The sequence below is a fragment of the Archocentrus centrarchus genome, chromosome 21 (assembly GCF_007364275.1).
Source record: "Archocentrus centrarchus isolate MPI-CPG fArcCen1 chromosome 21, fArcCen1, whole genome shotgun sequence".
Classification (NCBI taxonomy): Eukaryota; Metazoa; Chordata; class Actinopteri; order Cichliformes; family Cichlidae; genus Archocentrus; species Archocentrus centrarchus.
The window spans coordinates 31,019,572-31,163,750 of NC_044366.1; the positions used below are offsets into that span (position 1 = coordinate 31,019,572).

At 41.4% G+C, this 144,179-nt stretch overlaps 1 protein-coding gene across 1 annotated transcript; it reads right to left on the bottom strand.

Annotated features, from left to right (window-relative positions):
• Positions 1 to 5,835: 5,835 nt before the first annotated feature.
• Positions 5,836 to 98,476, bottom strand: htr2aa (5-hydroxytryptamine (serotonin) receptor 2A, genome duplicate a). The gene is made up of 3 exons (XM_030757999.1): positions 98,059 to 98,476; positions 35,555 to 35,755; positions 5,836 to 6,698 (listed from the first exon to the last, which is right to left on the bottom strand). The coding sequence occupies exons 1-3, from the start codon at positions 98,474 to 98,476 to the stop codon at positions 5,836 to 5,838; spliced, it is 1,482 nt and encodes a 493-aa protein (XP_030613859.1).
• Positions 98,477 to 144,179: the final 45,703 nt, after the last annotated feature.

Genomic DNA, 144,179 nt, shown 5'->3' on the forward strand with positions numbered 1-144,179 from the left:
AGGGGTTTCTGGATTCAGGGACTTAGAAGAAGACCAGAATCAGGCCCGGGGACGCCTGCTGCTGAAAGGAATATTATTCATTAACTTTAAAGGACATTTCTGTGGTAAATTATATGTAATACTTTCCCATTACTTTCTGGTTATTGTCATTGAGCCAAGGCGTATCAAGTATCCAAACACAAGTTTATTCATCCACTGTTGTCTTGAACAAAAAAATGACTCTCTTACATTATCTCCAATTATTCTCTTTACTTTGAATTAAAAACAAGGGAAAACAAACCAGAGCAGTCCCGTACAGTTGACATACCAAAGAAATGTGACTGTTACTGTCAAACATCAAATTCCAAAACTGACACTATTTAAAAAAAATAATAAAATAAGAACGCCTCCAAATCAGAGTTACACTGTGGATCCGGGTTTGTCTGCATAACGGTGTCGGTGGTCTTTACATCACTGCAACAGAATCACACAGACAGCAGCTACTTCATGTGAGTCCAAGTTAAAAAAATAAAAACTCCAAACCATGACTGTTAGCTACCAGTAACACAACAGGCAAACAATATGATCAGACCGCAGAGTCCTTCACACACCACGGCCGCACTTACAAAGATACAAAGACAGTTCATTCTGAAAACTTTGGCATTTAAAGAAAACTCAGTTTGTATATCCTGGCTTTTTCTTTCATGCTTTTGTCCATAATTCCTTTAAAATTTTAGATACATTTCAGATAAACTGAACGATTATGTTTCACTCAGCACTCCTGTGTAACTTTGACCTGGTGCAGTGCAACAGAAACGATGGGCTAAATAAATGTGTTAAAAAAACATTTTATTAAACATTTTGAGAAATAGGGTTAATTACTTTACTAATGTCTGTACACAGGGACATAATCAGATCCAGTGGTTTTTTCTCTTAACCATATTTAAGGTGTAGCGCACATGTGCACCAATGACCAGTAGAAAAGGTTACATTTCTGAAGGATTTAGGTCGCAACAGTTGCAACACAACCAAAACTGGACAATTTGAAAACTATCAAAGGACGTAATTTTTTATCCCACTTTTGCAGGAAAACCGCGTACATAGAAATATAAAAGATGTGTGTAGTGTGTATAAAACAATGAAATAATACAAAACATAGAACTATTAATTCCTTTGAAATTAAAATAGAAAATGGGGAAAAGGTTCTTACTGAATGGCTCGGGCCCTGCTGTCCCCCCGATTCACTCCTTGAGCCAAAACCATCAACCTAACCCCCTAAACACACACACTGGAGGTACCACAGGGCGCGCCATGATCTCATAAAAGTCCTGTTGTCTTTTCAAAGTAAGAGCCATGTAGCACGTCACATTTACTGTCTTGTTTTGGGGGGAAGAAGAAAGAAACAAACTACAGAGGTGACCTCACAGCTGTCTGTACATTAAATGAGGTGTCAGAGCTAGCTTCCAGCTAGCATAAATACTAGAATTGAGGAACCAGCTGGCCAGATTTTAAAAGCAATATACAGATATATATATATTCAGAAATTCCCAGGTCTGGAACCAAGCCGCTTTCTATTGCTTGTTGTTTTTAAATGACAAATTAGATTTACAGATAGTGACTATACCTGCAAACAAGTTTTACTAAACATATCGGATGAGAAAGAAAACCGTTAATATTAAGAGCCAGGATAAAAATAAACTGAATTTTGCCAGGAATACATTGTTTGTTGTTTCTGTATGATTGTAGGGTTTATTAGCCACTTCGCTGTTTTCTCTCAGCAGGCCCTCTCTCCCTGAATCAGCGCTTATTGTTGATGCAAGTTGAAAAGCAGACATGTTTCACTGCTGCTGTTCACGAGCAGCCTCACTGGTCTGATTCTGAATCTCTTACACTGAAAAATATCCTTCAGCTTTCCCGCCTACAAACAGCAGACTTGACAGTCTGTAAGACATTTAGTGCAACAACCATCACGACCTTTAACCTTTTCTCTTACTCTGAGCTCCCTTCAGCTTTTATGTGAAGAACTCTGCTTCAGTGTGATACTGCCGGTTCTCCAACATGAACACGAAACAGCTTTTAAAATTATTCCAGATGGATACTCACTGTTTTGGAAGTGAACTTCCTGTCTTACATTCCACTCACAAATGCCGAGCTAACGTTTGGAGGAACTATTAATATTAAACTTTTAGTAAATTTTTATTTTCTTTACAACTCCAACCCGTTTCATCTCTGCTTCTGGTTGCCTTTGCGTGTCGGAGCTTATGTTAACCCCTTTCTGCAGCATTTCCTTGACTGCAATTTGTCTAGAAGGAAAACAACTTATTGCTTTTAACACTGATAATTCGTCATGCAGGTCCCACAATGACGAGCAGCTTTTAAGCTAGAAAGTTCTTTTGATAGTGGTTTTGTAGCTCATAAAAAAATATCATCCAACATCATATTTTATTTTATTACAGCCTAGTGAACTGCATGTGCGTCTATGTAAAGATATTGAAACATTTTTAGCACCTTCATCCTGTGTCTTCAATTTTACTCATTAAGACTAATGATCCTGTTTTCATATGAGAAGGTAATATAGATCCAAAACAGCTGCTCCACAAAGGGGTTAAAATATTGCTTTTCATATGAACCACAGGTGTAATAGCAGAGCTTGACTTAATGCTTCAGAGTTGAGCAATCTGCCAATTTTCCTCCAGTGGCCAAATGTGGTACTGCAACCAAAATAATCTAGTCTAAGGCTCTTCCCTGACGACCTCTGTTATAAAAGAGATGCCCATAAAACACCCAACATGTTAAACTGCAAAGGATTCATTACTTCTATGATGAATCTTTAACTGAGATTTTATTTGTTAAGCAGCAGTTTTTAATGTGCTCAACACGCTCTCAGTTTAAAACATAAGGTGCACTGTTTTTGCTTTTGTTATACTTGAGTCGTTGCCACTATGATGCCATCTGTTCCAGCTAGTCTAATTTAAATTACTGAGTAGGTGTGTGTTGTAACTCCACAGCACAAGTAAAACCATTTATTTACTTTCCTTTTGGTTTGTGGCTTTTGTTTAGATGTTGGACGCAGTATTAAAAGACTCACTTAGAGGTTTTTGGTCACTTGTCATGTATTATATAACTATTTAATACAACACTCATGGTTGTGTTTGCAGTGGGAGTAGAAATATTCTCAACTTGCATCATTGCAGCTAGGTGGCTAACCATTAGATGAAATGATCTGTCTCTCTCAGTGCCTGCTGCTGAGCTCACTGGGAGCTGCATACAGGGGCTCTGCTGTATGAGTGCTGTTTTGAAGCTACAGTCTTTCTAACCAACTCTTTGAGCTCAGACATAAACAGCGTGGATTTGGTAAAAAAAACACAATACCATTCTTTATCACATAGTGATGCTTGGTCAGAATCCTCTTCTCATCAAATTCTAATCTAAGGTGTACACCTCTAAACACGGGGGATAGTGAAAACCTGCAATGGTCCATTTTTTGCTGGCGCTTGGTTAGGTTTGGGTATTAATTATTGGGTATTAATACAATCAGGACATTAAATGGTGTCATTAGCTTTATGCGCTAAAACTTATAGCTTGTAATCTAAAGCACTTTCAGCATGTCCAAAATTTAAAACACGGCTCAGTCGCTACAGTAAAAATAGGATGGCAGCCTCCCTGCAGCTAGGCAAATTGGTGGCAGCTCAGTGATTGCATTGAATTTTGTTCCATTTGGCTACTGATTGCAATTAGTCATGACGACCAACTGGTAGCTCAAAGGTGACCACAGATAATCACTTTTGATTGAGAAGGCAATTACTCAGGTTGCCAGTGGGAGGCAACCTGAGTCCAAACTATCGCTTTCCAAATCGGGCTGTCTGCAGTCACTCTCAGGGAGATTGGTGAGGTGCTTCATAAATACTGTCTAATTTATAAATGCTGACAGATTACAACACATTACAAACAATCTGAGTCACTCTGTATTATTAGAAACAGATTGCATGTCATTCCCAAGTTGACCACATTCAATCCCAAACTGATGGCTGACTCTGTGTTATTAGTGTTTTGCCACCAACCTGATGCACCAAAGTGGCTTTGAACACGGGAACTGACTGTGAATAGTTGCTGACTTGGTCCCTGTTTTCCAGCAACCATTTCAAAGGCAATGAGATCGCAAGTTCACTGCACACGGTCACAATAATTTTGGTTGTGTCTTCAACCGCTGTTTTCCCTAGTGTGACTTTAGCACAACACTGTTGCACATCCTTGGTTACTAAGTTACGTTCTGTTTCAGACATTGGGATGAACCCTACCTGACTGCACATTATTTAAAAAGAACAAAAAAAAACATTGAAGGGATAGCCAGGGTGTCATAATCTGAATCCATGGGGTCCTGACCAAGCATCAATATGTGATAATTTGAGGGTGACACCAGTTAACAAGACAATGAACCAACACTGTATTCTTAATGAAGAAAATGTTTTTAACTATTTTGGACCAAGTCCGTGTCAGGCACTGAGACGGACAAATTCAAGCCTGAAACACTGCTCCAAACATTTCTTGGCAATGAACCCATGGAACAAGCTCACCTTCATGCACTGTTTGAACTGCTGCCCTTTATTCACTTTCCTCTCTTCAGTCTTACACAGAAGCTCCATATTAGCAAGTGTTAAAACAGTGTTTAAAAATCTGGGCAGCGTGGAAGCATTATGTTTGGATGTTTGGATGATTTGGTTAGAACATGATCTAAACTGTGACTTTTACAGTCGATGTTCCTGCACTCAGATACACTTTTTCTTGCCAGTCAACCCACTTATACTCTGTTGTAGTCACACTGCACCACATCAGGTTTAATAATCATCCTCCCATTTGCAAATAAAATCTATTAAACCTCAACAGTCATATACATTTATTCACAAATGTGCACAAAATACAAATATAGATTCATTTATGGTTTCTCGTTACTTCATGAACATCTGCCTCAGACACTCTTGCTTTTGTTGTTTTCAGCATAAAATACAGAAACAGCAGATGTTTTTTTTTTTCTTCCCTTTTTGGCAGCTTTATCTGACCTCTGCAAATGTCTGGAGTCCTGGTGTATCAGGCTCATCCTGGAGCTCCCTCCTCCCAACACTACCATCTGATAAGGTGGCAGGAAATCCAGTCTAATCCCCACTGATCCACCCAAAGGTATGATGGAAGGTAGACACCATAGGACTGATGCCAAGGAGCTGGTGAAATGAAGGGGTAGCTGAGGTTACAGCAGCTGAGCATCCGTGGAAAATTTAATTATGTTAAGAATGTCACCCTTGTTGTCCAAAGTGCTGTAACAAAATAGGACTGTTATGTCACTTTTTAAAGTGGGACGTGCCCAACTGCATTTCACATGATTCACGTGGATGCTGCTATTGTTTCATCTCTGATTTGGTTCTCAGACTGGAAGATATCTCTCAAAAACTGTTAAAAAAAAAAAATCAATTGATATGTTTTTCAAGAGTAATTTTGTTTTGTGGCAGTGTACTGGAGATTTTGAAAGAGCAGTGAGACTGAAAATAGAGGTGGTAATCCACTCGTTTAATCTATCATAGACCTTATTCACCTGATCCAGACTCTGTTGATAAGTCAGAAACTTCTTGAATCTGAGGACGTGAACTGCAAAACTAAGTTTGCTGTGGAAATGCGGAGCATTTAAAGGCTTCTTCTGCTTTTTTTCAGTGATCTCTGTATTTCTGAACTCCTGACTTTGAGGCACATTGTCTTTGGCACTTAAAATCTCAGACCCTTTCCTACTAAGTACACTGCAACCACAGAGGGGGAAACTGAAATTGCTTGCACTGACTCGCCCTTTAACTGGGGTTTTGTTTCAGTGTTTCACACACAGCTCTCGTCTTTGTCTCCGTGGCCTTTGTCCTGCCTGGACTTCTCCGTTTCCTGTCCAGGTAAAGAGAACTCCTTCACTCCGCCACTACAGTGTGCCACTCCATTTCGTAACTTCTCCACGTCTCCCAAGGGTAGCTGGGTGGAGCTGTAAGCCAGTGGTGGGATGGTGTTCACCAGTATAAGCTGAAGAGGCTTCTTCTCTGGCTGGTACTGGCAGCGAACATAGCGCAGGAATGCAGCGCGGTATGTTTTATTGAACAACGTGTAGACCAGTGGATTGACCGCAGAGGACAAGTAGCCTACCCAGACGAAAACATTCAGCAGACCTCCCATTACTCCTGCATCGCACACGTTAGGGTCACACACCACCACCAGCACGTTGGTGATGAAAAACGGGCACCACATAACCACAAAGAGAAAAAACACCACCCCTAGGACCTTAGAAGCCTTCTGCTCGTTGCTGATCGACTGCATGGTGCGGCGCCCAAAGATAGAGCCAGAGATGCTCCCGCGGGCACCACCCAACCCACCGGTGCTTCCTCTGCCTCCGGTGTCACGGCTAATCGATCGCCTGAGGAGTTTCTCGGAGGACAGAGAGGTTTGTGGAAAGAAACTCAGAGTGAAGGTTGTGCTCCATTTGGGCCGAGGGACCAGCTGGTCCAGGCAGAGGGTGGCTTCATTCTGCAGGGCGTTGATGGTCAGGAAATAGGTGACGACCATGATCGTGAGGGGAACAAAGAAGGCCACAAAGGAGCCGACCAGCACAAAATTGTTATCTGTCAGCAGACAGCTGCCATCTTTGAAGACCTTGGAGTGGTCTCTGAGTCCCAGCACAGGAATCGGCATCGAGATCCCTACAGGGAGGAAGAAAGATGAAGAGAAAATTACAAACCGATAACAGCCTCTGTGATTCATGTAGATATTAGCGTTCGTGTCTGGATGAGTGGTGATTAGGGCCGGCCGGTGAGGGGAAAGCTGATTTTGTGCAGTGGTAGAAGAAGGATTTTCACACTTAAAAGAGACATTTCATCAATGCAGAAATACCCAATTATGAGTCCAAGTCTTATTTTCATAAATCAAAACTGTTACAGGAACACACAGAATGATTTGCAGTCTTTATCAGCATAAACATACCAAACTTTAATATAGCGGTTCTCAAACTTTTTTGGCATGAAGAAGCTGAAAGAAGTTCATGCCCCACAGCCCACAATTTCTATCACTCATTAACGACAAAAAACAAAACAAAAAAGAAGGATTCAAGTTACTTAAAGCTCAGCTCAATAGCAACTCTTCCCTTAAAAATTGATATCCAATGATATTGGTATCATATTTTTTTAACTGGTTATCTGGTCAACACTGCACCTGCCGTGGCTCCTTGCGGCCTGCCCCACAGTTTGAATACCACTGCTCTAGCAGAAGTATAATGTATGCATAGACATTATAACAAATACACATGAAGGACTGCAACAAACACTAAGTGGCTACAAATGTATAAACCTCTTTTCCTTCATCTCTGTCAGCCTTCTAACTCAGTATACATGAACAAATGTTTGCAGCCAAAAATCACTGATTGCTCAGTAATGCAGCACAGTTATTTTCATAGGAGGTAAACTGGTCTGATTTGAACAAGTTAATGATCTTGGAGAGATTGCCACAGTTCTGTGGATTTAGGCTGTCTCAGTGTCTTCCGTTCCCTCATACAATCTCAGACCCACCCTGATGCTAAGGACTCTGGGGTCAGACCATCCTTTACGCTCTTAAGATGGACTATATGGACAAAAGTACTGGCCTATTGCGCCTACAAGAGCTGCTTGTCAATGGAAATCCATGCCATGAAGCTCCCAGCACACAGTTTCTGTGCTGATGTTAATGCCAGAGGAAGTTTAAACCTATGCAGTTACTGAGACAACAGATCGCTGGCGACTTTTACGCACCACGCGACCCCACTCTGTGACTTCATGTGGTTCCCACACGCTCCAACTTTACAATGCACTTTACAATACCACCACTTATGGAATAACTAGGAGAGAACGGAAGTTCTTGCGTCCTATTACAGCACCACACTTGAATTCAATGAACTCTTTCACAAATGTTTGCAAAGGCAGACTGCACAGCTAAGGGCTTGAATTTTTACACCTGTGGCAATGAGACTGAAAAGACCTGTTTATGACTCTGACGTATAGACTGTGTCTGAAAAGTGATGCTAGAGTGGCATTGTGTTAAACTGCATTCTTCATGATGCTCAGCAGTGGGCTGATTGTATGAGATGTTGAGAAAATGACCCTTCTTGATTTTTGCCATGAAGACACTTTTCTGATGGGTTTGTGGTCTCAATTGGTAGTTTCAAGTCTTATTGAGTATAACTTGATGTTTCTTTTTGTTTAAAGTAAATTATTTATCGACTCTGCATTGCCAAAAATGAACACAAAATGCAGTGCACCTCAAATGATCACAATCTGCTTGCATTATTTTTTACCTGCCTAAGTAGTACTTTGTATTGGAATGACAAGATTCTATTGTCATATCATATCATAGTTTTCTTAATTAAAAATACATGTTAGCAACATAAAATATACCAAATTTAATTTATTCTTTTTGTTTATTTTTCCAGGAGCTTCCAGCAGGTAGCTCAGCAGTCTCTCATAGTTCACCAGACGGGCACAGCAATCAGACCCTATCTGTTCACTCTTAAATATGTCAAATTTTCCATTAAGTTTGAAGCTAAAACTCAATTTTTTCCATTTTTCTGTCTGTCACAGTGTGGGAGGAAAGTGCAGGTTTGCCTCCAGCTTACCTCTGTGGGTTGAATCTGAGGTCTGACAGCGCTTCCTTCTCTCTCTGTGGCTGGCCTGCAGTCACTACAGCCGTTCACCTTGCATACTTGCCCAATTTATTACCTACTATAACAGGAAAGGGACCTGCTTTAAAATGTTGTTCATGATGGTGATGAACTTCCTTTTTTTTTTTTGGAAATTGTCTGCAGGGGCTTTGGCAGTTGCACGTTATGATAAATTTAATAAAAAAAAGTCTAAAAAAGATTTGGGATACTAGCGGGTACTGGGTAGAAGGAGATAAACTGAGCAATCTTCCTCACGCCATGTTCTCATTACCGGCTCATAACGAATAGACGGCAAGTGACAGAAAGAGACAGAGATAGAGTGGGAAGAGGAAGGAGGCAAGATGGTGGGAGATCGACAGGCGCAGCGAGGGCAGACTGAAATTGTTGCTGCACGTTAGGAGCAGGAGGGTCAAAGATGGATAATTCTCATTAAGTTTGGTTGGTTTGACAGCAAACCAGCTTCAGTGCTTCACTGTGAAGCTTTGCAGGCCTCATGAAGAGACATTTAATCTCCACCCCGATCTGCCTCAGTCGCTTTATTCTCAAGAGAAAGACAGAACAGAAGTGATCAATCAGTTAATCAGTTTATTGACAACAGTTGTTTATGTATAATTTTGAATTGTGACAGAGAAACTACAGAAACACCATGACAACAATTTTTCTGGAACACAGTGGGAACAGCTGCCTGCTTCAGGGAGTGTGGGTGGGCGGACTGTCAGCCTTCTTCTTAAAAAGGATCAACGGTGTTGCAATTAAAGCTGCAAATGCTGCAGTTTTTTTTTTCTGCATGCTTCAGAAGGTGCTCTGCCCCCACCAATCAGAACAATAAGCTTCAGACTGGTTCAAACTCAAAGGTAGAGTCGGCAAAGTCATTCAGATCCATCATCTGGGAACGCCACATGTACGTCCCATTTATTAGAGTAGGAGTAGTAACTCTGAGTTACTGCTGGAGTGATTTAGGATTACTTCTTCAGACAGCATAAATGATTGCAGAAAGTTTTGTGACAATCCAAAGAGATGTACATATTTCATCAGTGTTTATGGTTTGTTTAATTTGCATAAAGTCTGAATTGAAAAAAAAGACAAACTGGTTTTATAACTGCTTCAGGGACTGAACTTTTTTGAGTGGGAGAAATGTCAAGAGCTTTAGAGCTCTTTAGCGCGCATTCTGATAAGTTACTTTAAAGGCCATGGTAATATGTCAGTGTGATTTTGAATATGAGACAATAGGACTTCAGTTTGTGGTCTTTCGCTCCTTGCAGTTGTCCCTTTGTGCCATTTGGCAGTCTGTTTGTGTTCGCTTTGCCTTTCTTTGCAGCAGCTGTGTCTCTTTGTCATTAATTTGTGTTTGTGTTGATTTGAATCTCTTTTCCTTTGGTTGTGTCTCTTTTAAGCATTTTTTTGTCTTTCACGTGCATCTTTTTTTTTTACTTGTTTTACACCTTTGACGTCATTTTCTCGTTCTTTCTTCTTGAATCTGATTGTCATTCTTTCTTCAGTCATTTCAGAGTCTTATTGCGGTTGGATTGCATCTTTTCCCCCGTCTTAGCCATTTAGCATCTTTATATGATTTTTTTATGTAGTTTAGGTTGAGTTTTTTTTTGTTGGTGCTTGGACTTTGTCTCTGTCTTTTTTGTCCTTTTTGACACGTCTCATTGTTTGATCAGCAAGAAATCTTAACTGAGGATTTAACCCAGAGCCACCCTGACCCTTTGCACCCTTGACCGTCGCATGGCAGGCCTGGCCTTCTGTGACAAATAGAAACTCAGACAGGCAGGGAGAAAACCCACAGTGATAAGTGCTTTCACACCCTGAGGCTCACAGACAAGCACGATATGGCATCCATCGTGCAGTTATTACACTCCATGGTGATAACACTCAGGCTAAATGTCGATGTGTTATCAGGCTCCTCATTACAAAATTAAATTTTGTAGGTCAGTAGAGGCTGGATATATGGCTTTGTATGTTTTTAAAAAGCAGGTGATTAGTCTTTTTGATTTAGCACAGACATATTTTTCATCATTACTGTCGCGCAGTTGTGCAGCTGGCAGACTGAAGGTGCCAGAATAGAAGAAACAGGAAAAACTGAGCTGATACAAAGAGAAAGGAAATATCATTAGCGGCCTTAAATTGCTGTCTGCCTCATATCCAGCTGATCAAATGCTATTTGCCGAGGTGACATTGATACAAGTACCTGGATTAATTGTGTTCTTCAGATAAGCCCCTCAAGCATCCATCAAACAGAATAGCAGAAATCAAAAGCTAGTTGTTTTTTCCTCTCAGTTTTTTGGCCTTCTGTGGCTTTCTTCTCATCCCTGATGGGAAACTCTCAACACTAAACACATGAAATGAGACGGACAGGAAAAAAAAAATTAACAAAGGTGGAAAAGAAGATGAAGGAGAAGATGAAGAATTCCTCGGTTTGGAAATGCAAACTAAGAAATTCAGGAGAAGCACAGCAGCCTGAAATCTGATTGGGCAGCTGGTTTGCATTTAGCACTCTGAAAGCCCCCCCCCAAAAAAAGACTATAAGTGCTTTTTATTGTACTGTACTCATTTAGTAAAAAAAAGTGATTTCTTTCAGTTCTGTGTACCTGCTTTAACTGTGAGGTGTGGAGGTGGATTAGAGTAAGAAACAAGGGAATATTTCTCCTGCCAAGAAAGAATTTCCTTAGACGTGCATTAAGATTTTACACAGACCAACAAAGCTAATAGAAAGGTTTTAAAAAAAATGGTAATGGGGATTTTTGATTATCTTGGAAACTAAGAAGTAAAAGACACAAAGAAGCTCACTTTTAAGCATATTTGAAGCTTACAGGAAACTACAATAGGAAACTTGGGAAACCTGGCTTAGGGCAACTTCTTACATGCTGTACTGTATATATATCTGTTTGGTATGAGGTCACATGCAAATACATAGAACAAGCAAATTTAACAGTTTAACAATACAAACATTTAGAAAGCAGACTGAACATGCTGCTGAACAAGCACAATAAGCAGCAAACATAAAAAAAATCCAGCTAAATCCAGCAATGCTGCAAATATACAGACTATATTGGAAATGTTTCCATCAGTAACGACCTCAGTCAAAAATCAGTCTGTGGTTTGGGAAAATTAGGTCCATCTTTTTCACTGTTGATTGTGACTCATGAAGTAAATGTTCAAACAAGCCCGTATGTGTCATCTTTATTATAGACTGTGCATTTATTTTTTTTTGTGTGGCTATTTTCTCTTTTACTGTTGGGTTTTCTGTTTTTGGAGCGTTACAAACCTTACAGTGGGGCTTCTAAAAATATTATGATTTGGCACAGTCTAGATGTCTAGCTCTGGATGTTTCAGGTCTGTCTTGGTTGACATGCCTCTGCAACATCATGTGAAGATCTGGGGCAGTGCCTCTGGATTGGTAGCCAAGTGGCAGAAGGCTTTCATCTTGGTGCCTCAGAATCTCATCTCTTCTTTTTACAGATGATGCAGTCCTGTTGGCTTCATCAGGTAGTGGCCTCCAGCTTGCAGTGGAGCAGTTTGCACCTGAGTGTGAAGCAGTGGGTATCAGAATGAGCACCTCCAACTCTGAGACCATTGTCCTCAGGGGAGTGGGAGACTGACAGATGGATTGCAGTGATGTGGATGCTGCACCGGTCCATCGTGGTGAAGAGAGAGCTGAGTGTAAAAGCCTCACCTATGGTCACAAGCTTTGGTTAGTGACTGAAAGAACCAGATTGTGGATACAAGCAGTGGAAATGAGCTTTCTCTGAAGGGTGGCTGACTTCTTCCTTAGACATAGGGTGAAGAGCGCAGTCATTGATGAGATGCTCAGAGTAAAGCTGCTCTACACTGAGAGGAGCCAGTTTAGGTGGTTTGGGCATCTGACTAGGATGCCTCCTGGGCACCTCTTGAGGTGCTCCTGAGGTGCTCCGGGCATGTCCTAGGTAGACCCAGGACACACAGGAGAGATTATATCTCTTGGTTGACCTGGGAACCTGGGAACGCCTCAGTGTTCCCCTGGAAAGCTAGAGGAGGTGCCTGGGGAGAAGAAGGTCTGGGTTTTTCTGCTTAGGCTGCTGCCTTCACAAATGGAAGAAAAAGGACAGCTGGATGGATGGATGGATATAAATACATTTTACTGTCTGTTAAATCCACAATTATTTAGAGTTCAGAAAAAGGTCAAATATAAGATGGATTAGATCAGTAATCCATTCTGTTTTTCATTTCAAGAGTAAAGTAGAAAAGTTAGCCAAACACAGAGTTGTCCTACAGGAAGACTGTTTCCTTAATGTGAGGCCTTGTCTCCTGCTATTTTAAATGAGGGATTTTGGTGTGTTTTTCTTCCCATGAACCCTCTGAGGTCCCAGTCATCATAGATGACAACCTTAACCCCATCGAACCCTCGTCAATCAGAATATAACATTTCTGTTTTTAGTAACCTTATACCTCCGAACGTGTCAAATTCGACACAGCATACTTCAAAAGTGCCACTGTTTGCGGACTTTGGCAACAAATACCGTAATATCCCTAAATGGCTGTGAAGTGCAGTTTCTGAGCCTTCAGGAACCGTTTTCCGGTCGCGGAGTTACGTACAGTAAGAAGCCAGCTGATCAGAGTTCCTTTGATCAGCCGACTCCACGCTGATAGGTCACATCTTAACCAGCTGTTCGCCGCTACTAAGGGCAAGTAACTGGTGCTTCAGCGACAATCGCCTGGTGTTATAGGGTTAAATTTTCCTCCCTGATCTTTGGCAATCAGGGAAAGTAGAAAATACTCATTCTGACGCACATCATAAAGTAGTCCCTTTTTTTCCTTTAGAAAAATTCCATTTTGCCTTTCCCAAAAATGTGGGAGAACACTTACTGAAAAAGTGTTTTGTTGTAGATTACACTTATGTAAGTAGCTTACTTGGAAACACCTGCAGCCATCTAATTAGGGAATCATGGTAGAAGTGCAATGCATACAATCCTGCAGATGCAGGTCGGGAGCGTTTGTAAATGTTCACCTCAAACATTAGAATTGCAGGAAGTGGGATCTCATTGACTGCTGCTTGATTGTCTGTGTCACACAGGCTGGTTTAAGCATTTCCAAAGGTTCGGATCTCCTGGATTTTCCACATTTTTTTGTGTGTGTGTTTACCAACCAGACCGGAAAGCTGCAATTCTGCAGATGGAAACGAGTTTGTTTAGCTTTGTTTGTTCAGAGGCTGAGCTGGTTGGAGCTGAAAGAAAGGCTACCGTAACACACATCCAGCCTTAAGGCAAATGGACTACAAAAGAACGTATTGGGTTTCTCTTGTGTCAGACTGGAACAGAAATTGGAGGCTGCTAAGCTAAAATAGAACAAAACTGTACAGTTGAAGACTGGAAAAATGTAGTCAGATTAATATTCATTCTGCTGTGTTTGCAAATGGGAGGCTCAGAGTTTGGAGCCAATTTCATGAACCCATGAACCTAACATGTCTTGTTTCAACAGCCCAGGCACCAAAATGGTTCTTGCACCCTTTCAGTGCTTATTGGCTACCCTTTAAGCATGGTTTGAATGCCACAGTTTGTCTGCTATTGTTACCCACTGATAGGGAGTGATGGTAATAAATCTATTGCTAGGTGTGCATATGTGGTGTTTCAGGTCTTTGTTTTTGTTTTATCTCTCCAACATCTGAGGTGTAGTGTCGAGGGAGTGTTTAAGGTGCTCTTGTGCATTTTTGTGTGCCGGTGAGTTTAAGAAGTGATATTTTTCCCTCCTCGTCTTTTTTTTTTTTTTTTACTGTTTTTGTCACTGGTTTTGCTTTTGGATATGGTCAGTGCCACTGCTGGTAGTATGAAGCAATACCTGAACACAGGAAGTCCAATTCCTCCAGGATAGCACATCAATATGTGTCATTGTTTGCTGTGTCTCTCAGCACAGTCTCAAGAGAATAGAGGAGATTCCAGGAGACAGGCAGTTTCTCTAGGAGAGCTGGACAGGGCTGGAGAAGGTCCTTAACCCATTAGCAGGACTGGCACTTGCCAGAATTGGCAGGTTCACCCTGGAGGGATGCACAGACCTCTACAGTCTAGGCAACAATGCCCTGACTGCCATTAGGTATCGGGATGAAATCTTTGAGACCCTACACTGGTGCAGTGGGTCCTGGGTTCCTCCTGGTGCACAGCATGATTTTTTGTATACATACAAACACATGGGGGCCATGGATATGGGCATTACTCAGTCCATATCCATGAGTAGATATCCAGCATGATTTTTCTCTCCACTGAGATCTGATGTGTTGTTCCTTTAATTTTTTGGAGCAGTGTATATTATATAAACGTGAACAAAAAACTCGTCAAGGCTTTTAATAATAATGCCTGTGTTTTCTTTCCTCTGATCACTTTTCCTCTTCTACAGTATCTTAGTCATGACAGAGGTTTGGCCAGCCTTTTTACTGCTGCTTTGTTTGAATCTGTGACTCTAAATTTCTCTTGCCACAGAGGTTTGCAGGCGTGTCATCCTTTTTGAACTGTTTGTGTATGTTTTTGGCTGCTGAGGCCTGAACTGCTGCTATGAGATGATTCAAATGGTGAAAATCCAATGTTCTGCTCTGCCAAAGCCATTGAGGATATAATGATGAACATGAAAGCAGTGATTCATCTGGAATCACTGTTGATAGTCCAACCCATGAGTACCCAGTAGTCATTATCACATTATTACAAGAGTGCTCATGGGCCAGACCTCACTGATCTTTAAACTTGGCCTTAATTTTGGTCTCAAACACACACAGCGTCATGCACATCGTGCCATCACGCTGACAAAATCTGTCCATAAAAACACTGTCAAAATACTGCTAGTTTCTGCTACTGTAGGTATCTCACACACATTCAAATCAAATGGACATTACATTTATTTGCTCTGTTATTGTGTAGAGTCCTTGAGGCCTTTAGTCTGTTTGTGAGATCTCTTCAATTTGAGAAATTTCAAGAAAGCTGTGATGGTGACGTTAACCCAGAACCAAATCCATATGATAATTTTTCTGTTCTGATGAAGAGGAGATCAGTTTCTTGATCATAAAGGAGAAAGGAAAGATGAGCGGAGGAAAAAGCATTTAAAACCCACACAAAGATACAGTTTCTCGAGACAGAAAAAAAAAAAAATCCAACCACAAGGGTGTTTTTTTTTTTTTTTACACCCCCTTTCTCTTTCTGCCAACCTTCAGTATCTACCAGACTGTGTTAGTGAGATGAGGGTTTGTTCACATCACAACAGCAGCTCTGGACGGATTAGAGTCTTAATTCCTGCTGTAAATATGTTCACGCTCAGTACTGAGCGATATTAGGATGACAAGTGGCTACAAAACTGGCAAACATGTCTTGATGACAGGAAGCCAACTCTGGTCTTTGCTGTCGGCTTTTATTATTCCATTGTTAGCAGAGAGCTGGCAGCATCCAAGTGCTGTTTTTCTTCAGTTAAATCCATTTTAATTCCGACCTTTGACTGGGCCTGCTTTCTGTCCTCGTACACAGGACTATACCAAATCTATTTCCAGACATGAATACTGATTTTGGATATTTCTGCAGTGTTCTGGATTAGAACACTTTTAATCAAATTAATGCCAACGTATTTTGTTTTTAATTACTGTTTGGACACTATCGGTGCATTCCAGCTGCAATATGACCGTTTTGAAAAATGTAACAAAATTAGTAGTGAGATATACTTTTTCATTAAAGTCCAAAGTTAATGGCTCAGTCACACTACAGTAAAAATAGAATGGCAACATCCTTGCAACTGGGGGAACCCCCCCCCCAAGAAGATTGTTGCATGGTGACAGCAATGAATTTTTTAGTTGCGGTGACCACTTGGTTGTTTTTGAAAAGGCTGCTGCACACTCACCCTCTGGGTGACCACTTTCAACCACAAGGCAGCTGCCACAGAAACACTGGCTGCACACTCGTGATGCGCCCACGATGTTTCAGATGATCTGAACTTTGTTACATGTCTTCATTACATGTGTTACCCTGCTGGAAGCAGCCATCAGAAGATGGATACACTGTGATTGTAAAGAGATGGGCATCATCAATACTCAGGTAGGCTGTGATGCTTAATCTATACTCAGTTGGTAGTAAGCGAATCAAAGTGTACCAAGAAAATAGCCCCAACACCATTACATCACCACCAGCCTGATCTTTTGTTACAAAGCAGGATGGGTCCAATGTTTTCATGTTGTTTACACCAAATTCTGACTCTCATCCAAAGACTGCAGCAGAAATTGAGACTTGTTTGCATCTTTCCAATCTTCAGCTGTCCTATTTTGGTGAACTCACGCCAATTGTAGCCTCAGTTTCTGTTCATGTTTTTAGCTGAACCTGCTGTGGTTTTCTTCTGTTCTAGTCCATCTGTTTCAAGGTGTTGATGTGTTGTGCATTCAGAGATGCTCTTCTGCGTACCTTGATTGTGATAAGTGGTTATTTGAGTTACTGTTGCCTTTCTATCGGCTCAAAGCAGTCTGGCTGTTCTGGTCTGACCTCTGGCATCAATAAAGCATTTTTGTCCAGAGAACTGCCACTTACTGGATGTTTCCTCTATTTTTGGATCATTCTGTGTGAACTCTAGAGATGGTTGTGTGGTGAAAATCTCAGTAGATCAGCAGTTTCTGAAAAACTCAGACTAGCTATGTTCAAAGTCACTTAAACCACCTTTCTTCCCCCTTCTGTTGGTCAGATAGAACTTCAGCGGGTCATCCTGACCATGTCTATGTGCCTAAATGCATTGCGTTGCTGCCGTGTGATTGGCTGATTTGTGTTAATGAGAACTTGAACAGCTGTACCTAATAATGTGGCTAGTAGGTGTGTGAAGGGTATGTGACAGACCGCTCAGTTTCCCAGTGACAGCATTACAGTCCCTGGTGAGAGACCAGCTAATACACCAGTGTGTTTGCCCTGCTGTAGTATTTATTCTGTAGTATTTAGGCTCATTTAAACCGAGGTCTGACCACTGATCCCAGACCACCATTCCACATATCACAGACCTGAAGGCATATTTCTTTCATTTAGGCTTTCATAAAATTAGTTTGAGCTAATTATTAACTCTTTATCAGTGATGTAAATGTTGTGCAGAGTTCATTTATCTTAACAGGTGTTTCCTTTGAATGCAATCTCTTCTGCTTGTCCCACAGTCCAGTCTGAAGCTTTCTGTCTCGTGATCATTTATTCAAATAATATCAGGTGAGAGCCTCAGCAGGAAGTAAAGCAACAAAAACAAAACAGGACTTCACTGCTGAGTGACGCAGATGTCCTCCCTCAGACCTCACTGAGCGGAAAAGTGAAAACAAGCCTCGCAGGAAATGGTCTGTAATGAATGTGGTTTGTGTCAAAATATGTTTCCACTCCAGTGAATCAATATTTGTGGCGTTCATGCTTAACAGGCAATGCTAGAAATTCACGAGTCTTTCAAGATGTTTGTCCCACACAAACAGATGGATCCTCACTTTCACAACGTCTCGCACATCAGCAGATGGAGTTTATTACTGCTGGTCACACAGAGCCACATCTGCCCCATTTTCTACATCCCTGTCTCATTTCATTTTTATTCTCCATTAATTTTTTTTGTCACCTCTCACTCTCTTTCAGACTTATTATCGTGATGTTACTTGTGTCTGTGTCACCTAAACTGTTTTTGCATAAAAGAGGCGCTGAGTTGGTTCTTGTTATTTAGTAGCTCATCTGCATAATGTAGCCTGAGAGTGTTTATACATCATATCAAGACTCTTTCTATCCAGTTTTCAGGGACTTTTTGAATTTTGCAGGTAGAAAACTCTGACAGGAGACGCCGACGTATCGAAAGTATTTCGGTTTCAAAAAAATGAAATAAATAAAAGTTTCAGGTTTGTTTAAATAAGATGTTTTGACATAGTACAGTGAATATATTATGATGCTCATGAACCATGTAAATGGCACATAAAGTGAAACTTCCTCTTCTCCTTGGAAAGCTGAGCAGCTGACCCACACAGCTCATACTGCTACAGAAGGAAGTCCCAAAAGGGATGAAGAGGACTAAGGTCTAAGGTCATAAAATGGACTGAATATTTTTACCTTATGTAAGCAATTACTCAAGCAATATATATGCAGTCCTGTGCAAAAGGTGAGTGCCACCCCTCATTTCTTTAGATTTTGCTTGGAAAATCAGCACAACACTTTTTTTTTTTTTGGCCACAGCACCTTTTAGTGACAGTGTAGAGACAGGAAATGGGGGAAGACATATGAGCAAACTGGCAACAGGCTGGGACTTGAACCAGCGCTGCCCGCACCGCAAGGCAGCATATCCATATGGTCCCCTGCTCCACCACTGAGCCACCCGGGCACCCTGTGTAACACTTTATTGAAACATGTGCAAGCATACAAGGAAGTTTGTTCAATTCTAACAAACTTGGAAGTCGATATTTGCTATGATCAGATTTATTCTTCAGCACAGCCTGAACTCACGCTTGAAGGATAATTTCTAATAATGTTGCACTAACATTAATGCTTAACTAAGACACAATTTCACTGCATCATTCCAAAAACATTTTCAGGATGCTTTTGATGCCTGTGTGTGAGGTGCTGGTTAGTGTAGGACAATGCAGCTGTGAAGAAATGCCCCGACATTTCAGTCTGATTATGTAAGTTCAGAGATGTTCTCAGTATCTCACACACTCACACATCATGAGCACGCATTCATGCGTGCCAGTGTGAGCAGCTACACCTCCTCTCCTCCTCTGTGCAGCAGTGTGTAGATCCTGATGTTATGTAGGTCCACAGATCAGACTGTAACCACAACTTACGGCAGGCGCATAAGCAGGTGTGAGTCAACAACAACCACAACATGCCGACATGGAAACCACAGCGCTCCCTTCTCCTTCCTCTTTCCCAGACAAATTCGATCACTGGGAGGCTGGGACGTGTTCAGGGTACTCCAATGTGCCCGAAGGCAGCACTGGCTGCCTGCCACGCTGACATCACATTATTCAGCTCATCCTGATCTTGACCCTGTAGAGCTTCAGCTTAGTTGCAGTGTTGGTAGATTTTTAGCTCTGAGGTCTTTGCATACATAGTATACAAAACAGAAAGGTTTTAGGCACTGAAAAAATTTAGAAGAATTTCTAAAATAATGCAGAGGATAGTTTTTATTTACCAAACAATACTTAAATGCAGTGGTCCCTTTTCTAACCTTGGATTGCTGTTTGCGCACGTAAATCTGAATTTTCTCCAATTTCTGAAAAGTCTATGGGGACTAAATGACATTAGATACCACAGGAAAAGTTTAGACATTAAATAAATAAATAGGCCTGCTCTTATATAGCACTTCTCTACTGTCCTTGAGCACTCAAAGCACTTTATTTAACATGCTTCATTCATACAAGCATCTCAGTATTTTACCCAAGGACACTTGGGCATGCAGACTGGGACAACCACGGATTGAACCAACAACCTTCTGGTTAGTAGATGGACTTGCGCTACCCACTGAGCTACAACCACGTTACAAGCTGATGTGATCAACATGACAGCCACAGATAGGGGGCACTCATTTTGGAAACACATGGGTCTTTTTGGAAAATGACTGATATTGTCTGTCTGACTGGAGGACATACTGGTTGTATCATACCAGTCTTTCTGAACAATCACTTATAGATGCAGAAAAAAAATCATCTTCATGTTCAGCAGCAGCAGTAGCAGCCTCAGGTCCCTTGAATTTTATATTTTTAGTTAACAAATTAAATAGTTTATGGAATATCAGGGAGTTGAGTCCTTAATTCGGTGTCACTGCATTTTAAAATAGCTAAAAAAAAAAAATGAAGTTGAAGAAAAACTCAAGTAATGGTTTGAAAGCAAGATGAGAGTAAAGAAGGAAGAAAATAAAATGTCAGGGAGACTTGGGTTAGAGCGCTAAAAGGAACCAAGAACATCAAATGAGAGCCATTAAAGAACATACTGCTGTTTTTATCCATTATATGCAGGGTTGCTCTTCACCAGCACTTCACCACCGAGCAATTTCCTAGAATACCTTCAGCTTTTAGAGCGATGCTGAACATTCCAGGCAGCCAGGAGCTTATTCTTTTCTTCTTTACAGTTTACAGTGGGGAAGAATAATGAAAACAAAAAAGAGGAAAAAAATATATATCTGGAAAGTTTTTTTTTATCAACTTTTAAAGTTTCTTAGTTTGAAGTGCAGTTGCAAATACCATCAAACACTGTGACGAAACTGGCTCTCATGGGGATGGCCCCAAGAAAGAGCAAGAGTTCCCCCTGCTGCAGGGGTTTAATGCTTCAGCAGCAGATTGAATATCTGGAGGCCTTAACCTGTTACAATCCACCAGGTTACAAGTGATCTGATTACAGTGAGGTTCACATTAGCCCCTTACATTTAATTTTCATCTTTATGACATACCCAAAGCAATTTTATAATAGAAGACCAAAGGCGTGCAAGAGACTTATTTTGAAAAGTAACATGTTCCAGTTCCTGTAACATTCTTGTGTTGCATGTGCTGAAAATGGGACTTAAGCCAAGATGGCGCCGGTGAGGTCAGCAGCCGTCGTACCTGCTCCTACGCTTTGTTTGTATATATTAGGTTTAGCTCACCTCACCTCATCCTCCCTCACCCTCAACACTGGATCCCCCCAAGGGTGTGTGCTCAGCCCTCTGCTGTACTCACTGTACACCCGTGACTGCGAGGCCACGTCAGAGTCCAGCGTCATCATCAAGTTTGCTGACGACACTGCTGTTGTGGGACTAATCTCTCACAATGAGGAGACAGCCTACAGGAAAGAGGTCTCCCGCCTGGAGAACTGGTGCCAGGAGAACCACCTCCTGCTCAACGTCAGCAAAATGAAGGAACTGATCGTGGACTTCAGCAGGAAGCAGCAGAGGGACTACCATCCACTTGTCATCAGTGGTGCTGAGGTGGAAAGAGTGGACACCTTCAAATACCTGGGAGTGACCATCTCACAGGACCTGTCCTGGACTCATCACATAAACATCACTGTGAAGAAGGCCAGACAGCGTCTCTACCTCCTCAGGCGGCTGAGAGACTTCAAGCTCCCACTCAAGGTGCTCAGGAACTTTTACACCTGCACCATCGAGAGCATCATGCGTGGGAGCATCACCACCTGGATGGGAAACTGCACCAAGCAGGACTTCATGGCCCTAAAAAGGGTGGTTCGTTCAGCTGAACGGACCATCAGAACCACCCTCCCCAACCTGCAGGACATTTACACCAAGCAGTGCAGGCTGAGGGCCATGAAGATCCTAAAACAGCCCAGCCACCCCGGACACTCTCTCTTCTCCCTGCTCCCATCAGGCCGGCGTTACCGCTGCCTGAGGGCTAAGACTGAAAGGTTGAAGAAGAGTTTTTACCCACAAGCCATCCGTCTGCTCAACTCTGAGCCCTAACTGGACCATTATTGCACAATGTAAATATTATAATTTATAAAAGTGTGTATAGTGTATAGTATATAGAGTATAGTGTATAGTGTGAATTACTTTTTTTTATTTTTATTCTTCTTATTTATATGTGTGTGTATATATGGTTGCAGGTACAAAATACATTTCACTGTGCATTGTACTGTGTATAACTGTGCATGTGACAAATAAACACTATCTTAATCTTAATCTCTTAAGCCTCATCCTTCCTCTTAGAGTGTTGCTGGTAACCTGGTGGGTGTCTCCAAATTAGGGTTACAGCCTAGGTGTCATAGAGCACCCTGGACAGTATGCCAGACCATCACAGGGCAAACACAGAGACACAAAGCCAAACACTCTTCCATACCCCGGTTCGATTTAGTTAACCTTACAAGCTGGTCTTTGGACTGGAGGAGTTGAACTGTAATTATAATTCAATTCAATTTTATTTATATAGCTCCAAATCCCAACAGTCACCTCAAGGTGCCTTACATTGTAAGGTAAAGACCCTACAGTAATTACAGAGAAAAGATACTCAGCAAGAACTGCTGAAGACACAACAAGCATGTCACAACTACGTGCATGTGCAGTTGGTACATTGTAAGAGTCTGTGCAGTCACAAAAAACAGGAAAGAATGCAAACGTCGACACCTTCCAGTCGCCGTCTGATGACGAAACGTATGTCACTCGGACCTAAGCAGACCCTAGCATGCTGGGTGGATGCGTAAGGTACAGTCAGGGCTTTAGCCAGTGCACCTGTAGGAAACCCACATGGGAACAGGAGAAAGCTCCACACAGAAAGGCCCCAGGTAGGCCCCAGTGCTAACCACTGCACCACCATGCTACCTACTTGCTGGAGGTCAGAAGTCAAACTGCTGCAAAAGAAACAACTACTGAGGAAGTAAGAAGCAAGCCATTCCAGCCAGGAAATACAATGAATGGAAATTAACCCGTGTGCTGGAGAAATGTGTGGTGATAGGTAAGTGAGGAAGTTTTGGAAAGACAAGTTTGTTCGCCAACTTAAACTAATCACAGTCAGAATTATTCCTGCATGTGTGAAATAACCAAGAGTAATGCAGAAAAGCTCTCAGCTGAATGCTAAACAGTCTGAGGTTGCATCACCAAAACAAACTTTAATGTCTCTGAGTCATGTAGCCCCTGAAGGCTGGAGGACACAAAACGCGTTTCCTGTCAGAGACGAAGCACAAGAGACGCTACGAGGCAACAGTGTGGAAGCGAAACTGAGCAGGACAGGAAAATGATCAAAATCAGACAAATGCCCTTGGGCACAGGCGCCAAAAAGCCTTCCCACTCTCCCCTCAGAGAAGCACGACATGGAGATGTGCTGTGAATCTCTTTGTGGTTTTGACTGTATCTCTGTGGTCATTTTGCATGTGTTTGTCTTCATTCTTCTTCCCTTTTTGTTGATCATGCTGAGTCTCTTAGTTGGCATTTTATATCATTTTGTGGATATTTTCCATCTGTTTGAATCTTTTAGCGTTCAGTTGAACCTATTTGTGCTTATTAGTGGCTCTTTCTTTGCACCCTTTTCTGAGTCATTTAACAGTCATTTTGTATCTGTCACTGTTGATTTTATATCTCTTTAGTTACATTTCCTTCTGGTTGTGCCCAGTGGTTCTTTTTTGTTTATTGTTCATTTGCATCTTTTCTTCTGTTGGTTGCTTTCTTATCCCTTTGTGTCACTTTACAGTAATTTAGCATCAGTTTGTTTTACATCTCATATTCTTCTTTGTGAAATATCTTTGTTTTTGTGGGCTTTTTGTTTTTGGTTGGTTTTGCAGTTTTTGCATTTATTTGGCAAATGTTGTTACTGAGTTACGTCACTTAATAGTTGATTAGATGTCCAAGAAAATGTGGCAGTGACGCAGTGGGTAGGTGTTCGCCTTGCAGCCGGAAGGTTCGAGGTTCAAGCCCCTGTCCCTGCGCTGGGTTGTGTCCTTGGGCAAATAACTTAAACCACATTGCCTAATGGTAGCGCCGGTCTCTGGCTGCATGACCGCAGCTGCTTGTCTCTGGATGAGTGATCTGGAACGATCATTTCGTTGTGTGCCTTGCGCACAGTGAAAGAGTTGAATCTAATTTTTAACAATAAGAAACGCAAACCTTCATTTCACAGAAAGACACTCTGTGGCCCATGAGCCATTTGATTACCTGTGCCAGGTAAGCCTGTTGAATCCTTTCATGTGTGAGGGTTACAAATCAAGCGCTTGAGCATGAGATATGCATGACAGTGAGTGTGTCTGTGTCTTATTGCAATGGTGCCTCCTGTTTAAGGATGTAACTGTTGAATGTACAATGTTAGGATTACGAAAGAAAGAATGATACAGACAAAATAATTACATGGCAGATGTGGCTCAGGAGGTAGGGTGGGTTGTCCACTGATCAACTAATCAATATCTACTAAACTTTTGCTTTTAAACCTGACTTAAATCTAGATGGCTATGCACAGATTAAAATTTTATTTTTACATCTCCAATCAAAATTGCTCAGTGAGTTTATATTCAAAGGCATATTTTTTCTAAACCACACCAAAAGACAGCTTCACCCCTAACCCTAACCCACAATAAACAAAGACATCTGGCAAAGTTGTCTTTTCAACTTTTTCATTGATGGGCAGGGTACAGTCCTATGGCTAGAATAGAGCTATATGTTATCTATAACAGATGTTCATTGTGGGATAAATGTACCAAATCAGTGGGACTAAACACAACCAAATTCTCAGTGACTTTGGACCAACCAGATTTAGCCCAGACAACAGTGTCCATAGACATCTGGTGCTTGGTGGCACATTTATGTCTTAATTAGTACAGAGACAGATTAACTAATTAAAAATACACAAAAGTTGTTTTTCAGTTCTTCAAAAAAGTACCTTTATTGCATTTTCAGGTATTTTTTTTTTTTATAGAGGCTCTAATTAAAATGCTTATGATCATACTTAAATATGTTAGCAAGACATCATTCACAACATGCAGCTCAGGCTTGTTGGAGGGTCATTTTTTTGTATATATTTGTTCAGAAACCAAAATATTGTACAAATTGAAGCTCTGACATCAGACATCACACCCAGTGTTGGGTGTGATGTGTTACTGTAATCCCATTACATTGATCTAAAATGCAGTAATGTAATACATTACTGTACTAAATTCAGTAATCACATTACAGTTACAATTATCTTATTTTCTTGTATTACAAAAGTTCTTTGTCTGCACGATGGGCTAAATGTGCAAACTGCGTCAGGGACAGAAACAACTGCATTATGCTGCTAACACAACATTGGCTCTTTGCAAACATCTGCACAGACAGAATGCTAAGCTAGCAAAGGGGCCAGCGTGTACACACACTAACAGAATGTGTATGTTGTTTACACTGGGATTTCTGACTGTGTGTAAGGTTTATATTCTTAACTGGTAGTTATGTGACGGTGCATTCATGGACATGTTACAGAGTGACGCAACAGTAATGTAACGTGTAGTATCACAAATTACTTTTACCAGGGAGCAATTAAGTAGCATAATGTATTAATTTTTTTAAAAAACTAACTCATTACTTTTTTGTTTAATGAGCCTTGAGATGAGCTTCAATTCACTCATTGTTTGTTTTTGACCTCAGTTGTTTTTCAGTGTGCAGTAGACTCTTATATATTTATACTACACTTCATTTTGACCACTAAATGTATAACAGCACAGTTATAGCAGTCAAACTTACCTCCAGCTTTGAGTACGTTCTATGACAGAGGAACACACACACACAGACATTACTACAACGACAGCAAGACTGCATGTACGTGTGTATATGTATATGCATGTATGTATGTGAATGTGTATGTATGTGTATCTATCTATCTTCTATTATTTTTTTCTGTTCTGTCCCCCCTTCTTTCCCTCTCTCTATCTCTCTTCTTCTCTTCCTTCCTGAGCCCCCCCCCCCCCCCCCCCCCCCCCGTAAACAAACTGAGCTGAAACTGGATCTCACAGAAATTACTCCCCTGCATCAGTTCATTCAGAATATACTGTAATACTGTAAATGGGGAGTGAATCCTAGCTGTTGTGCCGTGGACCTGGGCTAGGATGGAAGGCTGAATTCTCACTCAGCCACTCTGGCATGAGTCAGTCATTAGCAGCCACGGTGCAGACACATGGAGTTAATGAAGTGGAGGCAACAGGAAGCAAACGTAGACCTCTGGGCCATTCGGGAGCTCGGAGGCATTGGGTGAGGCTGACAACTCACTCAAAATAAATTAGTGCCTTTGTTTTTGGTCAATAAAGTTTGGAGACAACATAATGACTGGACAAAGGGTTATTTAGTATAATGAACAAAGCTGTAGGAGGGAAGTTGTCTCTTGTTTCAGTATTTGCATTAAAGTCTTTTTTTCCTCTCTGGTTGTATTTTTACTTTTTGATTTTTTTTCTCCACCCCACCTCCCCCCATGTGACTTTATCCACTGTGAAGTGCTGCTACTGAATTCATTCATTCCCAATTATTGCTTGAAATGTTTAATTTGACTTATTATAATGGTCCTGTCATATCAACAGACTGTGGATTTATTATTAATTTTAACAATATTTAGTTGTTGTAATCCGTCTTTTCCCTTCTTCCAGGGCAGCACAGTAGCACGGTAGTTAGCACTGTTGCCTCACAGCAAGAAGGTCCTTGGTTTGAATCCATCCAGCTGAGACCTTTCTGTGTGGAGTCTGTATGTTCTTCCCGTGTCTGTGTGGGTTCTCTCTGGGTACTCTGGCTTTCTCTCACAATCCAAAGACATGCAGTTAGTGGGGTTAGGTTAACTGCCCATATGTGTGAGAGTGAATGGTTGTCTGTCTTTCTGTGTTAGCTCTGCAACAGGGTGTCAACCTGTCCAGGATGTATCCTGCCTCTCGCCCTATGGTAGCAGACATGGACTCCAGCGAATTGGATAAGTGGAAGTAAATGGATGGATAGAACTTTCTGTTGTGGGGCCATTGAAACTTGTAGTTTTGGCATTATAAAAACAACTGTGGCCAGTTTCTTACAACTATTAGAACTATTGTGGCTTGAAAACACCTCATAACTCAGACTGGAAAGAAGGTTCTTTGAAAGTTCAGCACAAAGGGGTTAAAAATCCCATTTGCTGGCCTTGAAGGAGTATTTGGACACCTCAGCGTCACATGAAAATGTACAAACATCAAAGCAAATTTATTTTAAGAAAAGACTGCAAAAGTAAAACTGTCAAAAAAAAAAAATGATAAGAAAGACGTTTGTCAGATTTTAAATGACATCTAACAGTCGTGTTGCTAATGATCACAGTTACAGTTTTTTTTTTAATCCTTTAGCTTACACGAACACTTTTTAACACCTGGGCCTGGAAGCATCAGGAGCCTCCAGTTCATCCACACTACAGCATCAAGAAGCTGACATCTTTCATCACAGAGTCCCAGAGGATGCTCTTAGAGAGAGCTCTGTAAGATTCGCGGACTGGCTCGCTCGCACTGCTCTTTTGAGGTCTAGCCACAGATTTTTGATGGTGTTGAGGTTCGGAGAGGGCTGTGACACAACCGTCAGCTCGTGCCTGTTGAGCTAGTGGTGAAGTGAGTGTTTATCCTTCAGTTTTTTTCCACATTTCCAAATTCTTGCTCAACTAAATCTATTAAGAACGACCTTTGTGTGTTTTACCATCCAGTGTTGCAGTTTTGAAATCATCTGTAAGACCTTTATTTAGCACATCAAATGTCTTTTAGACACCTTCACAGCTAGAATGTTCAAGGATGTCGTACCCCTAATTAACACCTCCACGTTAGATCTGACCTTCATTGAATGGCACTGCACCAGGCTTTCTAAGTTGCTGATTGAAGTTGATTAAAACACCTGCTCCTGAACCAGGCGATTTAACAAACTGCAGATCTACGGCCAAACTTCCTTTTATTCTCACAATCCTTTAAATGTTGATCAAATCAATTATGCAACCATGTTTTTATTTGAAAGATTTAATCAGGGTTTAGAGGACATTACAGCACAGGAAGAGGACTGCAGGAAAACAAAATCAATATAGCTTTCAGTGTCTTAGATAATAGACTCGTCTTCATACTAGATCTTAGTGCTGCATTTGTCACCTCTGTTCACAACACTTGATTACAGAGCCTGGATAATGCTGTTGGCATTCAAGGAATGGATTTAAACATATTCATTAGAATGCATTTTGTTTACTCTTCCTCAAACCCTGGAGTTACAGCCTGTGCTAAAAACAATGCTTTTTACATTATAAATTAGATGGGAGCTTAATAACAGCCGTATTTCTGGACCACGACTACAATATTTTGATTTCATGTTTTCACTGTGACACATCATCTGTCTTTATGTGCAGACTATGGTACAGACATGCAGCAGAATAGACCCTGAGATCAATGAAATACATTAATGGAAGATAATTAATGGCCTTTTTGTCATTTTTTTAAAAGAGGTACACCATGAAAAGTACCTAAAAGGTATATATTTATAGTCAGACTGACGACTGTAGAAAGGCATTAGAAAAGCAGGCTAATAACCAAAACCATTAATGCATTCATAGTGTGTCTATTACTTCTACCAGCAGAAAGTCTAATGTCTTTCATGCTGATACTTGTATTTTACTTGTTTGAGGTTGGGATTTTTCATTAAAGTTCATCAAGATTCCTCCTCTTATCCATTTTGTTTAACTGCGGGTTGGAGTGTCGACAAAAAGGATTTTCAGATTTTCAGGTGTGTCAGATCTCTTTTTGGATGCTGTATTCACTGATAGAAGTAATACGTTGCAAAAAAAAATGATTCATCATTTTGCTGCATTTGTAAGAGCTCCAGCCACAAGGTCTGAAACTGGTCAGAGATAACATGATAGTTTTTCCAGTTGATGAACTAATAATTATGTCTAAGTCTTGTAAAGAACATAATCAGTGAATTATTAACACTCATTTCACACCGTCTCACTTGACGTAGCTTTCCATTTTTATAACTAATGTACAAGCACAAGAGGGTAACGCAGGTGGGACATTTTCCTCCTTTATCACGCTGACTCCCTTCCTGATTTTCAGATTCACTCATTATTTCATTCCTAATCGGCATTTTTTTAAGGGCAGACTTTTTTCACTGATTAGTTATAGTGTTGAATCTCAATTCTGACCCTCCCTAAAGACCCAAACTCACAGTTTGATTTGGCTGGAGCCCAGATGATGGAAAGAGAGCTTTTGGCAAACAAGATCCACAAGAAGTAAAAATTGCAAAAGGTTTCTGTAAGTGACTCTGTGGAAACATCACTAACCCTTTGGGAACTATGATGTCATTGCTGATGATAGCAACCGTGTGTGCACTTGCAGACATCCCACTGGTGGAGGCTACATCCCTGTCGTGGTCCTGGGCCTTGGACCAAGATCTTGAGCTTTGTGGGATTATATTCTAGCTCCGCATTGGTTTTGGTCTTCCCTTAATGATATTTCATATTCCCCTGGTGCTTCTGAGTTTCTTTGTTATTTGCTTCTTATAGATGACTTTAGATTTATTAGTTCCCTTTTGTGATCCTACGCTGTTCCCCCAGTCTTGACTCTATTGTTGTCGTTCTGTCGTTCCTTGTCAAGTTTGCATGTGTGATTCTGTCATCTATTTTGTTACTTCCTGTCTTACTTTGGTGGTCTCTTGTCTGTTGTGCTTCGTATATAGTTTAACTTCCTTCACTATTCCTGATTTGGTTGCACTATGTTTCCCACCTGTTTATCCCCTAGCCTCATTACCTTGTGTCTATATTGTGTGAGTCTCCCCTTACCCTTTATGTTGCCCCACACTGCTGTGTGCTCCTCTGTTCCTTGATTCCTCAGTTCCCAGTATCTAGTTTTCCTGGTCACACTGCCACATATGTTTTGGACTTTCTCATCAGTCAGGAACAAAGCTGGTTTTTGAGTTTAAGCTGCTTCCTGAGTCTTGTTGGGTTCAAAACCTGCCTGCCATGACAGAACGACATGACCATGGTCAATCTCAGTGGACTACGGTCTGTTTCCTTCACCAAAGAGAAGAGACAGTCCATTCTGGCCCAGCTAAACCATCTATTTTCAGCTAATCCGAGTTATGTGGATTGCCTGACTTATGCCTGACTTTTTCAAAGACTTTGTCTTGTCCACATGCTCGCTGCAGCTGGCCAGTCCTCTGCCGCTGCTACCCTTAGGCGACTCCTCATCAGTGCTGCTGCAGACACCCTGCTCTTTCGGTGGTAATTGTTCTGGTAGATGTTGTTTTGTTGAATCTATGTATACATTTTCTCTGTTTTTTTTTCCCATTCAAATTGACTACATTATGTAAGTGAATCTGAGCCTTCACATGCTGCTGTTGGTCTAATATACTGTGCCAACGCATCAGTATTTAGGTATGTAGCAGATCACAGACCCCAAATACAGACACCATACATTTAGGCAGTCAGACAGCAAAACAAAAGAGGCAATAGAGCAGGCGCTGAAGCAGAAATCGAGAAGCAAGCGAAAGGTCATTCAGAAGGAGAAATTTCATGAAAATCAACAAAAGGAAACACAAATATAAAATAAACAGCCATGAACAAGAACCAAGGATACTAAAAATCAGAGCATCAGTACAACTCATGATCCACCATCATAATTCACAGGTTATTGCCTGTAAAATGACAAATTCAACCTTAATCTGGATCTTAAGCACCGTTTGGGGGCAGACCTATTAGGTGATCATTATATGCGAGTTTGACTTAAATTTGTCCAATATTCTAGGAGAAGAAGTGATTCTTGTGAGTTGTGGACTGATGGATGATGGATGCCTCACCATTACATAAGATCATCAGTCCTTCGGTCATATGAGCTAATCACTACATTGTTCATCACTCACCGTTATGTTTGTTGTATCATTTTGGCATTTGTGTCCCTCTCCTGAGCAGAAGAGGGACACAAATGTGCTTGTACTGTCTGTTATCTTCCAAAATCAGGATAACTCAGTTACAGTAGGTCACTCAGGGAGTCCAACCACACAGACATAGCTGGAATGCTTCTTCCATCCATTAATTTGATAAAATCTATGGACCGGGCACACTGCCACTTGGAGAAAAATCTACTTTCTAACATTTCTCATTTTAATTAGTTTAGTATGAAAGCAGGCCAAGTAATGAGTAAAACAAAACAACTGGGACATGAAGGTGAAAAAGTGCAAATTTCAGCAACATCTGATGATGTTTTTCCACACTGCCAGTGAAATGTAATCAGGTGAAGCTGAGATATTTGTTCTCGTCTTCATGTTTCTTGTTTTTCTGCATAAATAATTAAAGCTAATATGCACTGCGCTCCCACCACCACTATGGCCGCAGGCCTTTGACTGCGGCCCCATCATTACATTTCCTGCTCATCTATGTCCATTGAACTGAAAAGCTGGAGACCAGCCAGGCTAGCAGAAGCCAATTATCAAGACTTGATTGTTCCCTGTCCTTCATAAAAAATTATATGAAGTCATAAGCATCTTGTGGAAAATTGCATCTTATGAGGAGTTGACTGCACGGCCTCTGTTTGTACTCTTTTTTTTTTTTGTGCGTTTGTATTCTCTCTCACGTAACTGCAGTTTATCTGTTTATGAACTCAGGTCTCTGACTTTGTGTGATCCAACTAAACTGTTACAAAAGAAATTTGGCCTTTCTTAAAGGTCCAATATTGTGTGTTGCAATTATCATGGGCACACATCAAATAAAATGTTTCATAACTGACCATAAAAAAGGAACATTTTGTTATTGTTACAGCCTTGCCTCTGTTATGAGAGCTGTGTGACTGTACAACTTTAACCACTGAGGCAAATCAAACACCTAAACATCCTCTGAGGGCCGTATGAATGATGCTCTGAGTCCAACAGTAAATATTTGAATAAATTAGTGAATATTTAATTTTCAATATAAATCTGCTGAAGACAGTGATGTCAGCTTATTAGATCTATAACTAACCTATGCCTTTCAATTCTAAAGTTTTACGCATCAGGACATAATAAAGATTCTAAAATTTAAATTTAAAAATGTAATTTTAAATACAATCTATAATAAACATGACATGTTTTTAAACAACAGTACATGACTGTAGAAAAGTTAGCAGTAATAACATGTAATTGTTCTCTATATGACTATCAGTCTCACATCATTGTGGAGGAATTTCAGCCGACTCTTCTTTACAACTTTGCTTTAGTTCATTGAGATTTGCAGGAATTGGATCGGGTTGAGATCTGAACTTTAACTTGACCATTCTTTTCTTTTTCTGGTGTAGATTTGCTGCTGTGTTTGAGGTCATTGCTCTGCTGCATGACCCAGTTTGGACCAAGCTTTAGCTGTTGGACAGACATCTTCACATTTGACTCTAGAATATTTTGGTATACAAAGTAGTTCTTGGTTAAATCAATGACTGCAAGGTGCCCAGGTGCTGTGGCTGCAAAACAAGTCCAAATCATCACCCCTCCACCACAGTGCTTGCTATGAGGTGTTTGTGCTGACATGCTATGTTGGGTTTTCTCCAAACATGGTGCTGTGCATTGTGGCCAAACATCTCCATTTTGGTCTTGTCTGTCCAAAGGACATTGCTCCAGAAGTCTGTTCAGAGTCAACTTTGCAAACCTAAGCTGTCCATCCCGTTCTTTTTAGAAGGAAGAGGCTTTCACAACAAATAATCCATACTTGTTCAGTTTTTTTCTAATTATACTGTCATGAGCATGTTAACAGAGGCCTGTAGAGTCTGAGATGCAGCTCTTTTATTTATTTATTTGGTTTTTTTGGGGTGGGGGGGTGGGGTGGGGTGTTGGAAGTTTCTCAGAGCAGCGCATGATCTGACCTTGGGATTAAATGCTGTGATGTCCACTCCTGGGAATCCTGTCTTGAATGTTTTCCACTTGTGAATAATCAGTCTCACTGTAGATGGATAGACCTCAGATTCTTTGGAAATGGTGGGCACCAGCAACTGCTTCTCTAGGCTTACTGCTGATGTATTTCCTCCTTCACAATGTGTTAACAGACTTCTGAATGCAGCAAACTGCTAAAATGTCTTTATAGAGGTGCTTAAACTTGCTGATGATCAGTTAATTAAGTAATTTGAGTAGCAGGACCTGGCTGCTACTTACCGTTTTAATTCCTATGGAAGTTGTAAGGATGGAATTAGTTTTTCACACACTGCTTCTGCATTTTTACTTAATTTTTGTTAAACAAATAATGACACAATATAACATGTCATGTGTTGGGTGGCTGTGGCTCAGGAGGCAGAGCAGGAAGCTTGGTGATTCGATCCCTGGCTGCTCCAGTCTGCATAAACCCCGAGTTGCTTCAGATGCATTCATCAGAGTGTGAATGTGTGCAAATGTTTGATAGAAAACACTTAGACATAGCAAAAAGTGCTTGTGTGAATGCATGGGTCAGTGGAGACATGTATAAAGTGCTTTGAATGCTCAAGTAGAAAAGTGCTATATAAGAACTAGTCCATTTACCATTTGTTGTTCATCTGAGGTTTTGAAGTAATTTTAAGACCTGCTAAATACATGTTTTTTTATGCTGTTCTGATACATAATACCCTAGAATTAAAAGATGATTTATTTTTACATGTACATGGATACATTTTTATAGACTTGCTTTTACGTGATTTCATCATATTTAATATTGTCTTTTATAGTTTGAGTTTTCTGTTTGAGTTTACTTCCTAAGTGTTCTACTGTTGCTTGTTTGTCAAAGCATTCTGAATTCAGATGCTACATACAAGTACAGTTTTTATTATTATATAGTGTATTAGTAGCTCATATGCATGACTCTTCTTTTTCTAGGTTTGTAGTGACTTATGCTAATGTCATGAGTAATTAAATAAATATATATATTTTTAATATTTACTTATATCAAATATAAAAATATTAAATGTTAGCATAAAAAAACCCCAACAAAGTCCAAGAGTCCTTATGAAAATGCACATATGGAGACCAAGGCTACAAAGAGTCACTGAGGCCTTATATCAGGCTTCCCTTTATTTTAGATTTGCTGTATTGGCACAGTTTTAAAACTTCAATGTACTGGCTCATTCCCATTAATGTCTCCACTGGGATGTGTGGCTGGGAAATGCTGGGGAAAACATTAGCCTCGTTATTACTGATGTGTTGTTTGTGAACAAGTCGACTCTAAGAGCTGAATCTTCAGCTCCTGCTCAGCTAAGAATCCATGCAAGCAGGGGCAGGACTTCATTTTGATAGACACACCATTTGGCCAATTGCTTACAACACACAAACCATACATAATTGCTAAATTCGGCTAAAATAGAAGGCTCTGAGTAATGCTAAATGAAGAGCCATTTGGAAGCCATAAGAGCTGGCTTTACTAAAGGAGTCGAACCAAAAGAGTCGAATCTTTAAAAAGAGCTGGACCTTCCATCACTACTCATTAGGTTCATTTCACCTTTTCTGTTCTTTAACGCATTCAATGAATGCGACCCCTTTAATAAGTGCCACTTTAGCCAAGACACACAAGATAGTTAGCCCACAGTCTATAAAAACAGAATAAGATACAAAGTGAGCTCAAACGTTCAAATAATAATCTTTGAAATGAAGCATGAAGCAGAGGTTTCAAAAACCTTATCTCGCTATGACAGGAGTCGGCCCTGATTCTTCAACTTTTGGAAATGTCCCAGTGCTCCAGACATCCAGGTTAATTTTTTTTGTCTCTGTAGAAACTGGTGAGGTCCAGATGTTGGTGAACTTATAGTGGGCTGTGGACATGTGGACATGGTTGGGTTCCAGTCACAAGGGGCTAGAGACCAGTTGGTTCATCATCCAGCAGCATCCAGAATTAGTTGTGGATTGTTAATTACTGCATTTCTTTGGTCATACCTGTCAAAAGTTTGGACACACTCAATGTGTGTGCTAACTGGTTTTGTATTCCTCTGTGTGATGCTTAATGCATACAGTACAAGCTAGGGAAGGCTTTTCTATAAGAAACCTCAAAAAAAAAAAGGTTTGGACACCTTCATGTTATGTTGTGTGAAGTTGCACTGACTTGGTTGAAAATGAGAACCAAGGAATCATAACATAAGCATTTGGACCCTGACATGAAGGATATTTATTTGCCTTGAAATAATCTATACTGAAAGCAATTCAAGGATTTTCAAACTGTGTTACAAAAGAATGTGCTTGGATTTTTATCTCTTATGTGATTCTGAACCACATAAATGTTATTTTGGTTAGATTTCAAAGTTTTATTCTTTCAGTTGTAAATCCATGTGAAGTGCAATATTGGTCCACCTGTGCCCCCCCCCCCCCCCCCCCCCCCATTTCTTGCCATCTCTCATTGCTTCCTTTTGCTAAATCTGAGCAGTTTCTTCTGCCAGTAAAGCAAATGCCCCACGCTCTCTTCCTATGATGTCCTTGTTGTTCACTGACCTACGACATGCTGCTATCAGTGCATTTCTGCATGTACAGGTAAATAGCTGGTGTTTGGATCTGCATGTGTGTACTTACCCACTGAAATGGTCCACACTGCCATGATCTTGATGCGGGCCTTGGTGTGAGAGTTGAAACGGCTGTGGTGGATTGGATTACGTATGGCGATGTATCTATCCAGAGAGATGGCACAGAGGTGCATGATGGATGCTGTGGAGAACAGGACGTCCAGGTAGATCCAGATGGGGCAAAGATCAGAAGGCAGGGGCCAGCCATAATCTGCAGAAGAGGGAATATTTGTTGAATCTGTGAAAACAGCTTTAATTGGATGAACACCTCTGCTTTGGCATGACTCTGCTGATGTTTGTAGCTTCCAGTATTCCAGATTATATCCTCCAACAGCCATCTCAAAGAGGTAATTTTATTGCTTTGTATCAAATCTGACAATTAAGATAAAGACAAATCTATGCTGACTGTTTGATAGTCACAATAATGTACCTTATTTATGCTAGTTGTAAAATGACATATTCTGTTGCTTTATTGATGAATACTTTTATGTTGGAAAGGTAAAACTGTGATTTTACCCAAGAGTTAGTCTTATTCAAAACCTGGAAATTTCAGAACACACCCATTATTGATAATATGCCATATCCCTTACAAAGTGTTTCAAAAACACTTAGAAATTATGCTTATATTTTTCAGTTTATTAATGTTTTAAAGCAACTTTAAATTATTAAAAGAAATCACCTTGATCCTTTGATCTTAACTGGGCTTAAAGTTGGTGCTTAAACAGTGATTCATTTATGGATTCATTGAGTTGAGGTACTTGAGACTAGTTCACAAAAGTCTGAAATAACAGTATTGCAGAGAGGAGAAAACACTGCGTAAGCTGTTGAAAACTACAAGGTTGAAAATAATGTCTAGCATTATTTCTGGCAGCCACCCCCACAGGCTTTCCATATATGGGTGTGGCAGGCTAGGGAGGTCCCAGATCAGAGCCCTATCTCCAAACAGGAATGACTGCAGATGAGTAACAATCCTATTTTGACTAAAGTGATCCTGACAGAACTGACATGAGAAGAAATCATAATACGAAATGAAACAATTTAATTGGCATATTTTTCTGTTCTCATGCAAGAATCCAATTTTGTGAAAATCATGAATGTTTCATAGCATGTCTTAGCAGTAGTGCAAAGTAACCCTCAAGAGAATGCTTATCCTTTTCACAAAGACCAATGAAATTCCCACGAGAGCTTGCATTTAAGGTAGTGGAACAAAGCCTAACCTGGTCATAACCTCATGGTTTTGCCTCTTCATGGCCAAATCCAGGTTAGAAATGGAAGTAGTTTTAGCCCAAACTGCTGCAGTGGACTTAAGAATAATGTAACATTGTAATGTACATAAAAGGATGTCGTGCTTCGGTGTCTTTACCAAGAAATATGCCCACAAGATGCCTTAAAAGGAGTGGTATGCTGTTGATAGGTTTCATTTGCCTACGCTTCTTAATAAAAGCAAGAAGTGTTTGAACATGAAATGTCCATTCTGTCAGTTATCTGCTACAATAGTAGGAAACTTTAAGTTTGGGAAAATAAGACAAACAGAAGAGTGATGTGGATGAGACAAGTATTAACGGCTCCACCCTGTGTCTGTAGTCATGGTGTAGTGTCACAGAACAGTGGACTGCCAGGTGCTGTTCGAAGGACTGTTTATTGTACTCCAGTGCAAGCTCCTTTTGAAACTGCTCTTGTTCCACAGAATGCACCACCAGAAAGCGTTAACTGAGCATGTGTATTGGCCTCCCAAGAACGTGTTTCTTATGCTTCAGAGTTGGACTCTGTGGTGACTGTGTGCAGTGCACCTGTGTGATTCTCCCCTAAGACTGCTGCTTCACCTGAGGCTTTCCCTGTGCCTCAGCACCCTGCACCCAATGGCTAGGGCCTAGCCAGCCCCTGCACCCATTCCTGATCCCAGGGTGGGAGTGGGCAGAGCACGGTCTGTCCCTGCACTCCTACCTATTCCTGGGGTGGGGGGCGGCCAAGGTCCAGCTCATCCCCGCACCCGTACCTGTCTCTAGGGTCCTGGGCAAAACTTCAGCCTCAGGAACCAGCAGCGGGCTCTGCCAAGCAGCGCCAATCATCAGAGGAAACGCCTGTGTGCTCAGGACAACTCCAGCCTGTGCATCCTGAGCTGCCAGAGCAAGAGCATCCTGCTCTGCCTGAGAGTCTAGAGACTGAGTTGCCTGCACCTGAACATGAACCCAAGGGTGTGCACCCGGAGGGTTCCAGTCACCTCCTCTGACGCTGGCCTCTAAAGGGTCTCCTTTGTTGCCAACCCCCAGAGGGCCTTTGTTGCTGTCGCAGGCCCCTAGCCATGCCACCAGAGGGTCTCTGTTGCCATTGTCAGTCTCCAGCCAAGCCAATGGAGGGGTTCCATTGCCTTTACCATTGTCAGCTTTCAGCAAAGCAATCGGAGGGGTTCCGCCAACCAAGTCGTCGGTCCCCAGAGGGACCCCATTGCCACCGACTCGCCCCAGAAGTGCGTTGTCTTTGTTGTTTGCCAACTGGTCGGCCCCTAGAGTTTCTTTGCCTCTGCCCCTGGCCACTCAGCTGGCCCCCTGAATGGCTTTGTTTCCATTGCTGGCCTCCCGGTCAGCCTCCAGAGCTTATCTGTCTCAGCCGTTGGCAATCCGGCCGGCCACTTAAGTTGCCTTGCTTCTCTATTTGGCTATGCCCCCAAGTCTTGCCCCTTGACCTGGGCAGCCTCCTGAACTGTTCCATCCTCCCTGTGTTGCTCCTTGGCTGGGCAGACCCCCTATTATTATTATGCAGTCTTGTACTCCCTGGTTTTCTGTTTTTCAGTTTTGCTTCCCCATCATTTAGTTCACCTGTTCTCCCTGGCTGTTTCCACTCTTCCCTCATTACCTCACGTGTATATATTGTCTGGGTCCTCAGTTCTTTGTTGTGTCATCGCCAGCTTTCCCTCACTGTGTGTTACCTTGCTCTGTGTTTCCGAGTTTGTGTATTTCTGGCTCCTGACCAGCTCAGTATTTATTTTTTATAGGTTTTTTTTTTGTCTCTGGAATCCTGCGCTGGGGTCCAATTCCTGTGCATAGCACAGCAGAAGGAGGGAGAAAGTTTTTGCCCCTGTCGATGAACCTCAGGCTCTCTAGCAATGTGGATGCTTTACTGGTATATTACTTTGAAGAATTAGCTGAGTAAACAGTTTGCATCTGTATCCTTACAAGCTTTATGTGCTGCTTGAAAGAATCAGATTGAGGATAAATGTGGCCAAAATTTGTTTCCTAAACAAGGTCTGTGGACTCAAACTCAGAGAGATAGGTGATGAGCTCAAACAGTAGAATGGTGCTCAGAGTGGAATTTCTGCTCTTTAACACAGAAAGCAGCCTGCTGATGTGGCTCGGGCATCTGACAGAAAGTTATGGAACCATGGGATATAATTATAAGAGTGAGAAAAAGCAGAAGCCATGACTCCACAGAATAAATCTAACTTTTGTTTAGTAACTCCTCATGTCTTAGTGGCATCCCAGCTTGATGTCCACTACAAATAGTTACAAATAAAGAGTGAGGACTAACAAGAAAAAAAAAAGTCTTATATGTACCTGAAAACTTTTGAATGTATTTCAAAGATCAGTTAAAAGGAGAGACGTCTCTCTTCTCTTTCATTATCTCAGGGAAACTTTCACATGAGGGGAGATGGTTTCATGATAACCAGTGACTTATTTCATAGGTCTTTGCAGCTGCTGTCTCTAATATGAATAGTAATGACATGCTGGGACAATATTTGTTTTTGCTCCAGACTGCAGATATGCTTTAATTTAACTTGCGTCTGGAACAAAAAAAAAAAAATTAGCTGTGCTACGATGGTGGTTTTCATGGACTCGCTGCGTGTTAGCCTCTAAAAAGCTAATCGCACAGTGACTGCAGTGATAAATGGAATGAGTCATACAGATGGGACGAGGCCGAAGGCTTTTAGACCCGCCTCAAACTGAGGATGCACTCCAGATATATCCACCACTGACTACACTGCAGGTGCACAAGCTGGAACCATATGCATCTACACACATGCACATATCTTCAAAAAAACCCACCCGCCCACGCACCCATATGCACCGACACACAACCACAGCATGTCTCCCTCATGGCCGTCGTGCTGCTCCTGTAGCAACCATTTCTAAATATAGCCCTCTAAATTGGCCCTGAAACTACTCAACTGCTGATGTAAATTATATTATATTATGAATATTATCATGAATGAAAGCAGATATGCTTTTTATGTTCTATACATCAAGGTTTATTTATAACGACTATTTCTAACACAAGGCAGTTCAAACAGCATAACACAGGCACAGGGCAGTGAAAATCACAGCTCTAAAATCAAAGAGAAATTAAATAAGAAATAGACACAAAAAAATAAAATAAAATCAGAGAGCAGAATAATATTATAAAACAATCCAGCGGGATTTGTTTTGTAAAGAAGCTGGAAAGATTACCATTTAATCTTTGTCACTGAAAGGATGAAAAAAGTTGTTAACATCTTAATTCTTTATCATTGGCCATTTTTGGGGTGTGATTAAACCCTGTACCAGCTGACACCAGGTGATAGCCAGAGTCCACCCTGGATAGGTCGCCAGTTCCATCCCACCGATCCCAAGACAACTAAAGACGGTGTTTTCTGGGCTAAAACATCACAGCCAGTCATGGTCTGTATTTAGCTACAAAATACTAACTGAAATTGAGTGAACTGAGTTGTCCAAATTTGGCCCGAATATCGTTTCTTTTTTTGAACCACATATGGCAATGTTGTGATGAAAACACGATTACATCACAGTCATCAAATTCCTTTTGAAAAGATGCTGAAAATAAAACCTTGCAAGAAATCTTGAAAAGTGAAAGGATGTCTTTTCAGGTCCTTGAAAGGACATAAGGACATCTGGTTCGCTGGGGTCTTTCTAGTTGCAGTTGTGAGGATGTGGGTGTGTTGAATGATTTGTCTGTCTCTCTGGGTTAGAACTACAGTATGATTCACTCTTAGTTGGATAAGTAGTGCAGAAAATGAATGGAAAGGATGTCCTTTCACTTTACAACTACATTTAGATCTAAAGTGTTGTTTCTAGATGGGTGAAAAGTCATTTTTCAGGTCAATGAAAAGGTGGCTTTCAATCTTTCGCTTTTCAACCAGATCTCAGTGTCGTTTAGAGTTCTGGTAAAATCTTTTCAACAAGATTTGGCTAAGTGTGATTAATAAAATTAACAACTATACAGAGCTTTGAGCTGTGGAAGCACTCAGAGGAAACCCACATATGCACAGGAAGACCCTAGCTGACCTACCTTCTCGTTGTGAGGTGGCAGGGCTAACTGATACAGCACAATCTCATCCACAATCTTATAATTAGCTGCCTCAGCTTTTCAAGTGTTCATTACCACAGCTGAATAGCTGACATTATGGTGAGCTACAGCCCTCATAAAATTTAAGCTTTAATCGATCTGCAGCCAGGCTCGCCTCCTAGTCTTTGCAAAGACCTCGAACCATGAGAAAATAAAGACTAAATGCATCTACCATGTCTGCTTTTTAAAGAGCTTTCAACAATGGCTTTAAGGATTTTATGCAAATATTTAAGGACAACTGAGACCTTAATTTTACATAATCATGAACAACAGAATGAGAAACCAGCTCATGATTGAAAAATCAGTTCATAATTGTGAACTTAACATCAGCCCATACAGGATATGCAGACAAAAAGTCCCTGTCAGTATTTGGGAGATTTTTGTGGCCAAGTTGTCACCACCTCCCCCAGGATCTCATCCCGAGGGTGTCAACAAAAATAGATCCATAGCTGAGGGGATTAGAGCCAGATCATCACGAGCACCATCGTATTCCAGATCATGATGGAGTATTTACACACCCTCCTCCTCCATCCTGATTCTCTGTTGTTCCCACCATGCGACAGGTGAGAGACAACCTGATCCAAGCTTTTATTATTTGGAAGGAGATGACTCATCCACGTTGCTCGATGTCACCATGGTCACCGCCAGACTCTCTGCTACCGCCTTTTTCCTCATCGTCGTCATCACTTTGCTGCTTTCCTCTTTTCCTGTAGATTTTTTTTTTCTAATAGCACTGCTAATGTCATCGCCTCTGTCTGATGGTCACGTTGAATAATCATTTTTGTCCTCTGCCTATAAATCCTTCTCTCTCTTTCTCCTTGTTTTACATTTGTGATTCTCTTGCTCTGTCAAGTGGGCCCATTATACTCCGCTGATCACAAACAGCTTTCTTCCCTCTCCTTTATGGCCTTCACTTCTCCTGCACTCGAGTTTCCCTTCAGACTCTGTTTATGTTTTATTATCTGTCCTGTGCTTCAGGTGGGCAGATTCTGCTTGTTTTCAGACAGATGAGATTTTAAGCAAATGAAAACAATTTCCAAATGAGAATTCAAGAGACACTTAGAAGGCAACATGAAAAGTTAGCAGCTTGCCTCAATCATTTAATGTTATCCCCTGAATACATGGTAAATGGACTAGTTCTTATATAGCGCTTTTCTACTCAGATATGAGCACTCAAAGCGCTTATACAACACGTTTTACATTTACCCATGCACACCCATTCATACAAGCACTTCCATGATTACTTAATTAAGCTAAGTGCTTTAGTTATCTAACATTCACTCACATTCATACTCCGACGGAACGGTCGGAGAGCAACTTGGGGTTAAGTATCTTGCCCAAGGATACATTGGCATGCAGCCCGCAGTAACCAGGAATTGAACCACTGACCTTCCGATCAGTAGGTGACCTGCTCTACCTACTGAGCTACAGCCACCCATACATGAATGCTTGAAGCTAATTTCATATAATCTATATCAATTTAATAGAATTTGACCTATTTGATTAATAGTCAGCCAAAACTGCCATTAGCAAGGATGTTTCTTTGCCCCATGACACAAGATCAGATGGACCTAGATTACAAATACATCTAAGGATGCTTCACCTTCATTCACCTTAAGTGAATGTAGCCTCGGCCAGAAGGAGTTGATGTCATCAGGTGGTAACTGCCGTTCATAGGGTGTTTCAACCCTTAGCCACAACACCCTCTCAATGGTGGGTTGGCAGTGGTGGCCAAATCACTGCCCATCTCCTCCTTCTGGTTTCCAGCTTGACTCCACTCTCTCACTTCATAACCAACAAGAGGCTCCTTCGGCTGCCTGCCCCATCCTGTGAACTGCTACAGTAGTTGCTTCTCTCCCTCCCTGTCACTCCAATGGCTGTGAGCAGTCTCCATAGTGACTGGGTGGGGAATCCTCTACAGCCAACCTCAACTGGGAACAGCCACGCCTGCCATCCTTTCCTCCTGCAGTCATGCAGAAGGTCTTGGTATTTGGTGCTCTTCCTTTCAAAGGCCTGTTTGCGCCTCTGTTCCCAGGGACTGTAAGTTCTATGAGGATGATGTTTTTTGCTTCTTCCGACCACAGTACCACATCCGGCCTCAGGGTTGTCTGGACAACCTGGAGGAACTGCAACCTGATTCCCAAGTTGACCTTCATTTCCCAGGCTTGGGCCTTTTGTAGCAGACTGTTTCTTGTTATTGCTGTGGTTGGTGGATTTCCCCCCTCCCTTACAAACTGGATTAATGTTGTTTTTCTGGGGTGGTTGGCATTTCCTGCTTCTCTCCCTCTTAAAGATGTTAGCGAGCGTTGTGAGCACCTTGTCATGGCGCCACCTGTACCTTCCTAGGGCGAGTGCTGTTTTACACCTGGACAGGATGTACGCCATGGTGCCCCTTTCCCCACAAAGCTTGCACAATGGGTCCTCTCCCATGCCCCACTTACACAAGTTTACTGGAGTTGGGAGTGAGTCAAACACAGATCTCAGCAGGAAGGAGATGCGAAATAGCTCCAGTCCCCACAGGTCCACCCAAGTGATCTTCCTCTTGGGGAGGTCCCATTCAGTCCAGGCTCCTTGGGGAAGCTAATGCCACTGCCCGTGATCTTCTTTCTTCTTCTTCCAGGTTCTGTACCTCCTCCTGAATCATGGCTCTTTTGCCACTTGTTTCTGTCTTCCCCCACTGTTGGAAATGGGAAGTTCCAAGGCCCTGTCTTCTTAGGCATGATACTCCAATAATGTCACATTGCTTCAGCATGCTTTTGGCTTGTGCAACAGATGAGTCAGCTGCCCACTTGCATCCTGATCTTGTCTGACTTGTTCATCCTGGGAGTCTCTGAATGTCATTACGACTCTGCACTTTGCAACCTTAAATTCCTCGACCACAGATGACAGAGAAAGTTGAAGCTCCCCTGATAGAGGCCTACTGCAGTGAAGCTTGGAGGGATTCCCAACCATTTCCGGAGGTACTTATTGATCTTCTTCTCCGCTTGTTCTACGTTTGTCATAGGAACTTCATACACAGTTAGCAGCCACATGAGTCTTGGCAACAGTCCATGTTGGCAAAGCCATGCTTTAAATTTCCACAGGAGTCCTGATTTTTCCTCAGCCATTCCTCCATCTGCTTTTCTGTCCTGGCACTGTTGTTCCTGTTAGTAAGTGACTCATCAAATCACTTTCTGAGGCACTTAATTGGGATCTCCTCTATTGAGGAAACTGCCTTCCCGTGCACATGCAGCTTGAACCTGTTGGTCAGTTTCCCATTCCTGATCACCATTCTCCTGGAATTTTTTGATTTAAACTTCATTCTGGCCCATGTTGCCTCATGGTCCAGAGCAGCTAACACCCACCTTGCCTCCACATGGGTTGTGGTCATCGCAGTAAGGTTGTCCACGTAACCTCTTATTGGGGGTTGTTGAATGCCTGACTCCATTTTTGGACCTTGGGCTTTGTTCTTTGCAGCTGTTATTCTGGAGGTTCATTCCTATGATGTAGAGGATCATGGGAATGTAAGGTAAGTCCTGAAGAGTCCGCTGAATGCGAAGAACAAGATCTGGACAATCAACACCCTGCCAGTCATCAGCTGCCCTGCTGGGATAATAAGCTCGCCAAAGGAGGAGATAGAAGCCACTGATGTCAAGACAAGAAAGCTCCTTACCATGCATGAAGGTTTTCACCCCAAATCCAGCACCCTGAGACTGTACGCTAAGTGGAAGGAAGGAGGCTGAGAGCTAGTGAGTGTCAGAGCCACTATCCTGGAGGAAACAACAAAGATCCATGATTACATCAGGAAGATGGCCACAAAGGATCACGTGCTTAGTGAGTACCTCAGGTAACAGAAACCCGAGAAAGAAGAGGAGGAAGAACAGGAAGCATCGTGAAAGAGTACACAATGCACAGTATGTGATCCAAATGCTGAAAATAACCATACACACTGGGAGTTTCTCACTTTCAGCATGTTTACATGTTGACATATGACACTGATTGACCTAGCCAACTGTAATTAATCTATATAAATGGATGGCTATAAGATGAACAGCTAAAATGGTGTTAAGTTATAACACCTGCTGCTATTTACCTTAAACCAGTTCATTTAAAAAAAAAAAATCTCATTTGTCTCGGTTGCATCTTTCAAACAACCATTCCTGCACACAGCTGAGTTTTTCACCAGCAACAATGCCCAGTGGGAGAAAGAAGTTGAAGAGATGATATAAATGAGTGTCTCTGCAAGACAGTCATTTATATCATCTATATAATAATAATAATAGTAATAGTAATATAGAAATGTTATGGTCAACAATATTGAACACTGCACTGAGGTCTAACAGAGATGAGTCCACTGTCAGAGGCTGTAAGGAGATCATTTGTAACCTTCACTAATGCTGTTTCTGTACTGTGATGAATTCTGAAACCTGACTGAAACTCTTCAAATAAACCGTTCCTCTGCAGATGATCAGTTAGCTGTTTTACAACTACTCTTTCAAGAATCTTTGAGAGAAAAGGAAGGTTGGAGATTGGCCTATAATTATCTAAGACAGCAGGGTCAAGTGATGATTTTTTAAGTAATGGTTTACCTACTGCCACCTTGAAAGCCTGTGATACATAACCCATTAATAGAAATAGATTGATCATATTTAAGATTGAATCATTAATTAATGGTAGGATGTCTTTGAGCAGTCTTGTAGGAATGGGGTCTAATAGACACGTTGATGGTTTGGAGGAAGTAATTATTGAAGTTAACTCAGAAAGATCAATCAGAGAGACTACATAAATATATAATGGCTCCCATTAAGCACTAACTTCTAAAAAATCAATCCAGCAGTCGGAGATATTTTCTAGTTTTCTCTCATCTGATGATGATGGATCAGTGCCACCCTTCTGCAGACACACACTTGAATTTCAAAGTGGGGCAGAAGTCTGGACATTAACCAGTATGCATGCATTATGAATCTTATAATAATGATACTAATTTAATGCATCATTGGGGAAATGAAATGTTAAAAAAAATGCTATTGCTGTACACTTGGACCATACTTGTTCCCATCATCATCCATTGGCATAACCTTACCCTACCGTTTTATCCCACTTGAATAGCCCATCTTCCCAAATTTGACTTCAGATGGCAGCAATCCAGTTAGTTGATCCCAGTTTGCCAAAAAAAAAAAAAAACAGTGTTTAACAAAAAGAATGTGCATTCTCACAATTATACAGCAGTTACACAGAGTGATGCTTCTTTTAAACAATCAGAATAGACACATACAGTACAGCTAATATGAACTGCCAGTGGTGATATTTGTCATTTGAAATGATCAACACTCCCCAAATGAGGAACTGCGTTCCCATTGTGTACTCTGGCTTTATGAATGTTTCAAACCAAATCAATGTGCAAATTAATCTTTCACACTAACCTGCAGTGAAATACATACCAGGACCTACAACTAGTAAACTTCATTTGTTTCCTATTTGTAAATTGATTTGCTTTACTTTCATTCACTGTTTATAATTGTTTTCCTTTGCTGTCTGAGGTTTAGGCAGTTACCTGCTTAACTTTAAGGGAAGATGGTAGTTTGGGTTAAAATACGCCAATTCACACCACAAACCCTTTCTGCTAAAAAAATTAGGCTGAAGGGTGTGTTTTTGGTGCAGTTCCAAGCTTGCTTATGTGAAAGAGCTAGAAACCAGTTCCACTACTGCTGTGACTGCTGCATCATGACACCCACACCAAAGGACACATTGTGCGTTCCTATCAGACGCCAGAGGCTCTGACAAAGTGCCCCTACGTGGTGCCCCGGTACTGAGCACAGGCTGCTGCAGTGTGGAAACCTGCTGTGATTGCACAGAGCTGGTTTGTGTTGTTATTTTGATAAGACATAGATTTTTTAACACATCGTGTATACAGAGATATGAAAAGGCCTCTATCGTGTCTTAAAATGTTCTCACAAGGGGAATCACTCCCGTTTTGCAAAGCATTTTCGTAAGTGGGGCTGAATAAGCTAACGGTGCTTCCAAACAATTTAATTTGATGAGTCATTAAACATGTACTCAACTGTTTTCTAAGTAAGTACTGAATGTGATAATTAAACAGTTTAAAGTTTAGCTGGCAAATGTACACTCAGTGAATGAATTACACTCAGTGGGGAACAAAGGAAAGTTGTATTCAGATAAATCTCAGGAAACAGTGTTTTTCCCTCAAAAACAGATGGAAAGGGGCAGTATGTCTTATAAATGGCCCAATATCTCTACATGTACATCGCCACAAGATGAACTGAATTAAAGGGCTGTACAGACAGGAGAAAACAAGGTAACATTAGATGGATACAACTTGCTTGTTGGATCCTGTGTTCGCTCTTTAAACAAGGATGTTGTTTTGTGGCTTATCCTCCATTCTCACTTTCCCACAGAGCAACACAGAGACAGTCCCTCTCAGGGACCGACAAAGTATTACATTATTACCGGCTCTATAACTTCTGATAGCAATGACCTGGAACCACATTAAATTATCCCTCTCTGAGAGAATTCCCCGCATGCACCTCAAAAAAAAAGAGAGGGTAACAAAAAAATAAAAAAAATTCTCTCAGGACCTGCTGAGGGGCAGCTGTTTGCTGCCATTCCTGCTGAGGCACAGAGAGCTGTCCTAATGAAACCGCTGCCGCCGCGTTATACCTGGCTTGTTCGGGTATTGTCACCCCACCCTTCTTCTCAAAGAGCCGCCTGTAGTTTGATGTTGCTGTTTCCCCAGCTTGTAAAGGCTCAACTGCTTCAGAGGTGTCAGACCACAGGAGAATGGCTGCAACTGTGACATTATTTCTCAGTGCCTGACACCAATTAGACCCAGTCAGCTCTGTACCATGGTTCAATCAGTGGGAAAACAATGGATTTTCTGCCTGTTCAGGTGACACAGCACAGTTCAAAGCCCAATGAACTCTTGTGTTCTTCTGGTTTTGTGATTGCTAGTATCAAGTCCTATAGAATACAGCATGATGTTCATATTCTAAACTATGATCCCCTATTGGAGTCACAAAGCAGGATAAAGCAGGTTATGCTTTGGGGCCGGCCTCCCTGACCTGTACAACCCACTGTCACATCAATGTCCAGTGTCCAAATTCACTGCTTGTTTGTCACCAGACTTCTGGCTTGAAGTGCCAAAATGAGAATTCACTAACTTTGTGACAATCCTCATGGGAAATCAGAAGATCATAAATAAAACAATCGAAACTAAACAAAAAATAAATAAAAGCAAACTGGAGTCAGACTCTTGTTTGGTACTTTTTGCCCTAATATAGACAGTAACATCAAACAGCATTGCACAGGAGTCTGAAAACAGGTTGGATAGCGGTGAAAGATGAGGCACCTGCTTTCCAAATACTGGTAAAAAAAATTATACAAACATACTTAAATGGTAAATGGACTAGCTCTTATATAGCGCTTTTCTACTCAGAGCACTCAAAGCGCTTACACAACACGTGTTACGTTTACCCATGCACTCACATTCATACAAGCACTTCCATGTTTCTACTAAGCTAAGTGCTTTTTTAATTAACTAACATTCACACACATTCATACTCCGACAGGACGGTCGGAGAGCAACTTGGGGTTAAGTATCTTGCCCAAGGATACATTGGCATGTAGCCTGGAGTAGCCAGGAATCGAACCACTGAGTCCATCCATCTATTGTCTTCTGTTTATCCTGTTTGGGGGGGGGCTGGAGCCTAACCCAGCTGTCATAGGGTGAGAGGCAGGGTACACCCTGAACAGGTTGCCAGCCTGTTGCAGGGCTAACACAGAGAGGCAGACAACCATTCACACCTATGGGCAATTTACAGTGACCAATTAACCTAACCCCAGAAACTGCATGTCTTTGGACTGTGGGAGGAAACCAGAGTACACGGAGAAAACCCACACAGACACGGGGAGAACATGCAAACGCCACACAGAGAGGCCCGGGCCGAGGTGGATTCAAACCCAGACCATCTAACTGTGAGGCAACAGTGCTGACCACCACGCCACCACGCTGCCCTTAAGAATGCGACTTTCAGATACTGTTCCTCTGCTGTAGAGTTTTTAGGCCTGTCACTCCTTCTTTTGTCCTCCACTTGTCCAGTTTTCTCAGTTTTTAAGGTCACCATGCTGATATATGCCAAGCTCAGCTAATAGTTCTTGTGAATCACCTTCTTGGTAAAAAAAAAAAAAAAAGCTTTTTTATGCCTGTCAAACTGTGTTATCTTTGGTAAATTTTTTTGTTCATTTGACTAAAGAAATTGGAACAAATTATGTTTTCGTGACAAGCTGCTAGTAACAAAGTGCCTAAAGATACAATTTAAAAGTGATGGTGTGGGGTTGTCTGTTAGGTGCCTTTTTTTATGCTGATGATTCACAGGTCAGCGACATGGCAAACAAACACACAAACAAAAAAAAACATTCCTCTGAAAATGATCAGGTACAAAGCCTGATAATGAGTGAAAAAGCTGCCGATGTCCAAAGACAAACTTTAAAAAATCCTTCAGAAAGCTGGAGGACTACTGCTCAAGACTACCTTAAAAATTAAAAGAAGGTCTGGCTGCTTTAAAGCAAAACTTAAAGGAATGAGGGGTGGCTCAAGACTTTTACACAGTACTGCACTGTGCTGTATGTCTCAAAAAAAAAGACCTGAGCTGAGTGGTTAGGGCACATACCACATGGGTTCAAATGTATTCGACAGCGAGTCGCTAGTTTAATTATGGGCCCTTGTTGCTTATCTTTCCCCACATTTCCTGCCTGTCTCCACTGTGACCAACAAAATCCTCTCAGTGTAATGTGATTTATGACAGAAATATCATCAAGCCTTTGTTTTACTCTGATAAGAGCTTTTGTGACATATTATGGTTGCAGGATGAGGCAGTAGAGCCAGCTAGTATCGCAGAGTGAGTTGGGTGTTTTCATTGTGCAACCATTAGGGTGAACAATGGGTCAGGCTTTTAAGTCTTCTTTGGGTTTTTGATGCGGTTCGTCCAGAGAGCTGAACGGCAGGAGAACCGAGCGCAAAGCATCGATTTGCCGATTGACAGAGACATAAATAGATTCGATCACTTCAGTCGTCTCTCAGGGAGGTTAAATCTGGGTGAATGCACTGTGTGAACGCTTCAGACTGTTAAGCACAGAGCACGCTTTAATGTGACATAACCTACAGTTTAGCTGTCAAGCTGGAGGTCTCCAGCAGGTCACGGCCCTGAGGAAGAACAACAAACATAACTGAAGGATTCTTTTTTGTTTTTAAGCTCTGTGTTATCCACAGATCTCAGATGTTTCTGGAGGGTTTTTTTTTTGTGTGTGTGTGTTTTATTTAGAGGTTTATATCTAAGCTTATTGTCTGAGTTACAGTGAATTTTACCTGGAACATCTGCCAAATGCTGGTTAACAGATGACTCTTTCACACACACAAAAGCTGAACTCATGCATTTTTAAGCTTGTTCAATTTTAGACTTCCACGACAAAACAAAGATGATGGAGTCTGACTCGTAGCCTGCAGGGGTGTAATCTATGTGGGAATAAATCCACCAAGCAAGAATATTAAAAGTGAAAATGGGAAACCAGAAGATAAATTATTAAACATTTGATCCTTCACTGTCCTAAATGAAATAATCAAGCCATTATTCAATAATTTATTACTTCCTCTGCCACTTCAACATATCCTTCTGTGTCTGCGAGCGTATTTCTGACATTATGTGGAAACTTAGTGCACAGTACAGTAACAGCCACTCCAAGAACAGGCAGGCATTTTTGGAAAAAGTTTAAAGATGCACTGATGTGTGCCTCCATAACTGTAACTGTGAGATATGAAGCTTGCAGGTTGTTGTGGAACATTTTCTTGCTTCTCCCCAGTCAGGTGCATTTCAATGCATTTCAGTTGTCTCAAGGCACTTTAAATCATAAGGTAATTTAAGTTTGAAGATGGGAACAAAGGTCTGCACTGTTAAGCACCAAAGATCACACGTCTTCATGGTTATTCTTTAATTGGGTCACATATGAGGTAGCATGGACCTGTGGGCTATCATCTAAACATGAATTATTTTCTTTGCATGTCTTTACTTCCACTGTAAAACCATTATTACATTTTTCTTCATCAACTCTGCGGCTGCTTGTCAAAGGGAACCTGTGATGCTTGGACTGTAGCTTTGCATGAGTCACAGTTCAAAATAATCCTTCATCTTTTTTTGGCAACGAAGCAACTTTTTACTCATGGAGTAAGCCGTTTTTGCTCTCCCTTTAAACCAGCTTTCTTCTCATAGGCTGTGCCTGGTAAACCAGCATGTGGGTGGGATTTGGTAGCCACATTAAGACTATAAGGGTATTAAGGATATTCCTTCAGTGATGCTGTACAAGTCCAAAAGTAGAAAAACTGAGCGAATGGAGGAGTCTCGAGTTGGAGCATTTTGCTCACAGCTGCTTGTACACTGAACTCGTTATCTGAAACTTTGGCCAACCTTAGAATAACCCTATTTTGTATTGTGTTAAACACGTAAATAGTTTTTCAATTAGAATTCAATTAGAATGATTATTTTCTTTCTTTCATAATCTGATTTTTAGATTTAGGGATAGGGTCGAAATCATCACCTATGATAATTTAGACCTCAGACGGTTAATAGAATTAACAGTAATAATATGACAGAAAGTAGGGAAAAACATATTAGGCCCACTTTAAGTCAGCTCTTCTTCTCAAACTTTGAGCAGTTTTAGAGGAGGCGCTGCCTCAGATGCTAAAGTCAGGGAACGAAGGCTTCAGTTCACAGTTAAGCAGCACAGATGAATAGTCTTCAAATATTTTATGCAGTACTTGAGAAGGTACCAGTTGTACTTTACTTGGGTCAAATCATCCTACCACTGCTACTGTTTGTCTCTGTAAGGGTCTTTTTGAGTTGACTCCATTTTTGGATGGGGTTAAATCATCAGAAGTGTTCGTGATGGAGCTGGCTGTGCTCGGATCACTCTCCTCTGAAAAGTATCATCTCATTCAGGCAGGTATTTTAATCACAATCTTAGAATTCAAATGCAAATTACATGAAAAACTGCAGCACAGTTGGCTGACCCTGCAATATGTGGCTGCTTATACAGTAAATGTGCATGCTTTTTTTTTCCAAGTCAGTTACTGAATTTTGAATTAAATCTGGTTTATTAAATTCCCTGACCGGAAAATGAATGAATCTGAAGTATTCAGAACATGATGGAGTGATGTAACTCAAAAAACTGGATCACTGCAGATAAAGAAAAAAGACAAACACGCTTTCAGACTTTCTCTCCACAGCTAACATTTGCAAACAGATACAGATTTTTAAAGTAAAGCCAAAGAAGAGGCTCTGAGGGGCAGGGTGCAAGGCTGTCTGGTCTGTCTGTCTGACCAGGAACGCCGATGAGGAGAAACAGAATATTGTCATCGTTAAGGGGGCGGGGTTTCACTTCAACAGCGAGAGCAGTGAAACAGTGCAAAGGCTCAGAGACGACCTTGTTCTTGGCCACGTCTGCCTCCTTTCAAAAGTGAAGCAATATGAAAATTATTGATAGACGAGTGAGAGGAAATGGAGAGCGGGAAAATTAGCTCCCAGGAGTGCAGAGTCGCAAACGGGAAGGTTGATTTGATGAAAGAGAAGCAGAGAGAAAAGGCAGAAATCTGCTGAAAAGAAAGAGGAGAGGAAGGAGGAGAGTTTGTGCAGGAAAGATGAAGACAGACAATCACGCACAAACACACTCAGCATGAATTCTACACGCTTAATGGTGACTCATGTTCACACACACCACACCTGAATCACAACACTTTAGATTCCCAAACTCTTGAAGCCAGCTTGACTCTCTGGTCTCCCCCCAATTTTCAATGTGTTTACTTTATGTGAAAATTTGCCAGATGTCTGAAGATGAAGCCAGGAACACACTCTCTCTCTGTCTCTCTCAAACACACACACACACACACACACACACACACACACACACACACACACACACACACACACACACACACACACACACACACACACACACACACACACACAGTTTTGAATTTAGAAGACTTCACACTCATCTCTCATGTTATTAAAGAATTTAACAATATCAAAACCTTAAAAATGAAACAACATTTTTTTTCTTTTTAATTTTTTGTAGTGGACGTGGAGGATGTGTAGCTCGTGCCCTTGTTGTGTAACGTCTGCATACATCTACTCAGCTGTTAAGCACACAGACATTTACCCTTTATGCCCCTACAGGAACCATCACATTTGCCGAACCCTCTTTACCCCAGTAGGATTCTATCGGAATGTTCCAGATTCCTGAAAGGGGAAATCTGAGAAATATTCTAAACACATAAATATAACTAAAAAAAAAAAAGGTGTAAAGTGTCATTATAATTTAGATTTAATTTAAAGATCACAAGTAGCTCTTTTAAATTATACATCTCATTGTCTCTTTCTTATTCTTGCTTTCTCCTCCTCCTCTTCTTCATCTGCCTCCTCCGTCACTGCTCTCTCTCCTCCCTCATCTCCATCTCTTCCTCTTCCTCCTCACCTCAGACCTCATCTCCTAAACTGAAGTCAGGGCTCTAACATATGAAAACATGCATAAACACGCTTATTTATTCCCAATATTGACAATTACTTATTGTCAGCTAAACAACAATAGCTGGTTATAAGCTAAGATGTCAGGTAATGTCAGACTTGAGTGTGGGTGGAGTTGATATAGCAACGCAGGCAGAAGTCTCGTGACGTAATTTGTATGCGACTCAAAGTGTGTTAGCTTTTGTCTACACTGCTGTGTTGTGCGATGGTACCAAAGAGCAGCCATTAGCTCGGAGAACTTTCTTATTTCTCGTCTCATCTCCCACCAAATAAAATGTCTGCACCTCCTCATTCGACCACGGTGTTGGTTTGTGTGCCTCCAGTTTCCTGCTGTCGGCTTTTAAAAATGGCGTGGCTGATTCTAGTGAAGGAGTTGCTCTCATGACTCCGCTTGTGATGACACTCCCTGGCCAACCAGTGGCATCTTGTTCTTTGACATCACATTTTTGGATCACCTCGGATCGCTTGGAACCCTGGCTGTGTGGGTACTAAAAAAGTACCTGGTACGTGGTACTAGGTACTAATGGAAATGCCTACAAACCATGCCAAGTGAAGTCAAGCAGTGCTGAGTAGGTACTAAAGGAAATGCAGCACAGATAAATAGTGATCAGGGTGTTTGAGGTGACTTGGGGGTAAAAATGTAAAATATCACAAAATATTTAGCTATCACAATTATTTTTTTATTGATGATTCATTGCTGTTTATTATTAAAATATAGTGTGTATAAAAATGTTTTTATACAGAAACAGTATGGGTGTTATACTTATCCCTATAGGGTACAGAGGGTTAAGTATAGCACTGTCTCTAGTGTAACCATAGCATGCAGTTACATGCAGGCAGTGTTGGGAGTAACTTACATGCAACTGAGCCGTGCAAGTTAAAGAAAAATGAATGTAGTATCGTTTGTAGAAACATATTACAGTTACTAACCAAACTGTATATAAAATTTAGTTAATAAAGAATGGGTAAGCAAAATCAGTCAGATTTCATTGTAGCAAAAAGGCTGAATGCTTTAAAAGAGCTGTCTCTGTCTCTGCAAGGGCTGTTGTGATAAATAAGTAAGAGCAACTGCTGTCATTTTTTAAAAAATTAAAAATTTCTATCATGTCAAAAACACATGCATATGCAGTCATTCATACACTGACCTTTCCAGTTGAGTCATGGTTGTCTCAGCCTCAGTTTATCTACACAATATTGCCAGAAGTATTCACTCATCCATCCAAATCATAGAATTCAGCTGTTCCAGTTACTTCCATTGACATGTGTATAAACCAAGCACCTAGGCATGCAGACAGCTTTTACAATCATTTGTGAAAGAATAGGTCACTCTCAGGAATCAGCTGTCAGTGGGATTATAACAAACTGGAAGAGATTGGGAACAACAGCAACTCAGCCATGAAGTGGTAGGCCAGATAAAATCACAGAGTGAGGTAAGCAGATGCCGAGGTGCATAGTCACAGAGGTCACCAACTTTCTGTAGAGTCAATCTCTACAGACCTCCAAACTTCATGTGGCCTTCAGATCAGCTCAAGAACAGTGCACAGAGAGCTTCATGGAATGGGTTTCCATGGCTGAGCAGCTGCATCCAAGCCTTACATCACCAAGCACAAAGCGTCAGATGCAGTGGTGTAAAGCGCACCACCATTAGACTTTAGAGCAGTGGAGACGTGTTCCCTGGAGTGATGAATCACACTCCTCCATCTGGCGATCTGATGGATGAGTCTGGGTTTGGTGTTTGGCAGGAGAACGGTACTTGTTTGACTGTGCCAAGTGTAAAGTTTGGTGGCGGGGGGGTGGGGATTATGGTGTGGGGGTGTTTTTCAGGAGTTGGGCTCGGCCCCTTAGTTCCAGTGACAGGAACTCTTAATGCTTCAGCATAACAAGACATTTTGGACAATTTCATGCTCCCAACTTTGTGGGAACAGTTTGGGGATGGCTCCTTCCTGTTCCAACATGACTGCACACCAGTGCACAAAGCAGCTCCATAAAGACATGGATGAGTGAGTTTGGTGTGGAAGAACTTGACTGGCCTGCACAGAGTCCTGACCTCAACCTGACAGAACACCTTTGGGATGAATTAGAGCAGAGACTGAGAGCCAGGCCTTCTCGTCCAACATCAGTGTCTGACCTCACAAATGTGCTTCTGGAAGAGCGGTCAGAAATTCCCATGAACACTCCTAAACCTGTGGAAAGACTTCCCAGAAGAGTTGAAGCTGTTATAGCTGCAAAGGGTGAAATATTAAACCCTATGGATTAAGAATAGGATGTCACTCAAGTTCATATGTGTGTGAAGGCAGACAAGCAAATATAGTGTACATGCTTTATGGCTGACTAAAGACAGCTGCTAATGGCATTCACTTTTCTGTGAGTGCTGCAAATTCTCACTTCCCAGAATAACCCTGCTAAGGTAGACCGAGTCACTCACACATGAGCTATTGTTAAGTTAGGCAAACTATTGAGGTCTTAATTTTTAATTTAACTACTATTTTGTTGTCTGCTCTTGCTGCTGCTGGTCTTCCTCTTTTCTCAGCCTTTTGAGTGTTTTATCTGCTTTTGTTAAGGTGCCCCTGTGCCCTCCACTTTGACTCATAGTTTGGTGCGCTGTTTTAAGCCTCAGTCACACAGAGCAGTTGGTGACCCTGCATTCCCTAACAAGTTGGTGAGCGGTTCCTGAAGTTGGCAAGTTGTCGCTGTGTTGAAATTAGTCACAAAAGGAATGCTGCACCAACGTCTTTGTGATTGCACTTGTCGCTTGCAGGTTGCTGCAATCGCCAGTAGTTTGCATGGAAAATGCTGACTTGACTGAAAACATTTGCCATTTACTCTACAAGCAGCAGTTATCACTGAAACCAACACATTTCTGAGGGCGCAACTTTTACTTTGAATCCTAATAGTCTCTGTATACAGTTTGTGCTGCACTTTTCACAGTTTCACTGCAGCTTGCTGAATAGTCTGTGTGTTTGCAGACGAGTCAACGTCTTCCATCCAAACTTCTGGCAATCGCCGCAACCTGTCAGCAACCAAAGCAATCACAAAGCACTGTATTCTTCTTGGTGAACAGTTTCTCATTGGCAGCTGCCAGCAACTTCCAGCAACCACTCGCAACTGGCCGGGGAATACACATTATTCCCTCATGACTGGTGGTTGTCACATGGTTGGCCTGTGACTTGGGGCCTTAGCTTCCTTCTGGAGTGAAAAAAATAAAATTCTGTCCAGTTTTGTTGAATGTTTTATTGTCCCTTTTTTCTTTGTGTCAAATCTCTTGATCCATGGAACAGATAATCATCAATATTAGAACACATTATAATAACTCATACTGAAAAATCTATAAATATGACAGACTTGGAGTTCAGGTCTAAACAGGCTACATTCATATAGGCAAACTCTTCAAAGTCTGCCATGGATGCAATGCACCATCCACACCAAGTAAATATGTCTGTGTAGATTCTCAGTCATCCAGGTCATAGTAGTCTCTGGAGCTTGAAAAAAGGGCGACTGGACTTCTTTTTGTTTCTTGAAGACGTTTCACCTCTCATCCGAAAGGCTCCTTCAGTTCTCAACCAAATGGTGGAAAGACCCAGGTATTTAAACACCTGTGGGTGTAGTCCCCTGGAGGGGTATGAGTCTCCTGGATTTCGGATGAGAGGTGAAATGTCTTCAAGAAACAAAAACAAGTCCAGTCGCCCTTTTTTCAAGCTCCAGAGACCACGCCATGTAAAGTTTCCTCCCACTAGAACATCTTTTAACGTTTACAAATCAGCAATCGTGTCCTTCTAAAATCAGAAAAGAACTCCCAGGTGTTGTTTATTACTGGCAAACATGCTGCCAACACTGAAATGTTCAATGTCAAACCTGATGAGACATCTACACACTGGTTAAAGGTATAATTTTTGGCACTGAAGGGTTTTGACAACAACAGGTGAAATGTGTACTCTCCTGTAAAATGTGGAAAGAATAATAATGCTAATCATGTTAAACTCCCAGATTGGGACTATAAATAAACCATTAATTCTAGGTTTTTAAGGGCTTACTCAGCTCTCCTGCTGCCTCAGGAGCAAAAGAGCTGTATATTCAGATGATATTTTTTTATTCCAGAAATCAGGGTGAAAGATGCTCAGCTGCAAATGCAATTGTTGCCCCAGAGAACCACAGCACCCAGCAGAGCTGAAAGAAAGCCTCAGTCGGTAATTATTTCTGCGCTTCGTCTAAAACATGTTTGTGGTGATAAAATAAGTTGATTGTGCCAGTTTTCAAGAGCAGAATGACAGCATGGGAGACAAGACACGGGGAAAGCCAGCAGCTGAACAACAGACAGTAAAAAGAGTAGTGTGAAGCATGGAGACAAAGAGGCAGGCAGATCGCCAGAGTGTTATTGTCTACGTTAGTTTGCATGGAGGCACCAAGATGGAGTCAAAATCCAAACAACATAATGATGACAACAGCCACAAAAAGGAAGAGACAATGCTGATGATTAGTGAGTGAGGCTTGAGACAGAGAGAAGCAACTGAGAGATGAAAATGCTGACAGATGTCTCAATAGAAATATAGCTTTTCACCGAAGGTGTGCAAAATTAGCTACATGTGCAGCAAAAGTTGATCCCTTTGAGATTTCTGTTTTTCTGTGTAATGAAGCTGTAAAAGAACAGCAGACCTATAGAGGACTTATTTTTAGTTTAAATACTGATTTGATGCCTGCTCTTACTGCCGCTGATGAAGCAGATTTTCACTTAAGTCCTAAAAGTAGAAGAAGAGCATCCAGGAAAAAGACAATATTACCCCATATCTAATATGGGGTAATATATACAAACATAAAGAATGAAGTATTTTTAGAATCTGGTATTTTCAGTCAGCTGAATGACAATCAGCTGGACCGGCTCTTATAAAGCGCTTTTCTGCTCTACAGATACTCTTCAGTAAGGACGCTTTGGCATGCAGAATAGAGCAGCCAGGGAACTGAACCACCAACCTTCCAATTAGTAGATGACCTGCTCTGCCTCCTGAGTTGGCTCAGGAGGGGGTGGCCTGTTTTTCTTTAAATAACAGGCCTCTGTGTCATGGAGGTGGAGGCTGGAGGTGGCAGAGCTGAAGATTGATGAGTTTTGCAAAAGATTAGAAACAAGGAGGCAAAGTTAGAAAGGCAAGGCTGAGATGGTTTGGACATGTGCAGAAGAGGGATAGTGGGTATACTGGACAAAGATGGAGCTGTCAGAGAAGTTTTTTTTAACCTTGAAATGTCTTTATTGGTAAATCTTTAATATTTTATAATATCTTTCTTTCTTTCTCTTTTTTTTTTTTTAGCCAGAGAAGATGTTTGGATGTAATGGATGAGGGCACTCATAGAGTTGGTGTGACAGAAGAGGATGCAAAAGGTGGAGGCAGATGATCTGCAGTTGCAAGCCCTTAAAGGTAGCAACCAAAAAAAAAAAAAAAAAGAAGAAGAAGAAGCTACAAAAAAACCCCAAAAAACAACAACAAACTGCTTCCCTCTGCAGTTTGGCAAAGATGAGGTGGACAAGCCAGAAGGCTGCTTTAACAATGTATTGGTGAATGGTCAAAACAGAATAACGGCAATGTGTTGGAATAGTTTTGTCAAAATCCTGAACTCAAACCAACAGAAATATTGTGGAAGCAACTGCAGCGGGCATTTCATATGAGGAGATCACCAGCAGCCCACAGCTGAAGCTGTTCTGTACAGGAACAGCCTGAACCAAGCTAATGTTCATGACTGCTCCTTACTGAGAACACTTGCTTGCATTTGCTGCTGCACAAGAAATCACAACATGCACTGAAAGCAAAGGTTTTCCCTCTCAGACGTATAATATCATATTTAATCACTTCTCTCAAAAAAGACAACCGGGTTCAATATTTTCATGTCCTACGGCTAGGTCATATTTATGCAGAAATATAGAAAAATCACTTTTTTTTTCTGCAGCCGTACCTTTAAGAGCCATAATCAGCAACATATTCATCTGCAGGTGAGGATTATTAATCATGGAAGCAGCAGGAGTCACTGGGATAACTACAAAGAGCAAACATCTCACAGCAATTAGCGCTACAAATGGGGCACTGAACACTGTAACAGGTACATGCTCGGAGTGTGCTAAAGACTGTAATACCTATTATATGAAATTCTGCATTTTGTTTTGCATTTTTTTGGCATAAAAATGTCACAGTGATCTCAGTTACCTTTCAGGACAGTGGTAAAGATATAAAATACCACCTTTTTATTTTTCCTGTATTATCAAACTTCAAAAACAACAAATACAAGGAGAAGAAAAACAAGAAGAAACGGCAGAAAAAGTGAATATAAGAACCTGAGGTGAAGCCCTCCAGCAGCTCAAAGTTCATATGAACCAGAGCGCAGCAAAAAAAAAAAAAGAAGTGAGAACACTTGAAAACAAAGCAACACAAACATCGAGGTATGATGTAAAAATGTGGTGGCATCATTTTGTTTCTGTTCATCACTCGCCTAAAGAACAGCATCATTATTCCCACTAGTATAAACAAAACTCTAAGATGTGGGAGCCCTCAAAATGAAAGTGCTGACTGCTCTGGAAGTAACTCATTTCAGCCTTTCCTCCTTACGTCTTTTCAGATGCTTTGTGTGAGTCTATTTCTCTGCTTTCGCTGACCTTCAAGAGTCTAACAGGAGACAAGGAGAGTATATATTTCATAGAAAAGACACATCAACGTGGCCAGTACCATTTCATGTCAAAAGAAAGAACTGGGTAAACTTTCTGAGTGAGGTTCATGGTGTTTTCTGACCACGAAAAACAGATGTTGGAAAATGGGTCAAATGGTACTTAGGTTCATCCCATACCTGGGTCACTCTAGCATTAGAATCAGACTGAGTGTGGAAATAGACCATAACACTGAAGAAAAAGCCAGAACAAACAGAATTGATTCCTTCACTCTCCTATTTGACTCATCCTTGAAAGTGAAAGGTTGCTAGTGGCAATCAAACACAGCCAGAGCGGGTCAGGAAAATCATTGCCATGCTGCTCCTTTGCAATATGAACCCCTCAGTACATCCAGATGAGGCTGTCAGGCTTTTGTCACTTCTTCATTGTGTTTTCCTTTCATTTTCCTCAGTGATGGGTGTTGATGGTCTATTCATTTCTGTGACCCTGCGTTTTCGCTTGTCAGCTCGACTTTTTATCCGTTTTCTATGGTGTGACGCTCCTGCCCAAAGCCCAAAGCACAATTTGTATTTCCTTGCTCTCGACCTCAGCAGCTGTGACAGTGTAGCATGGACTGACACTCTTGGGATGTGTTGTAGCTGAATTCTAATGAATTCCAGTATGCAAATTTCTTTAAAGTGAAGCAAAGTGCTGCTGCAATAAAAGCCCATTGATTTTGAGAAACTGTTGAGAAACTGATGTCTGAACATCTTGTACAGCTTCTTAAAAGTTGGCTTTAACAAGCTGCAGGTGTTAACACAGCCAGTGGTGTAAATCCTAGTTAATGCTGTAAGACTGTACTTGCTCCACGATGGCTGTTTGACTAGAAACTGCAGCTAAGTGGTCGTAAACTAAGGATCGAAATCCCCATGAATGTGTTCAGACTAATCAGTTTCATGTCAGCATGACTCAAACAAAAGCAGATTTATGGCAATGTTAACTGCTGTATTCACACTGCCCTGCAACAGATCAGTGACCTGTCCAAGGTGTACGCTGCCTCCTGCCCTATGGCAGCTGGGATAGGCTCCAGCCCCCCTGCATCCCTGAACTGATTAAACAGAAAATGGATGGATGGATGGATGGATGGATGGATGGATGGATACCAGATTATGTTTAGTTATACTGCTTTTCATCATGAATTGTTCATGTAAGTCATCTTGCAGCCACCGTTCACCTTTGTTGTGTTCAAATGACCACACTTTTCAGGAGAGGAAACAATGCCAAACTCAAATATATTCATAGGAACATTTAACTCTGGGGGGGTGTTTTGCCTCTGGAGTTAGATTCCCAAACCCTCCAATGTGGCTAAATTAAAACAATTCTGCAAAGAAGAGCGGGCCAAAATTCCCCCACAGTGATGTGAAAGACTCATTGCCAGTTATTGCAAATGCTTGATTGCAGTTCTTGCTGCCAAGGCTGGCACAACCAGTCATCAGGTTTAGGAGGCAATTACTTTTTTCCTGAGGAGACAGTATTTAAACAACCAGGCATAGCACTAAGCTAACAGTAGTGGGCTTGGTAAGCAAGCTTATTGCCTAAACTGTGTGGGTGCAATACATTAGTGCATCGCACCCACACAGTGCTAGGTAACAGGTGAGACTACATACACTGGAAATACTAGATACTAGATAATCAGAAAAATCATGACACATCAAAGCTGAAGCACAAACATCATTCTTGGATGGGCTGCATCGCACAACAAGCCATCTGATTCACAAACACAGCACAGAGGTTCACTAATTTATGTTCACTGAGTCAAATTAATGGAGTTAAGGCTTAAAAAGAAGTGGCAAACAAAACAGCCAGTGAAAACTGAGCTGTAACCGCTAACATGGAGTTCGTTCTGCCGTCAGACTGAAAGCGCTATGTTTCTTGTCCGTGGAGATAAAAATCAAATAAAGTGCAATTATATGAGTGCTACATGAACCGCCTTTGCAGTGTGGTAGCAATTTTCCATGTGCATGAAAAAGTGGAAAATATTTTTCCTCTCTGTTCCCATTTCTGCACACGGAGATCTCCGCAGCGGTCCTCGCGTTTTTCAGTCTCATGGAATCCGTTTCCTGTCATTAAAGCAAAAAAAAAAAAACTGAAAATCATCCTGAAATTTATACACATTTCAACTTTTCAGTCAAGTTATTAAGCTGATATTATCATTTGTAATGCAATACAGAGAAGCCTGTTCATGAGTGATCGCAGACTTTCGGACCCTCTGCATATTAAAGAGATTTATCCTTCACACCTACTGAACACTGTCCTTCGTAAAAAAATGGTTTAACTACTCTCCTTGTTTTTACTGCCTTTTGATATTTGAGGAACTGATGGTGTTACAGGAGCTGACGTTAATGCATCACAGCAGCTGCCTGTGTTTCAGTGTGCAGACAGGAGGCCAGTGTGAATATGAAGTCAGGAGAGACTGAAGAGGCCAGCGGGCGGGTTCTCTCTGACTTACAGCTTTGATAAAACCAGTTCCTGAATACAAAATATGTTGTCTCACGAGAAACTGGAATTAATCTATGAAGGGCAAACTGAGAACAACTGCGTTTGCCGTGACTGAATTCGTCTATAAAGGCAGTGAGGCACACCCACACTTTTACACAATTCTTAGTAATTAATGAAAATCCCACAAGCAGCTGAGCCAGCGCTACATCTGCAGCACATATTAAACCTTCAAACTGACTGCCTCACTTTATCATTTTACACAGAGCAACTCAACACTGATCACCATGGCGATGATTAAACTATATTCAAGATTAGAGAAACTTTATTTGTCATTTGTACTCTCACACGAGCTTGGGGCACGCAGGAATTCTTGTGCAGAGCTCTCGAGTGAGTACGCAAAGAAATATGAATTGAAATATAAAATTAGGAAATAAGTAAATCTGCAAGTTATACTGCAGAATACTGCAAGGTATTACTTAAGTATAACGAGGATGAGAATTTCTTACCCAGTACTCCTAAAACATATTCCCTGGTCTTGGATTTGATTCCATTATTTTGGTGCATTTTATGTAATTAAACAATTCAACTATAGAGACAGGACAGGAAATGAGCAGGGTCATTCACCTCAATCAGACAAGCGCGGCTGTTTTAGATTTGATATTAATCAAAAACAGTCACACTGAAAGCGTAGTGTCGATAAGTGATATAGTGTCAGTGTATAAACTGGCATTAAAAACAATCAAACACTATTTTGCATCTTTTTTTTGCCACTGATGTTCTTGAAATGGGTGCAAAATTAAAATGTAATGCTAATGAAAATTTTCAGGGCAACTGACTGGAAATCAGATGTGAATACTGATGGCATAGAGGAACCTACAGAGGATGATTAGCTCACTCTGTGTGTCCCATTTACAGGCTTTATGGGGAGTTTGGGTTGTTTTCGCAATCTGGCTGCAAGTTTACTGTCATCACCCTGAAAATGTAGTGTTTGGCTACAAGAAGTTGTTTTTTCCATAGACTTCTATAGGACCAAAAGTCTTTTTGTAACCACAGGTATCACCCCCCTTGTGGCTATTTTAAAGAATGTGAGTTTAAGGCTTCACTTGTCAGACCTGGAAACTGCATCTATCTTTTATAATGTCTATAGCTATGAGATGAGTGTGCAGGGATCATCTACAAAATGCATACTATATACATATTCATTACATCTTTGAGCTGTAATACGGTGTAGTGACCTTCCACTGTGATGACTCAGGGCACCGAAGTACCATAAATATTAATTTCTTAACATTTCTTCATCAAATGTGGTTACAGCACTTTCATATATACATCTCTTTTGATAGCGGTATTAATTCATTGTACGCAGAGTGAAGGTTGATTGGCTTGAACAAGGCAGGGCAGAAAGATGATTGGACTAGAGCAGTGATGACAGCTTTGAGTTTGACAGCATGTGAAAATGGAAGTGATGTGAAGAAGAAACTTGCAGCTGAACACCCAGGAAAGCAGGTGAGTTGAAACAGAACTTCCTTATTAAACTTATGCATAAGCTTCATTATGTTGCCCAGTTCTCAGGCGCTAAACAGACTTTGGACCTGAGAAAGACCAATCCATATCTGCCATGCATGAATTAAATGTTATAAAGAAACACAATCCAAACTGAAGTGGACCCAAAGAGACTCCAGTAAAGAAAGAACAGCAACACCAGCAGATGCCATGAGGCTTACCCAGTTAGCAACTGTATATGTAATGGCACAGCAATACATACTGTTTTTTGACTTAATTCCATCACAGCTCTTATAGAGGGATGCTGAGGTGTTTCCAAGCAAGCCAGGAGACATGATATCTTGAGTGCTGGGCCTCCACTTGGTTGGATATGACCAAAAAGCCTGATTTAGGAGGCGTCCAGGCGATATCCTGGAGACATCCCTAAACCACCTCACAGTGAATCTACTCTGATGCTCTTCTGAATGACTGAACCTCTCACCTTATCTCTATACCTGAGCCCAGACACCCTTGGCAGGAAGCTCATTTCTGTATTTGCAGTCTTATTAAGGGGCAGGTGAGGGTGAGAACTTGGATCAACCAGTTAAGGATCTCCTACCTGCTGAGCTCTCTCTTTGTGACTATGGATTGGAATCTCATCCGCATCACTGTAGAGATTACAATAATTCACCTGTCAGTCTTTTGCTCCATTCTCCCTGAACGGTGAGGTTGAATCCCTACTCCACCTCTTATGGAGGGGCTCATTGGGGAAAGCATGGTAACCCAGGTGGGCTCAGCCCAAACAACCCTCAGGCCCACCACCACCTGCAAGAAGAGCCATAAGCATTCCAATACTTCTCAAGCAGGTGGAGGTCAAAGGCAGTGTTTAGAGTTTGATCTTTGGCTACAAAAACTGGCTTTAGTTCATTTTCTGCAATGGATCTATTTTTGCATCACCTTTTATAGTTTCACAAAAAAAAAAAAAAGTGTACAGACACTGAAACAAGTGCAGCAACAAATGATCTGTTCCTATGCTGATGATGGGCTGCTTGAAGGTGTTTTCTTTTGAATCATTTTCAGTGGATGTTAGGAAGTTACAGTTCTGCACAGGGATTAGGCATGCGTCAAACACCTCATTTAGAACTGGGCTCCTTTTTCCCGTATCTGAAGTTCAAGCTTCTTGTGTTCAAAGTTCACTGCTCACTCTCTCAGTGTTAATGTAATTGCACAAATAACAGCTCTGATCACTGTAATTAGTAAACAGTGAGCTGTGGGTGCAGCCACAACAAAGACGTGGTAACAACACCACGACGAGAGATGCAAGCTTCTGTGTTTAATGTTTTCCACCCACAGTGACCTTAATGTACACATTCAGCAGGAGAACGGAACTTTTTCACAGCAAGCATTTTATTAAATACTGAGAAATCTCAGGCAAAAACATTAAATCTGTAAAATTAAGGGAAAATATTTCTAATTAATACTGAGACTTATTATATTAGTGGCCTTATAGTCTATATACCAGAGCCATCACACATCATAAATGGAAAAAAAAGATATTGTTAGAGCCCACAGATGTGGTAGAACTCGAGTCGCCCTCCAACACAACATTCACGAGAGACTGCAGACATTAACCATTAGAGCAGCAAAGCAGAAAACCCTCAGTGGAGATATGAAACATTACAGATCTTACATTTTAAATGATCTCAGCCTCAGCAGCGTGGGTACTCTGTAAGCATTAATCAGGTGTGTTAGAGAAAGGAAGCTAACTCACCAGCTAATTCACACACTAATCTTCTGATGAACTGGACTTCTTTTCTCTTTTGCTTCCACACCTTTGTTCCAGCGTCTGTGACGCTCTGACAGCACATAGTCTGCTCCTTTGATTACATTATACTGCCTTGATAAAAGGCCGAGTCATTTGTCTGTCAAGGAGCTGTCTCATCTAATCACATCAGTTTCCTCTGGTTTTATTGTAGAGGAGACAAAGAAGGCGAAAGACAATTTCAAAGTCGCTTAAGCCCAAAGACGCTTAACAAAGTATCTTTATTATTCCAGGGTCTGAAGTAACCGGGGACTCAATGACCCAGAAGTGACCACAACAATGCTCATTACTGAGAGCAATCAAAGCGTGTGTGGGCTACTAAATGCCCATTATCAAACCAACTGTTAAAACAGCCCATGTACAAAGAACTGAGTCTTCTTACCAGCTGCCTCCACCACCAGGTTTCACACAGCAACATCTGAATTAAGAGCAAACTAAAATGAAAGCTGTCTAAATGCAGGTGAACTCCTGGATTTGTTTGCTGAAAATCGTCAAATTTGGCAGTAAACTTGTAAACAACATGTTTACAACATGTCCTCCAATCCCAACGACAATATCGGTCATTTGCTCCAAAACAAGCATTTCCAGAATGAGCTTTGCGTGTCATTTTATGGTGTAATGAGGCTGTAGCTCAGGAGGTAGAACAGGTCACCTACTAAATTTAAATCTACTAAAGAATTTAGTCCTCTGCATTTATTTAAAACCCTCACTAATTATTTTGTAAATGTAGATTATTATTATAAAATTACCATTGCATACATTATATTCTCTGTTGTTCTAGATTAACTGATCCAGCTCTATATAATAGGTTAAAAGAAATGAACTTCTTATTTCTGGGCTGGTCAAAATATGCAGGGGCCAGTGCATCTCTGATGAACTGACAAGTGAGGGCTAGTGGGGTAAAAATGTTCAGTGGAACATTTATTAAGAAATCAAACAAGACAACAGAGTGAAATCAAAATTAAGCAATACAGAAAAGTTTTAAAAAATAATAAAACAATCCAGAAGAAGCTTTATATTCAAAAAGTGACTTAATTCTCCTGATTGTCTCAAGAAAGTTGTTCCAGAGCTTTGGAGTCAATAAAGCAGCTTAGTGCCTTAGTACCAACAGTGCTGACGTGTGCTACTCTAAAAGATGGTATGTGAAAAATAGTAAATATATGTGTTCATGATCTCATTACATGGAGCTTCCATATACTATAGATGTATTTGCTAATCGCAATAAAAATCTGATTAATTTAAATGATCTTGTTTGAATTGCATTTTTACCCTTAGTTTTCAGCTACAATGGAATTTTAAGGAGAGGGAGATAGGACTAAAAAATGCTGTGGAGGAGAGCCAGAGAATAATAATAATAACTGACAATTAAACGTCTCTCTGTGTGGAGTTTGCATGTTTTCCCCAATGTTTGTGTGGGGTTTCCTCCCACAGTCCAAAGACATGCACTTAATTGGTTAATTGGTGATTCTAAAGTGCCCATAGGTAGTAAAGTGAGTGTGAATGGTTGTCTGTCTCTCTGTGTTAGCCCTGCGACAGGCCTGTACAGGAGGTACCCTGCCTCTCGTCTTATGACAGCTGGGATAGACTCCAGCCCCCCCGCGACCCTGAAAAAGAATAAGTGGAAGGGAACGGATGGATGATTAAATGCAGAGTGGTGCATAAACAGATGAAAAGATGTGAATGAAAAAGAAACACTCAGTGCATCATGGGAACCCCCCAACAGCCTAGGTCTATAGCAGCATAAGTAAGGGATGGTTCAGGGTCACCTGATTCAGCCATAACTGTAAGCTTTGTCAAAAAGGAAGTTTTGGGGCCTGAAAGCTGAAGGCTCTGCCTCCCGTTCTACTCTTAAGTATCCTAGTAACCACAACTAAGCCAGCACTCTGAGCCAGCAGCAGCTCTATTGGGGTGATATGGTATTGTCTAAGGGAAGCATGTGTAGTGTAATTAGAATTGGTCCCAGCACAGAACCCTGTGGAACTCCAAAATTAACCTTAGTGTGTGAAAAAGAGTCAACATTTACATGAACAGACTGGAGTCTACCCACGGCAGCGCAGTACCTCTACTACCTATGGCATGCTCTAATCTCTGTAATAAACTGTTATATGGTCAGCAGTATCGAACACTGCGCTGAGGTCTAACAGGACAAGCACGGAGACGAGTTCACTGTCAGAGGTCATGAGAAGATCATTTGTAACCTTCACTAATGCTGTTTCTGTACTCTGATAAATTCTGAAACTCTTTGTAACCCAGGTTACAAATATTGCAGTAATGCAATAGAAAATCGTCACACTAAATTACATTAAATATTAAGTTTTAATTATATAATTTATGTTGCAGATAACTTGTAAAAGAAGGTTGAAACATTAGTATTAAGCTCACCAAACAAAAAGTGAGTTGTGGGTATGCCCCTTTAACGTGCCCTTCCCCCCTCTTCCTGTGAGCGTAGTGTTGGAGGAAAAAACAGTTAGCGATACCAGAGAGGTGATGTAGCTGTGTGGATCGAGAACATTTTCCCTGGAAATACGGAGGTTTTCTGATCCAAAGGGAAATCAGTGACTATTGAGAGCCTAAGAACAATAACCAGAGAAGTTTTGGTGAGTTTCATGATGTTTCTTTTGTATTTGAGAAAAGTGTGTTTTAGACGAGCAAATGGAGTAAACGAGACCCCGAAGTTAATCGGTAAAAGTGGAAAACTGATCGCTTTAATGATAACGTTGTGTTTTGAGTTAATGTGCATAACCAAACGTGAATATGTGTATAGCTTATGTTAAGATTTAAGTGTGCGTTTCATTGCAAACGATGTTAGCCGCGAGAGGAAAAAAGCTGCCGCCATTTTCCTTTCCTTTCTCTTCTCACAAGGAGGCAGAAAGAGTGTATTCTGTTCTTGTAATGATTCCTATATAGTAAATTAAGTTTTCTGCATGGCCTGTTATGCAGGCCAGGTTTTTAGTGTGTGCTTCAGTTGTCGGGAAGAGCTTTCTGGGTGTCGGACGAGGCCTGGATCTCTCTCTCCCTTTTCTTCGTGCGGTGGCTGCAGACGACCCGCACACACACACACAGGATATTGGATGGCGAGCCTGACCCATGAGACTCGAGCTTAAAGACTGACAGCAACCGGATCGACAGAATACGGTTTGATATTGCTCATATAGTGAGACAATTTTGTGTGCTTCTGCTTGCTGCTTTATGGCAGCAGGATTCCGGATTTCCCCTTTTCTGATCTGAATTGAACTATTGAACTGAACTGGATCAATCTGAATTGAACTATTGAACTGAACTGGATCAATCTGAATCGAACTATTGAACTGAACTGGATCAATCTGAATCGAACTATTGAACTGAACTGAATTAATCTGAAACTGTTGAACTGAATCCAAGTTATTGTATTGAATACTGTTATATTTCATGCTGTTGTTGTGTTAAGTGGGTTCTACTCATACTCAATTGGTATTCTGAGTTAAGTGCGATCTATTTGACATTAATTGTAAGTGTTCCTGTTTAATGCTTTTTGTTTTATTAAAAGTGCCGGCTTTCCATTTAAGGGTCCCTGGTTCTGGTCTCTTCACTGTGCTTTGCTCCACTGCTCCAGCGAACCTAGAACTGGTCCAGTAGCTCATACATCTGTCTGATTGTGACACAAGTGCTACATATAAAGTGGCGAGCCAGCCAGGAGCGGTTCAGCGAGTGCAGTGCTAGAGATCAGAGACCTTCAAAGTGAGTAAAACATGGAAGTCGTGCAGCAGAGTAATGTGAAAATTCCCAATTCAGTGATAGTCAGTGGGTTGTCTGGTACAGAAGCTGATGAAGAACTGTTTGATTTCCTCAAGCAGTATGGTTCCATACAAAGAATAATACCAGTAAACACCCCAGGTACAGATCGAGGTAAGCAGGTCATCGTGGAATATGTACATGGCACAGCTGTTCAGTCATTATCATCTTTGTTGCCACAAAAGGTGTTATCTAAGACACTGACAGACGTTCTGTATCTTATTGAGGCCCTACCTGCTGTATACACACCAGTAGTCAGTAAGACAGCTACACAGACTTACCTTGCAGAGCTAAGAGACATAGCCAAACAGACTGGTAAAGATTTTGCCACTGTTTTAAGAGAAGAACTCACTTCCATCGGTAAAGCTGTTGACTCTGACAACACAGACACCCAAGCAGAGCACATGGAACCAGACCTACCTGACACTCCAGACTCACATGTCCCAGTGGCTGCTGTGCAAGTTAGTTCTCAACCTTTTGGTGCTCCAGAACAGCAGATTCAGCCACCGGGGTGGAGTTGGTCCCCACCACCAGTGCCTAGCGAGAAAAGGGCAACTGCTCTAAGCTTTGCTGATGTCAGTCCGCCTGAACTACAGAAGGTAATAGTGGAGCATATAGTGCGGACAGAAGATGCTGCTACACAGATGATGCACAACTCCCCAAGACTCAGGCCTTTTTCTGGGCGGTGCCCTCGTCCCAGCAATGAAGTAGATTACGAGACTTGGCGGTCTAATTTTGAACTTCTTTTAAAAGATACCAGACAACCAGATCTTCAGAAGGCACGGCGACTTTTGGAAAGTCTGTCGTCCCCTGCTATTGACATAGTGAAACATCTGACATTCGAATCACCTCCCAGTGTGTACTTAGAAATCCTCGACTCTGCCTATGGTACAGTTGAGGATGGTGATGATCTCTTTGCAAAGTACCTCAATACCATGCAAAATCATGGTGAGGAGCCCTCAACCTACCTCCAGCGATTACAGGTGATGTTGAATACCACCTTCAGGAGGGGAGGTGTAGGTGCAGGAGACCTTGACAGACAACTTCTCAAGCAGTTTATAAGAGGATGTTGGGACAATCATTTAATAGCTGAACTACAGCTGGAGCAAAAGAAGCAAAATCCACCCACCTTTGCAGGACTGCTTCTCCTGCTTCGCACTGCAGAAGATAAGCGTGCTTCCAAAGCATCCCGCATGAAACAGCACTTAAGTGCTTCAAGGCCAAGAGTGCTTTCGCACTACCAAGGCGTTGCTCCATGTAGCCTAGAAACATACCCTCCGTCACTTTCAGTAGACCACTCTACACCTGAAATCCAGCAAATAAAGAAGCAGATTGCTGATCTGCAGTCTCAGCTCACACGGTTCACTCAGAAAAGTAGTGAAAGAGCTGAAAAGACACAACCTCTCAAGCTAAAAGCTCCCAACTCAACAACAGTCAAACCCCCGCTTGACAGCTCAAGGTTGCATAAGATCCAAGCCCCTGACCAAGTCACAAACAACTCAAGAAACCGACCTAAAGCCTGGTATTGCTTTAGGTGTGGTGAAGATGGGCATATCAAACCACAATGTGAAAGTGAACCAAATCCCTCTTTAGTGGCTTTAAAAAGGAGGCAACTGAAGGAAAGACAACTAGCATGGGACACTAGGAAAGGGATCACAGATTGTGACACTTTAAACTAGAAGCAGTTTCCATTGAGGGACAAATGGAGACTGAAGCACAGGTAAAATGTCCCAAAAAAGGACGACGCTCATCTAGTGTGCGCTCTAAGAGCAACAGACATTTGGTAACTTTGCCAAAAGGATTGGTTGGCGCAAAATGTACAGCACAGGTGATCATAGGAGATCAAGAATCTAGCTGTCTACTGGATACAGGTTCTCAAGTCACAACCGTCCCTAAATCGTTCTACCAGGAGAACTTGTCCAAATTACCAATTCATCCCTTAAATGACTTGCTAGAAGTAGAGGGAGCAAATGGTCAGAATGTGCCTTATCTTGGGTATGTTGAAACAACAGTCCGGTTTCCTAAGAGCTTATTGGGTGCAGACATTGACGTGCCAACCCTAGCCCTGATTGTACCCGATGTACGTCCAGGTTTTTCATCACCATTGATCGGCACCAATGCCTTAGATGTCTTTTATGAGCAGTACACAAACATTGCTTCCCAAACCCATCATTTACTTCCCTATGGCTACAAAGTGGTCTTAAAGACCTTGGAAGCCAGGAAAAGGCATCAGGCTGACTGTAGCCTGGCGGAAGTGAAACTGCGTAGCACGGACCCTCAAACCATTGAGGCTGGTCAGACAACAGTTTTGGAGGGGTCAATAAGCTGCCGAATCCGAAATGTTGGGAAGTGGGTGATGGTCGAATCTCCAAGGTCAACCTCCCTACCTGGCGGCTTACTAGTCACTGACGGGCTAGCAACCCTGCCATCCAAACTGCCATGCTGCATACCAGTGGTCCTCAAAAATGAGTCAGACCATGCTATTACTCTTTCACCAAAGACTGTGATAGCAGAAATACATGCCATTCAGAGTGTTCGGTCTATTGACCAAGGCAAAGTCCTTTCTGCCAATCCTGAGCACGAATCAAAGTTGAACTTTGACTTTGGAAACTCTCCCATACCCAGTGAGTGGAAGGAGAGAATAACTGACAAATTGAATTCCATGCCAGAGGTGTTTTCACACCACGATCTCGATTTTGGCCGCACCAATAAAATAAAACATCACATAAATCTTTGTGATGAGACACCTTTTAAACACAGAGCAAGGCCAATCCACCCTCAAGATATAGAGGCTGTACGTAACCACCTACAGCAACTTCTTGATGCAGAAGTCATCAGAGAATCTGAATCACCCTTCTCTTCTCCAATTGTGGTGGTCAAGAAAAAGAATGGTGATGTCAGACTCTGTATAGACTACCGAAAGCTGAATCTCCAAACGGTAAAGGACTCTTATGCCCTGCCTAACTTGGAGGAATCTTTTTCAGCATTGACTGGGTCCAAATGGTTCTCTGTTTTGGACCTCAAATCTGGTTTTTACCAGATAGAAATGGAAGAATCAGACAAGCACAAAACTGCATTTGTCTGCCCCCTAGGATTCTTTGAATTCAATAGGATGCCTCAAGGGATCACGAATGCCCCAAGCACTTTCCAGAGGCTCATGGAGCGTTGCATGGGGGAGCTGAACTTGAAACAAGCATTGGTTTTTCTGGATGATCTCATTGTCTTCTCCTCAACATTGGAGGAGCATGAGGAAAGACTGCTGCGGGTTCTCTCCCGTCTGAAGGAGTATGGCCTGAAACTGTCTCCAGAAAAATGCAAGTTTTTCCAGAGCTCAGTGAAATACTTAGGCCACATTATCTCCGAAGAAGGCATTGAGACAGATCCTGAAAAGATTGCAGCTTTAAAAACCTGGCCAAAACCAAACAATCTGAAGGAGTTGAGAACATTCTTGGGCTTCTGTGGTTATTACCGCAGATTCATCAAGGACTATTCAAAGGTCGTGAAACCCCTCAATGAACTCACTGCAGGTTACCCACCCTCACGAAAACACTCTGGTGCCCATGCAGCAGCTGGGAAATACCACAATCCTAAAGACTCTTTTGGGAATAGATGGACTCTGGCTTGCCAAGAAGCATTTGACTCCATTATTGTGAAGTTAACTACTGCTCCTGTTCTAGGGTTTGCTGACCCTAAACTGCCTTATGTTCTGCACACAGACGCTAGCGTTTCAGGTCTTGGTGCCGCTCTTTACCAGGAGCAACAGGGCCAGAAGCGGGTTATAGCCTACGCAAGCCGGGGTTTGTCTAGATGTGAAACAAGGTACCCTGCCCACAAGTTGGAGTTTCTTGCCCTTAAATGGGCAGTAACTGAAAAATTCCAAGACTACCTTTATGGCAGTCCATTCCTGGTTGTCACTGATAGCAACCCGCTAACATATATTCTCACCTCTGCCAAGCTTGATGCTACAAGCTACAGATGGTTAGCAGCTCTGTCAACGTTCGATTTCCAGTTGCAATACAGAGCAGGAAAGCAAAACCAGGATGCAGATGGGCTGTCCAGGCGACCCCATGAAATCCAACCTGATGATATGCTGTCAAAGAAAGAGCTAGAAAGAATACAGCAGTTCACAAAGAGACATCTTAGTGAAAGTGCAGTCAAAGCCATATGTGAGAAGCATCTAATCCATCATCTCTCGGCTGATAGGCCTGAAGAGCCGGTGCCTAGCACCTCTTTAGTCTTATCACTCGCTCACCATCCGAAAGCCATTCCAGAAAGCTTTCAGGATGAAGAGCAGCTTGGTGGCTTGCCTGTCATCCCTCACTTTACAGCATCTGAATTGAGGAGCAAACAGCAGGATGACGTGTGCATCCGAACAGTGCTCAACCAGATGGAGTCGGGGGAGAGACCTCCACCATCCCTCAGAACAGAAGCCCCTGAGCTGGGTCTTCTATTGAGAGAGTGGAATCGACTTATAGTCAGAGATGGTGTACTGTACCGAAAGCGACAAGAGGGCGCATCAACACAATATCAGTTAGTGTTGCCTGAAGAGTTGAGATCCTTAGTCCTAAAGAGTCTGCATGATGACATGGGACACATGGGTGTAGAGCGAACCATAGACCTAGTTCGCAAACGGTTTTACTGGCCTAAGATGGCCATTGAAGTAGAGAGCAAAATCAAAACTTGCGACCGCTGCATACGGCGCAAGGTTTCACCAGAAAAGGCTGCCCCACTTCTGAACATCATAGCTACACGCCCCCTTGAGCTTGTATGCATGGACTTTCTCACCTTAGAGCCAGACTCAAGTAACACCAAAGATATTCTGGTCATCACAGACTACTTTACAAAATATGCAGTGGCCATACCTACCCCGAACCAAAAGGCAAAGACTGTTGCCAAGTGTTTGTGGGAGCACTTTGTTGTTCATTATGGTATTCCAGAAAGACTCCATAGTGATCAAGGCCCAGACTTCGAGTCGCATATGATTAAGGAACTTTGTGAGTTGGCTGGTATTCAAAAGATACGTACTACACCATACCATCCAAGGGGGAATCCAGTTGAGCGTTTCAACAGGACCCTGTTGAATATGTTGGGTACGCTTGATAACAAGAAAAAGAGCCATTGGCGGGAATATGTCAAGCCTTTAGTACATGCTTATAACTGTACTAAAAATGAGGTCACTGGCTTCACCCCCTATGAACTTATGTTCGGGCGGCAACCAAGATTGCCGGTTGATTTGGCCTTCGGCCTACCAGTCACTCATCAGTCTGTGTCACACTCACAATATGTTCGCAGTCTGAAATCACACCTCGAAGAGAGCTACAGAGTAGCAACAGAAATGGCAAGGAAAACGGCAGATCGCAATAAAGCAAGATTTGACAAACAGGTTGTCGAATCCACTTTGGAAGCAGGTGACAGAGTTTTGGTTAGAAATGTTCGGCTCAGAGGCAAGAACAAGCTGGCTGACAAGTGGGAGTCAGATGTGTATATTGTAGTGAGACAGTCAGGTGACATTCCAGTCTATGTTGTGAGGCCTGAGACTAAAGATGGCCCATTAAGAACTCTCCACCGTGATTTGTTATTACCTTGTGGATTCCTTTCTGCTACCTCAGCTGAAATTGAGAACCCTGTAAAGGAAAAACCCAGGCGACCAAAGACTCGTCAGTACTCAAGGACTGACAATTCAGATCACTCAGAGGAGCGAGAATCTGATTCAGGAGATAGCTACCCTTTCCTCTATGGTTACAGGGATATAATGGTGGAAACTGCAGACCCCCGTCATACCCCTGTGGTTGGTCCATCACTTATGGTTGGCAGCACACCTGAACCACCTCATGTGCCTGTAGTTGAACAGGCCTCAGACGTAGTTCCTCATTGCACCACTCCAAGAGCAACTGCTGTGACTAACCTACCCAATGTGAGCCTAGAGGATAGCACCTTGCACAAACTGAGTTCTTTGGAGGTAAATCCACCAGAAACCAATCCAGTCGAGAACGACACACTTGGAACAGACGCTGACGAGAGGACTTTCCCAGGCCAAGATGATGAAACACACAGCCAATCTGAGGAAGATCGAGTTAGCACTCCTCCAGACACAAACCATGATGAAACTAGACAAACTGATCATACTGGAGACTGTGACAATGACTATTTAAGGAGATCTACCAGACGCAGAGTACCTGCACAGAGACTGACTTATCCCGAGCTGGGGAACCCATTGGTCACAGTAGTCCAATCATTATTCCACAGTTTAAGTGCAGTGATTACAGACTCTTTGAATGAGCCTACACAATCTAGAGTGTTGACAGTGTAATTATGTCATGCACAGGGACGTGCATGGGAAAAGGAGGGGAGGATGTAACCCAGGTTACAAATATTGCAGTAATGCAATAGAAAATCGTCACACTAAATTACATTAAATATTAAGTTTTAATTATATAATTTATGTTGCAGATAACTTGTAAAAGAAGGTTGAAACATTAGTATTAAGCTCACCAAACAAAAAGTGAGTTGTGGGTATGCCCCTTTAACGTGCCCTTCCCCCCTCTTCCTGTGAGCGTAGTGTTGGAGGAAAAAACAGTTAGCGATACCAGAGAGGTGATGTAGCTGTGTGGATCGAGAACATTTTCCCTGGAAATACGGAGGTTTTCTGATCCAAAGGGAAATCAGTGACTATTGAGAGCCTAAGAACAATAACCAGAGAAGTTTTGGTGAGTTTCATGATGTTTCTTTTGTATTTGAGAAAAGTGTGTTTTAGACGAGCAAATGGAGTAAACGAGACCCCGAAGTTAATCGGTAAAAGTGGAAAACTGATCGCTTTAATGATAACGTTGTGTTTTGAGTTAATGTGCATAACCAAACGTGAATATGTGTATAGCTTATGTTAAGATTTAAGTGTGCGTTTCATTGCAAACGATGTTAGCCGCGAGAGGAAAAAAGCTGCCGCCATTTTCCTTTCCTTTCTCTTCTCACAAGGAGGCAGAAAGAGTGTATTCTGTTCTTGTAATGATTCCTATATAGTAAATTAAGTTTTCTGCATGGCCTGTTATGCAGGCCAGGTTTTTAGTGTGTGCTTCAGTTGTCGGGAAGAGCTTTCTGGGTGTCGGACGAGGCCTGGATCTCTCTCTCCCTTTTCTTCGTGCGGTGGCTGCAGACGACCCGCACACACACACACAGGATATTGGATGGCGAGCCTGACCCATGAGACTCGAGCTTAAAGACTGACAGCAACCGGATCGACAGAATACGGTTTGATATTGCTCATATAGTGAGACAATTTTGTGTGCTTCTGCTTGCTGCTTTATGGCAGCAGGATTCCGGATTTCCCCTTTTCTGATCTGAATTGAACTATTGAACTGAACTGGATCAATCTGAATTGAACTATTGAACTGAACTGGATCAATCTGAATCGAACTATTGAACTGAACTGGATCAATCTGAATCGAACTATTGAACTGAACTGAATTAATCTGAAACTGTTGAACTGAATCCAAGTTATTGTATTGAATACTGTTATATTTCATGCTGTTGTTGTGTTAAGTGGGTTCTACTCATACTCAATTGGTATTCTGAGTTAAGTGCGATCTATTTGACATTAATTGTAAGTGTTCCTGTTTAATGCTTTTTGTTTTATTAAAAGTGCCGGCTTTCCATTTAAGGGTCCCTGGTTCTGGTCTCTTCACTGTGCTTTGCTCCACTGCTCCAGCGAACCTAGAACTGGTCCAGTAGCTCATACATCTGTCTGATTGTGACACAAGTGCTACATCTTCAATTTAGATTCTATCCATGCAACTTTTTCCACTCATCCATGCCAGGGGCAAAAGGTGGGTCAGTTTTGTGTTGTGCTGCTCAAAGTCCTGCAGGTTTATAAGAACAAGCCTTTTGTGTTACAATAAAGGATTTTTTTTTTAATGACAGAAGGAAAGCTGGTAAATACGTGCATTACTTTCATTGCTTTTTTTTGGTTTGTGTGTCTGACAGCTGGAAAATGCATTTCCACCCTGCAGCTCTACATGGTAATGATACTTATATCAGATGCAAGCTCACAACCTTTTTCCTTTGACCATGTGTCACACAGCTGCAGTGAGCATGTAACTTTTCTGTTTCTAAAAAAGACTGAATGAAGGCATTTTGCTCTGAGCATTTAGGCCCCTTGGGGCGTTGCTCGGTACTCATGTTTAAAATAGTCTCAGTTTATGAACGGGCTCTGACAGCAAACCTTGCCACACTTTATTACTGTCAACAGGCAGTTAATTAGCTGGTGACTAGCTTACAAGCTAACAAAATAAAGCATGTAAATAAACCAACAGGACCCCCGTTGTGATTTATTTAATCCTCCTCGACCACCTTCCTGTGTGTGTCTGCATTTATCAGTGTGTGTTTCTGTTGCTGCAGGGAACTTTGTCAGCATCTTAATTGTCTTTTCTGTTGAACAGTTCACTGCAAAAGAGTGAAGAATTAAACAGACATTTAATTAGCCGGGAGAGACTCTGTTTTGCACATGAAAAGGTTTGGCGGTGAACACACGGTGAGATCAGACAGAGTGCTCATGTACACACTTAAACACTACCACATGAAAACAGAGGTAAATAAAAAAAAAAAGGGGGATAATTCCCATTCAAGCATCTTGTTTCATTAAGCTGATAATAACTGAAAATAAACTCTCAATGCTTAACTCATGGTAGAAGGCTACTTTGAAGAGCCATGTCTGATGAGACTGAACTTCTTTCAGCTGTGATCATGAATGCATGAGTACATGAATCCAGTCACACTTGTCACACATGTGGATGTTGGCCTGTGAAACCTCAGGACACGGAGCCCTTATTATCCAGGTTTCATTGTTTTTTTCCTTTTTCTTCCTCTGACAAAGAATGACATTTAATGTCCATCCATCCAACTGGGCCGAGCTCAGGGTGACATCAGGATAAGCCCCCTACCCCCATTGCACAGGATGCTGAAGCCAGATGGGATATAATCCCTCTGGCATGTTCTGGTTCCACCTCGGGGTCTCTGCCCACGTTGATGCGAATGACAAACAGACGGCCAGAGACCCAGAAGGCTGAACCTCGCTTTGGCATTTTATAGGAATTTAGTCATTTTTTAAGAAGTCTATTAAGAACATTTTAAATGTGTTCGTACTGTTAAAGCAACTTTAACAGTTATAGGTAGCATTTATTTAGGGTTAACACATGATTTACTGGCACTGAGCTATTAAGAAGAACAATCTTTTTGTTGTGTAAAATCTTCCAGAAGGACTCTTTGTTCACTTTCTTTGTCTTTATGCTCGTCCATTCATCATGGAGACCACCGATCAATTAAAGGACTGTTGGAAATCATTTAAAAAATCTATTTAGAAACTAAAGATTAACATTAATAACTAAACAGAAGCTCCCTTCTTAAAAAATGTTACTAGCAATTTATTTATTAATGTATTATTAATGTATTTATTAAGAACTGGAATGCTTGGTAACTGAAAAGAGCTGCTTGCGAGAGTTTTCTCCTGTTTCTCCAAGGCAACGCCTGCAAAAAGGTTAAAAAAAAGAAAAAAGTGGGCTATGGCTTTAGATCACTGATAAATCACTGTCAGTATCCCTGGCAGTGTTCCTAATCACTGGCAGTATCCATGACAAAGTGTCTTTGGGTAAGATACTGAACCCCAAATTGGCACGAGTGAGTTACAGTTAGAAAGCAGAGAAAAAAGCTCTGTATGAATGTGTGTGCGAAATGGTGAATGTGGTTGTAGTCCAGAAAGTACTTTGAGTGTTCGATTTGTATAGAAAATTGGTAAAAGAGAGCTGGTAACTGTTACAACTGCCCTACAAACTAAATCTGGAGCTGCTCAGACGCCTCTTTCCAAATTACATGATACCTTTTTTAAGTTGTCACAAAACTCTAAAAATGCTACATTTGATAACACAATAACATTACCCCAGTTACGTCATGGTTACATTAGTTCTACTGTGTTACTGTAACACAGTAGAAAAAAAAAGTCTCTGTGTCGTGTCCTTATTTCACAACCACAGACCAAATGTGTCACAACACCAGCATTCGGTGATGATGCAAACATGCACAACCAAATCATGACCAGAAGTACGCACTGGCATTAAGACACGTGTTTGTGGGGTGGATACGTCAGATTCAATGATGGCAGGTATAACCTAAAAACCAAGCTTGTGTCGGAGCCCAAAGTGCAATGAATTCAGTAACAAGATCCATTCTGAGATTGTGTCTTATAATAGTGAGTAAGCAACGATTTTGAAATGACTGTGCGTCGTGTTGTTAACTGAAGGTGTGGTGAGTGCTTCAGTGTGGTCGGATGATCACGTTTGCTGGTTCTGATGTTGGCTGCAGACAAAGTTTTCAAAAACCTGTTACCAGACCCAGACTGCACACTGATGCTGCCTTTGTTTGGAGATGCATCAGCTCTTGAATCCTGCCTTATTTCTTTCGTCCTCCTTAACATTCACATTTTTATTAAACTAACAGTGTTCCTGTTATTGTTCCGTGTTTGAACTGTCTGTTCCTGTTTAGATTTTTTTTTGTATTCAGTCTTGTAACTGGATGGTATTTCCAGGTTTTCCCTACTCTCGTCAGTGCCCGTGCTTTCTGTGTTCTCCCTTTGTTTCCTGTTTTACTTTGATAGTTGCTTTTATTGTGTGATTTGTTTTTAATTCCTGTCTTCCCTCATTTTCCTCTGATTGTCTTCACCTGGGTGCAATTATTTTCACGTGTCTCGTTCTCCGTCCATTTCTTATCCCCAGTCAGTCCCCAGCATACACAGAATGAAGACTTGTGCTCCTTCCCGTGGAGCTCAGAGTGTCTGTTGTGCTCCTCTGAGCTCCTGAACATATTCACATTTGCTTTTGTTTAATTGTAGACTTGGTTAATTTCTAGATTCTTTACATTAGCTCCAGTGAAGGCTTTCTCTGTGTCCTTGAGTCTTGTCTGTATCATCAACATTCACCATACTTGTGTATATACCTCAGCAGACAAACAGGACTGGCTGTCTGAAACTGTTTCATTGTTTGAATTGTGAGGCTTTGTGCTTTAAAGCCAGACTGATCCCATTCAGCACATCTGTAATTTCCCCTCAGTCCATATTCAGATGTTACAAAAACGTTTTTCCTATTAGCAGCGGATCTTAGAAAAATAATAATCAATAGTGTTGTGCGAATGGATTTTTTTCCATCCATGTTTGAGACCAGCAAACACATCCATAACCTCCAGGATGTCTAATCAGCGTTATGAAAGCAGCATCAGTTTCCAGTGAATGTGAGCATGAATACTTCTAAAGAAGTTATATAAGCAGTGAATGTACTTACGTCAGCTGAAGGCTCAGCCCTTATGCTGCATATGCTTAACTCATTAAAAACAGTTAAAGATCAGTATGGCTTCAGCTTTCAGGCGTCAGGAGAAGCAACCGTAACCAAAGGAAGTCATTCTGTGCTGTGGCCAGAGCGTTTTCACAGTACAACAGATATTACTGTAAAATATTATTTCAATATGTATATATACTTTCAAAATATGATTTTAAATTATTTACAGCAAAAGAGAAGTGACGTGTTGTTGGGGCAACTAAGCAAAGATGTGGCAGGTGCATTCACCGCTGCGATACACATGAAACAACGTTCACTGAGCAGCTCTGATCTGACAGATGAATCAGCTGGAAGACAGAAATTTAACTAAAGGTCAGCACACGTCTGACCACAGTTCAGACACAGGTTTCTCTGCACATGCACTCGCTAACAGTTAAGTGACACAACAGCACTGAGATGCCTGCACATGTGAGAAAGCAGCTGATGAGCTTCATCTTCAGTTGACCCCCCCCCCCGAGACTGAAAAAAACACGCTCAGTCCAAATTACAGCGTGCCAGAGCAGTGTGTCATCATAAGCCCTAATTACTCAACATTAATTATACGCTGCTCTCCGGACTCAGGAGGAAAGTTTTTAGAAGTGAACGTCTACAACTATCGACTGGCTGCAATAAGAGTGTTTGATTTTTCTCTTGTTTTGCAATAACTTGCAATAATGTGAGGCGTGGTTCATCACTTTTGGAAATGTGCTTTTTTTGAGCATCTGCTATTATAATCATTTTTTTTAAAATACTGCTTTCAACAACAAGTTAAAAAAAGTTAGTAAAGACACTAGAATAAGGACATAAGACAATTTTATTTATTATAATACTGACTTTTTAAAAACTTTATAATAGAGTGGCAGGGTGGTGCACTGTCACCTCACAGTAAGAAGGTTCCTGAGTTTGAATCCACTGGCCGGCTGGGACCTTTCTCAGTGGAGTTCACGTGTTCTCCCGGAGGACATCACGATGCCAAATCTTTTCAGTGAATGATCCGGACTGCAGTCAGAGCAGTTCAGCACCTGGATTCTACTTCTACAGTATGAAGCCATGTTGCTGTAATAGCTGCAGTATGCGGTTTAGCAGGGTCTTGCTGAAACATGCGAGGCCCGTGGTATACAGCTTCTTCTTTGCATTGTAGTGCTTTAACCTGCATTTGTGGACAGTGCAGTGAGCTGTGTTCACAGTCAGTGATTTCTGGAAGTGTTCCTGAGCCCATGCAGTGACGTCAGTGACAGAATCATGCCTGTTTTAATGCAGTGCCGCCTGAGGGCCTGAAGGTCACGGGGATCCAGTATTGATTTTCAGCTTTGTCCATTATGCACAGAAATTTCTCCAGATTTGCTGAACCAACCTTGGATGGATGGATGGATGGATGGATGGATAGATGGATGGATGGATGGATAGATGGATGGATGGACATTTTAACTTTTTATATGTGCTTTATGTTCTTGTGTGTTTGATTTTTTTCCCCTTTTTTACTCAATAATCAAATCCTTTTAGCTTATTATCCTCTATTTTTGAATGCATCTCAGAATCTTGGCTTGGTGGGGAATTTTTTTTTCATGCAGGATATTTTTGAAATTGTGATCATTTTGTTTCTGTCTCCCTTTCTTCACCACTTTGTATGTGGTGCTTGGAGAGTGCTGTGCTCCTTTTGCTTATGCTCTTTTGCAGTATTTATAGATGTTCTTTTATGTTCCACCATCATTATTCTGGTGATTGTTGGAACATATGATCCACAACAAATTCTCATGTTAACAGACAATGAGGCGGTATCTCATCTTTTTTGGCAGAAATTGGCCTCTGGCTTTTCTATGGAAATGCGGTGTTATATAAGATATCAGCTATTGTATTTGCCCTAAATGACTTGAGAAGCTGCATTCATGTCCTCCTCTCCTCTCATCTCTCTCCCTTTCTCTATTTATTTGTTAACCTATTCTCTACCATCCACTCACAATCTTATTTTGGATTGTTTTTTTCACATCTTGACCTTTTGCCCTGTGGTTTCACATCTGGCCAGCAGAGTCTAATAATGGGTCTGCCCTTTTGTTTGCCTCTGTTTCTCTTTGCTCCATCTGGTCGTGCGAGCGAGCGGGAGAAGGCGGACGGCGGATGATTTGAACGCGTGCCTGCTGCTCTGTTTTCGTTCAGGCTGCTTTGTGCTTCATGCTACGGCTCAGAGACACACAAAAAGAAAAATCACCTCCATCTCAAGCAGTTGAGCACAAATGGATGAGCACAACAGAGGATATTTTCCACATGGGATTTTCTGTCTCGCCTGACTTTCAGTCACATACTAGCATCCCTTCCTTATCCCTGCTTCTATCAGGAGCGGAACCAGAGAGTATTTTTGCTCAGAGCGGTCATCGGCTCATCAAGGCTACCACTAAACCAGCATCTGAAGAGTTTTTAACTGTTGTATAAGAGCTGTTACAGCCGTCCTACTTCGCAGTGTAAAATGTGAGCTCAGGATATTAAAGCTTAAGCTGTGTCCACAGCCTGTCAGGAGTCCTTATCTCTGTAAGGAAAGGACCCCAGAGCACCATAAAACTGAATTTCCTCATGTTCGATCTATTTAACCTTTTCTGCCTTTTGTTCTTAGTTGATTCTCATTTGGTCTCTGCTTTTAAAAAGGTGATGCTGAAGATGATGTGTTGCTGCTGACTCTTACCACTAAACACAAACTTTTACGTTGCTGCACATGCATCAGCTTTTGAGACATTCTTTATAAAAACACCTTCCCCACCCGAGCCAATGACAGACACACGTGTAAGACTGTATTTGGTAAAAGAAGAAAGGATACACACATCCAAATCAGCTTGTTTACAGGTATTTGACTACACCTTGTTATGAATACTGGGCAATATCACATTTGTAGCTGTATTATTTTGTGAGCCCAAAGTGATTCTCTCATCAAGGTGGTGTAGCCGACAGCTTGTCAAAGCTACCTGTGTCTGCTGTGGTCTGCCTGGCCTGCCACCTGTTTTTTGACGTGATAATTATGTGGAAAATCATCCGTTTTCTCACAAAGATCGGCACACTGTTCCTCAAATACCTCCTCCGTGCTAATGCTTGTGCATAGTCTTCAAGTGTTGCACAGATATAAACACAAGTAAAAAAAAAAAAAAGTCGTGTGTTAAAGCAGTTATTCACCACTTATTGATAGCTATATTATAAAGCTTGTGCATTCAGCTTCAACAAGTCAACCAGGTAACTGAGCAAGCAACATATAGCAATTTAGAATGTTGCTAATTGCAGGGATAGAATGAACAGGTTCCTGTGAGCTGCACAACTCTTCCCAGCCTTGGCAACAGACGGCTAATGGAACTGCTCCTTTTTGCAGACTGGAAACTGGACACATGTAACTGGGCATTAGGATGGCAACAGTGTGCACTGGTAATTTGATTTACTAAATTTTGTTATTGTGATCTCTTTCATGATTAGTTTCTCTTGCACCTCCATTCCCTTTTGTTATTTTGTTCAGTACATATGTTTAGATTTTCACTGTGTATATAGTGTTTACATAGTGTCCTGTTAAAAATGGTTTTGAATATATAAGCAGGTCTAATGTTTCACATGAGTGATGATGACAATAATTCAGCAACTACCAGATTCCTCAGGCTTCATCAGCAGCTACTGCTTTTGCTGATTCAGTTCAATTCGGTTTTATTTATACAGCACTAATTCACAACAGCAGTCACCTCAAGGTACTTTGTATTGTCAGGTAAAGAGTCTACAATATTAGAAAGAAACCCCAACAATCACCCCAACAGATGGCTGCCCCTGCCTGAGCCTGGCTCTGTTGGAGGTTACTTCCTGTTAAAAGGGAGTTTTTCCTTCCCGCTGTCTCCAAGTGCTGCTCATAGGGGGTCATTCTGACTGTTGGTTTTCTCTGTAATTATTGTAGGGTCTTTACCTTACAATATGAAGTGCCTTGAGGCGATTTTTTTTTTTTTGTGATTTGGTGATATATAAATAAAACTGAATTGAATGGAAAAATCAAGGACTTTATGTCTTTAAGACATTCCTGCAGTTTAAATAACTGGTGTGCATTATGGATAGATAAAGCTGGGTATCATCTGCATAGCAATGAAAATGTAGGCAGTGTTTTCTGATATTACCTAATGGAAGCATGTATAGTGCAGCTGTTAATTTCTGTTTGGAGTTTCAGTGTTGTGTAGTGGTTTACACATTTTCCGTGTTTGAGCCAGGGGGAGACATAAATCCATTTGGAGTTGTGTCAGGAGCAAAGCAGCCGCTGAAAGTGACTTTTTCTATCCTGGATTCACCTGCAGAAATATTTATACAGAGAGAACAAGAACATTTTTTGGCATTTGTGCCTAAAAAGTGACTGAAATAATGATGGTGGAATAGCTAAGCAATTTATCAAGTAATCCTTTCAGCACTGGAGTGTTGCTTTGGTCCTTTGGTTGGCATAAAATGATGCATTATAGGGGCAAGACAACACTCCCCTTGGAGATTAATCCAGCCCAATGTATTTTTTTTTTTTAGCATAATTATAATGCTGTTCTTTATGTCACTTGGACATTACACACGGGGTGTAATAAACAATGTAGCCTTTAGAGGCCTCTTTTATGGTTTTGAATTCATATGATTTAAAAAAGCTGCATTTTTACCCTTGGGCACCATTTATTTGTGAATGTGTGGGCTCCAGGATCGTGCAGAACCCAGCTGCTCTTGCGCAGTGTAAAACTGCTATTTCAGTAGATGTTACAAAACCTGATGAGGTGAAAGAACAAGCAGCTCCGCCAGTAATGACTTCTGCTGTATTTTCATTTGTTGCTTGATAAGGCTGTTTACTGCATGAATCATGAACTCACTCTACTGAAGTATAAAACAGTGAATCGAACAAAAACATGGAGACTGATGAAATAATATCACACAGTCAGGACCGAAAACACAGACAAGAAAAACAACGGTCATAAGTGTTTCCTGAATGGGAATCATAAGAAATCCCAATGTTATCATAATGCTGGTGCGTTCCAGTACATCACAGACAAGGTCAAGGATAGGGTCAACTTCAGGGTTCTGAGCAAGCCATGAATTTTTATAAGGTTTGTGTTCTTAAAACTGAGCCTATCATAGGATAATGTGTGGAGAGGGGAGAGTATCCATCCAATCAAGTGGTTCAATTCTGAATGACATAAAAGTCTGTAAACTGGTTTATAGTCAGTGGGAAATCGCAAAGGTCAGTATGTTTGTGCAACCAGCTCCTTTTATTAAGGATAGTAACACTGAAAAAAAGAGTTATTTTTTATGATGTCAGTTTTATCAAAAATATATTTTCAATTCAATTCAATTCAGTTGCTAAAGGAGCATTCAGGGTGCAGCTCTAACTATAAACGTTATCAAAAAAGAAAGTTTGAAGCCTAATCTTAAACATAGAGAGGGTGTCTGTCTCCCAAATCCAAACTGGGAGCTTGTTCCACAAAAGACTTTTAAATACCCGAGCAACCACAGATAGGTCTGTAGTCTAAGAGTGAACTGCCCTATTGGGGTGATACGGTACTATGAGGTCTTTAACCCTTTAGAGGGCAAATGACTATTTCTGTTAAATTCCACACACTTTATCTATCTATCCATCAATCCCACACATCAGTGAGGTTAAGATGCATGTGGTCTTGAAGAAATGGCCGAAAGTTGTAAATAGTCATAATGTGTACGTTGTAATGTTCTAAAAAGTGATGTCATAATTAATGGTTATAATGTTCTAAACTACATGTTCCTTTCACCACATATCTGCTTTTCTTGTACACTCTTCAATTTTTTTTACACTTATGGGTAAAGAACGAAATATGGGAACTTTTATTGACCTTGATTTTCTAAATGAATATGAAACATTTTAAAAAAATGTCACAAAAGTAATTAAGTCTTGTTATGTCCTCCAATAAGGCTCTAAAGTTGAAATTTCAAAGTATTTCAATGGGTAAGTTGGGACAAAACAAAGCTCATTCTTTACATAGGCCTGTTTTCAGACCAGCTGCTGTTTGTCTGGTGATGCACTGAATCTGAATCTGAAGTATCTTAAACCTGCATTCTTTCTAATGGCCCACCTGATACCTGTGACTGCATAAAGAGTCAGTGAGAAAATGGCCAATTTACTCAAACTGGGATCTCAGATGAATTTATTGTCTCAATCTTCTTACTTTAGAAAACATGATTTTTTTTTAATTCAAGTAAAAAAGGAGGACAAAGCACAGCAGTACTGTTTTTACTGTGTCACTGTCAAGTGCCCCTTGATTTCACAATCAGATCCATGTTTTTTCATGTTTGGTTTCAAAACACCAACAAGGTGAGGATGAAAATGCTCAGCTCAAAGATTTTAGGATTTTTCTAAACAATAGGTGGCTATCAGAAAAGAAATCTTCCAGCTCTTCCTTGGAGATCCTGAGGCTATATTGAATTTTAGACCCTTTTACGGCCTACGTCATCAAAAAGTATGCACGTACACGCTGGCAAAGAAGTGAACTGCTACTCCATTTAATCCATTAAGGACAACAAGACTGCACAGCGGTAAAACATGATTTAAAAGCGATATCAGCATCAAAATGTCAGGCTGTTGCGTGTTTGGCTGTCAGAATTGCTACTCCACCAAAAGCGGACTGAAGTTGTATTGAATTGATAAAAATTAGACTGAGGACATGATCAGAAATGCTCGCATGTGTAGCGCCCATTTTATATCAGGTAAAGTTATTTATCTACTCTGGTTTGACTGGAATACCAGGTTGAGATAAATACTAATATTTAAAGTAAACAGCATTAGCTGGTAGGCTATTTGGCTTTATACTGTAGTGTGGCTGGCTATTTACAGGTGAGGCATCACTGGACTCAGAGAGTGCTGATTTTTAAATTAATATTTAATCGCACTATAGATTCTAATATGCAGTGCCAGTCAAAAGTATGAGCAGACCCATATGAATGGCTGAGTGTGTCCAGACTTTTGACTGGAACAGTATATATTTTTTCCTTTGTAAATCAATAACATCTGCAGCCGGAAAACTCTTAGCAAGCTAGAAAAGCAATTTGACAAAGCACTCACGTTGCCATGCAGGTACAATTCACTGTGAGGACGTAGCTCTCTGACTTGTTTACAATGAGCCGCTGAGCCTCATACACAGCAGTTGTGTTTCCTTGTCTTTGACTTGGAAGAACTTCTGCCTTCAAGACACAAAACTCCGAGTCTGTCATGATATTTGACGTAACAACATAACTGTAAGCATCCAGTGACTTGTATGCGCGTAGCTTCTCTCTGGTGTATACACTGGGTTTCTCTACTAAATACATGTACATATCTGGCCACTGGATATTGGCCCACTTGCTAACATGCCACAGGGATCAGGGAGTCGGTTGCCGGTCAAAGTTAATTTTTCATGATTTTTCATAGATAATCCCTTCTCGTAGACTGAAACGTTATTAAACTCGGCCATATTTCTGTTTCCAAAATGTGCGCACAGCGTTTCCTACATCATCATTGTTTGCAAACAGTAAAAAGGTCTATACATCTCTTTAGTCCTTTCAGGATCTACCCCCGGGGCTCCTGCCACACCCTTCCAATGTAAAGAAGCAGCAACTCTACTCTGAACTTAATGTTTGCGCCCCTCACCCCGTCTTGAAGGGTGAACCCAGACACTTAAAGAGGAAACTCATTTCTGGTATTCACACTGCCTTTCTTTTTGTTTGCTCCTCAAAGTTCATGAACACAGGGGAGCGCTGCAAAGAAGATCAAAGGTTTGCCTTTGGCTCTGCTTCCTGTTCAACATTCTGCTTTCCCATATTTTAGCTAACACAGATCTACCTGGGAATCTCACGCTCCATTTCTACTTGCATTTTAATGCAGGCTGTTGCGTGTTTGGCTGTCAGAACTGTTTTATTCTGTGTAGTATTTAAAGTATTTATATTTTGACTTATGTGTTGTGTTACTGTTGTATTGCTACCTCCCTGTCCTGCATAATCAACATGCATAGCTGTGCATCTGAATCTACATAGAGTTACACCCCTAATAGCACGAGCACGAATGTCTGTGTCATATTAACAAAAAAAATGTATTATTGACACATGATTTTTGGCAACTGTGAGCTCCTATAAATAAATCTGGATAGTAAATAAAAAAGATTCCCTTTTTAGCTTTTTATTTTTTTCTGTCACTGAATTATGTAACATGCATGAGCTCTGGAGTGAGTGCTCGGTTTGGAAGTGAATCACAGGGAATCCACAGAAGATACAGAGCCTAATCTTTTAAGTAAATCTCATTCTACACAGCTGTCCATCCAAAGAAAGCCAGCAAAATCCAGTGGCTTTGATACAGCAGTGTTTGTTTTTCTCTCTGCCAGAGTCCTTCCAAGAGGTAAACTTTTAAAATCAGAAACACAGGAAACAAAGGCAGCAGTGATGGATGAATAGCAGCATTAAAGTCTGCACAGTGAGAGGAAAGACATTAACCAGCCCAAAGGCCCAGAAGGAGGGAGAGGACGGAGAAAATGAGCATTTGAACCTAAAATTTAAAAAAAAATCAATATGATATTAAATTATTTATGTGGCTCTCGAGAGCCGAGGTGGAGAGCTCAGCAAGCATCCAGTGAGCTCAGACTGGAATATTCTGTTCCCACAGAGCCTGTTTTTCACTCTAGTGACCAAATGACCAAACACAAAGCTTTAGCACCAAAAAGCACTGGTTACCAACCAACTGAACTGGAAAGGAGGGTGGCCCTTTATGCTCAGAGCAGACACTGCTTCCATTTCAGAGGCCGTTTAAGCGTGTGGACGGGTTTCTATGACCACACTCAACAGGATACACCTAAATCACTTAAACCAGTGTTTGCATGCTTCCACAGCCGTCTTTTGATATCAGGCAGCACAGGCTGATTGAAGCTGTGTTATATAAATGATATAAAGAAGGCAGGAATAGTAAGTAGTACTAAAAAGACTCATCTGGAGGAAGAGTTTGCAGCTCATTAACTGGCAGCAGGTAAGTAACATGATTGGGTACAAAAAGAACATCTTAGAGAGGCAGTTTCTCAGAAGGAAGGATGGGCCGAGGATCACCAAGATGTAAGAAACTTCATCTACAACTTGTGGAACAATTTCAGAAAAATAATGTAAAATTCTGAGACTTTAAATATCTCTACATGATATCATCACAAGATTCAGAGAATCTGGAGAAATCTCAAGACTAAAAATCAGTATTGGGCATTTGCCATCTTCAGGCATTCAGGCTGCACCGTATTAAAAACAGGCACGATTCACTGCGTGAACACAGCACAGTGTGGCATTCACAAATGCAGGTTAAAGCTCTGTCATGCAAAGAAGAAGCTGTGAACATGTCCTCATACATACACATGCATACAGACTCCACACAGAAAGGCCCCGGCCAGATGATGGATTCGAACCCTTCTTGCTGTGAGGTAACAGTGCTAACCCCCGTGCTGCCATGCCTATTTTATAGCTTGTGAAATTAGCTAGGTAACATTACTATATCTGTGTGTGTGTGTGTGTGTGTGTGTGTGTGTTATATAGCTACACATTGATCAATAGGTTTGCTTGTCATTCAGACATTCTCTTTCTCTTTACAGGATCGAACCCAGAATCTGAACGATACAATTTATATGGCAGCAATTCACAACAACAGTCACTTCAAAGCAGTTTTTATTGTAAAGTAAAACCCATTCAATAATACAGATCCAGCCTAATAATCCAGGCTAACACAATTCTTACAAGCTCACAATATTGTTTTAATGTTACCTTAGTGTATAATACATGTTATAATCTCATAAATCGAGTATATCCTTAGCTCAGACAGTCCATATAGCCGAGCTCAGCTACAGTCCAGGAGATCAGCTCATCTCAACGCTAGCCCACATCAGCTGGTAGGTCAGCTGATACCCTTCTATGACTGCACTATTTAAGCTACTTTAGTCTTCTGCACATCTGCAAACCACTTTGCAACCCACCTTCACCACAGCTCCTCTTTGCATGCTGTATCTGTCAGATCTGTGATTGTGTTCCTGCTCAGGTTCCAGAACAGCCATACCACCAAAATGACTGCAGATATAAACAACAGTCTTTACTTTCACTAAATTGGTCATGACTCAGAGTAATGACATCAGTTTGATGGTGTGGTTCATGTGGTACATTTTCCTCTAAATTTTATTTGAACAGCAACACTCAGAGAAACCGTCACGTGCAGTTAAAGCCTCGTCTGAAATAACTCTGAATGATGCCTATTAAAACTAATGCTTTGACTGGCACAGCAGGGCCACAGTATGTAATCTATTTACTGCAGTCAAAACACATTTTTCATAGTAATGCCTTACATTTTTGGTCATGTTACAGATAATGACAAAGCTTTGGTTTTACTCAGCCAAAGGTAGTTACCTGAGTCACTCTCTGTACTGACAGCATTACCTCACCTGCAGCGTCACCTGTTCAGCGCTTCAGTGTTTTCCAAACATCGAACTTTTTCTTTTGCTATTCACTCTGCTCGATATTTCATCTTGCTCCTGATGCCTTCTGTCCTTTTCCCTTTATTTACCTATGTCACGGCAGATAATGACAGTAACACTAAATAATGATTATGAAAATGCATGAGGACATCCTTATTACTTTCAGTGGCAAAACCAGCATGTCAGTATTTGGGCTTTGACAGTGGCCAGTGAGTGCTGTTTAACGAATGAGTGCTCCAAAACTTCCCTGTTAAGCCTCGTTTTCCTCAGTTACTCTGTAGTCCCTCATTATATGAATATGGCAAATAGCCATTGAGTTTTTGCTGGGGAATTCACAACAAGTAATTAAATTGTTAGCAGAGAATGAGGCATTATGGTTTGTGCCACACAGCAGAATGTTTCTTTGTTTTACAGAAGTAAGGCTACCTCGTGATGCATTGTTACAGTATTTCCCAACCTGCTCCCTGGTAACTCATCATTATCTGTCATTCATTGCAATTTTGTGTTGCTCAGAAATCACTTATGAATTCATTAATTATCAGGTTGTTTGTTATTCATTCCTCATTTGTTCCTTAGTAACTGTGCATACTTCTGTGTGCATGTTTTAAATGACTGGCAGTTGCACACGGTCTCAAAATATAATGAAATATAATTATAAGCACTGAAGATTCAAGGATTTTGCAGCATGCTGGAGAAATGAATGCAAAGACCTTTAAAATCCACCCGTTAGCTGTCAAGAGATGTCAGACTAGACTGAGTGACAGACTGCCATTACCACAGCTATAATATCCCTACTTAAAGTGCAGACGGCTCAAACAACATGCTAGTTTCACTCCTTTTCCAAGTCCAAGTAATGTAAAAGTGAAAAAACAATGTGAGTTTTAACTAACCCACATGAGGCTTTGGAAGAATTACACTTTACTGCTGCTAATTGAGCCCACTGACCTTCAAACACAATGGCCAAAGAATAACATGACAACTACTTCTACATATATAAGTTCCTTGTTTAGTATTCAAGCTTGCCAATTAGCCAAGTTTCTCTCTCAAGGATGCTTCCAGTTTTCTGCCGTTCCTAAACTTTTACCACTGAGATTGTTTCACACTCGCCACATTTGACATTTGGCAATGACAAATATGACAACCTACAAAAAAGAAGCTTAGAGTCCCAATCTAAATCCGCAGTGTGCCAACCATGGGTCACAGTCCAACAAACTGCACTTCACCTTCTCTTTAAAATAAAGTTATATTACAAAATACAATCAATCTCTGAGGAGAAGTAAACATCTCTGAATGTCTCCAAAGAAATCTCCAAAATGTGCTGGAAACATCTGTTAAAAGGACCCAGTGACTCTTTTTTGTTTGTTTTACATGAAGTATGACTGTACGTCTTCTACACCAACTACCATGGGTGCAAATTCCAGTCAAGTGAAACCCAAGTTATCCAAGCTCTTTAAAGCATTAAGAGGAGTGTCAGGAGGATTGTGCAAGGTGTGAAAGCACATCAGTCTGTCAAGCATATTTTGACAGTTCATCTCCAGGGACCGCATGACAAAAACAAGGCAGGAAGGGGGAGAACAAACCAACATCACACAGTGAGAACTGTATTCACCCCCGGTGGTTCTATGTAAAATAGATGAGAAAAAAGCTCCGTGTCCACAGTGTTCACGCAGCCACAATGCTAGGTTAATCCTCAATTTCCCAAGACACTTGGAATGTTTGTTTTAGTCAAATAGATTTGTAGAGCAGAGCTGGATCTCTAAATCATCATCTGGCCACTTGCCAACATGTCCAGACAAAACAGGGACATCAGCTGCAAAGTATTAGCATTTGGCTGATAAGCTGATATGCATGTGGCACGCTTAACATACTCCCTAATCACATATGTGGCTATACTTCCTGTCTGAGTAAAGTAACAAGTAGCAGGAGGGCATCGAGAGTAAAAAAAAGTAAAATCATGGAGAATGATTTACAGCTGCCTTTAGTCTCTTTGTAGTCACGGTCCATCTTCCTGCATTTGCTGTGTGTCTCATGTTTTAGCCCTGCTGTAGTCGATTTGCATGTTGTTTTGTGTCTTTGTAGTTTTCATGTTACATCTCTTTGTAGTGGTTTTATACCTCCTGAGTCACTTTGCATCTTTATGCTCATGCTGTGATTGTCTCTGTGGTTACTTTTGCTGCTTTTCTTTATTTTTTTGTTGTCTTTTGTAATTGGTTTGTGTGTCTTTGCAGTGACACTCATATCTCTCTATAGTCATTCTGACTTTTTATTGCTATTATGCATTTCTTATGCACGTTGTTGTAATTTGGTGTCTCTTTGTAGTTGACTCGGTGCATATGCCATTTACCATTCTTACCATCTCAGGCGTCAGTCTCACAGGCTAAACACCGATCTGCAACCCACTGGTTTTCCCACAGCTCAGACAGTAAATATCGAGTGTTTGAGGACAAATCGAAATCCATGTAAACTATGGGCGACCATGACAATCAAATTAACCACCCTGTGTTTAATTTGATTGCTAGCCATATACCATTGCTCTAGTTTTGTTTTTTAAAAGTTAATGTCAGTGGTAGCTACATTAATGTCGCAGCTTTTGTAAATAGAGTATTTAAAAAAAAAATGCTCAGGCCCAGTGAGGGGCCAGTTTAGGCCTTGTAATGTAGTGATGGTGCTAAACCAGGGATGGGCAACTCCAGGCCTCGAGGGCCGGTGTCCTGCAGGTTTTAGATGTGTCCCTGATCCAACGCACCTGAGTTATATATAGAAGTCATTAGCAGGACTCTGGAGAACTTGACTGCATACCGAGGAGGTAATTCAGCCATTTGATTCAGGTGTGTTGGATCAGGGACACATCTAAAACCTGCAGGACACCGGCCCTCGAGGCCTGGAGTTGCCCACCCCTGTGCTAGACAGAAGGTACATCATATGAAACTATTCAACAGTACTATTGCATTATATTATTGTGTACCTTATATAAATATTGCATGAATACCTCAACCAAATTATGGTTTCATTTGAATATGTTGATCTTTAGCAAGTGTTATGTACCAAATTTCAGAGCAGTCCATTCACGGTCATTAATCGGGTTTATATTAGACAAAAACTCAAACATTTGAGCTTGCTGATGGCAGTGATGAAGTCATAGCCGAGCTCTAACTGAGTGCCAACAAAATGATTTCCATTTCACTTAAACAAAGTTGATAAAAAAAAAATTTAATTATAGCTAACAATTTAACACAGAGTATGGATAGAAAACTGCAGCCCAAGTTTCAGTTTTTCAGACTGTAGAATGAAAGTCAGGCGGAGCGCTTGCTAGCTACACCCGTTTTCTGCACCATATTTAATTGATGAAAGGTCTAACCTGCCAAAACCAATTAAATAGCCCTCAATTTTAATTTGAGCTGGCTTCTTTCACTTCTACACTTTCTCTAATTAATTGCACCATTTTAGCTCTTAGAATTTTATGACTCAGCACAGGAGGTCTGGCTGGAATGGGAATTTGGTGGTTGCACAATAAATTTCTGACCAAGGACCTCTCAACTGGTCGAGCCGTATCAGTGATCTCACTTATTATTATGCATAAAATGTGGGCTCTCACAGCTCCATTAATGACCCCATTACTAATATAATCTTGACAAGTTCAGCAGCACAAACTCATCTGTGACCTCGTTAATAACTGTCCTCAACCTCGTCTCTCGATTTTGCCAATAATCTTCTTTTTGACATCAATAATAACCTCTTGCGACCCCACGCATGGCCACTATCACATTTCATAAGATCACTTGTAATATCATCATTATGCCCTCTCACCCTGAAACAAAGCTGCTCAGTGAGTCAGTAAACAAATCAGAATCACAGCAGCCGTGTAACAACATGAGAGAATAATTGCTTTATGTGTGTTTGTTTTGCATTGGTGTGGCTAATGAGTTCCTTTGTCTCCTCATTAAAGAACAGGGAAGCCGAGTAATAGGCACTGAAGGTCGTTCTTTTGGAAGCGCTCTTCCTTTGGACTAATTTACTGCACTTCTTCTCATACAAATGAATTTGCTACTTAGGGCTTAAAGCTTCTTATGTGAGCAGCGGCCTGTGACATTTACAGAGACACAGGGAAGCTCAAGGAAGATGAGAATGGATCAGCAGGAAATGGGCAACAGTGAAGGACGGTGGGACGTGTGTGTGTGTTTGAGAGGTTATCTGAGTATGATGGGACAGTGAGAGGCAAATCAACAAAGAAAATGAGGTAGGGCAGAAGAAAATTGTCAGCTTCCTGCAGCATTAATCACCAGGAACGACAGCAGTGCTCACATACAATGGAGAGAGAGGCCACAGCAACTCAAACATGAAAGTTTGATTAGGACCAGTTGGTGTGATCTTCAGCGTGTAGCATTTTGCTCGGAAGATCTTTTCCTAAACCAAACCTGACCAGACAGATTTGGAGTCTGTCACCTTACAAACTCCTCGTGCCTCAGCACAAAACCAAAGCTCCCGAATGGGACACCAGCCGCAGTCTCCTGGTCCTTGAAATTCTTTTTGTGATAATCATTCCTCCCTCATCCTTTTTGTGGTCTCTGTTTTACTTTAAAGGCTCTTTTAGAAACACCCAGAGGCTGTGCTAAAACGGCAGTATCTGATGCAAAGGGAATAACCTCATTTTGGGTTCTGAGACAATAGGAACTGGGAACAGACAGCAGACATGTAGACAGTGTGAGTTTGGCTGTGATCATTTCACATCTCAGTGTGGCTGCTCTTTTCATTTCTTTTCTTTTTTTTCCTCGCTGAATTTTCTTCTTTAAATGTTAGCTGGAACTATCTGAGACGAGATCCATTTACCCCGCTGGTCCTTCAGCCTGTGCTCAGTACTGCTGTTTATCTTTCTGTCTATCCATGCTAGATGGATAGAAGTTCATACTACAAATAGAATTTTTCAAAGCTAGTGCCACAGCTTTAGGGATGGCAATGTCAGGCGGTGGTTCTCTTCCCAATTTAGGACACATTGATCTTTAATAAAGAGCGGATGGGAATTCATGTTGCTCAGAGGAACCATTTAAGAATCAGTTAACTTTGGGGTTGACAGTGAAATATTCGGACAAAAGTAAACTGCTGCAAAACTAGTTCTGTAGAGGATAAATGCTGCTGACTCTGACGGTGCTTTGGCATTTCATGGAGCACCACCAGTAGGTAAAAATTTTCTGTGAAAAATCTGTAGATTGGAACTACATTTTGTGCACTGTGACTCTCAGTTCCAAGAAATCCTACTTTGGTGATTCCCTATCTTTTCATCTGCCTGAACTGGATTTTGTGTTTGCTCATGTGCAAAACTAGCATATTAGAACTAGTACAGTAGTGAAGATAATGTCACAGCACTCTTGTGTGAAGCCTTGTGGCGTGCACAGCTCTCCTGAGGTCAAGCCCCAGATTTTTGAGATTTCAATCAGTTGGACTTTGAGGGCCAAGGCAAAACCTTCAGTTTGCACCTACTGAGGCAGCCCGGTGCAGCTTTTGAGAGGGACTATTGTCCTATTATATAAAACATTTCACTTTAATCTTTAGCTTTATTTATTTATTTACTTATTCATTTTACAGTTCAGTGGGATTTAATGAAATGTGTTCTTCCTATTAACACTGAACTGCTCACTGTCAGTGGTTGAAGCACCAAAGTGTTATTGGCCAGCCCTGTATTTAACAGTGTTATTTTCATTAAATCCTGCATCCTTTTTTTCTCCACACTTTTGCTAATTGCATTCGAGAAGTTCTATTTTTTCTCTGGTGACTCTTCTGTGGAGGTCATATTTGTGCACGTGTGGTATATAAAGGTCTTTTACAGTTAAACGGGGGTTTAGATTTGCTTTTCTAGCAGCCCTGCAAGCAGTTCTCCCAGAAAGTGTTATTTGTACTGCAGACCTCCACTTGAGCTCCACGATTCCTGTTAATGCCATTACCCCAACAATGGAGTCTGACACCTGGGTAACAGTACTCAAATCTCTTGAAGTGACCAAACTTCCGCATTGCCAGAGATCTGTTCATCCTTTACTTAAAGTAACAGGATAGTTCACAGTAACACAAATTATAGACGTTGAAATATTCGCATGCTGCTGTATTTTTGTACAAAATTCATTTTAAGGACTGCAGTCACTTGGTCCCTGCACCACCCCTGTGTGCCACTTTCTTGTTGCACTGAAGTAGCACTTCAAATAAACACTTCACTGTCAACAATAGCGCTGAACACCTCCATCACTGCTGCTCTCCATCTGTCCCCGAGCCACAGAGCCATGCATGGATTCTGACATGTGCAGACCGGGATGGCCTCATAAGACATATCATCAAGATATCACTCAGACGTAAGTGTTTCCAAATACAAAGAAAAATGTCACATTTAATGTGATTTCTTCACTTCATGCCTTCACAAATGATTTGCAAAGTGATAAAACTCTGAAACATGCAGGCAGGAGGAGCTCGTTTAGTCATTAGTCATGTAACCATTCATTCATTCGAGGAAAAAAAAGAAAACAAACCAAAAGAAAACACTGTGCCTGCTGGACTCGAGTCAGCAACACACCAAATGTCAACTTAATGAAGCCCAATATGAGTGTCATTCAATGCTTACCATAGAGAATGGTCACCATGGAAACCGGCATGACCAAGATGCCGAGAAGCATGTCAGCTACTGCCAGTGACATCAAGAAGTAGTTTGTGGCATTCTGCAGTTTCTTCTCCAGGGAGACCGCCAGGATCACCAGGATGTTGCCCATGACCGTGACAGCAATGACCACTAAAATCAGCAGTGCTGCCCAGTTTTTCTCCACCAGCTGCTCCGGCGGAGGACACTGAGACCCATAGACTCCTACCACGTTATGGTGTGACCAGTTCCCCAGCTGTGCATTGCTCTGGCAGCCCAGGTTCGTGGCATTACTGCTTTGGAGGCCACTTTCCTCACGTGGAGGCCAGGGGTTAGACCCCAGAGTGGTGACGGCTGTGACGGTGCTAGAGATCAACTCTGACACATTGCCACCATGCAGGTTCATGGTGTCAGCTCGATAAATGCTCAGGACTGCTGCCTGGAAAATGGGTCAGAGCAGTGTAAAAAAGAGGAAAGTCTGATCATCTTTAACTCGCTTTCTGTTTCCTTTGCACAGGTGAATATCTGAAATGCAACACTATTCATCTCTTGAGCAATTAACCTGTAATTCAGTACAGCCTGCCACGTCTTGACGCCATCATCTGAGACAAAAAAATTGAGATCAACAAATGTTCTCCACACGGGGAAACAAAAATAGCAGACTGCTGAATTCAGCGCAACCAAAAGAGCAGCTGTGTGATCTCACAGGACAATAATGAATGCTTAAAAATTAGATCTCGCTTGGTTAATGCCCTCACTGTGCACACAGTCCATCAGCTGACCCTGTACAAACAAAGAAACAAAAGTATTCCATTTGTCCAAAATATCAAAACAAAAGGATTTGGGCTCCCATGCCTTCAGTGATTTTTTTGTAAAAAAAAAACTTCTCTTCTGATTATAGAATCCACTCAAAGCTGGCGCGATGGCAGTTGCAGGTTTCTCGTCCTTGAAGTCTGAAGTCAAGCCTGCATTCATGTTAAAAATATCAGGTCCATGTGAAGTGAAGAAAATGTTACAATTCAGACTTTCATCCCCTGGTTGAAACAGTTTTCCGGTAAGTGTTTCTTTTCAGCCAACCTTTAATATATGATCTTTAAGGAATATAAGAAAACAATAACTCCAATCCAAACAGATTAATGACACATACGTGTTGTCAGTTTGACACAAACCCTGACTTATGTGTGAATTTGAGTTTGTTTACCCGTACATTCCTGCAGAGATGTCATTACACTGTATATGCGCGTGTTTCCTAACATGTGTGGAAATCTTCAGGCGTCCTTGCTGACTCGTCTCAACTCATCCCTGCACCTGTGAGAGCGCATCGGCAGCCGACAGAGATGGATGATGAACATGATGGTATCTGACATGTGTGAGTATGTGTCACTAACTTTCCCATCTTCTTCTTTCCGCCACTCGCAGTTCTTGACTCATCGTAAGAAAACATTCCTTGTTCCTTGTAACTAAGAACAATGTCAGACCTCCAGAGAATTAAATATTCCTTAGATTTTTCCTCCTTGTGCTTGCATAAGCCCTCAGTGGAAAATGTCAGTCACTCTTCAAATCCTCCAACAACCAACACAGATTTCCTTCCTTCACAGACCTTGATCATTCACTCTCTGTATATTTCCACATCTTGTCACTTTCCAAATAGGAAAACTAAAAAAGAAGCAGGAGGAGGAGGAGGAGGAGGGAGAGGAGAGAGAGAGAGGAGGACGAAAGGAAACTTCTTTTCTCTCCTCCCATCAGCAGACTGAAGAGGTTTTGCGTGCTTTCCAGGAGACTGTCGTTAAGTTGTTGAATTGTCTTCTGTGGTGAACAGGAGCTGAATGCTATTCTGCTTTCAGTCGCTCACGCTGCTTCTCACATGCAGCCTCTCTCTCTTTACCCAGGGTCTCTCCCCCGCGCACCGTATTGGCACTCTGTCTCTCTCTCTCTCTCTCTCTCTCTCTCTCTCTCTCTCTCTTTCTCTCACACACGCTCTCTTCTCTCTCTCTTTCTCCAGGATCTCATGTTCTCTCTCCCATTTATTCTGCCTTTGTCGCTTTTCCTTTTTGCTGAATCTGGAAGTCCCGTTCTCTCTCCTTCAGTCTCTCTCTCAGACTCTCCCTGTGCTTCTCTTACTCAAGCTAAACCTGCATCTCTCTCAGTTCAGTTCACATCAAATGGATTTACTGGTATTACTATTTTCAGATACAGCAATGTCAACACCCTACAAAATTACAAGTTACATTTAGGACAGTTTACACACACATACATGTACTATATATATATATATATATATATATATATATATATATATATATATATATATATATATATGGAAAAAGGATGCAACACGTAACAACAATTCTCAGTATTCAGCAACGTCCCTGAACAGGATCCATCACAGTGGCAGACATCCAGGAAAGAGTTTCAAATATGAGTTGGACAGCAGCAGACCCTGACATGATTCACTCCTACTGGTTAAAGAAGCTGACTGCACTCCATGGGTGCCTGGCAGCACACCAGGCAAGACCCCAGGTGCACACTGTGCAGAGATGCCCCCGAGATGATCCAGGGGCAGGGACGACTCAAATACCAAGGGCTGAGAGAAGAGCTAGAAAAGATGTGGAAGGTAAAGGTAACACCCGTGGCAGTGACTGGGTCAGTGGTTCCCACAGAATTGCACCCAAGATCTCTGTCCAGAAGAGCGCAGTTCTCGGAACAGCTAAGATACTTCCTCTGGTAGAGGAACCACGCTTGAGATACAAGCAAAGACCGCCTGTAGGGTGAATGGGGAATTTTGGTTTTCTTTTGTTTTTTATGCGTGTGTGAGTGTGAAATCTGAGTGATTCAGAGTTAACATTCAATTCAATTTTATGTAGATAGCACCAAATCACAACAGTCGCCTCAAGGCGCTTAATATTCTAAGGTATAGACCCTACAATAACATCTGCCCACTTGTAAAATAAAATAAAAACACAGCCACATAAAGAGAAACAATAATCCCAATAATAGTACAGTCCACATATAATTTTGCACATACATGTTGCTTCACCACGTGATGGTGGGTTTGCTTGAACAGGACACAGAGACCAGAATACCTGCTCATAGTGACAACCAATCACTCACAAGGACAGCTAACCTGTCATTCCCCTTTATTGTGGTGTTGAACCTTAGTCTGCATAAGCAACTACCTTGCTTTCTCTGGACATTTTCATGACATGATTTGGTTGGCTCGCAGAAAGTGCAGATACATTTGAACAGATGCTGGTGTTTGAAAACTTGAATTTTTCCTCAACTCTTCATCACAAGTCAAGTGAAGCAAAGCATCCGCAATTTCACTTGGTCAATGCGTGATGATGTCGACCCAATCGAGTGCCAAAGCCTGGAACGCACTTATGTGAAAGGCTACACATTATTCACTCATGCAGGAAATCTACAAAACAAAATATGATTTACTGCCAGTGAAGTAAAGATACGAAGTATCATATCAAGCTGGAGCGCTGAGGAGGCTGTAGTTTCCCTCACATAAATACATTAAATTACAAGCAATCGCATAGTTCTAAACACATCAGGCATTAATCAAAAAAGCAGATTAATATCTGCAGGAAGCAGATCACAGTGCTTCCAGTCAATGACTACTTACACAAAGGCTGTGTTCAAATTGTCCACAATTGTTTACTCTTATACTTATTACAGAGGCCACAGTCACAATGGCAGTGGGCTTTTAAAATTCTGTAGGTGATCTACTAAAAATCCTTAAATTTATGAAAGCAAGAAATCCACCAAGAGCAGTACACAATAGATGATCAACAATGAGCACATCTGATGTGCGTGTGGGTAACATACTAACTAAAATAATGCAGTATAAAAATGCAAGTATTATTCAAGTGTTTCAGGGAGCAGCGTGGCACAATTTAGATCAAAGTGAAACAGTTTAAGGAGAATCACTGTTCTGACATCAGGGCAAACTCCTCTGTTAGAAATTGATGGGGACTCTGTCGGGGGGAGGGGGGGTGTCTTAGAGGATTCTTTGGATATGTCTAAAAGCCCGGGTGGAGAACAGAGAAGGAACGTTTTATTACAACAAAGGTCTGCCGTATAGACCCAGCTGTGCGTGAGATGCCTGAAAGAACACATTATTTAGTGTCAGATGGTGACCAATCCATGTTACTGACGTCGCTGCTCCTGTATGTAAATGTAAGCATCAGTCTTCTTTTTTCTGCGTGCCACACAGGGATATATTAAAGTCACAGCCAATCCTGAACTACAACAGGGAGTAGCTGAACAAGATTATGCACGATTCCAATATTTTTAAACACATTTCAGATATATATGAGTCACATTAATACTTATGATCTACATTTCAATACGTAGTGTAACAGATCCAATACTAGTGAGGAGTGGAAAAAAAAAAAAAGGCAAACTCCATGAGTGTGATTTGTGATGTTGCAGACCTCTGTGTGCGCACTGCTGAGAAACGACCCACGGGGGCGTTTGTGCTGTATTCCCTTTTGGACTGATCTCTGTGTAGAAATGTGTCTAAAATCCAGGAATGCTGGAAACCACTCAGCTCGATGCCTTATGTATAATCATGACCTGTAATGGACAAGCATTGTTCCCTTCTAATGCTCAACATTGCATTTTTGCTCTTTTATGTAAAAATACCAGAAATACGCTGAGCTCTGCTCTGAACATTTGGGCTCTGAATGATTCACACGCCGCTCACCTAATTGTGCTCTAAAAGAGAATCTCCTGCAAATGCATATGCATTAAAGTCAGCCTGTCAGTCAGTCCCTGGCAGCTCCCAGCTTCCCCACTTTTTATCCTCCTCTTCTTTATTCTCTTCCTCATCCTCATCTTCACTCTCCTCTCCTTATCCTCTCTGTTGTGAGTGTGTGTGAATGTGGGAAGGTCTTTCCAGTGTTGTGAAGTCCTTCAGAGGGCGTGTTCTCTAAACCAGTTTTGTCTGGCTTCTGGCTGACACACCTGCAACTGATCCCCTCATCAGTGCCTGTATAAAAGGACTTGTTCTTTATCCATTCATTGCCAGATTATTACAGATGTGGTAACCACTTCAAGTTCTCTTTAGCATTCCAGTAATTTAAACCTGGTACTGTACTGGTTCCCTGGTACTGTATGTCAGTGTCACAGCACTCTGTGCTTTGGAGACCACCCTCTGGATTCCTCTTCCCCTCTAGACACATTTCCCCTTCCCGTCCACTCTTCAGCTCTCCGCTTGCAAAAGAATTAAACCCCAACCTGCCCTTTCCCTCTGCTACTCAGCCCTCCACTGTGGAGCTCAGCCTTCTGCAACTGTTATCAATGATTTCATTCAGTCACAAACACAGAAATGGATGAAATTACTTGCACATAAACAGTGAACAAAGACACACAGCTGGTGATAATTTTGTATCCTACATGGTTGTACCACTGCCACATAATCATGCGTTGTTGTGTGCGCATATATCTGTGCACACATTATTTCAAACACACCTTGGCTGAACTGCATCCAGCCACAATGAAGAAATGCGGATGTGCTGTTATATTAATGTTCAATATATTGGTTATGAATTGATGATACACCTTCAAGTTACCCCTTGCATATATCTAATAAGCGACCTACTTCACAACATATCACTGACATATTTACACTGAGCGACTGAAGTCTCAACTGTGTTTCTTGAAGTAGGGTTAGGGGGTTAGGGGGTTAGGTGTTTTCTTAAGAATCCTGCTGCTTGGGAAGGGGACATAAGCCTTTATACAGTCTTTCTGAGAAGTAGGCTCTTCCATTGAAGAAAATCACATTAGCTCCATATCTGATTGCTCTTTTTTTTTAAATGTAACTTCTGATAACAGATAGATGGGCTAAAATACACAAAATTTTTAGTGTCTCACATGATGATTTTATAGTTCACTGTGCAGTGGATCAAATTTACATTTGAGATTTCGAACATTAGAAAATGGCTAATGTTTGAAATCTCATGCACTATATAAAGAACAAATGGACAAACACAGCTGTACTCTTATCAGGCCAAAACAAGAACTAAGAAGTCATCAGGACTCAGAATGACATCATTCCCTGTATCAGTCTCACTACTGATGATGGTTGATGCAACATCTTGGACACAGATTTGAAATGTGAATTACACGAAAATGCAAAGAAAAGAAACATTTTAAAAAATGGAGTTCCTGGTGTTATCCATCATAGTGTGAACTTTCAAATAAACACAGACACAGTTATAGTGGGCTGGGTAGGACGGGGAAATGTCAAGTAAAGCTCAAACTCAATCAATCATTTTTCAACTTTTTTGCTCTACAAAAGGAAGTGAGTGACAAGCATGCGCAATGAAATTAATGTAGAATGAGAATAACAAAAAATGTGATTGTGTTGTAGAAAAAAATGCAGTGGACTGAAGCAGTGAGTCAATTTATTCATATTTCTTGAGCGTCAGTGGAACTTTCTGCTACTTATTTACACTCGAGCCGAGAGGCAGGCCACCAGAAACTGAGTTTGTGCTCGCAAGGGCATCCTCACAGCCCTTTCTGCCAAAGCCCATTGTGCCTCCCCTCCCCACAGCAAAAGAGGCAGGTGAGCCCATCATTAAACACATCTGTACCTAGAGTGTGTGTGACTCTGCAGTCCTCTAACACCATGATTAGAGATTGGACCCTGGAGGGGCTATGCTTGAGCCTCCACAATTCACCGGCATTCTGCAGGCTGCTCTACTCCAACACTGCTAGGGAGAAGGAAATAGACTCAGTCCTGGGCAAGGCAGAAATTTAGATTATCCTTCAGCTGGAGACCCAGAGAGGATTCTCCTCCAGCATTTAATGCACTGTGTTGGGGAAAAAAATTATAGACTCCCCTACATAATCACAAAATCACTCTCAGAAATCATTCTTCTGGTAAAACTAAAACAAAACAGAACAATCGGTTTTTCATATCTCAATTGAAGGACTTTTCTGATAAAGGATAAATGTCCTAATCATTTTTTTTTTCAGTCAAATAATGTCTATAAACAGATCCTGTTTGTGATGAGTCGCTAACTACCCATGCTCAAAGGCACCAGGTCCTTTCATGAGAAGAGCCTGTGCTCTTCAGCAGTTACAGTAGCATAAGCATTGGCATGTTTTCATCATTACAATGAAAACACAAAAGAAAAAGCAACTCTCCCTGAAAAAGATCAGGGGTGCATATGGTGCATCTCACCAGTAAGAAAAAATATCACAGACACAGCGTTCAGCCATGGTAAGACTATAAAACAGATCAAATAACATTTCCACAGAGAGTAAAGTGCTACAAATTCACAGGTAAATAAACCACTAAAGCTAGCAGTGCAATTACTGAGGAACACTGAGGATGTTCTTGTTTAAATATACTGGATAGAAACTTGTGTTTTCAAAGGTGCAATAAAAACATTTTGTTATATTGAGCCCATTTCACATCTGTGCTTCAACACAACAACCCACTAGCTTTCTGTCATCACTCATTTTAAATGTCAGTACAGTGGATCCCGCAGCACAGCTGCTCTTATTAACCTGTGCTTTTCTTCCTTTGTTAGAGAACGTTTTGATCACGAGTTAATGATTTCATCTGGAGCACGGTGCCTTGGTAATGACAGCTGGTTAACACAGCTGCTTATTTACACCTCAGAGTATATCTCTGTGTATATTTCCCTGCAGTTTTTTTTTTTTTCCACAGGAAACCTGTGCTGCAGGTTATATTTTATTAATGCTATGAAGGCCTTCTGTAGATTAAGTGTGCAGTGTACACAGGATGGTAAAACATGGTCGGGACTTTTGCACAGAGCAGCAGGAAACAGCACGAAAGAGCGAAAGATTTACTGTCATATACGTGACATTAATATGACCAAACTAACAAAGCAGGGAGATGGTTGTGTCTCAATTACAGCCTCAAAAGCGCAATAAACAGGTGTGAATATTAATGTTTATTGTAAAGGTAATTTTAGCCCCTCTCAGTTTTACTTTGAATGTCAGCATTCACTTGAGATTTTATGGTACATGTAACAACTTGTAATAAAGGTGGGCAAGTGAGAGCAGGTGTGTTTTTTCAGCGATACCACTCGCGTGATGTTTGAATCTTGTTCTGTGTAATTTCTCGGCGCTGCTGACACTTTCCTTTCACTTCCCTTCAGGTGAGGTAAAAGGTGTTTTTACGCTCCAAAGCAGCTGGTGAAACAAAAGGCCGTCATCACACAGACACACTTCAATGAAGCAGAAGCTGTTAAAGGAAAATCATAATGAAGAGCATGAAACATTTGCTTTCCCTCTCTGAAGATTTGCCTCATTTTCTCCCGCGTTGTCTTTCTCTCTCTGACTCATACACGTAATGAGTGTTCTCTGATCTAATGGCCATCGCTTTTTCATCAATATGCTTTTTCTGTGCTGTCAAAGAAAAGCCCATTCACAGCAGTAGTTAATGTGGTTTTTGATTTGTGTCAATTGGGTTTCTGTGTTACATGTGTCGCACTAATTGTAATAAATACTGTATATTCTTTATTTTGTATTGGTCCACTTTGCACTCTATACAGTGGTACATACATAAAATGAATTAATGGCAAAGACTGGATTGATCTTTTTTTCTTCCTTCTGTCCACACAAAGCACACCACAAAGCCAGGCTCAGTCATTATTACTGCCCTTTGTGTGAGAGGACAGATCCATTATGCAGAATGATTTACTGTCCACATTAACCGTTTACGTTTCACAGCAGAGGGACTGCACCTTTGTTATTCTTTGGAAAGACTTGAGCTCTTTATAAGTTTATAATACCTAATTACAGCTAAGAAAATCTTGTAAGGAAACAGCTCAACTATGTAAAATGCAGTCATCCAGTTTATTACCAGTAAATATCTTTAAGTTAAGCATATTACAATAGTTGTTGAAGGGAGTTATTTATTTATTTTTTTTTGCAAGCATGAAATGACAGAGAAGAAAATTTGGCTGTAACATAAATATCTTTATGCTTTTTTAAGGAAACTTTAAAGGTACAGTCAGTAATTTTTTGAGGTTATTTAATAGTATACAGATCTGTGTGTAAATTCGTCTTCCAACAAACTGATGTAATCTTATAAACCTATAGTTAGTCTATTAAAAATACATAGACACAGACATGGTTTTGTGAAAGCCGCCATGTTCCCCCACATTTTTGAATACAGTGGCCGAGAAGGGCATCCCCCTGCCCACTATTCAGCTTTTATGTATTTGGCTAGAGACACATAGCACGCCAAAAGTGAAAGAGAAGTCATAGGCGTGAGTCTGGTTTGGAGGGACATTTAAAGTTGTGCCTGCACCCAATTACTTATTGTCAGCAGATTAGACATGCGATCCTCCCATCTCCGGACAGCTGACAAGAGCTGGCCAAACAACAATAACAGCTGGTTTACGCTAACATTGTGACAGTTAATGTTAGGCTTGAGTGTCCTAAAAATCACACTTTCCCTTTGATAAAAGTTTGATTACTTTCTCACATCGTACGACTGTTTCCGAATCAGAATCAGAATCAATTTATTGTCATTACATGAAACATGTAACAAATAGAAGTTCCAGAACACCCATCCAAGATAGGTGAGGGAAAAAAAAATCATCTCATATTTTGCCCCATAATGGGGGGAGGCACAGTGTGAGGTTGAAAAACCTCTGCATACATAAGGAGAGGTGTTTGCGTCCTTGCTGCCATCACCGAGAGGCACTGCCATTTATTCACTAAGCGTCAGAATCTAAGAAAGTTACATCCACTTCAAAGACAGTTTCACTAACGCCAGCTAACAGAGACTAACAGCAGCAAAAACAGCAGTACTTACTGACAGAAAAGTTCAGCATATCATCAGCAACTCATCTCAATATCTGGCATCAGTCAAAACTCTGAGGCGGCTCAAGATCAGGTCAAAACAGTAGTAGAAACACCTAATACCAATAAAGCTGTTGGCTGATGATAATAATGAACAAAAGTTTATTTTTTGAAATTATAGTACATCACAGTACAGAAACAGCATTAGTGAAGGTTACAAATGATCTTCTTATGACCTAGGGGACAGTGGACAGAGATTAGAGCATACCATAGGTATTAAAGGTACTGCGCTGCATTGGTTTGAATCATATTTATTCAATAGAGTCCAATTTGCTTATGTAAATGGGGAGTCTTCCTCACACACTAAGGTTAATTGTGGGGTTCCACAGGGCTCTGTGCTAGGACCAAGTCTATTTATAGTACACATGCTTCCCTTAGGCAGTGTTAATAGAAGACAGTGCATAAATTTTCATTTTATGCAGATTATACCCACCTTTATCTATCCATAAAGTCTGATGGCACACACCAATTAGTTAAACTGCAGGAATGCCATAAAGGACATAAAGGCCTGGATGACCTCTAATTTCCTGCTTCTAAATGCAGCTGATCCAAAATGCTGCAGCTAGAGTACTGACAGGAAGTAGAAAGATGGAGCATATATCTCCCATACTGGATTCTCTTCATTGGCTTCCTGTTCAATCCAGAATAGAATATAAAATTCTTCTCCTAGGATTGCCACCTGTCCCGTAAAATACGGAATCGTCCCTTACTGCCAAATAAGGGACGATTCCGTATTTTACTGGACCTACAAGGTCTTGGATAATCAGGCCCCATCTTATCTTAAAGACCTCCTAGTACTGTATCACCCCAATAGAGCACTTTGCTCTCAGACTGCTGGGATACTTGTGGTTCGTAGGATACTTAAGAGTAGAATGGGAGGCAGAGCCTTCAGCTTTCAGGCCCCTCTTCTGTGGAACCAGCTCCCAGCTTGGATTCAGGAGACAGACACCCTCTCTATCTTTCTCTATCTCTATTTTTAAGTGTACAGTGTCTCTTAGATACCCCACCACAAGCACCACACCCCACCCTTAGAGCCAATCTCTTACATTAACTCATCTTCTCTCTCTACCTTATGGTCCTTCACAATCAGAAGGGTAATTACTGTCTCCCTCGTTTACTCACTGAGTCTCCAAGTGTCTCTCTTTTTTCATTTACTCTGTTTCATTCTCTTTCTAGCTGACTGTATGTCAACCTCTCTGCAGAGCCATCTCTCTGCACTCCCACTTTCTAATTTGTTTCCTGCCTGTTTCTGTTTTGCAGCGACAGCAGGAATTGCAGCCTTACATAGCCTTTCAAAAAAAAAACTTTATTGACAGATCAATCAGCTAAAGCCTCGGCCAAGGGACCGCTTTTACTATTTGACACTGTGTGTGTGTGTGCCTGTGTGCTGACCAAGTGACTGATTGTGAAGTGACTGTCTCTTGGTTTTACATTAAATTTTAACTCTCACTCTTTCACATAAATTTTAACTGCTCACTTCATTTTATCAGTACTTTGTGTCCAATTTCCCATTTTCTCTTCTTTATTTGTTTGGAGATTTTATGCTTCTGGCATTTCTCTGTTTAATGTGCAACTTTCAATGTAGCACATATCCAGTAAACACTTTCTGATTCTAGCATGTTGTGTGCTGTAACTTCCCATTAAATGGAAGATGTCCTTTAGCATTAGTGGTCTGATGCACTGGCTGTGTCTGCCACTGAGAGTGAACAGATCTGCACTAGGGATTTGCATCCAAATCGAACCCTTGTGCTTTGCACTAAAAATACTAAAAAGTACTTGTTAGGTTTAAGAAAAGATGGTAGTTTGGGTTAAAACATGCCCCTTCAGAGAACTGTAATGCTGCTAATGTGGATGAAATGCTTCGCTTACACGGAGACACCTGAGCTGCAAAGTTAAAATGAAACATCGATGCAACAAATTTGTGTCGAGGATTTTTAATAATTGAATTGAGTTGCAGCCCTAAAATTTGCATTAAATTTTAAGTTTGTGTATCAAAATACATGAAGGCTTTTATTTACCTTTCATGCTGGGATTTTTTTGTTGAATTGCAAGCCTGAAATTTTCATTTGATCTTTATTTTTCCTCTTACTTCTCCTCATTCATGCCGGTTGTCCTTTCGATTTCTGTACCCCACGAAATCAAGCGCAGGCACCACCGTAGTGAGATCAAACATGCACACTGTAAATGAAACTGCCCATGCTCTGCGGTAGATTGCAAATTGCAGTGAAATGATACAGGCGCAAGCAGCGATAATAGCAGTGACCTAGCCGGGGCGGAGTCTGCAGGTTGTGCTCCTGGGAGAAGGCAGAGGAGCGCCATCTTTTTTGGATTTGAATCAGTATGTTTTACATTCAATAAAAGCAAGAATGTTAAAAAATAAACTGGACAATATTCTGGCAATTTAGTGATATTTCCACAGCTGTGGTCTTGACTGGTCTTGAAATAAAATCCTGAGTCCTCAATGTCTGAGACGGAGACAAGATCGAGTTCAAATGTGGTCGACTCCATGACAAGACCGAGACCATCAAAAAGTGAGACCAAGACCGGTCTCGAATACTACAACACTAATGCATTGAATGGCTCAATACTGAAAAAGAAAATTCTGAAGTGAAAATACACCCCCCTTCCCCCCCAAAAAAAAACAGTAGCATATATATATATATATATATATATATATGTCATCCATGACATATATATATATATATATATATATATATATATATATATATGTCATCCATGACATATATATATATATATATGTCATCCATGACATCCATGGGAGAGTTCCAAGGAGAAAACTGTAACAGTGCGTGGAGCTGACCGTGTGGCATGTGTGGAGGTGAGGACACAAATGCAGGACTCAGGAGCAGGCAGTCATAAATTAATAACAGCAAGCCTTTACTATAGCTGAAAACATAACCAGATAAACACAGAGAACTAACCAGGAGACACGAGGGACACGGAGAGCACAGGAACAGAACGCAGCCACAAACATAACAAGGATCCGACATGAGGCAAGGAGAAGACCGAGACAATATATACACAAGGGATAATTGGGGAACAGACAACACGTGGGGAGCACAGCTGAAAGTAATCACAACAAACAAGACAAGGAAGTAAACTAAACACAGAGCACAAAGTGAAACAACTGGACGGAGACAGGAACACAGACTTGACCCAACACTGGGAATACAGACACACAGAGGAAGAGCAGAACTAAGCATCAAAACTGAGAACATGATTAAATATAAAGGGAAACAAAGGACACGAAACCAAAACCAGGGATCACAAATGCAAACAGTTAATCCTTAAAAGCCCATCAAACTCAAAAACATTAGGCTTCAGACCTAGGACCATGACAACAACCACTGCTGACCAGAAGGAACACAAAAGATCTGTCTCACATTTACCAGAAAAACATCTTGAACTGAAGAGACAAAAGTTGAACCTTTACCAACTTTTACTACCATCACCAACCATGGTGATGGTAGTGTGATGATCTGAGGCTTCCTTGCTGCTCCTGGATGACTTTCTGTAATTGATGGCCCATGAATTCTGCTCTGTACCAGAAAATCCCAGAGGAGACTGTCCGGGCATCAGTTCACACCCTGACGCTCAAGCACACTTGGTTTATGCAGCAGGACAATGATCTGAAGCACATCAGCAAGTCCACCTCTGAATGGCTCAAAAGAAACAAAACAAAGGTTTTTCAGTGGCCTAGTCAAAGTCCATATTCAAATCCAACTGAGATGCTTTGGCACGACCTTAAACAGACTGTTCATGCTCTAAAAAACCTCCAGTGTGGCTGAATTAAAACAATTCTGCAAAGAAGCGTGGGCCAAAATGAGTCAATGAGTCTTTCACATCACTGTGGTCCCTCCACATTGACAGTCATTGCAAATGCTTGATTGCAGCCCTTGCTGCCAAGAGTGGTACAAGCAGTTAATAGGTTTAGCGTATACACACCTTACCTGTGATACAGGAAAGTGTACAGCAACCAGTTACGGCTCTGAGTCTGGTGTTTACATTAATGAGAGAAAAGTGGTCAAATCTGTGGTCCTCAGTCCAAATTGGTCCTCATATGAACTCAAACCTGGCTTTGGAGTTTTCCTGAACAAAGACAAGATTTGGGGAGGATCAGGAAATGAGGATCAAATTCACCACAGTGTTTTTTCCAAAAGGAAAGTTCTGGATCAACCATGTGTTCTGTTACCGTGACCAAGAAATGCTGCCACCTTATGGACCAGCCTGCAAGCCCCAATTTCCCAACTTTATTCCACCATTGCATCATTACAACATTAACACTATAACCATTTTACTGCAATGGTGTTACATATCAGTTTGGGTCACACACCTTTACACCATACTCTGTCTGTGTGTGCACTGTTGTTAATCAGTAGCATCCTGCTCTAGAAAAAATACATGAAAGTCATTAATGCACTGGGTGGAATACTTTTCCCATTATGAGCTGTTTATTTCCTCAGCATCACGCTGACAGCTTGGAGTGAAGAATTGCTTTTTGCCACGTAAAGCCTGCTGGATTATATGACACAATGTGAATCTAAATTATCTGAACAATAGAAAAGGCATCACCAACCACAGCTGTTCAAAGAGACTTTCATACTGACTTCCTCAGTGACACAATGATATATATATATATATATATATATATATATATATATATATATATATATATATATATATATATATATATATATATATATATATATATAGGTGTTTTTTATTCAAAGTGGAGAATGGCGGAAGATATGAGAGTACTTTTCTTATTACGTGACTGTTTAGATTTGTATTTAATAGTTACTAATGTACAAACACTTATTAGAGAAGACTGAAGGTGCATCAGACTGAGACGTCTTATCTGCAGCTGATAATTCAGTTCCAAGAGTTCCAGCCACTATTTCAGGGCTTCAGTTACAAATTTAATTGAAGTTCATCTAAATATAAAATCACACTCATTACATGACTTGATCATCTAATCAAGTCTGAGTCGGAAATATTGAGTTTTAAGCATCTAAGTTACTGTTTGTGAGCAGGGACAGATTAACAGCCTGTCTCTCTTACTCTGACCCTAACAGGAGTGCTCCAGTACAGTTCCAGTTCTCATCTCTGGCTTCTCTGCTGCATTTTCATCAGCCAGCTCATTCTTTTTCCTCATAGACACACATGTACAAATGTGAGCATATCTGTTATTTCCTTCACTTTGCCAAATCTATAAGCCAATTAAAGGCGTCACTGAGTAGAAATGAAATGTGACAGCACATTTACAGCGACCCAGTGACGAGAACTCACCCACACTAACACGTAACACACATACTCTAGTTGTAATTGGCTGAAATGTAAATTATATATGGGCTGGCAAACATTTGCTTTGTATTTGTTCAGTTACGGTCTTATACCTCTGGTAGATGTTTCAGCGCACAGAAACAAGATTATGGGGTGGGGATTTCTCTCTCTCACTCTTTCGTCCTCTCTTTTTGCATTTAGTGTTTTATATGCACATTTTTCAACAGTAGTAATGCTTTTCATTTCCTGTGTAGACAAGAAGATGCGGTTTGCCACTGTATCTTAAATGGTTTTCATTCCATCATTAATTAATGTTGAAAATTCATGCTCATCAGGAGAAACACATTAAAGCTTAATGACGATTTATGAATTTGTGTGTGCTGATGCTGATGAAGGTTTCACACACACACATCTATGATTCGTTTGTGTGTACTGCTTTGGGCCATACACGTGACGGTCCCAGAGTTTTTGAATGTTATGGATTCATGATTGGGGGGGTTGTGAAGGCATTATGTTATTTTCTTTATGATATTGTGTTGTTCATGATGTTCTGGTCCTTTTGAGTCTGGTCTGAGACTTTAGTTCTTTGGTTTGGGTGATTATAGGTTTGTTATAGTTACCTTTCGTGATTCCATTCTGTCCCTTCAGTCTTGTGTTATTTCCTGTTTTATTTTGATGGTCTCTTGTCGTTTGTGCTTTCTTTTTAGTTCTGCTTTCCTTTTATTTCCCTTGTCCTATGTCGCATCCTCCCTCTATGTTGTGTGCTCCCTTGTTCTGTGTGTTCCCCTAGATTCCTAGTTTTGTATTTCCTGGCTCCAGCCCTTTCTTGTGTATCATTTTTTGTATTTTTAAAGATTCCAGCATTAAAGCTGTTTTGAGTTCATTTCTTGTCTTGCGAGTCCTGCATCTGCATTCTAATCCTGTCAGCTACACAGCCATTTCATAACAGAAAGACGTAGCCCCAAACATGGACCCTGCAGACTTGAGTTCTGTTCCTGAGGAGTTGGAGGAAGTAGTAGCCAAGCTGGGGAAGCTTTTCCAATGTATGATCAATGCCCACAACTTATGTAAAAGGTTAGTGCATCTAATCTTCCTCTAAGACTTCCTCTTATCAAAGCCCTGGCTCCTGTCATTTTTGAAGTTTGTCTTTCTAGCCCACTCTGCAAAATGCAGGCCTAAGCTTCATTCCTACTTCTTCAGCCCAGTAGCTCTCACCCACCACTCCTGCAGCCTGACAACAACTCATTGCTGCTGTCACATCCAGCTTGCCGCAGGAGGAAGCATGGCGGTGGAATCTGCAGCCCCAGCATGTCGACACTGCGTGCCCTGTGCTTTCTAAGCTCTCTGACGCTGCATGCCTTGCACAGCCCAAGCTTGAACCTGCGTGTGCTGACACCAGGCCATCTGGAATCTCACCCACAGTGAATTATATTGTTTTGTTTCCTGGTGTTCATCAGCCTGAACTGGCATTGCCTGAGACTGCATCTTATGTTTTCATTCCAGCAGATGATAAGCGTGTGTCCTTTGCTTTAAAGCCTGTAAAAATAAAGACTGAGTTGTTTTCCAAGCCAGCCATTACTATTAAAGAAACTATGTTTTGTGTTGTTGAGCAAGCCAGCAGAGAAACAATGTGTTTTGTTCCCGAGCTGGCAAAAAAACAATGTTGTTTTTTTGTTCCTGAATCAGCAAAACGGCCAATAATGTGTTGCTTTTCCGAGCCAGCCAATAATAAAACTCTGTATGGGGACTCTAAGCTCGGTCAAAGTAAACTGGTGTCTTCAGTGTCTGAATTGGTCAGTGCATTTTCTGTTCATGAGCCAGCACGCTTAGTGACTATGGTTTGTTTTCTCAAGCTGGCCTCCTCAGGAACTGTTTGTGTCACTCAGCCAGCTCATTCCAAACACCTTTGTTATGCTTTTAAGCCAGCCTTTACAGAAACTGTTTTTCCCAGCCAGCCAATTTTGTTTAGCTGAGCTGACCGGAGCTTGCGTCTTCCATGCTGCCAGAGCCCTGTAGTCTAGAACCTGTGTCTTCCACACTGTCAGAGCGTCTAGAGCTGGTGATTTACATGCTGCAAAGTCTGAGTCTGTGGGTCCTGTGTCACCTGTGGGTCTCTGCCACCCTCTGCCACCTCCATAGGCCCTCTGTCAAGTCCCCAGAAGGGTTCTGTGTCCTCCATCATCACCTGTCTTCTGCCAAGTCACTTAAGGGTCCTCGTCACTGTCGTCAGCTCCCTGCCAACAGTGGTGTTATGTCACCTCCACTGACATCAGTCTCCAGACAAGTCCCCAAAGGGTCTCAGTGTTGACGCTGACCTCCAGCTCGATGATCAGATGAGGTCCACCTCAGCTGCTGGCCTCTTGTTCAGCCACCTTCAGGTCTTCTTTGTTTGCCTCTTCCCAAGCCTCATGTGCAGCTCTGTCTTCTCCACCACCAGCGTTGGCAACCAGCCAAACCACCTGAGGTGTCCTATCCCCTCCACCAATGCCAGAGGGTCCACTTCTTCCACCGATGTTGACCTCCAGTCATGTCACCAGAATATCTTCATTGACATCATCTGTCTCTATGACCAAGCCTCCTGAAGTGTCCCGTCACCTTTGCCAATGCCCCCCTCCCTCCCGGTTGGTCTCCTGAGCTGTTTTACCTTCTTCGCTGGCACTCCTGGTCAGACCACTAAACGACCAAGTTCCCTGTGCTGTTGAATGGTTGCCAAACTCCAGTACTATGTATTGTGTTTTGGACTTTGTGGCTCTCTGTTTTACCTCTTTGTGTTTTTGGCTCAGTTTAAGAACATTTCGATGCACAGGAATGAAGCCCATTAAGAGGCAGACAGGAGCAATAATTATATACACCAATCAGGCATAACATTATGACCACCTGCCTAATATTGTGTTGGTCCCCCTTTTGCTGCCAATACAGCCCTGACCCACCGAGGCATGGATTTCACTAGACCGCCGAAGGTGTGCTGCGGCATCGGCACCAAGAGATTCTTAGGTGCTCAATTGGATTGAGATCTGTGGAATTTGGAGGCCAAGTCAACACCTCAAACTCAGTGTTGTGCTCGTCAAACCATTCCTGAAATATTTTTGCTTTGTGGCAGGACACATTATCTTGCTGAAAGAGGCCACAGTCATCAGGGAATACATGTCTATGAAAAGGTCTCCATGGTCTGCAACAATGCTTAGGCAGGTGGCACGTGTCAAAGTAACATCCACATGGATGGCAAGACCCAAGGTTTCCCAGCAGAACATTGCCCAGTGCTTCACACTACCTCCACTGGCTTGACTTCTTCCTATAGTGTATCCTGGTGTCAGGTGTTCCCCAGTTAAGCAACACATCCGACCATCGACATGATGTAAAAAGAAAATGTGATTCATCAGGCCAGCCCACCTTCTTCCATTACTCCGTGGTCCAATTCTGATGCTCACGTGCCCATTGTTGGCAATTTCAACAGTGGACAGGGGTCAGCACGGGCACCCTGAGCCCCATACACAACACATTGAACACTGTGTATTGTGACACTTTTCTATCAGAACCAGCATTAACTTTTTTCAGCAGTTTGAGCTACAGTAGCTCATCCTTTCGATCAGATCACCTGAGCCAACTTTTGCTCCCCACATGCATCAGTGAGCCTTGGCTGCCTATCACACTGTCACTGGTTGTCCACTGTTTCTTCCTTGGACCACTTTTGACAGATACTGACCACTGCAGACCAGGAACACCCCACAAGAGGTACAGCTTTGGAGATGCTCTAATCAAGTCATCCAGCCATCACAATTAGGTCCTTGTCAAACTCACTCAAGTCCTCACTCTTGACCGTTTTTCCTGCTTCTAACATCAACTTTGAGGACAAAATGTTCACTTGCTCCCTGATAGATTCCACCCACTAACAGCTGCCATGATGAAGAGATAATCAGTGTTATTCACTTCACCTGTCAGTGGTCATAATGTTATCCCTGACCGGTGTATCTTCAACCATAACTTTCTTCACATTACAGATACACCCAAACATACAGTACATTGGTATCTGAATTAGGTCATTCAAAAGAGGTTGAACACATAATCCAGGCAAACAGTTATGTAGCCGCTGCAGACAAAGTGGTGGTGTGCAAGTATATGATATAGGAAAAACATTGCATATGGCTTTGTTAAAGCACTGTGTGAATGTATGTGTTAATAGGTAAATCTGGCTTCTAATCTAGAGCACTTTGAGGGGTCAATAAAAATGGATCTGAGAAGACAGGGTTAGATTAAGATTAAGATTAAGATTAAGATTAAGATAGTGTTTATTTGTCACATGCACAGTTATGTATACACAGTACAATGCACAGTGAAATTTATTTTGTACCTGCAACCATATATACACACACATATAAATAAGAAGAATAAAAATAAAAATAAGTAATTCACACTATACACTATACTCTATATACTATACACTATACACACTTTTACATGGAATTATAGATTATAATATTTACATTGTGCAATAATAGTCCAGTTAGGGCTCAGAGTTGAGCAGACGGATGGCTTGTGGGTAAAAACTCTTCTTCAACCTTTCAGTCTTAGTCCTCAGGCAGCGGTAACGCCGGCCTGATGGGAGCAGGGAGAAGAGAGAGTGTCCGGGGTGGCTGGGCTGTTTTAGGATGTAAGACTCATCATTATTGGTGCTCCACTAGAAAAATTAATATAGGAATAAAATGAGGATTGTGACTTATAAAGTTTTATACCAAGTGATAGCCACGGTGAAATTATGACAGATAACTTCTTGAGTAACTTGGAAAGCACTTCTTGTTGGTGGACAGTGAAACTCGATCCACCTGTGCTCTCGCCCTTGTTCTTGTTCGACCTTTTAAACTACATCATATTTCATAATTATAAGTGTGCCTGAGTGGTTTTATTGGCTGTCGTAATTAGGCTGGGACATTAATAGGGTGTCTGCATGAGTGCTGTTAAACCACAATGAATACTAAGTGAAACAAAATAAAAAATCAATCACCAGAAAATCAAAGTTTCATAGAATGGTAATAAGCAGAGCCTCCAAACAAAGGTCAAACTGTGTACTGTACAGGCAATTTGTATCTTTTAGAAACAGACCTTTGGGAATGTGACTCTTCAGGTTTAAATAAGTATCAAGGAGTGCAATGAACTTATTCTGCAGTAAATGAAGTGCTTTATATATTCAAAGTTGTTAAAGTCAGTGAGTGCTCAGACTCAGATATTTCATTAGATTGCCATGAAATTTTGTACAGAGACTTATCATTCTGACCTAACCTGTTCCAAAACAAGTTACGAGACAAGAGCTAAAAGCGTACAAAACCATTTTCCAATGACCAATGAAGTCTTCGAAAAATAGCATCACCTTTACTTTAAAAACCCAAGGCTGCAACTGTTTTACTGCCAGTGTGTGTAAGCGCTGAATAACCACAGGCTTCTTGTCTTCCCAGAAGTTGTTCACAGCATCTACGCAGTACAAGTCATAGCATGTTGGGGTCATCAATATGCCTGCATTTATTAAGGCAAACAAACAGGGCACCTATGAAGAGGTTATTGCCGGAAACCAGTATGTTTCTGTAGAGTATGAAATCCCCACCTTGCCATGTATCAAAACGGTCTGACTGTTCAACTGTAAAAATATGATACAAAAGAAATGCAAGTTCAAGCTATCAAAGCAAGTATGCATGGATTTTAATGCCTGTGTTAAAGGCTCTCGCTTACAAATGACTTTGCAGCATTTCAGCTTGTTCTGCAAGCGGCTGCTTTCTGGCGTGTTTGTTGAGGAATCCTTTGCAGGGAATAAATTAGTTGTCATTAAGGCTTTAAGCTGGCATTTACAAAATGATTACAGTGTCCCATAAATAACGTTTCACTTCACTCCACATTCAGGGCAAAACTGGTTAGGACTTCTTAATGGGTGGGTGAGGGAAATTGCCATTTCCATTGATCTTCTGTTGTATATGATGCACACACGATAGTCAATAAGATCTCCATCAGAAACAACTCACTCAAGGAAAGAAAGGCATCTCAGTCGTCAATAGTTGTTCATGGTAGGTCTTGGCCATGGACTGGAGCATCCTTATTGTCATGTAATATCGAGAAAGTTTTCATCAAGTTAAACCCTGAGGAGCCTCCTATGACATCCCATAATCCACCACCAAAACATGTTACAATAAAAAGATGTCAGTATATAGTTGATATGTTTCACTCATGCACGCATTCATGAATTTGATGCTACTGACAAAATAAATTACAACACGTTACAAACAAACAGTGTCACAATGTGGAAACCCAGAAAATATATACAGTGCAGTGAGAAAGTATTTGCCCCCTTCCTGATTTCTCAGTTTTCTTGCATATTTGTCACACTCCCATGTTTCAGATCACCAAACAAAAATGCAGATTTTAAATGAAGCTATCCAGATGTACCTGACCCTGTGTGGGAAAAGTAACTGCCACCATTGACTTCTATCAGTCTGGAAAGGGCTGCAAAGCTGTTTCTAAGGCTTTGGGACTCCATTACTGGGTGATTGTTGTGTAAAATCAACATTAAAAATTAATATCACGCATGGCATTGAAGCAACTTAACAATGAAATATATATATATATATATATATATATATATATATATATAGCAGCAGAGGGCAGCTCCTTTGGCTGTAAAAGGACTTCTGGTCGTATCGAAGCCTATTTATATAAAAAAAATAATGGTGACCACATGACAGTACGAAACAGAGATGTTCAGTTGTGATGAGCCAGTCTTGTGTGTGTGTGTGTGTGTGTGTGTGTGTGTGTGTGTGTGTGTGTGTGTGTGTGTGTGTGGATGTGTGTCACCAGTTAACAAGAACAAAGTCAAGAATATGAAATACAGCATGTCCACTTAACTTTTCCAGCACATCCGCAATCAGCACATGTGTAGTTTAATGTCAATGTGATCATATGACTCTACAGGGGTTGGACAGTGAAACTGAAACACCTGTCATTTTAGTGTGGGAGGTTTCATGGCTAAATTGGACCAGCCTGGTGGCCAATCTTCATTAATTGCACATTGCACCAGTAAGAGCAGATTGTGAAGGTTCAATTAGCAGGGCAAGAGCACAGTTTTACTCAAAATATTGCAATGCACACAACATTATGGGTGACATACCAGAGTTCAAAAGAGGACAAATTGTTGGTGCACGTCTTGCTGGCGCATCTGTGACCAAGACAGCAAGTCTTTGTGATGTATCAAGACCCACAGTATCCAGGGTAATGTCAGCATACCACCAAGAAGGAGGAACCACATCCAACAGGATTAACTGTGGACGCAATAGGAAGCTGTCTGAAAGGGATGTTCGGGTGCTAACCCGGATTGTATCCAAAAAACATAAAACCACGGCTGCCCAAATCACGGCAAAATTAAATATGCACCTCAACTCTCCTGTTTCCACCAAAACTGTCGGTCGGGAGCTCCACAGGGTCAATATACACGGCCGGGCTGCTATAGCCAAACCTTTGGTCACTCGTGCCAATGCCAAACGTCGGTTTAAATGGTGCAAGGAGCGCAAATCTTGGGCTGTGGACAATGAAACATGTATTGTTCTCTGATGAGTCCACCTTTACTGTTTTCCCCACATCCGGGAGAGTTACGGTGTGGAGAAGCCCCAAAGAAGCGTACCACCCAGACTGTTGCATGCCCAGAGTGAAGCATGGGGGTGGATCAGTGATGGTTTGGGCTGCCATATCATGGCATTCCCTTGGCCCAATACTTGTGCTAGATGGGTGCGTCACTGCCAAGGACTACCGAACCATTCTGGAGGACCATGTGCATCCAATGGTTCAAACATTGTATCCTGAAGGCGGTGCCGTGTATCAGGATGACAATGCACCAATACACACAGCAAGACTGGTGAAAGATTGGTTTGATGAACATGAAAGTGAAGTTGAACATCTCCCATGGCCTGCACAGTCACCAGATCAAAATATTATTGAGCCACTTTGGGCTGTTTTGGAGGAGCGAGTCAGGAAACGTTTTCCTCCACCAGCATCACGTCGTGACCTGGCCACTATCCTGCAAGAAGAATGGCTTAAAATCCCTCTGACCACTGTGCAGGACTTGTATATGTCATTCCCAATCGGAATTGACGCTGTATTGGCCACAAAAAGAGGCCCTACATCATACTAATAAATTATTGTGGTCTAAAACCAGGTGTTTCAGTTTCATTGTCCAACCCCTGTACATTAATACCCTCAATGAACTTCGTCACCATGGAAATGTACAAATTATAAATTGGCCTTAGTCTTGTTGCAGAATACAAGGAGGCTGTGTTTTTGGGCTGGTAGCAACCTAGGTTTGATGGTAGAGATGTCAGTGTTTTATTGGAGGTTGACCTTAAAAATTGCCCAGTGTTTGCTGGATTACAAGAAGCCAAGCAGCTTTAGGACTTTTCTCACACACACACACACGTTGCAAAGCTATGATGCAGAAATCCTTCTTCTGAAGTGCTTGTCTTACGTAAGAAATATCTGAGCACACTACACATTTTGTGTTTTGTAGGAATCAGCCGGCCCTACTTCCCTGCAGGATTAATAAAACCTCACAGCTGACACACATCTGTCCGTTTGTTATTTGTCTTCCACTGAGCTCTCTGACCCTGATTTAAATGTATGCCCATCCTTTGTTTCTGTGCAGCTCAAGTGCATCTTTGAAGGGTGACTGGCTTCTGACTGTGTCCACAGATCTGAAAGGAGTGATTGGGTGAAAATCACACACTCAGACATGTTGTGTTGATGTGACTCATCTATCAGACTTGTTGTACTTTCTTCCCCTTGGTTTGCTTGTTTGCTTAAAAGAGAGGTTATGGACATGTTGTTCATAAGCTGAGAAGATTCATACAAACCAAATGCACTGGATGATCCTTGCCCAACCTACAAGTGGTAGCACATTGGGACTGAATACACAGTAAGCACCTCACCAGTACACCCACCACTGTAGCCTCTTCCAGCCTCTGTACTTTAAATAAGGAAGCCTAACATTGACTAATGCCTGCTGCCCTTTGCAAATGTACCCAGCTGTCTAGTATTAAAATGATTGCTGGCTGTTGCCAAAGATGGTGCTGCACCAAAAAAAGGAGCAACTTTAACTTTGAAGGTGAGTAGTTACTGCTTCTGGTTTGCATTTTTCACAGTTTCACTACTGCTTAGCGAGCAGTTTGTCACAAGTTGGCATCCTCCATGCAGACTACTGACCACCGTGCTAACCTGCTAGTGACCAAAGCAATCACAAGGAGGTTTTCACCATATACCTCTTTGCAAATAATTTCAACCAAACCCAGCAACCCCTCACCAGCCGATCAGGGAATACACATTTTTCTCCAGAGACTGGTGTGACTGGGGCCTTTTCTCTTCATTTTTAGAGCCTTTCTCCTTTATTCAAGATGTCAGCACTGACAATCCAGGCAATCTGTGTGGATAAGGGTGCAGACTGTCAGATCATTAATAATATAATTCTTGGTCAGCTTGTCACATAGTAGGCTTGTGAAAAACACCCACACAACAGTTTTTTGTTTTTTTTTAAGGCAGTTTTACTCTGCAGAAGTTAAACACTCGTCAATGATTTGTGTTGTTTGTGCTGCTGCGCACTGACAATAAATCTCCTTCCTATCGTTTGCTGAATGATCCCCCACTTATCGGCATTTACTGAAAAACAGGAAGAGTTATAGCAAAGCAGAGGTAGGAAAAACTGCATTTGGATATGATCTTTGCCAGTATCTGTATTGTTTCAAGAACAATAGAATTTTAGGGAATTTATTCTTCTGCACTAAGGTTCTAGAAAATTAACACTTGGAAAGTATATAATAAGCTGATATGCTGATAATTCGATTATAAAATGCAACACAAATATTATAACCTGTTAACCTGTTATTACTCATGTTTCAGATGATTTGCCAGTTCCATAGAAGAGACGACGAGTATTTAGCTACGTCAAGTAGAAAGTGTGATCAAAGATTTTACTAAAATTAAAGATTAATAAAAACATTCTGACTGCCTCACTAATGTGTAGTTCATCCTTTGAGTGCCGCCAAAGCAGCTCCAACCAGCAAGGCGGAGGCAAATCCTTTAAGTTGTGCAAGATGTGACTTGGAAACCCAGTCAAACAGAGGTTTGCAGGAATGACAATAAAGATTTCTGAGATTTTCAGTTCAATTTTTCTTCCCCTTTCATCCTGTAACTGAAAAAAGAAAAACTACTGAAAAGCTCATTTCTGAAACATGTCAAGGAGTTGACCATTATCTTCTAGCATATCAGACCGATGCACTATTGGACAAAACTCTAAGGATTCTGGAGGCTGGGACAATGCTTTGAACAGTTTGTTATGTTCTGATATCTGCAGTTTGGCAGACATTCTGCAAAGGGTCCACTGACATTGAAGTGTAGGTGTTTAAGATGGTGGCATGTGTGACATCAGTGCCCACATTTATGCCTGCACTCACGGGTTCCCATCAGCATATATCCCAGAGTGTCATATTTCTTCCACAGTGAGTCTGTGCCATCACGTCCCCGGGTAAACAGGACAGCTTTACACCCCTGTATATGTGATCTAAAGCTCATTACAGAAACTAGGCAACATTTTTCTGTTATGTCTAGGGAAGTCTTACTGTACATACCCATTGGTTGCACATTCAGTGGCAGAAAGCTGGGATGGGCTTTTAGTCTGTCCAACACAACAGGATATGATGCACAATTTGTTTTGCCCTCGAAGCGCTTCTTTCAAGTCCCATCAGACAGATAACCCCTTATTATTTGCTAAGCAGTGACCCTCAAACACTGTGCTGCCAGTTCATGATTTCCTTCTATTTTGGATGACTTTCAAAAGGCACACACCACTGCTCAAAGTACCACACAAGATTTCTGAGATTCTCTAAATATATAGATTAAAACCTCTCAGGTCTTTACGTCTGCCCATTTCCCCCACATCTGACACACTGACTCTTCACTCACTGTCAAATATGTAGATGGATCATATAGTTCTTCAGTTTAGATTTCTGTATAATCATATAATGATTTCTTCTTTTTTTGTCATTAGTCATTTCATCTACTGACTCTATGGAGGCTCTGGGCTTGGAAACCACTAAACTAAACTTGCTACCAGCAGAAATATCAGTTATAAATAACATTTGTCTGCGCAACATTTTGCATATGACAGGTTAGACATAGTTAGCACTTCTCCCTTTCCACAAAATGGAAGAAGGTGGACCAATCATGATTATTGAATCAAATCAAATGTTCACTGTCCTTCATCATTACCAGTATCTACACAAGTTAACAATGGAACTGAGACTATTAAAAGCACTGGAATTTACATGAAAGAAAAGAGGGACTAGTCAACAAATCATATTAAAAGTACTTGTGGTGGGCTTATTTTCAAGCTGGTCTTCTGGTCCCTGCATTCTCTGTAGCTCCAGTCCTCATAGGTTTTAAAGCATGACATTTGCTCCTCCACTCAAAGACTAAAGAAAGTCTGAAAGCAGCAAGCCACTGTCCAGATTGAGCACTATTTAAAGAACACTGGTTTGTATCTTAAAAAGGCACAAAATCAGTAAGATGAAAGCCAGAAAAGATTAAATAAATAAAAATAAACCAGTCAGCACTAAAGTGAAAACTCATGTTTTTTTTTTTTTTCCTCTGGTACGGGACCCAAAGGACCTGCCTGTCCACAGGCTGCACAAGGATGCTGATGCTTTCACATGTGGCCCACTGACTAATACCTGATGGCTGCATGAGTCAGGGGAGGGAAGGGGAGGAATGAAGAGGTGAGCTTGGCATTCACCCTGAAGCTGTGTGAACCGCAGCAGCATGCGCGGTTCTGATTTTCTGTTTTATGGCCATAATTTATCCTGACTTCAAATTTTCAGTAGTGTATCAGCAATGACGAGTCACATTTTATGACTTCCCCTGTTTGACTGAATCTTTGAATTATTAGTCTGGGAATTTTACCAGGATTTTGTTTGGCAAAACTAATCAAACTGTTTGCCTTTAAAGACCAGACAGAGGTTTTACACTGCATGCAATGGTATGGTTTGAAAATATGCAGCTTTTCTATTTTGAGTAAAATAAATATGGTAGAGGGAAATGGAAATGTATACAAGGAGCCCCCATGCCTGACTTATCATCACTGACTGACAACTGCATCAGTTGTTTAACATCTGGAGGGAGCAAGTTTCCAGTCTGGAGAACTCCTGTCTGTAATGGTGGCAGATGTTATTCATGAATATCACTGTCAAATTCTTGGAAATTATTACTTGTATAATGAATGGAGGGTAGTTATTAACTAAAAACACAAAAAACACACGATTTCTGCAATAGAATAACTCTTTTCTACACAGTTTTCTGGCAGCCAATTCATTCCTGCCAGTGCTGCCATATTGAGCAGAAGGTCATGAGGCTAATGTGTCTCCTTATGTACCTTATTTAAAAGTCACCATCTCATTGATCTACATTCTAAGAAACTTGTTTTGTAACTATTTCAAAATTTGTACCATTCTTGGTACAGATGAGGCAAAAACCATTTCAGACAATATTTTCAGCTTTGGTGAAAACCCTGCATTTTTTATTTTCTTAAAACTGAGGGAAACTTGTAAATTAACTATACTCAGGGGATTTAACAGAGGAACAAACAGCATTCACACTATAGGTCAGGACAATCATCTCATACTCTACAGATGGAGCAAAACAATCTCATTAATAGCTTAGGAGCTTTTTTGGGTGGGGGGGGTTCTACAGCTAAAATCATATATCATCAGGGCCATATCACCTACTCATTTGTACATTTCTGTTTCTTAAGAAAAGAAAACACCCAATTAAGGCTACTTCAGAATCACTCACAGTGTCTTAACTAGGATACAGATCGTTTGTTATATCCATCCACCAATCCATCCATCCATTTTTCTTTTAATTTATTTTATTAGGACCTACCCTCTCACCTTAAATTCCTTTGTATTTGTAGGTTACACTTTATAATACGACCCGCAGAATGGACATAAAAACATTGTACAACCATGACTAATGCTGGTTGTACCATAAAAAAGGCCATACAACTGTGACTAAGGCTGTTTGTAACATGAATAAGGCCGTACAACCACGACCAAGGCTGATTGTACTGTGAATTAGGCCATACAACTGTGACCAAGGCTGTACAACCATGAATAAGGCGATACAACCGTGATCAAGGCTGGTTGTACCGTGTATGAGGCCGTACACCAGTGATTAATGCTGGTTGTACTGTGAATAAGGCCATACAACTGGGACCAAGGCTGGTTGTAAGGCCTTATTCACAGTTCAGCCAGCCTTGGTCACGGTTGTACACCCTTGGTCATGGTTGTACGGCCTTATTCACTGTGTAACCTGTTTTATTCATGATTGTACAACCTGAATCACGGTACAACATGCCTTGCTCATGGTTGTAGAGCCTTATTCATGGTTGTACAGCCTTGGTCACAGTGGTCTGGCCTTATTCACAGTACATCAGCCTTTGTCACAGTTGTACAGCCTTATTCACAATAAAACCAGCCTTATTCATGGTTGTATGGCTTTATTGACGGTACAACTAGCCTTGGTCACAGTTGCACGGTCTTATTCACAGTTGTACGGACTTATTCACAATATAACCAGCCCTCTTCACAGTTGTATGGCCTTATTCATGGTACAACCAGCTTTAGTCATGGTTGTATGGCCGTATTGATGTTTGTACAGCCTTGGTCATAGTTGTATGGCCTTATTCACAGTACAACGAGTCTTTTTCCCAATTGTATGGCCTTATTTCTGGTTGTACGACCTTATTCACAGTTGTACATGCTGGTTCCCAGTTTTACAGCCTTATTCACAATATAACCAGCCCTATTCACTGTACAACCAGCCTTGGTTACAGTTTTACAGCTTTATTCACAGTACAGCCAGCTTTGTTCACGTTTGTACGGCATTATTCAAGGTTGTACAGCCTTGGTCATGGTTGTACTTCCTTATTCACGGTACAACCAGCCTTGGCCACATTTGTGCGGCCTTATTCACAGTGCAAACAGCCTTTTTCACGGTTGCATGGCCTTATTCAAGGTACACCCAGCCTTGGTCTCGGTTGTTTGGCCTTCTTCACACTACAACCAGCCTTATTCACGCTACAACCAGCCTTGGTCACGGTTTTATGGCCTTACTCACCATTGTATGGCCTTATTCATGCTACAACCAGCCTTGATCACGGTTTTACGACTTTACTCACAATTGTACAGCCTTATTCACGGTACAACCAGCCTTGGTCACGGTTGTACAGACTTATTCACGGTAGAACCAGCTTTGGTTACGGTTGTACGGCATTATTCAGGGTTGTACAGCCTTGGTCACAGTTGTATATTCTTATTCGTGGTACAACCAGCCTTATTCAGGGTTGTACAGCTTTATTCACGGTACAAACAGCCTTGATCATGGTTGTACGGTGTTCTTATAGCCAGCCTATAAAGTGTTACCTATCTGTAAATGGACGTGTTCACAGCACACAAATCATACAGTTACCATATATACACTTTTTTAATAAAATTCACTCTGAAAACACATCACATCTCTATTGGGGAAAAAACTATGCTGGATATCTACAATGATAGGGACTGGGTAATGTGTTAGGAATAAAAGGAACCCTCACTGTTTGATGGAAATGAAAATTACCAACCTACAGAGGACTGAATTCAAAGACACTTTAAAATTAAAGTGAAAAAAAAGGATACATCAGACTAGGCCATTTTGCCGAAATTTCTTTGCATCAACTCAAAATGGTACTCAGTAGTTTATATGGCCCCCCACCTGCTCACATGCATGCCTGACAACACTGGGGCATACTCCTAATGAGACAATGGATGGTGTCCCAGGGAATCTCCACCCAGATCTGGACCAGGGCATCACTAAGCTGTAGACAGTCTGAGGTGCAACCTGGCGGCATCAGATGGACCAAAATATAATGTCCCAGAGGTTATCTATTGGATTTAGGTCAGGCAAGTGTGTGGGCCAGTCAATGTTATCAATTTCTTCATCCTCCAGGAACTGCCTGTATACTCTCACCACATGAGACCAGACATTGTTGTGAACCAGGAGGAACCCAGGACCCACTGCACCAGCGTAGAGTCTGACAATGGTTCTAAGGATTTTATCCCAACACCTACAGTAATAGCAGTCAGGGTGCCGTTGTGTAGTCTGTGGAGGTCTGTGCACCCCTCCATGGATATGCCTCCCCAGACCATCACTGACTTACTTATCTAGACTTAGGTCCTATGATCTTGTGAGGAACACTGGGCGGCAGTGAGTGGTGTCTATTCAAACCAGTCCTGGGCTATTGTCTTGGCATCATCCAAGCTGATTCCTTGCTGTTTGAGATCGCCTTGGATGGTCTTCCTCCAGGTCATAGTGGGTCTTCCTCTGCATCTCCTTCCCCCTTCTGGGGGTCCACTCGAGGGAGATAAATGAGTGTCGATGTGCAGGCATCTTCAGGACATCCCCCACCATCCTCATTCTGTGAACTGATACTGTTCTACTAAGTGGTATGTCTCCGATTGTCACAATACTTCCACATTGGTAATGTGGTCTCTCCAGCTGATGTTCAGGAGTTTTCTGAGGCATCTTTGATGGAAGACATCTAATTTATTAGAGGGCTTCCTGTCATCTTCCACTTTTCACATATGTACATTGCAACCGGCTTCTGGCTTATATGACTTTCTGACCAGACTGTGCGGAGCATGTGGAATACCCTGGCTGCTTTTCTGAGTCTGCTAGTGATGTCCAGGGGAGTTTCACCTTTGTTAGAGATTTTACTGGCCAAGTAGGTAAATGGTTCAACCTACTCGATTGTTCTTGGTTTAAATATAGTTGTGTTCAAAATAATAGCAGTGCATTTAAAAGCACGAGTAAAGCTCGGAATCCTTAAATTGTTTTTATTTCCATGCATTGGGTACACTGCACATTATATTCTAAATCAAAACATGAAGAAAAATGTATAATTTTTTTATTTACTTAACAGGAAATGAAGAAAAAAGAATGTTGGGCTGTTCAAAAAAAAAGCAGTGTCTGCATTTTTCTTTATAAACTCAAATATTCACTTTATGAACTGAAAAATCTTCAGGAATTAGCATTCCTGTGACTCACTGAACTAATATTCAGTTGTATAACCACTGTTTTTGAAAACTGCTTCACAGCTGCGTTGCATGAAGCCAACCTACTTCTGGCACTTGTGAACAGGTATTCCACTCCATAACTTTAATTTTGTTTGTCTGGAACCAAGATGCTGCTTGCTTACTGGTGTGTTTGGGGTCGTTGTCTTGTTGAAACACCCATTTCAAGGGCATTTCCTCTTCAGCATAAGGCAACATGACCTCTTCAAGGATTGGGATATATGCAAACTGATCCATGATCCCTGGTATGCAGTAAATAGGCCCGACACCATAGTCAGAGAAACATTTGAATATCATGATGCTTGCACCACCATGCTTTACTGTCTTCAGAGCATACTGTGGCTTAAATTCAGTGCTTGGGGGTTATCTGACCAATCTTACTTTCATCAGTCCACAAAATGTTTCTACATTTCTCTACAGGTCAGTCGATGTGTTCTTTGGCAAACTGTAACCTCTTAGCACATGCCTTTTTTTTTTCCACGTGGGACTTTATGGGGGCTTCTTGCTGACAGATTAGCTTCACACAGGTGTCTTCTAATTGTCACAGGACTCACAGGTAACATCAGACTGTTTCTGATTACTCTGGAGCTGATCATTGGCTGAGTCTTTCCCATCCTGGCTATTCTTAATCCGTTTGAATGGTAGTCTTCCGTTGTCGTCCATTTCTCTCTGCCTTTGCTTTCCATTTTAGAGCACTGGAGATCATTTTAGCCGAGCAGCCTATGGTTTTCTGCACTTCTTTATATGTTTTCTTCTTTTCAATCAACTTTTTAAAGAACACTTTTCTTTTGAACAATGTCTGGAATGCTTCATCCTTAAATAAGGGCCACCTGATTGACACCTGTTTTTTCACAGAATGAATTACCTCACTGATTGGACTCTATCCTGCTATTATTTTGAACACACCCCTTTCAATTAATTATTCAATTACACAGACTCAGGAGTATGCACATCATGAATGTTGGGTCTGTTGGTTTTCTATGACTCTACTACACCTACTGGTAAATTGTTTGCCATGTAGTAATATGATTTCTACCAAAAAGATTGATTGATCTGGTTAGATATGTTGGACTGCTATTATTTTGAACACAAAGATGTAGAGCAGTGAAAGACAAGTTATCGTCTTTCACTGCCATGACATTTGTCTTTTCTGAGCTAACATGGAGACTCACTTTCAGAGCTTCGCTGCTAGTTTGTTGGTCATCAACTGAAGGATTTCACATGATTCACTTAGGTCGCTTCGGTCGCTTCGGGTGTCAGTGCCAGTATTTGAACCATTCAGCGGTTTTTCCACCCCGAACGCACTCGGTGCTTGGCCAAAAAACGGGTTCAACTCGGACCCCACAAGCTAGCTGGTCTCGAACCAAGAATGCGTGATGAAAGCGGCAGACTCTGCCATCTCAACATAAAGATTTCCATACCATATTACATGTGTATTACATGAGAAAAGTGAAGCGGTTTTCACGGCTGTGAATTAAGTTGGGCTCTAAGGCTGAACTTGCTGCTTTGTATCAGTTTATATCACAGATAAAAAGACACAAAGTGCGTACTTGTCGTCTTGCTCCTATTTTCTGTCTGTGTTTCCCTCTGTGCTGCACACAGATGCTGCAGTAGTCTGGTTTGGACCTTAAAATGTGTTCATATGTGTGGCATAAACATTACATAGCATAAACGTGGACATGAACGTGGCATGAAGCACACAGCAGGGAGAAACAGACAAATAACTGACGTAAGACTGACGACGCGACAAGGAACAGAGCAAACCCAGGGACTTAAATACATACAGGAGGTAATGGTGGGTAACAAGAAACAGCTGGGGAACACTGGGCACAGGTGAACAGAATCTAACTACTTAAACAGGGGAAGCGAAACTAGACATGACACACAGGGAGTACTAGACTATCAAACTAAAACAGGAAGTAAACAAAGACACAAATGTAGACTAGCACAACATAAGGAAACAACAGACAAAGAGGCCAGTAACTAATAAACGCTGAGCACTGAGACGTGGAAAGACAAGAAAGGATACCAAACCCCGACTAAACTCAAAACCATAACCAACTGTGTGTCAATGTAGTAACAGTTGATATGCTTATGCTATTTAGAAATGTATCCACATTGGAGTCTTTAGAAGATTCAGGTATAAAATTTAAAACATTATGATTTAAAGGTGGCATTAATTGTAAAGGGACATGCTAAATCATTCAATTGATCATGGATCTGGATCTGTCAAATTGCTGCTTCACTGTTGAGCTGAAGAACCATCAGTGGACTTGCTTTGTCATTGCATTCATGGATTGTCCCTTTGATCTCAATATAATTTGTTCCGCCATCTCTGTGAAAGAGAGTTTGAATTGGGTTTAGATAACTTTCTGTTGTTACAGCACTGTAGTAGGATTTATCACAAATTGCCTGTCAACTTCAAATATATTTTGTATTAGTTATAACTGTTAGTGTCTTTCCACATAGTCCATGTTATTAAGAAGAGTATCAGATAATTTTTCCTCTTAGAACAGCCTTTAGGGTTTTCCAAAGGAATGATGAGTTAGTCTCATCCAAGTTGCTGAAAGATAATAATTCTTCAGTTGTTTGTATTATTGAAGTGCAGAAGGTATAATTATGTTACTTGACCTCAGATTCAAATCTGAGGTCAAGCAAGAAAGGGGAATGGTGTGATAAGACTATCACTGAATGTTAAGAAGAGTTTATAAATGGCAGTAAGGCTCTATCAATGCAGAACAATCTATCCTAGAGTAGATGTGATGTACTCATGAGAAAATTAAGCAAGCCTTGCTATCTGGATCCAAAAATTTCCAAAACTTCCATAGTCCTCTATAAATAATTTTAGCGTCATGGCCATTTTTGAATGAATGTTATCCCCTGGGGTTTAAGTGATCCAGCTAGGTTTCCATAACACAGTTTAGATCTCCTTCAAAGCTTAAATGATGTGTATTCATATTTGGAAAGAGGACAAGACTGAAATCATAAATCATTATCCAAGCTGGGGGCATACACACAGACTAGTATAACTGGTATGTGAAAGATTCTGTCTGAGACAATGATGAAATGCCCATTGTAATCAGGTATTATTTTTTTCTGGTAAAAACTGAAACTTGGAAATCAAAGCAGTGCTCTGCCTTTAAGTTAAATAGGGAATTAAATACTAAATACACACCCATGGCCACCTAAGTCTTACATGACCTTTTACACTATATTACCAAAAGTATTCACTCACCGCTCCAAATCATTGAATTCCCATAAACACACTCCTAAACCTTGTGGAAAGCTTTCCCAGAAGACTTGAAGCTTTCATGCACATATGAACTTGAAAAAAATTATGCGGAAGGTTAGGCCAGTTTGCCAAAATTTCATTGCAGCAACTCAAAATGGTACTCAGTAGTTTGTATGGGGCATGCTCCTAATCAGATGATGGATTGGGGGATCTCCTCCCAGATCTGGACCAGGGCCTCGCTGAGCTTCTGGACAGTCTGGCGGCATCGAATGGCCCTAAACATAATGTCCCAGAGGTGTTCTATTGGATTTAGGCCAGGCGAGTGTGTGGGCCAGTCAATGTATCGATTCCTTCATCCTCCAGGAACTGCCTGCACACTCTCACCACATGAGGCTGGGCATTGTCGTGCCCAGGAGGACCCCAGGACCCACTACACCAGAGTAGGGTTTGACAATGGGTCTAAGGACTTCATCCTGATACCTAATGGCAGTCAGGGTGCTGTTGCATAGCCTGTACAGGTCTGTGCATCCCTCTGTGGATATGCTTATCCATACCATTACTGACCCCTCAACAAACTGGCCATGCTGAACGATGTTACAGGCAGCATAATGTTCTCAATGATTTCTCCAGACCCTTTCACGTTTGTCACATGTGCTCAGGGTGAACCTGCTCTCATCTGTAAAAAGCATAGGGCCCCAGTCATGGACTTGCCAATTCTGGCATTCTATGACAAATGCCAATCAGGCTTCATGGTACCAGGCAGTGAGCATAGGACCCACTAGAGGATGTCGGGCCCTCAGACCACCTTCATGAAGTCTATTTCTGATTGTTTGGTCAGATACATTCACAGCAGTGGCTGCTGGAGGTCATTTTGTAGCTCTGGCAGCACACATCCTGTTCCTTCTTGCACAAAGGAGCAGATATTGGTCCTGCTGGTGGGTTAAGGACCTTCTACAGTCCCGTCCAGCTCAGTAACTGTTTGTCTCCTCTAGTTCTTGAGACTGTGCTGGCACATACCTGTGCAACCTCTATAGGGTACAGGTATCACCTCATGCTACCAGTAGTGACACTGACCTTAGCCAAATGCAAAAGCTGTGAAAAAAACAGTCAGAAAAGATGAGGAAGGAAAAAATGTCATTGGCCTCCACCTGTAAAACCATTCCTGGTTTGGGTTGTTTTCCCCTCTAGTGCATGACAGGTCGCGTGATTTGTTTGTGAAGGAAGACACCTGAAACACTTTAATTAAAAAATGATAACATTTAATCTATTAAAGAATCAGAAGAAATCACATGTACATATGGGCAAATCTTGTTGAGGGAGAGACAGGCCTTCTCAGCAGCTGCCTGTGGCTCCCTCCCCAGAAGAGCACTGCTCTAAGCTAAACACAACAATTTTATACTGCCACTATCTACATGTAAACAGAGTCTGGGTGCTATGTGTTGGCCTTCGTCATTTGGTCATGTCCAAGCTGGTTTTTCATGACCCAGCTTCCTCTCAGCAGCAATAAAGCATAAAGCACATCTTCTCCCCTGATGTTTTAATTAGTCATACAGAGCAATCTTGTCCAGATTAATAACAGAACATGGCGATGTTTTAATTGTACATACTGTGGCTGAACCTCCAAGCTAAGATGCACTGAGACTGAGAAGTTAGTCTGGCACTTTCTATCTGTTGCTCTCTGTCTAATGTATTATTTAATTGTTTATTATTTCGTTGGTCCACTGTTTATTAATTAATTCCCTGGAGTTTACTTTTAAACATTTGTCCATTTGTCATTTTATTCTTTGGGTAAAAAATAAAACCCCAACATGCACCTTTTGTCAATTTCATTAACACCAGAGCAGCTTAAGCTGATTAACATCCCTCTCTGCTACTTAGCTGACCAGATCAATGTCCCAGAAGTTTAAGTGACTTGATGCTGAACTCTGATTAAAAAGTGTTGCTTTCATTTTTTGAACAGTGTATATATTATATACACTGTATATATATATACACACATATTTTAGATATGAAACCAGCTGCAGTGTGTGACCAGCCCCCCCATCTCTGAAATAAGAGGTGGCCTGAAACTCTGTATGGGAAATGTAACATTAGATGCCACTCAAAACATTCAGTTAGATAAAGCCAGATAATCCTGCACCATTTACTGTCATTCTGTCCTCCAGAGACAAAACAAATGTAACATTAGACACAGAAATAGTTATCCATATCTGCTTGCCTCATTTCAGCATCCTCACTAACTGGCATTGCTAATAGAGTTCTCCCTGATGTTTGTAAAATGCTTCTGCTGCAGCAGAGGTGTCAAAGTGATCATTGCTACCATTGACGGTGATGCAGAGATGGGCAGGATGGTGTAGGGCAGGGGTATTCAAATAAAATTTAAAGAGATCCAGTCATACAAAATTGGGATTTTACAATATAGTTTAGTTTTCGTTAGTTTTAGTTTTTTTATACTTTGTCAGGTGAAAGAGTGACTATTGTGTAATAGAAACTCGACAGAAGATATTCTTTTAAAAATTGCATTCAACAACCAACTGTTCACCAAATAGCAGCATTACGTGTTTAACGTGTAATATTAAAGACACACATCAACATGAACAGGGAGAAAAATCAAGAAAAACATGAACTCCAAAACTCAAACTCTACAATAAAATTCAGCGTCAGTGCAGTACACGTGCTGTAAAACATCAGAACACAGCGATTGTTTGACAAAAACAAACTGAACTCTTTGAAGGAATCAAAGCTCAAATCCAGCTGCATCCTGATGTTCTCACCACCTGAAGCTGCTTCTGTTTTGGAGCTACTCAGAGAGCTAGCTTGGTTAGATGCTCGCTAATTAGACTTGCAGGGTCTTTGCGGCCTCTGTGCACAACCTACGGAAGTGTCCGTCCTTGTGTCGGATTTATGCTTGTGTAGCTGGATTATGTGTGTTAATTACCTTGTGGTCCGTGTTGGTGTTTTTTGGTCCTCGCTCTTTGTGGTCAGTGTTTTGGCTGCAAACATATTTGTCCCTGTTTTTTCACTTTCTTCATTCCCTCACGTCTATTCCGATGGTTTCAGCAGTCTCCCTCCAGGAAATTGCTGACATGTGTGAGTCCTTATATTGATGATTTGATTATTATTCCTGATTGTTATTCTCTGATTGGTAAATTCAAACACTGCGGTGAAAAGTAGCCAGAAACACTCAAGGACTGAACAGGCTAATCACAGCATTGTGGGCTGCGTGGACCCAACGAGAAACCCCGTTAAGGGATTCTGCTACTTTCTCGGCAGACTGCTGCCAGCGTGGTGAGCACACATGCACACAGTTGCCCGATGGAGCTCCCAGCTTTAACTGCTAGAGCGGAAAGAAATGATTTCATATCAATCCACAAGGGTTTTAAAACAACGAAAACGAAGGTCATTTTTATCTATAATTTCAGTTGGTTCTGTAAAACACACAATACAGTTTTAGTTAGTTATTGTTTTTTCCCTTTTAATTATAGTCTTTATTTAGTTCAGTTAACAAAAATGTTTTTTCAATTTCAGTTTTCGCTATTTCGTTCATTTTCGTTAACTATAATAACCCTGTTTGTTACAAAGTTTACGGCTGGCAGGAACCAGCTTGGTGGTATCACGTGGTATGGCCAAACTCACATGCAATTGGTCAGTGGGTTTCCTTGGACGCTTCACCACTACCATAACTACCACTGTGAAAGCTGCGCCGGTAAACCAGAAAGTGCTCAACAAGATTTCTGTTTTGGTATTAGGTTCGGGTCCGCATGGAACATCATTTCGGTCTGTATCCAGACCGAGGTCCCTCTGTTAGTGACCTCTGGTGTAGGGCAAATGTTATTATTATGGACAGCCACATAATAAAATGACACATCATACATGATCACAAGCAAAGAAAAACAAGAACTGTCCTTGCATATTAGAAAATTATTACAACAGTCTTTTCTTACAGAGTGGTAATGGCAGAAAGAAAACGAGCCAATTACACTCATTTATTTATTTAAGTTGTCACTTGCTTATCACCTTCGTCAAGATGTGTGAAGATGAGGAGTTAGAATATAATATAGAGCAGCTTTTAACAGCTACTTTCCTTCATGCCAAATTTTATAAAATTCAAGTGCAATTTCAGCATGTCAGGCTTCAGCATGCTTAGGCTGTGCTCACTTTAATCAGTTCCCTTGATAATTGCAGGACCTTAATGTCATGTATTTGAGGACAGCAACAATACAGAAATGAGAACGTTAGAGATGGCACATTGCTGTATACCATCCATCTATCCATCCATCCATCCATTTTCTTCCACTTATCCGGGGCTGGGTTGCGGGGGCAGCAGCCTAAGCAGAGAAGCCCAGGCTTCCTTCTCCCGAGCCACCTCCACCAGCTCATCCGGGGGGACTCCAAAGTGTTCCCAGGCCAGCAGAGAGATATAATCTCTCCAGCATGTCCTGGGTCTGCCCAACGGCCTCCTCCCGGTTGGACATGCCCAGAACACCTCAACCAAGAGACGCCCAGGAAACATCCCAGTCAGATGCCTAAACCACTTCAACTGGCTCCTTTCGATGTGGAGAAGCAGTAGCTCTACTCTGAGCCCCTCCCGAATGGTTGCACTCCTCACCCTGATCTCTAACGGAGAGGCCAGCCACCCTTCGGAGGAAGCTCATTTCTGCCACTTGTATTCGCGATCTCATTCTTTTGGTCACTACCCAAAGCTCATGACCGTAGGTGATGGTAGGGACGTAGATTGACTGGTAAATCGACAGCTTCACTTTCACACTCAGCTCCTTCTTTACCACGACAGACCAGTGCAGCATCCGCATCACTGCAGATGCAGCCAAATCCGTCTGTCAATCTCCCTCTCCCTCCCCCGTCACTGATGAATAAGACCCTGAGATACTTAAACTCCTCCGCCTGGGGCAGCAACTGGTCCCTGGGGTGGAGTGGGCACTCCACCACTGAAATTCTGTCCATACAAATTATGAATAGAATTGGTGACAAAGGGCAGCCCTGGCAAAGTCCAATATCCACAGGAAACAAGCCCGACTTATTGCCGTCTATATGGACTAAGCTCTCGCTGTGGTTGTATGTGGACTGAACGGCCCGCAACAGTGGGCCAGACACCCCATACTCCCGCAGCAAACTCCCACAGGATACCCCAAGGGACACAGTCAAATGCCTTCTCCAAGTCCACAAAACACAGACTGGATGGGCAAACTTCCACGCACACTCGAATATCCTCAAGAGGATGAAGAGCTGGTCCAGCATTTCGCAACCAGGACAAAAACCACATTGTTCGTCTTGAATTTGAGGTTCGACTAATGGATGTACCCTGCTTTCCAGCACCCTGGCATAGACCTTACTGGGGAGGCTGAGGAGTGTGAACCCCCGATAGCTGCAGCACACCCTCTGGTCTCCCTTCTTTGAGATGGGGACCACCACCCTGGTCTGCCAATCCAGTGGCACTGCCCCAGTTCTCCATGTGATGTTGCAGAGGCATGTTAACCAAGACAGCCCTACAACATCCAGAGCCTTCAGGAACTCAGGGCGAATCTCATCCACCCCAGGGGTCCTGCCACCAAGGAGTGTTTTAACCACCTCCGTGACCTCATCCCGAGTGATGGGCAAGATGTTTCCCTCATCCCCAGACTCTGCATCACAATAGCCAGTCTCAATAGCCAGGGAACGGTCCGCCAGGGTTTCCACCCTTGGCCACCGCCTGACTGCCCGCTGTAAACGACCTAACCGTACATTAAGTTTTAAAAATGTGCTCACTTTTTAAACATATACAACAAGAAAAGTAGGTCTAGTGGCCAAGGTTGTTAAGCATTATGCTTTGTAAAGATAATAAGCAGCTCCACTGGCAGTCAGTATTTTCCTTTGTGTTGCCTTACATAACAAACTGTACTGTACAGTGGATGCTATGCTAATGTTGCTGCATCTGCTGTCTGTGTACGTATATGTAATTTATGTGGCTGCAGTATTCAAATGTCATTTTAAATGTTACTTTTTCCTCTAACAACATGCTTTATGGATAACTTTGTTGCATCTGTTAGCTGTGTGTGAATTCATGACTGTCCTGCTCGCTTCTGTGAGGCAGTTAATGTCATTCTTGATGCCTGTAACATTACCTTTGATGATGTATGAGGCTTGTACAATTGAATAATGATGAATTATAATGGCCTACTTCAGTTACCAAATGTGATTTAGATCCTGATTTTCTCTATGCCCACCCTCATTGTCAGATCTGTCTTTGTTACTGGGGCAGAGCTCCAGATTAGCTCTTGAACTTGGCCCCCGCGTGCTCAGGGATGTGGCTTGGGATGAAGATAAACTTCACAGTTTCTGTTTCATTACAAAGATGGTGACAACCTTGTTTTAATATTTCAGATTGTTTGCTGGGTTGTGTGACACTAACATGAATGTTAACTCTGTGAACATTAGCTTGTTAGCTGAGAGGACATGGATCTGCTGCTTGACATTTTTAGTTGTAGCACCTGGACGGCAATGGTAGGTTTACTAAGACAGATATCTGCAGTGGATGCATACATTGAGAATAAATGAAATCAGCCTAGGAAGTGACATATGCATGAGCTGCTTCTAAGGGAGTGACAGTGTCCTACACGGTGGTTTCCTGCTGTCCCATGAAAAATTAAGCTTTCTGCATATTTTTCTTATCATGTCCCTCTAGTACAACGTACATGCAACCTACATGAGGTAGAAGGGCTCCATTCAATGAGCAGAGGAACAGTGGAGGGGTCTTATAAGATCTGGTGTCAACAGGGTCATCAAACAGGTGACTTATCAGGTAGAACTGTACATTATATAAAGTAACAGGTGTGGCTGAGATGAGTTCCAAAGCCATGAACTACTTCAATTCAATTCAATTTTATTTATATAGCACCAAATCACAACAAACAGTCACGTCAAGGCGCTTTGTATTGTAAGGTAAAGACACTACAATAACTAGAGCAGAATAGTTTTGTCCAAAAGGATCCAGTTAGATGCTAAAGTGAGAACTGAAGCCGTAGATCTGCTGTGAGTGTTTGAGTTGGGACTGACCCTGTTGGAATGCCATCGTATGGCTTCATAGCACCTACAGAAGCAGTGAGGATTCCTCAGTCCTCAGAAGAAGGTTCTCCTTACTAGGACAATTGCTATTGTCATTACATAATAAATACAGATACTGGGACGACCAGATTCATGCAGGAGCTGTTTGTTGCTATGGAACTACACCCACCGCTCATGTCACTGTACAGATAAAAGCATGCGTCTACCATGACAGGAAGCTCATGCTCGTGACAGCGTGACGGGATGTAAACATTAGAAAGAAAATAGCTCCAACATAAAAATGCTCACAGCAAGGTTTAAACAGGATTTTTAAAAAATATATTTCTAAATGTTTTTTGTCAATATGTGAAAGTTGAGTAAATCACTTTAATACTAGGCAGGAAATGTAACATTAAATGGGAGCCAACACTTGTGTTTTCAGCTGTTAGTTTACTCATTGCTGACTATACATCCAGTTGTACCTCAAAAAGAACACTTTATGTTTACTGAACACCGCTGCTTGCTGGTATTGTTTTATGCATATGCATAGAAGAGTCTTTGAGGTGCTAAGCTCTGTGTTTTGCAATGCTTATACTTGAGATGTACAAGTCTATGGGCTGCGACTGAGCCTTACTATAAATATGCTGTAAAACCTAAACCACGAGCTAAAGGAAGCCGTAAAGATAAGATAAGATAGTGTTTATTTGTCACATGCACATTTATACACAGTACAATGCACAGTGAAATGTATTTTGTACCTGCAACCTAATAAACACACACATATAAATAAGAAGAATAAAAAAAAAAAAAAAAAGTAATTCACACTATACACTATACTCTATATACTATACACTATACACACTTTTTAAATTATAATATTTACACTGTGCAATAATGGTCCAGTTAGGGCTCAGAGTTGAGCAGACGGATGGCTTGTGGGTAAAAAGCCCCTCAGACCTACAGCAAGTCCTATTTTAGTGACACACTAGCAATTAATCTTTGTTAATATAACAGAAAAACTAAAACACTTCTTTATTTCAAGCCCATTTCATCTGAGACAGTGAACAAAGTGACAGAAGAGGAGAGGAAGCTTCAGGAGGACTTTAATACGTGTCCTGGAAATTCCACATTTCTAGCTGACAGTCTACATCTCTCTGTTATGTCATTTCCCCGTCCACCCTTTTCGCCGGCTGAACAGCCCCTGCTTCTAGTGACCACAAGCTTTTGGTCTGCCTTTCTATCCCTTCAAAATCTTCTCTCTTTAATCAACGCCCTCACCTTTTTCAACTCATCCCTTTCTACCACTTTTCTCCACACATCCTGCCTCTGCTTCCTAAGCCCATTAGCCAGTTTGTTTTCCACAGCTGTAGGTGAGACAGATTAAGTAGAATTAGTTCCAGGCAGACTTTCATCACCTGCACTGAATCGCCTCCTCTCCTCTTGCTTTTTTTTTTTTTTTTTTTTTTATGCTGTCACATCATTTCCGCCCCTTTATCTTCATTCCCCCTGTTTCTACTGTAGGATATAGTGCTTCTTTTCCATCCTTTGCTGTCATTTTCATTTTTCGCTTTCATCGTTTCTCCCTGCTCATCGTGATGTTTGGAAAAACCTTGAAATTGCATTCTGGATCTTCCAATTTTGAGCCTTTAATTTTATTTTACCCTGTTTCCTTCTTCAACTCCATCTGTAAAGTTCCAGATATGTTCGTTATTTCTTCTTCTTTTTTTGTGGTTATTTGTAGAGGTGTTCAGATGGAGGTTAAGTTGACATTGTTGCATTTTAAGGAAAACCCAGTTTTTCTTGCATTCCTGCATGCACATACATTTATGCATACACATCCACTCTGAAAGGCATAAGTGACAGCTGACTTTTTTATGATCAGTAAAACAAGGGTGGGGAAACACTGGCTAACTGGGAACAGGTGTGGCCGACTGAACACAGGTGATATTAGTTAAGGCCAACAGGAGGAAAGGAAGTAGGAGTGTATAAAAAAACTTTCAAAGTAAAAGAGGAAGTGAAGCTGACAAGTGTCAAGAGACCGAAAATCACAAAGCAGAACTCTATTAGAACGATCAATAAAGCAAAGGCAGTGGATCAGTTTGATTTAAGATACCGTGAGAAAACAGTAAGTTATGCCAAATGCTACTGTAGCACTTGTGTCACAATCAGACAGATGTATGAGCTACTGGACCAGTTCTAGGTTCGCTGGAGCAGTGGAGCAAAGCACAGTGAAGAGACCAGAACCAGGGACCCTTAAATGGAAAGCCGGCACTTTTAATAAAACAAAAAGCATTAAACAGGAACACTTACAATTAATGTCAAATAGATCGCACTTAACTCAGAATACCAATTGAGTATGAGTAGAACCCACTTAACACAACAACAGCATGAAATATAACAGTATTCAATACAATAACTTGGATTCAGTTCAACAGTTTCAGATTAATTCAGTTCAGTTCAATAGTTCGATTCAGATTGATCCAGTTCAGTTCAATAGTTCAATTCAGATCAGAAAAGGGGAAATCCGGAATCCTGCTGCCATAAAGCAGCAAGCAGAAGCACACAAAATTGTCTCACTATATGAGCAATATCAAACCGTATTCTGTCGATCCGGTTGCTGTCAGTCTTTAAGCTCGAGTCTCATGGGTCAGGCTCGCCATCCAATATCCTGTGTGTGTGTGTGCGGGTCGTCTGCAGCCACCGCACGAAGAAAAGGGAGAGAGAGATCCAGGCCTCGTCCGACACCCAGAAAGCTCTTCCCGACAACTGAAGCACACACTAAAAACCTGGCCTGCATAACAGGCCATGCAGAAAACTTAATTTACTATATAGGAATCATTACAAGAACAGAATACACTCTTTCTGCCTCCTTGTGAGAAGAGAAAGGAAAGGAAAATGGCGGCAGCTTTTTTCCTCTCGCGGCTAACATCGTTTGCAATGAAACGCACACTTAAATCTTAACATAAGCTATACACATATTCACGTTTGGTTATGCACATTAACTCAAAACACAACGTTATCATTAAAGCGATCAGTTTTCCACTTTTACCGATTAACTTCGGGGTCTCGTTTACTCCATTTGCTCGTCTAAAACACACTTTTCTCAAATACAAAAGAAACATCATGAAACTCACCAAAACTTCTCTGGTTATTGTTCTTAGGCTCTCAATAGTCACTGATTTCCCTTTGGATCAGAAAATCTCCGTATTTCCAGGGAAAATGTTCTCGATCCACACAGCTACATCACCTCTCTGGTATCGCTAACTGTTTTTTTTTTTCCTCCAACACTACGCTCACAGGAAGAGGGGGGAAGGGCACGTTAAAGGGGCATACCCACAACTCACTTTTTGTTTGGTGAGCTTAATACTAATGTTTCAACCTTCTTTTACAAGTTATCTGCAACATAAATTATATAATTAAAACTTAATATTTAATGTAATTTAGTGTGACGATTTTCTATTGCATTACTGCAATATTTGTAACCTGGGTTACATCCTCCCCTCCTTTTCCCATGCACGTCCCTGTGCATGACATTATTACACTGTCAACACTCTAGATTGTGTAGGCTCATTCAAAGAGTCTGTAATCACTGCACTTAAACTGTGGAATAATGATTGGACTACTGTGACCAATGGGTTCCCCAGCTCGGGATAAGTCAGTCTCTGTGCAGGTACTCTGCGTCTGGTAGATCTCCTTAAATAGTCATTGTCACAGTCTCCAGTATGATCAGTTTGTCTAGTTTCATCATGGTTTGTGTCTGGAGGAGTGCTAACTCGATCTTCCTCAGATTGGCTGTGTGTTTCAGCATCTTGGCCTGGGAAAGTCCTCTCGTCAGAGTCTGTCCCAAGTGTGTCGTTCTCGACTGGATTGGTTTCTGGTGGATTTACCTCCAAAGAACTCAGTTTGTGCAAGGTGCTATCCTCTAGGCTCACATTGGGTAGGTTAGTCACAGCAGTTGCTCTTGGAGTGGTGCAATGAGGAACTACGTCTGAGGCCTGTTCAACTACAGGCACATGAGGTGGTTCAGGTGTGCTGCCAACCATAAGTGATGGACCAACCACAGGGGTATGACGGGGGTCTGCAGTTTCCACCATTATATCCCTGTAACCATAGAGGAAAGGGTAGCTATCTCCTGAATCAGATTCTCGCTCCTCTGAGTGATCTGAATTGTCAGTCCTTGAGTACTGACGAGTCTTTGGTCGCCTGGGTTTTTCCTTTACAGGGTTCTCAATTTCAGCTGAGGTAGCAGAAAGGAATCCACAAGGTAATAACAAATCACGGTGGAGAGTTCTTAATGGGCCATCTTTAGTCTCAGGCCTCACAACATAGACTGGAATGTCACCTGACTGTCTCACTACAATATACACATCTGACTCCCACTTGTCAGCCAGCTTGTTCTTGCCTCTGAGCCGAACATTTCTAACCAAAACTCTGTCACCTGCTTCCAAAGTGGATTCGACAACCTGTTTGTCAAATCTTGCTTTATTGCGATCTGCCGT

Excerpts from the sequence above, each read along its gene's own strand:
- htr2aa (XM_030757999.1), bottom strand. The coding sequence starts at position 98,476 with ATGAACCTGCATGGTGGCAATGTGTCAGAGTTGATCTCTAGCACCGTC. Across the intron at positions 35,756-98,058 it reads CATGGTGACCATTCTCTATG|ATTATGGCTGGCCCCTGCCT; the intron begins GTAAGCATTGAA and ends CCTCTTCTGCAG. Across the intron at positions 6,699-35,554 it reads AGTGTGGACCATTTCAGTGG|GGATCTCGATGCCGATTCCT; the intron begins GTAAGTACACAC and ends TCCTCCCTGTAG.